The sequence below is a fragment of the Brachyhypopomus gauderio genome, chromosome 8, assembly GCF_052324685.1.
Source record: "Brachyhypopomus gauderio isolate BG-103 chromosome 8, BGAUD_0.2, whole genome shotgun sequence".
Classification (NCBI taxonomy): Eukaryota; Metazoa; Chordata; class Actinopteri; order Gymnotiformes; family Hypopomidae; genus Brachyhypopomus; species Brachyhypopomus gauderio.
The window spans coordinates 8,528,490-8,671,473 of NC_135218.1; the positions used below are offsets into that span (position 1 = coordinate 8,528,490).

General features: G+C 43.8%; 8 protein-coding genes across 15 annotated transcripts in view; 4 read left to right on the forward strand and 4 right to left on the reverse strand.

Moving 5' to 3' along the window:
- The window catches only part of tafa3a (TAFA chemokine like family member 3a), a 65,736-nt gene extending 45,647 nt beyond the window's left edge, over positions 1-20,089 (reverse strand). Inside the window, exons 1-2 of the mRNA XM_077014201.1 lie at positions 19,981-20,089; positions 17,886-18,038 (exon numbers count right to left, since the gene is read on the reverse strand). Coding sequence (XP_076870316.1) covers positions 17,886-18,010 — 125 coding nt within the window. The 5' untranslated portion in view covers positions 18,011-18,038; positions 19,981-20,089. The remainder of the gene's footprint in view (positions 1-17,885; positions 18,039-19,980) is intronic.
- A 4,220-nt stretch (positions 20,090-24,309) lies between these two features.
- On the forward strand, positions 24,310-39,088 carry ppm1j (protein phosphatase, Mg2+/Mn2+ dependent, 1J). 4 transcript variants are annotated; one of them, XM_077014204.1, is made up of 11 exons: positions 24,310-24,759; positions 31,271-31,388; positions 33,800-34,129; positions 35,089-35,201; positions 35,346-35,430; positions 35,860-35,978; positions 36,316-36,379; positions 36,957-37,064; positions 37,183-37,334; positions 37,650-37,801; positions 38,052-39,088. In XM_077014204.1, the coding sequence occupies exons 1-10, from the start codon at positions 24,503-24,505 to the stop codon at positions 37,795-37,797; spliced, it is 1,494 nt and encodes a 497-aa protein (XP_076870319.1). In that variant the 5' UTR covers positions 24,310-24,502; the 3' UTR covers positions 37,798-37,801; positions 38,052-39,088. The 4 variants fall into 4 exon arrangements, with proteins under 4 accessions (XP_076870319.1, XP_076870317.1, XP_076870318.1 ...); XM_077014203.1 differs by having other exon boundaries at positions 24,311-24,759; positions 37,958-39,088; XM_077014202.1 differs by having other exon boundaries at positions 37,650-39,088.
- Positions 39,089-39,759: 671 nt separating this feature from the next.
- Positions 39,760-50,327, forward strand: rhoca (ras homolog family member Ca). The gene is made up of 5 exons (XM_077014208.1): positions 39,760-39,918; positions 44,784-44,942; positions 46,519-46,639; positions 47,520-47,650; positions 48,653-50,327. Exons 2-5 carry the CDS (start codon positions 44,787-44,789, stop codon positions 48,824-48,826), a joined length of 582 nt encoding a protein of 193 aa, XP_076870323.1. The 5' UTR covers positions 39,760-39,918; positions 44,784-44,786; the 3' UTR covers positions 48,827-50,327.
- Positions 50,328-66,237: 15,910 nt separating this feature from the next.
- Positions 66,238-76,016, forward strand: capza1a (capping actin protein of muscle Z-line subunit alpha 1a). The gene is made up of 9 exons (XM_077014206.1): positions 66,238-66,303; positions 69,841-69,904; positions 70,195-70,246; positions 72,137-72,194; positions 72,360-72,566; positions 72,771-72,850; positions 72,985-73,135; positions 74,038-74,100; positions 74,212-76,016. Exons 1-9 carry the CDS (start codon positions 66,265-66,267, stop codon positions 74,350-74,352), a joined length of 855 nt encoding a protein of 284 aa, XP_076870321.1. The 5' UTR covers positions 66,238-66,264; the 3' UTR covers positions 74,353-76,016.
- Positions 76,017-76,307: 291 nt separating this feature from the next.
- On the forward strand, positions 76,308-86,856 carry st7l (suppression of tumorigenicity 7 like). The gene is made up of 15 exons (XM_077014209.1): positions 76,308-76,501; positions 76,967-77,049; positions 77,248-77,407; positions 77,579-77,633; positions 77,793-77,908; positions 78,080-78,158; positions 78,904-78,992; positions 79,072-79,172; positions 79,402-79,516; positions 79,686-79,758; positions 79,900-80,002; positions 84,179-84,329; positions 84,433-84,525; positions 84,622-84,761; positions 86,628-86,856. Exons 1-15 carry the CDS (start codon positions 76,333-76,335, stop codon positions 86,721-86,723), a joined length of 1,623 nt encoding a protein of 540 aa, XP_076870324.1. The 5' UTR covers positions 76,308-76,332; the 3' UTR covers positions 86,724-86,856.
- A 4,681-nt stretch (positions 86,857-91,537) lies between these two features.
- Positions 91,538-100,146, reverse strand: wnt2ba (wingless-type MMTV integration site family, member 2Ba). Its single transcript, XM_077014210.1, has 5 exons — positions 99,643-100,146; positions 96,911-97,131; positions 95,816-96,093; positions 95,291-95,555; positions 91,538-94,916 (listed from the first exon to the last, which is right to left on the reverse strand). The coding sequence occupies exons 1-5, from the start codon at positions 99,777-99,779 to the stop codon at positions 94,687-94,689; spliced, it is 1,131 nt and encodes a 376-aa protein (XP_076870325.1). The 5' UTR covers positions 99,780-100,146; the 3' UTR covers positions 91,538-94,686.
- Positions 100,147-103,509: 3,363 nt separating this feature from the next.
- Positions 103,510-116,373, reverse strand: cttnbp2nla (CTTNBP2 N-terminal like a). Its single transcript, XM_077014211.1, has 5 exons — positions 116,161-116,373; positions 112,101-112,208; positions 106,623-106,895; positions 106,175-106,282; positions 103,510-105,996 (listed from the first exon to the last, which is right to left on the reverse strand). Exons 1-5 carry the CDS (start codon positions 116,173-116,175, stop codon positions 104,845-104,847), a joined length of 1,656 nt encoding a protein of 551 aa, XP_076870326.1. The 5' UTR covers positions 116,176-116,373; the 3' UTR covers positions 103,510-104,844.
- Positions 116,374-117,528: 1,155 nt separating this feature from the next.
- On the reverse strand, positions 117,529-138,492 carry phc2b (polyhomeotic homolog 2b (Drosophila)). 5 transcript variants are annotated; one of them, XM_077014215.1, is made up of 15 exons: positions 138,358-138,492; positions 130,789-131,098; positions 128,117-128,275; positions 127,859-127,936; positions 127,488-127,649; positions 127,128-127,277; positions 126,753-127,038; positions 122,635-122,999; positions 122,366-122,531; positions 120,579-120,784; positions 120,139-120,283; positions 119,913-120,039; positions 119,694-119,814; positions 119,133-119,409; positions 117,529-118,958 (listed from the first exon to the last, which is right to left on the reverse strand). In XM_077014215.1, exons 2-15 carry the CDS (start codon positions 131,035-131,037, stop codon positions 118,804-118,806), a joined length of 2,646 nt encoding a protein of 881 aa, XP_076870330.1. In that variant the 5' UTR covers positions 131,038-131,098; positions 138,358-138,492; the 3' UTR covers positions 117,529-118,803. The 5 variants fall into 5 exon arrangements, with proteins under 5 accessions (XP_076870330.1, XP_076870329.1, XP_076870328.1 ...); XM_077014214.1 differs by lacking the exon at positions 138,358-138,492 and adding an exon at positions 133,981-134,136 and having other exon boundaries at positions 127,488-127,562; XM_077014213.1 differs by lacking the exon at positions 138,358-138,492 and adding an exon at positions 133,981-134,136 and having other exon boundaries at positions 127,488-127,565.
- Positions 138,493-142,984: the final 4,492 nt, after the last annotated feature.

The window sequence follows — 142,984 nt, forward strand, 5'->3', positions numbered from 1 at the left end:
CCTAGCTGGCAAATGGCTCACTCTGTGCTCCCCCTCATTGTTTCAATGTAACATGCATACAGAGCAGTGTCTGCTTACACATTTCTGTGCCTCACACATGCTAATAAACTAATAAAACTCCTGAATATGTGAAACTCCACTGAATATGTGAAAAGAAAATGTGTGCAGTGGGAAGTGAACTGAGTTTATGCCCGAAGTTCCAGCGATGCGAGCACAGAGTCGATGCCTTAGCCCATACAGGTGCATGGTAATGTGGTCTCATGGTCCTGCGCTTTGTTTAAAGCCTGCAGTAAGCGTGGCAATGGCAGTAGTTCATCAGTGCTCACACCCCTGGCAGTGAAGTGTCAGCATCTACGTGAAAGCCCTCTAGAGGCAGGTTGAGTTGCAGTAGAGTAAAAAACCCTCAAGCAAGTCTCATTGTCTTCACAGAGGGATGCTCAGCTGGAATGCTCAGTCCTTGAAGGGGATACAAATCTATAATTCACCGTTAGGCAGTGGCCTGACAGGACACAGGGTGGAACTGACAGTGTGCTGAATGCTAAGAACTTCTAAGGGATGTAAAGAGTGAGTGTTTGTTGTGGTGGGCTGGAACATGGGTCAGGGAGGAAGGTTAGGAGCTCTCCTGACTGCCTGACTCGTTTTCTTTGCAAGAAATAACGAAAAACCAGGAACATATGAATTCGATGTTGCAAGTTTAGAATGTCCATCTATTGTTTGCGCTGATTGTTGATGAATTATGAGTCTCCGTTTGGCTGTAATTGTAGCAATGATTGTCTTTATCTGAGATATCACAGTAGTTACAAAAGCTTAAAAACAAAACTAGCAGGTTGGGACATTCACATAGGTCCAGCCAAGCATCCCACAGACTATATGACATCATGCTTCTTCATCAGAAAGTCTCAGATCTACCAAACGACACCACTGAACAGTGGGCCCCCTTCTCTCTGGGTCCCCTGCCAAGTACGAGGAAAGAAGAAGGCGTCTCCTTCGTAATCCAGAACACCCTTTCACCCTTTAGTCTCTTCACTGCTCTTTCATTTATTCATTACCATGCCTGCGAATGTTTGTCCCTGGGAAGAACCCAGCGTCTGTAATTACCTAAAGACTATTCATTAGAGTGGGAGACCCTCCAGACGCCTGTACGACGGGCCAGGGAGTGGAGAGGTACCCTCACGTTACAATCCGCATTCACGCAACAGAGTGGGACTTTCATCCTTCAACCAGGCACAAACTCCTTCTTTTGTGCCGTGTAGAGTGTCAGGTTGGAGCTGTCAGAGGCACTAGCCTTCATAGGGACAGATTCAGAGAGTGAGAGAGAGAGAGAGAAGAGAGAGAGAGGAAGGCAGGAGTGGAGCAAACCCTTGATCTGCCTATAGTGAAGGGTGCTGAGAGCGAGCTGTTTGGAAGCAGAAGGTGAAGGTTTGCGAGCGAGACAGGTTTTCAAACAGATCAAAACTACAGGGAGCCAGGTGCGATCTCAACCAAAGCCGGCTCTGCCAGCTCCATTTTTACATCAGAGGAAGCACCTTACTCACTGTACCAGGAGAATTTGGGCACAAGTTGGCAAAGCTGTAAGATGACAACAAACCAAATAAAGTCGAGCAAAACAAAACTGCCCACATGCGTGGTGATCATTCTTGTATCTTACGCCTTGTAGGAGTATAGTTAATGGTGTTTATGGGCAGTGTAGACAAGTCATCAGTTCTCAGAGTCAGTTATTCATTCAGTGAAGCACTTTCTGCATCATTCTGAACTGGCCACATTAGTAAAAGTGTAAGCTTGAATGTGAGCTCTGCCATCAATGAATCAGAACTCTATCCGAGTGTGGCCTGTTAACAAATCAGAGCTTTATCCGAGTGTGGCCTATTAATGAATCAGAGCTCTATCTGAGTGTGACCTGTTAAAGAATTTGAGCTCTATCTACGTATGGCCTGGTAATGAATCAGACTTCTATCTGAGTATGGCCTATTAGAGAATTCGAGCTCTATCTGAGTATGGTCTGTCAAAGAATTGGAGCTCTGAGTAAGACACGGTAGCAAATCAGAGTATCTGAGTATTGTATGTTAACAAATCAGACCTCCGTCTGAGTGTGGTATGTTAATGAATCTGAGCTCTATCTGAGAGATCTGAGCTCTACATGAGTGTGGCCTGTGGTACAAGCAAAGTGTCCCGCTCTCAGCCAATTGTTTTGTTTCTACTGTACCACATAAATTCTAAGTGAAAAATAATTGTTTCAATATGCTGATGGTATACACAAAATTAGCATCATAGATTTTGTAGCGTAATTATTTAGTAATGATCCTGCATAATTCCTTGATAATGATTTTAGGTCTCGTCCTCAGTCTGCAGTCATGGATATATGCGGAGACATGGGCACAATCAGCATGAATTCACTCTCAAGCCGGACAACTTCCATTTTACCTGTTTTTTGTTTTGTCTGAGCACAGGTCAGTAAGCAAAACAACGTGTTTGGATATTTCAGCGGAAAGGCAGCGAGGAGGAAATACAGGTAGAACGAACACAGTGTGTATTTAGATAATAATTCCTAAGGGAGGAGAAGAAAGAGCCAGTCGACTCCAGCTGTTCTTAAGAGTCATTATTTTTAGCCTTGTTTACCGGGTGGCCTCTCAAACTCCCTCACTCTCCTTCAGCAAAGAAACGGGATGAAGAAGACGAGGAAGGGGCTCAGAGGAATGAAGGCATCATTATAGCATCAGATACCACCTCATTAGGATCAAATCAAGTACCCCCCACCCACTCTCAACCCCATTAAAGTGACAATATAAAGAAGACCATGGAGGGAAGAACGGCGGAGGGAGGTCAGACGCTACGTTACTGACTAGCAGTGACTGCACCACAGTATTTTATTATCATCAGTCTGAATGGAAACTCCTAACTGGCCTGTGGTGGGTCTGTCTGATGCCTTTTCTCGGGGCAACTTAGGCACGTGAGACTACTGCCTGCGCGTCTGAGTGAGATTACGGCCCGTGAGTCACACGTTTGTGCCTAGTTTTGCTTCGTTATGAGGGCATCGTGCCTGTCTGTGTCACAGAGGCGTCGAGGCGCTGTTTCAATCATCGTGTCCCTGTGCAGTGTTTGTCATAGACGTTACACGTATCTGTAGAGAATGCACTGAGCCTTGGACCACCGTGGTGTTCTCTCTCTTTATGTTGCGACAAAGCGCACAGGCTCGGGGGAAGGAAGGATATAAAAGAGGAGGAAAGGAAGGGGAAGGAACGGAGGAGGGTCGCCACGGTAACCGGTACAGTAGCCGCCGAGCAATTACTGAAGGAGCCCATTCACCGCATCACATTCTGTGGGCGGGGCCTCCCTCACAAGCCCTCATTCATCTCAAGAACGGAGCCTTCCTGTCCCCAGGGAGACAGCCGAAAGCACAGCTCACCCCGCACACAGGGGCACTGCCCTGCAGCGCACACACACACACCCACACACACTCACACACACGCTACCCGTGGATGTGTCCAGCTGCACCCGCACACCCGGCACCTCCTCAAATCCGGGTGAGTTGCACGTGCAGGAGTCTCACGTGTGATACAAGCACACGTGCACACACGACCACATTTGGGCGCACACGTAAGTGCATACGCGCGCGAACACGGGACATTCACGTAGGCTTATAAACGCAGTCGTGTTCCGCAGCCCGCTCTCACACCCACACAGAGCACTGCACAGCACTCTTAACAGCCTAAATGTGCAGCAATACAAACTCCGTATTCTTCAGCATGTCCCGGGGGAATTCAGATCCAGACTCTCAGTGATAGTATATTAACTTAAAGAAATATGCTACACTGATTCTTCAGAACTGCTTGAACAGCGATTTTTGCGGCACCCGTGCCGAAGAGAAAGCTGGGTCAAAAAGAACAAACAAACAAACAAAACACTTAGCAGCGTGATATCGAGCGAGACTTCCGTTTTTTTGTCGTTCTCGTTGCCCTGGTATCGGCTGTCATGGGCACACAAGCGCTCCCCCTTTTCACTTCCCCGCCTATTTCAAAGTCGCCCAGCCTTGGAAATTGAAACGGCTACTGCGCATGTGAAACGAGGAACGAACATGTGAACGAATCTCATGCCTGACGCACCCGAGACACCCAGAACGCTAAACGACTCACTCATTCAAAACGAGGACACCCTGTCAACGGAGCGTTTGCTCTACGGAAGACGCCGGCGGGGGCCAGCCGGACCCGGAGGGCTTCCAGCGGCTGCGGGAGTTCGGTGTACTCGAGTGCACCTGGAGGAGTGACCTTCCCGCCAGCTCTCTTCCCGTTCTCTCTGCCGCCCACTCGTTCTGTGACAGATTCATCCCTCCATCCAGTCAGGCTCCGTTCCTCCTTTTGCACGATTCTGTCACGCAGTTACATCAGCTTATCCAGAGGGCAGGAGAAAGAAAGTGAGAGATGAGAGAGAGAGAGCAAGAAAAAGAGACAGAGAGCAGATATCTCATCCGAGGCCCACATTCTGTCCATTCATCGTTCGTCACTGGGGCACGAGTTCATTAAACCAGCCTTACTCAGACCTCTAAACGCCCCTCGGACGCTGAGAGAGCGAGCGTGTGTGTGACTGTGGGCATGTCTGTGTGTTCAGGGAGACGAGGGGATAATTCCTCATAAAGAAGAAGAGGAGGAGCGGAGGAAGGAGCAGGACTGTGCCCTGCCAACCCAGACCAGGAAAGAGACGTTTCATCACAAAAACAGCAGCACTCAAGCCTACTGTGCTGTAACCAGCCTGATTTACCTGAAACCTCCAAAAAGATCCAGCACTTAAACGCGTTCATCCTCAGAACAGCCGATTCATACTGACAATAACCAAGCAGGCTTGTAATGCACTGCAGCGGTCTACATTCCAACACTGAGTCATTTCACTGAGATTATGCCCCACCGACAGGCCATTCCTACCTACAAATAGGTTTTCTTCAGACAGTTTAGCCACTTGTAACATACTGTATAGCAAGCGCACAAACATTAAAAGCCCTTTTTATATCACGTCATAGTCTTTTTTTAGACATCAGCATCTTGACGTGTGTTAATGGGCGTTGCGTGTTGTGCAGTCGTGAAGGACAAATGTGCTTATTGCACAGGGGTCTGCGTTCTTGAACTTTGTGCTTTGTCATTCTTTACACCTCTACTCTGTGTCTTGTGAATGGCCTTCTCCTCTTTGCAGCTATTTTTCTCCAGATAATGCACATCTGCTGTTGACTGGCTGTCAAAAAATGAACAGTGGAAATAAAAATAAGACCACTGTCCTTGAAAAATAGCACTACAAGCACACACACACACACACAACCACACATGCACATACAGACATGCATATACACACACACACACACACAGCAAATGTTATTGGTGAGCTCTTCTTGACAGGCTTTAGCGAGTGGACAATTATGGTAACAGTTACATAACAGTTATGGAGTAAAAGCCTGCAGACGTGTGCTGGTCATTTTAGCACGTTAGCTCTGCTGTGGCCTGTGTACTATAGCACATACATGTGCTCACAGGCTATAAGATCACATGACCCATACACCACTGGCCTTAATGTGCTCCAGGAGAAAACTAAGAATAAACACTCAGTCCCCACAATCACTCTCTAAATAAAGTCCACAAGCCATCTGCCCCAATGCTTTAAGCAGACTGTCACACACCAGGAGAGACTAGCTCTGAGCACTCCACTGCCCTAACTACATTATGTATGAGAACAAAACGATTCAGCCCTAATGAGGATGTGTGTTTGCATGTGTGTGGGTGTGTGTGTGTGTGTGTGTGTGTGTGTGTGTGTGTGTGTGTGTGTGCATGAGCTTGAATAAACAATGTCTTTGATGTGAATGTGTTCTTATGTGAATGGTTGTGTGTTTATATATACTGTGTGTGTGTGTGTGTGTGTGTGTGTGTGTGTGTGTGTGTGTGTGTGTGTGTGTGTGTGTGTGTGTGTGTGTGTGTGTGGATGAGCTTGCATCTGCCATGTATTTGCCTGTTTGTAAGCATGTGAATGGCTGTGTGTTTATGTGTATCTGTATGTATGTGTGTGTGTGTGTGTGTGTGTGTGTGTGTGTGTTTGTGTGTATGTTTGTGTGTGTGTGTGTGTGTGTATGTGTGTGTGTATATTTATATCATCTGTAAGTATGTGTGTGTGTGTGTGTGTGTGTGTGTGTGTGTGTGTGTGTGTGTGTGTGTGTGTGTGTGTGTGTGCGCGCTCATGCACCAGTGTGTGTTGCTCTTATGCTGTTCAGTTTCCACACTGCTCTCATTTTCTCTCTCTTTCATTATTTATTTCTGTCCCTAGCTTCACTTGGCAGTTATTTTGTCAGGTTGTGTGGGAGACAAAATAATTGCCTCTATATTTTTCCAATTGATTTTCTTGTGCAAGTCTAATACAGTGTTCAGGCAGAGTCAGGTGACAGCTCCTGAACACCGGCCCTTTGTTTAGTCCGTCTACATACTTACAGCAGCAGGCTTTAAGAAGTCCTTTCAGCTCTGAGTCTCATTCAAATGTGTGTTTAATGCAGGAATATCCACTTGTTTATTTCATTCGTCACAATGTTTTCATATTTTGTTTAATGACTCATGGCCATTTAAATAAATTAATAAAAAGCCATGTTGGCTATCACTCGTTCTATGCTTGTATGTATACTCACAAACTAGAGTTACAGTGGAGAAAGTCTGAAGCCTTAGGCTGAGTGATAATGATAAAGAATGATTATGTTAAAGATGGGGAAAATATTCCTACAAAAGCTCAGTATGTTGAATCCTGGAGACCACAAGGAGCACTCCGGAATCTCATGCACGCGGTTACACACACACACACACACACACACACACACACACACACACACAACCGTGTGTATCACAGTTCAGACAAACCACTTAAGTCTTATGTGGGGGATTCCTCCTGCCTCGTGTCTGGCTGGCCAGCCGACTGGCGATTAAAGTGAGAGCAGGCAGCTTCATCGCCACACAGTGGCCAAATATACACCCTGACTCTGGAGAGGCCGAAAACCAGGCCAACTGCTAAGGAAACGGCACCCAGGACCAAGAGGGAAAAGGAGAGGAAGAAGAAGATGAAGGAGAAAATGAACGGCCCTCTCGGCAGCCCACCTCTCCGCCTCCTCTCCAGGGCCCGAGAAGATGGAGGGGAAAATGAGAAAGAGAGAAAGAGGGGAACGAGAGAAAGGAAGAGGAGTAAAAGCCAGGCATGGGAATGGCTATGGGTCATCACGCTAGGCGGAGGGGCAGAAAGGTGTTGACACGTCGAGGGCAAGGGCGCACTCCCAGAAGGGAGCACGTTGGAAGAGAGGGCATCAGAGCAGAGCACACTCTCCCCCTGCCCCCAACGAGAGGCCAGAACCGGGAAGGTGTCCACACGCACATCCCTGCTGTCACCACACACACCTCTCTGGTTCCCGGCCAGAGATACGTTAGGCGGGGGTGGGGGGAATTAAGATTGAAGCTCGACGCTTTCAAAGTTCAAAATGAATGCAGAGTGAATCTCTGTGTGTGTGTGTGTGTGTGTGTGTGTGTGTGTGTGTGTGTGTGTGTGTGTGTGTGTGTGTGTGTGTGTGTGTGTGTGTGTGTGTGTGTGTGAGTAAGATGGAGTGTGCGAGGAAACGGGGGCGGTTGAAGACATACAGTAAGACAGATCTCAGCCCCAAAAAGTGGGCATTATGTAAGTGATTATGAAAGGGGCTAAGTAGCTAACTTTCCATTCCTTCAAGTCCTCTCGTTCCGGTGGTGTGATGCCTTTGTGATGTGCCTCAACGCAGTTAATGGCCTCTGTTTTGACACAACCGTTCGTCTCTGCTGTGGCCATTCAAAATGTCCTGTGTGGGAGTAGTCAAGGACCTGGGTCCTTTCCTGTCCTCACGGAGCTCCGTGGGCACATCCTGCTACATCCGGCTTGTGCGGTCCACGTGCTTGGTCAGAGCGTGCAGGATAAAATGGCAGTTTCACATTGCCAGATTAAGCGTGATTGTAGTCTGAAGGCCTGAATGCGGATTTGATTGAAAAAAATCTGTATACGGAGTGCAGCTGAGATTAAAGATGGGGACTACAGGTTTGTACTGAAGACACTGCGGTAAGTCTAAAATGAGCACCTCCACCACAGCTGCTGATTGCCTGTCTACAGGCCTTGCTGAACAGTGACAGTCGAATTCGGGGTGTGAAGACATGTAGCCGGAAATGTATGTGTGTTCTGACTCCCTGTGTGTTTGTGTGTGTGTGTGTGTGTGTGTGTGTGTGTGTGTGTGTGTGTGTGTGTGTGTGTGTGTGCTCTAGGACTGATTGACAGGTCTTTTCCTCCCGCCTGACACATACTGAGAGAGTGGAAAATACAGGCGAGAGAGAAAACATCAGGGTTGGATTTTCTTACTGAGCATCTGTAGGGGCAAGAGAGAGATAGAGAAAGAGAGAGAGAGAGAGAGAGAAAGAGAGAGAGAGAGCGAGAGAGAGAGAGAGAGGAGGGAGAAACAGGGGGTGGACGTTAGCCGCTCATGATTTGTCGGTAGTTTCTGAAGCGAAGAAGTAAACACAGATCAGCCTGCCAGACATCAGGCCACAGAGAGAGAGAGAGAGAGAGAGAGAGAGGGGTGGGGGGGGGGGGGAGAATGACGTAGTGAGCGAGACAGGAGGGAATAGAGCGTGGCAAGTTTTAGTGATGTAGGCGGCTTCCCTCATTCCTGTGAGAATTAGAGCAAAGCCCATCCACCCCCTCTCTCTCTCTATCTGTCTCCCCCTCTACCTTCCCCTGTCCTTCTCCCTCTCTCCATCTGCTCTCCATCTTCTTCCCTCTTCCTCTGTCTGCCTCTTTCTGTCTTTCTCTCCCTTCATTTTTCTCCTCACACCCTCATCGCAGGACCAAAGCCCAGGAGAAATTAGTCCCCTTCACTTATGCAGAAGCACCGAACAAAAGCTGGACCTGCTTTCTGTCTCCTGACTTATGATTCCGCGCTGGCTCTGAGAATTGATGGTGCCTCCAAAAACAGCCACCCCTCTGTGGTTTATAAAGGAACAATAAAGTTTGCATGAAAAGACATGGTGCTTAGCAAATGAGTGCTAACACTGTGCATATGGTGTCTGTGAGCCCTTCACTCTAATTTTCACTTTTCCACTGTCATGGATGGGGGGGGGGGGGAAAGGTGTGATTAGCTGACAGATGGATTAGAAAGTTTCAGGGGCTGCCTTTGACAGAGCACAGGCGCTCGAGCCACTGCAATGACGATGGGCTGAACATGAGACGACGTCCTAAGCTGAGGTCTGTTGTAACCCGTCAGTTTTAGAAAACTACAAAACATTTGTAGTCCTCTGATGACAGCTGGTGTGTGTGTAGTGTATTTTGCCAGTGCTAGCTTTTCAAGCATTCTCCTTCTACTGTCACCGTGTCTGATGTCTAAGCTTCATCTATTCTAATCTCAGCATACAGCTATCTCCATACACATGAGAGACAGGACAAAGCAAGCTAGATCAAACGACAGAGGGCCCAAAGTTGCCCTGTGGCCACTCCGCATCCCTAACACGCATGTGTGTGTGTGTGTGTGTGTGGGGACGATAGCGAAAGCGAAATATCTCCACATCCGTTTCACATTCCAGCACTGTAGTGTAGATGAAGGCTCTGTACAATGAACCCATGGGCTCGTACGGGGCTGCACTTCTTTTGATGGGGCCGCCTTTGAAGTCTGCGCAGCCCTTTCAGAGAATCATCTGACAATGAGTAAGTTGAAGACTCTCTCTGTTAGGTCAGAAAAGGAGCGCTAGCAGGCGGTGGGGAGAGGGAAGCGATCCCCTTTTCCTCTGCCATCTTATTTATTAGACATGAGAGGGTCAAAACCCGCCGCAGGCACTCTTTCCAATCTGTCAATGTTTTCGCTCTTTTTTTTTAACCACACCCACCTTTTTTTTCTTTTTTTTTTTTTTTGCCCAGGACGTGATGGCCTGGCTTTGCTGCAGAAGGGAGGCGTGGACCTTTAGAACAATTCTGCACTTTTTCACCCAATAACTCATCCAATAACAGCCAGAACCGGGACACACTGGCCCCAGACTTCCCTGATGAAGAAATAACAAGCATAAATAAATAAATAAATAATGGAGAAAAATAGGGCTTACTGCCAGAGCCTGTAATTGCAATTTTCAGCCTGAAATTGTGGCCTAATGATTGTGTAGAGATTGGGAGGAGGCCGACCAATGTGGATGAGGTATAGAAACACTGCCTGAGAGAGGAGGAAAGAGAAGGGAAGAGAGTGACATCGAGAGCTGATGAGAGAGGAGGAGAGGAGAAAAGAGGGCAAGAGAGTGAAAGAGGGAGCTGGTAACAGGAGGAAATAGGGTGAGAGAGAGAGAGAGTGTGTGTGTGTGTGTGTGTGTGTGTGTGTGTGTGTGTGTGTGTGTGTGTGTGTGTGTGTGTGTGTGTGTGTGTGAGAGAGAGAGAGAGAGAGAGAGAGAGAGAGACAGAGCCGTCAAGAGGGCAAAAGGAAGGGCCAGGCGGAATCCCTTTCCCTTTTTTACTGGAACGAGTGAGCCACATGACACCTACATGTAGAACACAAGGAAAGGCCGTGCCTCCATGGAGCAGGGCGGAGACCGTGGACAAGCTGGTCTCAGAGCTCGCGGAGACGCAGCAGGGGTATCTGTGGAGGGCTGCGGAGGGTTGTGGAGGGCTGGGCTGCGGGCCGTGCCAAAGCCCTACGGCTCTGCTCTGAGGCCAGCAGAGCAGCCACAGCTCAGAGCACCTGGTGCTCTGAGCGCCGGGAAGCCTGGCTTCAGAACGCTCTCACCACAACCAGCTGCATTCTGGGACTGGGTTTGTGGCATTTTTGTTGAAGCTTTTATGTAGACTTTAAAGAAGGCTTGATTTTACCTATGATTATGGTTAACATTTATATGTGATAAACTGAATGGAATATCATATTTCGCACAGTTTGAAGAGCAGCAATATGCCTAGTTTATGTTATAAGATTGTCCTAATCAAGAATAAAAAGTGGTACAAAGCCTTTAAAATTCTAAAATTCATTCCATTACTCCCTTCTTTTAAATCCACTATGACAAATCTGCAGAATTTGTATTCACCACAGTGCGGCCGGCGGCTGGCACAGGTGCACTGCTGTCTGCTCCGCGCTTTTTATGAAGCACTCCTTACTTTATATATTTATTTATATTTATTTATATATTTACTTTATATATGCGACAAATATGGAACTATATTTGAGGGGAAAAAAATAAAGGCAAATCCACCCAAAAGGGAAATGTATTTCTGATGAATAAAGGAGATTATAATTCTAAGAAAACATCTCTATACTAGTACTAGAGATAAATGAACTGCAAGGCTCCAAATGTGTGTTGGACTCCAATCTGTCCCATGACAAGAATGGGAGCAATATTTGCCAACCCGGTGCTGGGGAGGGGTGGAGTCTTATGGTAATATGACTTGCTCTTTTGAGTGACATATTGAAAATAGGTCCAGAGGGAGCAGAAAGGAGTGGTGATGGAGAACCCGCCCCAAGCAATTTCAGTGACTGTTTACACGCCGATCACAACAATGCCACCTAACCACAGTGTGATTGGCCTTGGGGCAGCACTGGGTTATACGAAGACGATGGGGTAGACAGCTAAGCAGTTCACCATGTCTTAGTGCAATACTGCTGTAACACCTCCTACCGGTAAACTGGTCGCCATGCTGAAGAAAACAGAGGAAGTAGACATCTCTGTCTACATGCAAAAGAAGGGGCAAGCAAGAAAGAGGGGGTGGAATGGGGAGGAGAAAAGGAGAGAAATATAATTCAGCAGTTTAATCTCAGAGTAGCACACAGCACCAAGAGTCGGGGTGCTCTCTCCTTACACGTCGAGAGAGGCAGGGCCTTCCGAGGGCTCCCCGGCAACCAATTTGTTTGTTTGTTGTCACGGCATTTCGTTTGGTTACCATTCATTGCGGCGTCCCCCCACTCGGGCACGCTCTCTTCGGCGGCGTCTATATAACACGGAGTCCCTCCCTCCGTCTCGCCCCCCTGCTCTTCCTCTCTCATCATCTCACGTTCTCTCTCTTCCTCCACCTGCCTCTCACTCCCCACACCTTTTGGTTTTACTATGCAGAAGCTTCCACTCGCAAACCCTCGGCCGGCAAAGCCATCTCGCTTGCTGCAAAATCCAATCAGACGCTGAGCTGGATCTCACGGTTTGTTCGCTGAAGTTTGAACCAGAGTTTGTTTCTGTCCAAGAAAACAAAAGTTCTGTGGTCCAAGTGTTATGTGTGCAGAGTTATTACACTCTGAAACCAGCATTGTAAATCCCACCATTATAATACTGTGAACCAAATCTGCTTTGAGAAGAAATTAATTTGATTTAGACATCAAATGAACTCCGGTTTGGTGCAGGTGTGAAACCCCTGATAGCGTACAAGCTAAAAACGGATTAATTAATTTTCACGTGATGATTTGTAAAAGGCTAAAATATCAACTAATAGAATTTATAAACTGATATCACGTTCAGCCTTCAACCGAGAATGCGCGCGCTACTCTAAACCTTCATCTGTTTGGAAGGCGCGAGCTCGCACGTCGCCTCACTCCACCGCTCTCATCCAGATGGCTCGCGCTGGTGTGTTCAAGCGCATATTGTGATGTTGGGGAGGCGCTGTTGTTTGTTTCACGCTGAGAAAAGGATAAGCCCCCACTCTTATGAGCTGTCACGGCTCAGGCGGTTGGCAGGCGCTACACCCACGACGTCCGGGCACGTTGCTGGGGGGGGGGGGGGGGGGTGCGGCAGTTGTCTCTGACTGGAGCGCAACGGCGTGGATGCAGTTTGCCGACTCCATGCTGCACGGGGCTTGAAGGAGATGCCACATTCCGGAGGATCCGGGCTTTGAACCGAAAATCCAGTTAGCTTTTTACTTCCATGCCTATGAACTGTTCTAGCCATAACCTAGTATTGAAGACGATTTGGTGTTATTTCGCTTTAAAGGCATGCGATTTTCTGTTGAATGGAAAAGTCGGGTCAGCATGGGATCCGCGTTTGGATCAGCATTCAGACACAATCTCAACCGCAGTCTGGTGTAACGTCGCTGTGTGACATGACCATGAAAATGTGCGCGTTTTAGCGTTGCACAAGCGATCTCTGGAAGAGAAGACTTGGGTGTTTTCTCTTTGTCACTAGCATTGCTTTTGTATGCCGCTTAAACATCCCAAAAAAACCGCACAGTCCGTTCAGAGTCCAGTTGGACACGGTGACGGTCTAAATCGCGGAGCTGGGAGGCTCGAAGACAACGGCACATACATCCGGTCTTGGCCCCACTCACCGACACAAGCATGCAAACCAATATCCCCGAATTAGCGCCTCTCAAATTCAATAGCGGGCTAAAGGGTAAGGACACCGGTGCTTCGCTGTTCTCCTGGAAACAAAACACGCTGGATATGCCGCTCGCACCTCATCCTCATCTCAGCTCACCTCTGCAATAAATCATCCGCCGTCTCATGCATGCAAACTAATCCTGGGCTACGCTCGCTGCAAGCCAAAGTCGCCCCGAGCTTTGAACCAAAATCTGCCTGCGCAAGGAAAGTCTCGTCTTGGCCTTTATGGGAGAAATGAAACAACTTGCTGGAGCGAACTGGGCCGCCATGCACAACCCCCCCAACAGCAGCTTCTCAAAGGAAGCTCCCATTCCACCTGTTATCCTCATTTTCCGAATGCTTCTGAACTTAAAAACAAGTAAAAGTCTCGTTTCATCCGTGTAGAGGGCTGATAAAGTGACTTGTCATCCCATTAATGTTAACGGGCGCTGCGTTGACCTGTCTTGGCAGGCAGATGGGAGAGGTCCACCCACACATTAGTCTGCCGTCCAGCACGCACCCTACCTGTCCCGAGCTCAGCGGGACCCCAGCGTTGAGCCTGGCAATAGCTTCATCCGAGGAGGCTGGAGGTAATTGGTTTAGCACATCTTGAAAAAGGACTGCAAAGCACCACTTATTAAAATGACAGGCGACCCCATATTTAGAGTGCTAAGTAATCAATATAAACAAGATTTATATTGTTAAACGGACAGAATCATCTATTCAGAAACAGGACTAATATTAGTTATTCGATTTATAACTAACATAATATAGTGTGTGGTTAATAAGGGTTTTTTTTTTATATTTTGTTATGCACTAAAAAAGGACACACATATTAATCACTAGTTACAACATACCATATAGATCACTATAGCCCATCTCAAACTGATGATCAGATCATAACTTTTGATAAGAAATCCATCAAGGCCTTTTCAGAAAGAAAGAAAGAATGAAAGAAAGAAAGAATCCTGTATGGGTCCTTTGCTCTACCCGTCAGCAATTCCCACAAATAACACGCCACAATAAAACCATCGGCCAGCAGACCCACAGGCGTTTTCAAGGGCTGCTGACGGCGATCTATAAAACACTGTAATGGGTCACTTGTCACGGGGTGTGAAAGAGAAGATATACGGCACCTTTCCCCCCGCTGTCTCGACACTGCAATTAATCAAGGGCGAATAGTATCAGCGCGCAACAAGAGCCGTAAGGTTATTACCGGCACTGTTCCGCTGGATGAAATGCGATGATAGCGCTAATTGCGAAAAACAGCTGACCGCACACAAGCCAGGGAAAAGGAAGATGAAGGACAGATGAAGGAATGGTGGAAGAGTGTGGCGCGTGTCACAGCAGCAGACGGAAAGTACAAAGCAAGTGAAGCCATGCCTAACGCTTCTGACAAGATTAAGTGGGGGTTTCCTCATCTGCACATTATTATTATTATGAGGTTTTGTTTATTTTTTTGTATTTTTTTCCTTAGGCTACTATTATTAATAATGTCACTTTGCTAAAGCTGTTCTTATCGATTTGTTATTCAGTGTCTGAAGCTGAGACCGAAGCTGAGTTTTTGCAATGACAAATGTAAATTTTCCTTGAGGGCCTACAGTACATATGCAGATATTTGCCTGACTAGCCCATGAGTATTCGGTACGGTATTCAGTAGTTTCTTGATAGTTAATGCAAACGTGTTCTTGTGCCCACGTCCATTAAAGATTTGGGGAATGACGGTACTGCTCTTGTCAGGGAATCTTTCAGCGGTTAACACTTTGGGTTATGTTTTTCATGGTTTGAACATTTCATCTGGGGCCATCTTCATTTGCACACAGTAATCAGCAATACTAAAAGCTCTACAACCTCATGTGCCTCTATGCCAGCTCTTTAATCTCTGCGGCCACTCTAATCAATGCCAGCATCATCACCTTTGTTATCCTCATCAGTGATCACAGACAAATTTCTATCGCCATCAAACTATGATGGTGCAGTAACTGTCTGACGTAGCAGCGTTAATAATGTGTTGGCGCTCCACACCTGCTGTGATATTGGACTTCCACTCATCGTTTTGTCGAAGTGAAAGTACGCCACAGTGTTGCGTTACTATTCAGTTATAACCAGTTATTTTTTTAAAGCACAGAATAACAGGCTGCACTAAAATGCGTAACAATTCTTAAATCTTAGATCTTGTGTTCTCTTTAATGTGAACATAGCATTCCAGTCTAATAAATTCTTTGAAGTATGCATTCAAACAAGATGCTTTGAGGTTTTCGAAAACGGGGTTTTGCGGATCGTTTACGGTGCATGCAAATATCCGGATATTCCGATTGCTGGATTTCACATCATTAAACCAAATCAATGAATCTGAAATAACTACTATATAACTAACTGGAAAAAGAACGTGCGTACCTGTCGTTGAACTGTTAATAAAAATGTGGAAATAGCCGTCTCATTTGCGTTCCATTGTCAAAGAAAAAAACCCGACAGTGTCAAAGGTTGAGCATTTCCTTTGCGCAAAAACGTTCCCAAGAAAAGCATCACCTACAGGTATAACAGGGTGTATCTTATTTATTGCTTTCTAGACCTGTATTTAATTGGTGCAAATGTTATCTACAATTAGACTTCCACGCTCCTCCTTGGCAAAGGCAAAGTTCCTTCCCGCACGCGAGCCTTGGCAAAGTTCCTTAGACGGCGCGCGCTGTCTCCAAACTTCCCCGCCGGATGAGAGCGCGACTTTGGATGACCAATTACGAAGAGCTCTTCAGTCCCAATTATGTGATAGAGAGCTCAATTACGCAAAATCCCTTTATCCATTTCCGCCCTCTCGTCTGGTACTGAGAGTGTAGCTTCGGCTGCTTGAGTCATCTACGGAAGCGACGTGTTAAAAATGTTGTAGCCGGAGTTCTGGTGAGACCGGAAGGCAGGGTTCTCGACTTCTCGCCTCTGAAGTGTTCGGCACTCCAAGCATCTGAATGAAACACTAGGGAGATGCGTGCGCTCCTCTGTTATGTAGTAAAATGGCACCCCTCAGTGGTGAGCTCGGTAACGTCTTCGACCTGGTAAGATGCTTGTGCATAGAAAGTTAATCGTTAATATCAAATTTCGGAGGAAAGCCTTTCCAGCTTGGATATAAAAGCGCTACTGTCTCATAATCAGCAGCTTGCAGTGATAATAACGTTTGTACAAGTCCTGTGTCAGGACAGGTTGAAGTTGAAGTTGAAACTGAAAAATTTCCTGACATCTCTGTAGGATCTGCAGTTAAAACAAGAATGCACGACATTATTTTCAGTGTTGCCAAGCCCTCTCTTCACCTAGGCACCGCCTAGACCATTAGCTACTGCCCTGGAAAGGTTTCCATTTTGGTAACATCATTACATCTGCCTGCCTTGGCCTTTTTACCTCCATAAGGCAAAGGCGAGAGAGCAATCAATAGGGCCTGAGATTGCTTGAGGTGATGGTACACACAAGCGTCACCTTTAATGACCAAAGGAAGAAAGTGTTCAGGCATTATATACGGTATCATCCCTCTCGTCACTATTGCCAGAGTATAATAAAATATATATACTGTATATATATATACACTGCATATACTATATTTATACAGTGTATAAATATAGTATACATGTGTTATATTGTTATGTTATGTGTTGTGTTATATTGTATTATATTATATTATATATTATTATTATATATATTTTATTATATTATCATATAATATCAGAGCTATGCTAAGTTTGGAGTTATTTCATTTTTATATTGAAAATGTGTTATTATGATTATAGTTTACCAATGTGGTTTCAGATTAGCTGTGAACTACACCTCCTAGCAGCATGTCCCTATGCCTAATACAGCTTCATTTGAGTATTATGGGATGGAGCGGGAAGATGAATGGGAAGGAGGTGCTTGAATCTGGGGCCAATCTGTCCTGCTTTACCGCTGATGGATGATAGCGCATGTCATTACATTATGTAACCCTTGCTCAGAAGGGGCTTCATCTTCACCTGCCAAGCTGCGATCTGCACAGAAATGGATGACTGCACACCCAGATACAGCCCTAAAGGATGTGGCCATCCTTGACAGGGTGGGGAAAACTGCAGTGATTCAGTAACAGGCTGCAGTAAGCCACCTGTGAATTCCTGAGACACGCTGTCTCCAGGTGTTCAGCACCACCCCCCCCCCACCCCCCCCCACCCCCACCCCATCTTCTGATGAGAACACTGGAAATAAACCTGCTGTCTTCATATGAGGATTTTCCTTTGAAAAAAATTTTCATTGTATATGAAATTGAATGAAATTTAAAATGCACACAACAATGCTGAAAACTTAGGCAAGATGGATGGTTGGTTTCTTATAGCTGTAAGGTAGCACTCTCCCCATCATGAAGGACCAAATATCAGGACGCAATTGATTTTGTGCGGACATGTTAATCATGTCCAGCAGGCAAACCAAGCCAGGCAAACACATTGGTGTGAGGCTGTATTAAACCTATAGCTTCTGCTTGCACTGTTTAATAAGACAGATTAAATAAGAAGCACAGTCCCCATTCTCCTGGGCTCCTGTGTCAGCTCAGGTCAAAAATCACCTGTGAGAAGTAATGGAGCATTCAGAGACGTCCTGTGTGTAGAACAGGTTATCTTGGAACGGCGGGCTGTGCTCATGAACACCGTGTCCTCCTGCTGAACCTCCGCTTGTCTTTTCCATTTCCATAAACTTAAAGGCGATGGCTTTATATATACTGAAAAAAAGATAAGTGGTACGAGAGAAAGAGAGGGAGAGAGAGAGAAAGAGAGGGAGAGAGAGAGAGAGAGAGAGAGACCTGTTGCATTATGTGACCATTAAGTATAGTCCATGTTGAATAATTGATACAGCCCTGCCCAGAGGCCATTACTTCCCCCTTTCTCTCTCTCTCATTCTCTCTCTCATTCTTTCCCTCTCTGTGTCTTTCTCTTTCCCCTTTCTCTCTCTCATGCTCTAACACTCTGTCTCTTTTTCTCTAACTCTCACTCTCTTCGACACATTCATTACAGTTTATGAACACTGTGTGCAATAAAAAGTTAGATGTTTATATTGCAATAAAACAGATTTAAAATAAATTCATGATGAAATAAATAAAAAAAATCTGTTGCCTTACTAGAAGAAGTTGTAGGCCATTTAAAAATTATGATGTGTCACCAGTATGTAAGGAAAATCATCTTAGAGTGGCCAGTAGATGTCAGTCATTACATTTTCCTTGGTAAGAAACAAGCATCTGTTATGTTTTACAGTATTGTTTTAGTGCTCAACTGTGATTTTGCACAGTTTGTTGCATTCTGATGATTGTTAGGTCCATTGCCTCTAGGATCAGACCTCTGTTTTCTTGTAAGGGTAAGAGACACTTGGGTATTTCACAGGAGCATGCATTAATCTAGCAGGATAATTGGTAAAGGCTAAGAACTGCAAGGAACAACCATATCAGAAAGATAGCAGTTTAGAAGAACCATATGACACTGACTGCCTCTGCTGCATATGTAATGAAGCGGTTTAGCATACAGTAATTGGGCATGTGGTAAATGGCAAGGGGACCATGATGATCAGGATATGATGACATGCTTGACTGTTGAGGCACTCAGTCTAATTACAAACTCTGCATTAATCATAGTACTAGAACTATATCATGCTCTGTGTCTGGGGAGCCATAAGGCAGAGGGAGGGTTGAAGAAAACAGTTTGAAAGCCAATGGCTTTCAAGAATCTATTTCCCAAGTCCAGCAGTTATGGTTTACCATCTTTTCAGATGTGAAAACCATCTATTGAAGCCAAAAACTAGTAGAAGGACTGAAAAATGCTTCTATTAGTGAATTGGTTTCAAAGCTAGAGTCACTCCAGCCTTAGACCGGCCTGGTAGCTAAGCAACTATATGTAAATAATACTTATGAGCATCACTGCAATGATATTCATCATGGTGATCATCATACTTAAAGGTTATTGTTTTGAAGTGGCTGTTCACTCCCGGAAGGGGATATTGTGTGTTGAATGACAACTGGAGCACCATTAAAAAGATGATTTTCTAAAGAGCACTTCAGATTCATTTATTGTGCACTGGCTCCCTCTATTGGAGAAAGAAAGAAAATATTTATTCACGTTTATTCATCCGTCACTTCCGGCTAATAACATGCAGATCACTGTGCGATCTGCATGGAATAGGAAATATAGTCTGTAGTGTATAACATAAGGGTTTGAAATTAAACAAAAACTTTGAGATTAAAGTGCAGAATGTTAGCTTTAATTCAGGAAAGCATTTTAGTAGGACCAAGAGTTATTGGGTAAATGTTTCTAATCTTAAATAAAAGTGTGGTTTCACATGTTTAATTCCATGAGCCACAGACCGCCCCAGCTGCTGGGTATGTATGCTGTGTTACGCCTACAATTCAGCCATACATGCATACATGGAAAACAAAGGCAGTGCTGACAAACATTGGAAACATATAAGGCATTGCAAACAGAGGCTTGTATGTTGGAGTATGTGGTGACGGATTAGTGGGAAATAGTGTTAGTTAGTTAGTAAATGTGAGTAGGCTACTTGTTAATTATTTCAATTATTGCAATTTTGCCTCTTCCTTTCATACCCAAAAAAACACTACCTTAAATATGTTCCCAAATCCATGCTTACCTCAAATTGGTTCTTAATGTAATACCTACCTGCCTCTGTGGTTTAGGACACAATGCCATTAGAAAAACGTATCTTTGAGTTTTGTTGTTGTCTCAAGCTACTCCTAAGAACCTGTTTTCTGCAATCCATCTCTATCCCCACTTTCAGCCATTCTAGTCTGAATACAAGTCTTCCTTTCATTGTCTTCCTGTGGTTAACTGGCGTTTCCTCTCTCCCTTTCACAATATTGTGCTGCTGTTTTGCGTGTTTTTGAGCCAGGGTCTTGTCATATCTGTAACGTTCTTATTCTGGTTTCCCTGGTTCCTAGTCTCACTAGTTTTCCAGTCAGTTTTGTTTCCTCTGGTGTCTAAATTCTTCTGCCCTCTTGGTAAAGACTTTTGCATGTGCATTCTGCTGAATATCCAGTTTACCTGCATGTTGTCTCATGTTTGTCCGGCACGATGACGGCACTTCTTGAATGTCCCCTAAGCAAACACGCACTTGTATCCTTCCCTTGCTTGTGTGTTACTGACTACATGAAAAGATTCAAGATCCCTCTGTACACTTGAACATGTGTTCCACTGCTGCCCCATGCAACATTGGTCATCACAACACCAGTCAGTTCTACCTGCATGTGTTCATGCACTCCGTTTCACAGATGGGGTGGTAGATTTTGGCTCATTAGCAGATCTTTTTTTTTTCTTGACATCTCTCTGTTTCAATCTTTCTGGTGAATGTCCTACACATCTACAGACTTCATACTTTAATATGATAATGGAGTATTTCTGTTCTTGAGACTATTCAGTGGGTTGTATCTTGATGTGATCTCTTGGGCATATTCTCCTAATTGTTATTGGTTAGATTGAGTCATCGTTGAACTCATGATGTAAGGACACACACAGCTGAGCTTCCTGTTATTCATTGTTTTGGTCCTCTAAATTGGGAGAATTAATAAGTCTAGTGATTCTTACACAGTTCCCCAGTACATACCCCTGAGTCAAAGCTGTGCACATTATCTTCAAAGCCAATACTTTATTACAAATATAATATCCTCTAATATAAAAAACTGTTAGTGCACAGACACTTGCAGCCTTCTATGTTCTTAATGTTTAGATAATATGACAGTGAGCATGCTCTCTCCTCCTGGATTCAAAAACATGAATATATAAGCACTTACAGCGGAGAAACCCAGACCCAGTCCTGAAGAGTCACAGCATCGCTTTAATTACTAGTCTTGTAATACATTAATCATCAGCCTTTTATGATCTGTTAGAGAGAATATTCTGATCTTAACTACATCCTGTACATTGCGGAGTTATGGTCATTTTTAGCATTTAAATCCTCATTTATCATCTCTGAATACTATTCTGACCTGTAGATGGCAGAATAGTCATTGCAATTGCAATCAGCCTTACTGCAATGGCAATCTGGCAGCAGACTTTTAAGCATGAGTGTATTGAGATTATTGGGGGGTATTGAAATGAAAAAGTTCCTACGATAACAATTAGTGTTCATGAAACAAATAAGGCCTCAAAAATGTACTTTTGTTTGCAATTTATTTGCAGCATCCAGTACTCAAAACGTGTCATACACAGCACACACACAGCAGAAGTGACACTGACACTGATACAATAGTTTGTGACTTGGGGTTTGATTTGGCCAGAAAATGGCCTGCCTTTGATGTCTCGGCTGGAGTCGGACTTTCAAGACAATGGATCTTTCAAATGACTCATATACCGTGATCTTCTCTTGCCCCTTTATCTTTAATTGTGCAGTTAAAAAATCATATATCTCTTAAAACTGGATTCAGGTAGAAGGCATCAGATGTTTCCAGTAGTCTATTTCTCAAGCACAATTATTATACTAGAAATTATTATATGTGTAATCCTGGTATGGAGACAGGTGGGAGGGAACAAGAGGAGAAAGGTGTGTGCTTGGCATTCATACAATGAGTCAAATCCATTTAAATGATCAATGTTTAAAATTGCTAAGAAAAAAATTGCATAAACAGCATCCAATCCAGTAAAATAGCTTTTAAGGATCTTAGGAATTTGGTAGACTGTTACTCTACACAATCTTTTATGTATGGGGCTGTTGAAGACTTTAGTTATGCACATTCACTGCATATTAACAGTCTTCTCCGATTTCCAAGACATGAGTCTACCTAGCTTTGATTATTCTCCTTAACAATCATATCTATAGCTCCAGGGGATACTGGGCTTGTTGCAATGGATTTAAGAGATGGCATGTTTAAGATTAAATCATGTTCATTTGAGATTAAGGGTCCTCATTCCAGCACAATAAAGAATAAAAAACAGATCTTGCTATATGGGTATTTACTGTCATCGTCTTTTTCATGTGCTGTAAGGCTCAGTCCTACAGCGATACAGTGACACATTGCGTAATCAATGGCAGGGTTTGTCAGATGGCTTTATCTGATGTTGGTTGGAGTGCTCTCAGATTACTGCCATGTAGTTCCAATTTAAACTGTGTTCTTGTCATTTCCTTTAGAATCTCCAGCTGAGAAGCTCACATATAACAGATGTGAAAAAGAGGTGCAGCGTGAGGAATTGAGCCTTTTGAATGTTGGTTTAAGGTATTCCTTACATATTCACATGACTGACAGAAGGACACGGCAACTCTGCAACTTCCAGCATGTTGAATAAGTACAGAGGCCCTGTCAGTACAAACCACAATAGCAACATTTTTATTATGTCATTTTTTTCACACAAGTGAATCTCCTGATTGACTGGGAATGACAGATGACATGCTTGAGTTAGCATTGTGTGCACATGTAAAGACATCCAGTGCAATTAAGAAAGCTGAACAATAGTTGGAGCTTCTTTTGAGATGATGGCCCACACGCAGGTGTCTCCAGCAGGTGATAGCCCACACATGCAGGTGTCTCCAGCAGGTGATAGCCCACACATGCAGGTGTCTCCAGCAGATGATAGCCCACACGCAGGTGTCTCCAGCAGGTAATCCCACACACAGGTGTCCCCAGCAGATGATAGCCCACACACAGGTGTCCCCAGCAGATGATAGCCCACACGCAGGTGTCTCCAGCAGATGATAGCCCACACGCAGGTGTCTCCAGCAGGTGATAGCCCACACGCAGGTGTCTCCAGCAGGTAATCCCACACACAGGTGTCCCCAGCAGATGATAGCCCACACACAGGTGTCTCCAGCAGATGATGGCCCACACAGCAACACCACCTCTCGTAAAGGCATTCTGGCTGTCAGCACCTAATGACAGTCTGATTGGCTCAGGAACAAGGCGGAGAAACCGCAGTTTGTCACGGCACATGACACGCTCTGAATGGGTTGTTTATCTCGACCGGTTGAGGTTTCTTTGTCATGAATCAAGAAGACTTGCAGTTTTGCCCCAAGGAGAATGTTTAACACAAGGCGGCATGTTTGAATTAGCGCTACACTTTTACCTCAGACTATAGGCAGGGCTTGTGACAGGCTCAAAGACAAAAGGAGCTGATGCTGACACCCACAGTTTTGGGTGAATACTGATGTGTACGCTTGATGATACACCAGAAACAACCAGTCTTTCCACAACCGTTCACAACAAATCGGATTGCTTTTTGGTACAGGAGATTTACACCTTTGTGATCACAGAAAACCTCTGGCTCTGTAGATATGTTCTCCTTTGTTTAAGCCAATGGAGATACAACTTTTTTCATAAGAGTCACCTTGTGGAGTTCAAAGCATGAGTTTAAGATCTGCACTGACTCGTATAAAGAATGTAGCTCTAAACTGTTAAGGAAGTGCAGATCAGCAAAAACGAGTCTTCAACATAGTCTTTGGAGAAGAGTCTCCTGGGCCTTCACTCCAGTCACTGTCACTGCAGCACCAAGGGGACCTTGAATCAAAGGACTCGTTCTAATGCAGAGGTTTAAAACCGTGACAGCCTTACTACGTTACACATCACACCTACTGACTGACGGTGTCTAAAACTAAAACTTCACAAACATCCTCCTCGCGTCCATCGTACTTCATTTTATCTTTAAGAATTATCTTTAAAAGAATAAACTTTAAGAATTATAACCAAGACGTTAAAAGGTATCATCCAATAAACGTAGAACTCTTAATTTTATTAGTTCGAAATAGATCACACTAAGGCTTCAGACAGACTGACACCGTCATTATTATTATTATTATTATTATTATTATTATTATTATTATTATTATAAATACTGTGAATATTGGTATCGGAACCACGTTGGTCGTGGAATGCAGTTGCTACCCCATCCAACACGCCCTCCCCTGCATTTGTGATCTCATAGGCTGCTATACCCACGTAGTCCACAGATTCCCCCCCCCTACCTGTCAGGCTGAACTCCTGTGCCACTGTGAAGCCTCGCAGATGATGCACATGCAGTCGGAAGAGCGTATTTCTTAGCTATGAGGAAAACATTGTCTGCAAGAACGTCACATGGGGTCAGAAGCGATCGCTTCCTGCATGGCGTCTCACCTCCGCTGGTTCATTTCGCTTTTTGCTGCTCATGATCTCATGAATTAGTTCCGCGCGCCATTCGTGCTGTAATATAACATCTTACCGCAATGATCAGCAAAGTTAAAAACGCCATGTCTTCGCTGGTGGGCGGAATTATTCCTCACGGCCACCATCAGCACCAACACGGATCGGCCAACGCACAGAACTGCGGAACGGACGGGCTGCCCCCGCGGTTCCAGTACAGCCGGCCCGAGTTTCTGGACCTGACACAGGAGCTGCTGCAGTACTCGACCGAACACGCCACCCGACCCGTGATGGCACTACGGCGCGATGGCAGACTGCCCTGGCGAACGGGATACGCAGAGTGAGTCACATCTTCTCTAAAATACCACCCTCGACTTGGGGGATGGGATTATTTGTTTGTGTTTACTTAATCTGATATGTGAGATCAAAGCGTTCTGCTCAGGGATGCCGCGCGACGTGTTTGAAGCCAAGGGCGGACATCTCCTCGTTTGAGTGCGTTGGGACGTCACGCTTTAAGCTCTGTGCATCATCTCGGTGTGCAGGAGTGAGGTAGGCTACGGTCCACAGCAGGCTTGCCTGAATGATTTATAAGTTAATGTCAACTGCGGCATAGGTAGGTTTTCGTAGGGGGTGAACAATAAACCGTCCACTGTGCCTGTAAAGCTCGTCCTTTGTTCTCCCATGGTTGCATAGTGCTCTCGCAACACTCATCACAAGACACATCCTCTCTCTGCCTCCCCACAAACGAAATGCAGGCGTAAAACAGGATCAAGTCACATGATTTCCAGTGTGTAGGGTGCGAGACTCGTGGTCCAAACAGCAAGATCAAATATAGCTAGCTTTTCGGTCATTCATGGTGAAGAATGAATGAATCTGCCACCTGTTACAAAGACAATATGTTTCTCTTTGAAAACTGTAGCTCCTGAACTGTACTGCTGTGTGTGTACACTGTACAGGGATTGAATCATACAGATTACCAATCGGTGCACATTACGTAAGGGTATACATTTATGCTTCATAGTGCATTTGCTTGCTGTAGTTTGTTTTCATTTGTTCTTTTTTGTGCCAGCACTCTCTCTCTATATATATATATACCATATTGGAATTGCACATTTATATGCAACATTCCACCTTAGGACTGATATTCTGTTTACTGCCCCGCTAATATTTGATCACACCATTGGCAGTGGATGTTGTTATTTCTGTGTGAATTATTCCCTCCTTTGTCTAGAAAATGATCTATCACCCAGTCATACCCACAGGGACACGACCAGGTTCTGTTTCAACAGCCAACACAGCAAGGTTGCTCAATCAGTTTTGGCCCATTGTGTTGTGATTGCATGACTTCACTTCGTTTTAAGCAGAAGACGCTCCTGTCTGCTCCTGCTGCTGCAGTGGAAGATCAGCCAGTGTCCTTCATGAGCTTGTCTAGCTGATGCTTTGCTTGACCCATCGTCATGTCTGTAGAAGACACTGTGAAGTCACCCAGCTTCCCCTTATTGACCCCTAAGGTCATGATATGAGAATACCTAGGTGCTCAGGATCCAGTCTCGAAAACGTCCTGAAATTTTATCAATTTTTTCTTCAGGATACACCGTCTCATTAAATCAGATTTGTTTGGATTGATAAGTTCAAGGAAGCATATACTTTCCAAATGGGTAAGGCACCGAGAAAGCTGCTTGCTAAAATGACCATGCACAGATGAATCCTGCAGCCACCTGAGACAGACACTGATGCTTTTGCTGTGGGTCTGTTAGAGGGTCTGGTGTGAGATATGCCACTTTTGCAGACACAGATTTGAAAGGCTCCCATGACCTCTACTATTCTGCAAAATGCTTATTTTGAAAAGACTTATTAATATGTATTCTACATAAAAGTATTCTACATAAAAATAAACTTGATATGTCCTGATGAAACCCAGAATGTTGCAAAAACCATCAGGCAGACATTTTGCCCCACAGGATAATGTCCAGTTAGATCTGTGTGCATAGCAGTACGCAGCTGTTGTATTTGGGGCAGTTTCTTTACAAGAAAGTGCATTCAGAGAGGAGGGCATGCATTTGAGCCCACAGGTTTCTCTTTGTAATGGAAGTCCTGCGTGTGCTCATTTAAGACAATCAGACTTGGCATTTCACCCTCCTGACATATAAAAAGCCAACAAGTCACTCCTTAATATTGGCATACAGTACCGAACTATTACAGACAGTTGTGCTCGATGTGAAATTTGTGTTATCTACTTGCCAAGCATCCATATTTTGCATCCTCATACTTGGCTAATATTTCAGTGGACTCTATAATCACCCTTGTTTGCAGGTTCACACCCCCTCATCATGGCCATCTTTTGACAGCCGAGCAGTGAAGTGTGATCAGTCTGGCTGTTCAGACAGGTCCTGTGTTTTCTCACTGTGCCTGTTTCATTGTGTTTTGCCACCTGTGCTACCCATCATCAGTGGCATGGGCGTCTCTCACCCCGCCGACTAAATGAACTCACGTGAAGTCACATTCAATGCCCTGTCAAACTTACGTAGGTCCCCAAAATCCACTTTTGACCAAACAATACACCCCTGAGATGGTATCAGTAAAATACATTGCCAACAGCATATTAAGGCAAAGCAATCCCAGACTAACAATCCACTTCATTAAAGCAGGAGGGCTGAAATGATCGTTTGTTTACACAAAACAAATATGTGTTGTTGATCTGCCTTGCTGTTTAATTCTGAGAATCTGGTAGGCTAGCTGTCTCAGATGATTGTAAGTTTATTCAATGAACTATCTAGAATTCTCAGAGTACTGGGCTTAAAATTGTCCATGGATTAACTTCATATGTAGGTGTTTGCTTAGACACTCCAGCACTACTCAGTTGAACATTTGAACATTTCTATGCACATTCTATGCATCTGTTTCTGTTAGTGTTAGCAGTCCTACAGCTTTTCAGCTCTTCAGCAGTTTCTGACCACAGAACTATTGTTGGCTGGATGTTTTTTGTTGCGCTCACAGCTAAGCAGTGACACTGACTTGTTTAACAGCTCCAGCAACCCTGCTGTGCCTGATACCCTGATACACCACAACTCCTACTTCCATGCTGCTGTTATGCTCACGCCACCACTGTGGTGATCAGCAACCGAAGAACCCATCCGTTATGCGGTGGTCCTCACCGGCTCTGTGTCCTGAGTAGACATGCTGGAGTGTATATGGAGAAACATATATAGCGACCAAACATGGGTCCCACCCTGCACCTGCACTTGTGAGGGGAACATAATAAAGTGACCACTGCTAGGTGGATGGTTTCTAATGCATGGCACGCTGAGGGTGGCGTCGTGATGCAACACAGACTACAGCAAGGGTAACGTCACCCAGGGGTGATGCGGAGAGAGAGCGGGCCAGGGAAGGAGAGCAAGCTCTGAGCAATATTTAAAATATCCCCCATAGCCTGAGGTAAAAATATAGACAGAGTTTAAGCAGTGAGCTCAGTTGGGGAGGGCTGGACTCACATTAAGTCACTCTGCTGAAGCAGCCCAGCAACACTGATAGGCTGAGCAACATGAAGGTATTCGGGTGTGCCCCCAACCCCCCCACGAGACTCCCATTCCGCCTGTCAGAAGTAATGAAATAAGCATGTTTTCATCCTTGTTTTAATGCTTACTCTGCTCTTACAGAGTACATTAGGTCAAATAACGCAGTGGACTTACCATGTGCTAGTGACAAATGAATGGCCACCGTATATGCTTGATTTATGGTTTTTCCACTCCTTGTATCGAGCAATCACATGGGATCACCTATCCAATGTTAATTCCAAGCCTCTGCTAAGAGTTCAGCAACCGCTCTGGCAATGCTGTGTTTATTTCTATTAAATAACTGGTTTTTCCAAGAACATCAGGGCCTTGGCGTAGTGCCTGGATCGCTGCTTGTGGACTATGTGTGCATGCAAGTAAGATTCGTGCACATGCAGTAATCATTTTCAGAGCTGCATAAGTGACAGCAGTAATATGAATGGCGCTGCAAATTCATGGTTAAGAAATATGTTTCCTTATTCGTGACACATATCAACACATGTCTTGCAGCCTGGCTAGCTTGGGGGGTTTTGTGTTGATGCTGGACTCCATTAGTTTGTACCTTCAGAAAGGTTTTGTTGTTTTGTTGGTATTGATGTTGCCGTTTGGATGTTTATGTATGTTTTTGACCTTCACTGTCACAAGAGGGAAGTTTGAGCCTGATGAATTACTGGCGAATTACTTATTGAAACATAACTGAGGTGTCATTCTAAGCATTCTGTTCTTTTGAATTCTGGAACCTACACTTCAAGTTTTCCCAGTTCCATTGCTGCCTGGTGTCACCCTCTATTGTAGCTATGCTCGCTGTCTTCTGAAAGGTGCTGTCTAACTCGGGGGTCTAAAATCAATTAGTTCTTTATTTCTAGAATTAGAGCTCAACTGTCTCTACATCAAATAGATTAAGATTCAGTTTTGGGCACCAGCTCATTTCAGTCCAGAAAATTAAACAAGAAAGCAAGCAGGCAGATAAATGCTATGTTGACAGGATATATTCAGTCTAGAAGTTGGGGACAGTGGTTGAGAGAGACACACAGAGATGGCTTCTAAAGATAGAGCCTGCAGAAGAGTGGTATATCATGGTTAAAGAAAACGGTACCTCCTCTGTTGTTTTGAAGATCTTTGGGTGCTCTAAATATAAGGCCACAGATGTTTTCAGATCTGAATGGGCATGGAATGAAGGCCCACATGATGCTACATTCTGGAGCTACCAGTCACATTGTCTTAATGGAGCACGTAATGTTAGACCATTGATCCGAAATATGATACTTTCATTAGCAGACTACAGTCTAGTTCACAGGGCCTGTCAGCTGCATGCAATTCCCACCTCTCTGCAAGCTCTTTAGACCCCTGGCACAGTTCTGTTCAGTAGGTCCAGACATGATCCAGAATGCTGCAATGGCCACAAGTGCGTCAAGGTAGCCTACCACGTAGTACACTTTATTACGAGGACCAGAGGGCCTCAAGGTTTGCAAACAATGAGGACATCAGTGCTGACAGGATGTGTATGGGGCAGAGTGCTGGCATTGGTGATGTCAGTTGGTAGGTGAAGCTGAAGAGTTTTAAGTGCCAATCAATGTAACTAGAAACAGTCATTTTGTTTAGACATGGAAGGTTGTATGCTGATGTTATAAACAGAATGTGGATATGTTAGTTATATATAACACCTTTAAGATTCCTGACGTATATAAACATATAAAAAAACTTTTGTCTTTAGGGCAGTATCTTTTAAAATATATAAATGTGAAAAAGTGTGGAATCTTGACAGTAACATGTTCATAACTTGCCATTCAGACATTTGGAGATGTAGTTTTTCTCAAGACAAATTTCACAGTTGAGTGCAAAGACATTTGAGACAGCTATCAGTTCATGCAAGGACTAGTTTGCCTGTAATAAAGAGATTTTTTATAAAGACTACCTAAAATGAGTGTTGTAAACACTCAGTTTTACATTACAGTGGTTTGATTCCGTTTGTTCTGGTGCAATGCTCATATAAGTACCACAGCTTATCTTCCTAGTGAAATGACTCATCTTGAATCAGCTGACTTTACGACGTAAAGTTTACGCGGTTGGTCTGACAGCCCTTCCCTCATGTAAAAATGCACCATAAATGCAAACCCACAAACACGCACCAAATTGTCTTCCTCCAGTTGAATATAAGTAAACTGTTCCTTTGACATGGCCAATGTTCCATCAAAAAATTACGGTGATGAAAGGGAAACCAGGGGTTGCAGAAATAGCACTGTCAGAAATAAAACAGAACTCTTGTGACTTAAGAAGAGGAACTGGTGGACAAGGGTAGAGCTTCTCCATTTCTGCTGCAGCTGGCATAAGGCTGCCTGTACGTCTCTCTCAGAGGCCTTTCTGTAATCACACCAGAGTCATTATTAATAAAGGTCTCAGTTCATATCTAATTAGTAAACATTTTGGTGATGCAAATGTGTAATAATTGTCAGTTAACTTCGAAACCAAATGCATAATAAAAAAATCTAATCTAATTGTAATGAAATATGGATGTTACTCATCACAAAGGGCATTGTATGCTCTCAATGACTGAAGCCTTGATTAAATAAGCAAAACCCAGACAGTGCCAAAGAAACAGGCGGTTCTTTTGCTTAGTTTTTGATTGGGAGGTTTTGTTTCAGCTGATCAGATGAAAGGCTTTCAGAATTCTTATAAATGATTATATAACGGGCTTAATTTCCCTTCACATATAGATGCCAGTATACTATTGAACTATTCTAACCTGCATGCCAGTGCCATTGTAAGTATTTACCAAACATTAAACCAACATTTACCAAACCATATTAAAAAGGTCTTGCAGGGATGCAATCCTACTCAAAGGACATTGTCTTGTATTTGCAATATCATAGTCTTAAAAATGGTAATTATGCACTATAGTCCTTACTATACACAACACTTCTTGAAACTGTACAATAGATGTGATCTCTTCTACTAATCACTCACTAGTTGCTGTCAAACATTTCAAACAAAAGTTTTTCATGCCAAGGTTTTGTCCCACCACAGGGATGTTTACTGGTCCCCAGAGATAACACCAAGGCCTGTAGAGGTTTGGTAAAATATGTATTTCACATCAACTCAGATCTAGGTCCACGGGCAGGCCTGTCATACTTCTGAGGCTTTCGAAAAATTACTTGAAGATGGCTCTGGACAATTATTCTCCAGCAGAAATTCTCAAGTGTTAATACAGATTTCATAGTCAGAAATGAAAGAATGTCTCTCTTTCTCTCTCTCTCTCTCTCTCTCTCTCTCTCTCTCTCTCTCTCTCTCTCTCTCTCTCAGGGTGATAAATGCAGGGAAGAGTCTGCTGAATGAGGACCAGGCCTCTTGTGAAGTACTGTATGTAAAGAAGCCCAGCGGCAAACAGCAACGTGCCTCTGTGCAGCTAGAGGACACTGGGGTGAGTTACATGTTAAGTTACGTTTATTTATATAAAGATTTTTTTTGTCACAAAGCATCTTTACAGCTGGCCATGTTGAAGCCTCCAGTGAGAAAGCCAAAGGCAATAATAGCAAGGACAGCAACTCCCCAAGAGCATAAGAAAGAACCCTTGAGAGGAACCAAGACTCAAAGGGGAACACTCCTCCCTCTGGTTATAGCATCAGCAGGCACACACACATGTGCGTGCAGACACACATACACACACACACACACACACACACAGTTCAACAAACAATTCCATGTAACCTTTTAAACGAAAGAGAATGGTTCATCAAACATCTGAATTATATATTTTGTCTAACTTAAGTATTTGAGAAATGAAAGGAACAAACTAAACAGAGAAGTTTATAGCATTATCAAAATTTACAGCACCTCAGCAGTGCAGACTTTAAGGATGGAACTAATGAATGACTGGAGCATTCATTCAATCCTGTATGTGCTGTAATGTTTTTCACTGACCATGTATTATATACCACCATGCCACATCAGTCTAGTATCACTTGTGCCTTCATTTGTGGAAACACTCGTAATGAAAAGGTAGTGATTTAACCATAAATGACAGCCAATAGTAAAACTTGATACTCAGATGATGAATTTCAAAGCTTTTTCTAATCTTTTAATAGCACACACACATACACAGATAGATGTATTCAAGGAAGGTTAGCTTGACTGGTCAAACATTCAGACAATTAGCCTCCACTCTCTTAGCCTCCTACAGCCAGCGTATCACATCTCTTTTGCTTTCTAAAGCGGTTGTGTGATTATGAGAGGATGTGAAACTCAAGAGTATGAGAGAGATAGTATGAAATGGAGATTATATGTGATAGAGGGGAATACAGACCAGCTGTTTCATTTTCAATCCCATCAGCAGGTCATGTCAGAAAAATAACCTGCGATAAGGTAAGGATGAGGAAGAAAGATGCCTTCTAGTTGCAGTATAATATACTGTATGTGTTATCTTATATAATGTGTGTGTGTGTGTGTGTATATATATATATATATATATATATATATATATATATATATATATATATATATATATATATATATATATATATACATATATATACATACATACACGCACTCTCACTGGCCATTTTATTAAGTACACCTGTCCAACTGCTCATTAATGCAAATGTCGAATCAGCCAATATCACATAGCAGCAACTCAATGCATTTAGGCATGTAGACATGGCCAAGACGATCTGCTGCAGTTCAAACTGAGCATCAGAATGGGGAAGAAAGGTGATTTAAGTGACTTTGAAAGTGGCATGGTTGTTGGTGCCAGATGGGCTGGTCTGAGTGTTTCAGAAACTGAGGACCTACTGGGATTTTCACGCACAACCATCTCTAGGGTTTACAGAGAATGGTCCGAAAAAGAGAAAATATCAAGTGAGCGGCAGTTCTGTGGGTGCAAATGCCTTGTTGATGCCAGAGGTCAGAGAAGGATTGCCAGACTGGTTTGAGCTGATAGAACGGCAACAGTAACTCAAATAACCAGTTGTTACAACCGAGGCATGCAGAAGAGCATCTCTGAATGCACAACACGTAGAACCTTGAGGTGGATGGGCTACAGCAGCAGAAAACCACACCGGGTGACACTCCTGTCAGCTAAGAATGGGAAACTAAGGCTACAATTCTCACAGGCTCAGACAAATTTGGACAATAGAAGATTGGAAAAACGTGCGGTCTGATGAGTCTTGATTTCTGCTGTGACATTCAGATGGTAAGGTCAGAATTTGGCTACAGGAGAGCATGGATCCATTCTGCTTTGCATCAACGGTTCAGGCTGGTGATGATGGTACAACGGTGTGGTGGATATTTTCCTGGCACATTTTGAGCTCATTAGTACCAATTGAGCATTGTGTCAACACCACAGCCTACCTGAGTATTGTTGCTGACCATGTCCGTATGACCACAGTGTACCCATCTTCTGATGGCTACTTCCAGCAGGATAACGCGCCAGATAAAGTGTGAATCATCTCAGACTGGTTTCTTGAACACGACAATGAGTTCACTGTGCTCAAATGGCCTCCACAGTCACCAGATCTCAATCCAATAGAGCACCTTTGGGATGTGGTGGAACGGGAGATTCACATCATGGATGTACAGCAGACAAATCTGCAGCAACTGTGTGATGCTATCATGTCAATATGGACCAGACTCTCAGAGGAATGTGTCCAGTACCTTGTTAAATCTATGCCATGAAGAATTAAGGCAGTTCTAAAGGCAAAAGAGGGTCCAACCCGGTACTAGCAAGGTGTGCCTAATAAAGTGGCTGGTGTGTGTGTGTGTGTGTGTGTGTGTGTGTGTGTGTGTGTGCATCACATCATATGTCCTATATATCCTTTCTCCTGTTCTGTCTCTCAGGACACTACAGGCCTTCCCATGCTCTTCTGGGGGGTGTTTGATGGTCATGCTGGTTCTGGAGCCGCCCTCATGGCATCCAGGCTCCTCTCACGGCTCATCCGAGACCGCCTGTGCGAAGTGGCTCATGTTCTGGAGAATCCAACCAGTCCACCACCCATCTGCCTGGCCAAGAATGGGAGCCCTTACCAGCCTGAGCAGAAGAAGGGAGCGTGTCTGGATGCAGAAGACCCAGAGGCCTCTGGAGACCCCATAGCTCGTTTCCACATGGAGAAGGTGGTCAGTCTGGAGAGCCTGGTGATGGGCATCATAGAGAATGCCTTCAAACAGATGGTAAGAACATGGGTCTTTGGGGCTTGTGAAGTTTAACACTGAACCAGGGTTTACCAGTACCAAATGTGTGTTAATGTTAATAAACCTGTTCTGATGTTACATCTGATGTCTGGTACATAATCTGGTCAGTCTAAGCTATTTCAGACACTACCACTGTTAAAGCCTTATCATATAATATTTATACATATTCTCACATTTACAGGCACTAAAGGGAAAAAAATGCTTAATTAAACTTGTAATGTGTAGTACAAAGTAGAAATCCTTTGCAGTTGTTACCTTTGTTGTTATGGCTTACAAGCGATTTGCTAATTGTGAGCTATGTGACATATTGTACTCTAACAAAAATCTGTGCCTCTATTCTGAAGACTGTACTTGGTATGGTCAACAACTCAAAAGGGGTTTCTCCCATGACTGAAAGAATTCTCTGTTCATTCACTACCATAGTCCATAAGGTTATTTGCTATTTCTAAGCTCACACGAACATTCTTACTTATTAATAATTTATCAAAGAGTAGATTTTGACCCATGTGATCTTTTGCCTACATGTCGGTTTTCATATGGAGAAACACCTGAGTTCAATCAAAAATGCCACATCTAAGTTCCGTTAGACCCCCTTTCTTAGTTGCTTTACACATGAACTGCCAGATAGCTAGCCAAGAAACAAACGTACAAACAAACAAACGTACAGCAAAAAGTACCCAACTGTCCACTCTGCCTAAATGTGGAAGACAGATACCTGTAATTCTTATATGGCTTGGGTGATATGGACACCCACAGCTTGAAATTAAATATGACATTGAGCCTTTGCCTTCACAGTCATGATTTAAATCCATTAAGATTTAATGCGCTAAACGTCAGAGTTAAAATGAACAGAAAGACCAAACTCTTTTGGACTGCAATATTTTAAAGTGACATTCTGGTGTGCCCCCCCCCCCCAACCCCAAAAAAATCCCCTGCAGGATGACCTCATTGAGAAGGAGAAAGCATCTTACAGCATTTCTGGGGGGTGTTGTGCCTTGACTGCTGTGCATTTGATGGGGAGACTCTATGTAGCAAACGCAGGAGACAGCAGGTAACAGGACCCCAGATTGAGCGATCACAATATTACCAACCATACTGCTTAAGAAATGCTTTTTTTGTCAATGTCAATGTCCCATTTCTTGATACAAACATGTATTGTTAAGAATAAGCAAAAGTGTTTTTTTTTTATATTCAGAGCCATAATTGTCCGTAATAATGAGGTCATTCCCATGTCCAATGAGTTCACGCCGGAGAGTGAGAGACAGAGGTTGCAGTACCTGGTGAGTCTCCCTCACCTGCAGTGCGTCACTGGCTCTCTGCAGCACACACTCTCCTCAGGACCACATGACAGCCTGAAGCTCAGTTTAGCAAGAATGGAGGGAAATGGTTTTACTTCCATTTCACTGTTTTATGTCCCCTGTCATATATTTGCAGCTGCTTATAAAAAGTCTAACATTTTTATAGGTAAATTATATGTAATGATTAATGTTAAATACTTATTTTACTGAATGGGGAATTCAGAGTAGTGACCCTGCCAATATGGAGTATGTTGGGAACAGTTTTACTATTTTACTAGTGAGTTCTGCACAGTGCAAACTTGGTGTCAAGGAACAGGTTGAAACCTTTTCTTGTTGATATTTGACTCTGTCAGTATCATATTACCTTTTCATGTGTTTTTTCAATAACAAACTGTTTCATTTTGTATACAGGGCTTCCTTCAACCAGAACTGCTGGGTAACGAGTTCACACACATCGAGTTCCCCAGGCGTATCCAGCACAAGGAACTGGGCAAGAAGATGCTCTTCAGAGACCACACTATGACTGGGTGGTAAGTGTGGGTCAGGATGGTTCGGGATGATTCAGGATGTTTTGGGACAGTTCAGGATGGTTTGGGACAGTTCGGGATGATTCTGGACAGTTCGGGATGGTTTGGGACGGTTTGGGATGATTCAGGACGGTTTGGGATGATTCGGGACGATTCTGGATGGTTTGGGATGGTTCGGGAGGATTCAGGGCAATTCGGGATTATTGTACATGCAAGATGGGACGTTGCACTGAAAGCATTTCTTTCTTAATTATTTTGTAACTGTGTGGCTAACTTCTCAAGATTTTGTACTTCTCTTGAGTGTATGTCCAAGATAACATTTTAATGATTGTAATTGCAGGGCATATAAGACAATTGTGGAAGATGACCTCAAGTTCCCCCTCATTTATGGAGAAGGGAAAAAGGTACTTAAGATGAACGTTTCAAGCCATAATTTATAATGACATGAAATAATCAGATGTGGAGTATTTTTAATGCATCAGTAATTTCTGCATATGACTAAGTAGGAATGAACGCCATATCATTTTGTAAAAATGTCAGTTAGTGCCCCCTGCTATGTACTGCAGATAAAGGAAGGCATGTCAGATGGACCACTGGTGGTCAGCTCGCTCTCAGCAGCAGAGTGGAAGCTCAAGATTTGCCTTCATCTTGGTCTCATTGGTGCTTATTGTGCAATGAGCACGAGCCTCTATAAAAATAATTAACCAGACTGTGTTATTCAGCTAAACAATTTCTTGTTAAATCTATAATTGTGTTGTAATTATATTGAACTAAGTTCTTAACACAAATCATTAATGCAATGTTCAATCAAATTATATGTTTAAAACAATCGACTTATTCCTAAAGGAATACAGTAAGGAATACAGTTGATAAACAGTAATCCTTTACATGTGGTATGTTAGTAGAACCTGGGGTGTGTGTGTGTGTGTGTGTGTGTGTGTGTGTGTGTGTGTGTGTGTGTGTGTGTGTGTTCATTTGCAGGCCAGAGTCATGGCCACTATTGGAGTCACGCGTGGTTTAGGTGACCATGACCTGAAAGTATACAACTCCAACATTCACATCAAACCTTTCTTATCCTGTTGCCCAGAGGTATGTTTGTAGTAGGGTTGTAGGGCTTTACAAATAAAGCCTTTTTTTTGTATTACCTTAGTCATCTAATTCTAATTAATAGCAAATTTGCTGTTGTACTTGCTTGCTCTGTGTCCAGGTGAAAGTATACGCCATTTCAGAGCACAAGCACGGTCCCAATGACGTCCTCATCATGGGCACTGATGGATTGTGGGATGTGACCTCAGACAAAGAAGTAGCTGACGCTGTGACAAATTTTCTCTCCACCTGTGAACCTAATGATCCAATGAGGTACTTTAGACAATGAACTCTTCTTTATAGTCTACCTACGTAAATGTACTGGGAAAGACACCAACATGCAGATAGCAGCCTACGGAGCATGTACTTTGTATTTTTTTTACACAAGCATTGTTCATATGTCTTAAAATATGTGCTGGGTGTGTTGCATTCAGCATACCAGCAGATGTCAGTGCAGAAACATTTCTTGGTCACTGCAGTGGTTTAAACTGCACAAACCACTTTTTGACAGAATTAAACACTGTAACATAATAAACCTACCTGCATAATAAGAGTCTTAAGAAATATTTGGTTTCCTCTTTTTTAAAGGTACACTATGGCTGCCCAGGATCTCCTCATGAGGTCTCGTGGTGTTCTGAAAGAGCGGGGCTGGCGGCTGCCCAATGACAGACTAGGATCAGGCGATGATATCACAGTATTTGTCATCCCATTGGCTGGGGCAGAATTAGAGACATGACAAGGTGGGTCAGTTCTTCCCTGGAGAACAAATCAGGACACACCCCTAAATCCTGCCTGCTGAGGAAGGGGTGCAAAACCAAAAAACACCATTTTTATTTGAGCTAACGGAAGTGGGTGAGGAAGGTGTACGCATTGCTCTTCTTCTTCCTCGTTTTCAGAGTTGTAATCCTTCATCTTGACTTACCTCCCTGTGTCGAGCGCGGGAAGACATCATCATTAAGTGCCAGTCCTCTCTCTTTACATTTCTCATAGACGTGATGTGACAGACTGCTTACCTGTCAGCTGTCCTATTTCTGACTTCAGAACAGTCAAAACTGCTGTAAACTAGAATTGAAGTCCTCACGGCAGCAGACAGACGGCGAGAAGAGGTTGTGCTACACGAATGATCTCGAACTAGAGTGATGTTAAAGACTTGATCTGAATGCAACAAAAAGATGAGCCACTGCTGATATACAATGAAAACTGATGATGAAGGTTGTAAATGTAAGCACTTTATCTTTAGCAAAAACCCATCAATCTGAAATTAAAACGTTCCTAATAACATCATCTCCCAAAGCTTTCTTCAATGTCTCCAAAAAAAAATGTATCTGTTTAAACACGTGTTTGTATCCAGTTTGCATTAGGTGTAAGATATGTTTGTCATGAAATAAAGTAAGCACAGTTTCCTGTTAGTCCTGACATCAGGAGTTGAAGTGTACACAGATCTCCTCTGGAAAGGCAGCAATAGCATGGCTAACACTGTGATTAACGACATCTTGAAGAAATCTGGAGACTGTCACCGTTGCCTTGAGAGCTGCGGGGAAAAGAAGCAGCCGTGGAACTTTTTTTTTTTTTGCACATTTGAGTGAAACTGCTTTCCCTACCTCTCCGCAAAGCCATGCTGAATGTCTAACCAACTAAAACGCTTCTCAGTAGATAACAGAGCCCAAATATATTGGTTTGTGTGCACTGCTTTCACCTAAAATTATGGGCCAGTTTCAGTGAGACAGGGATTGATAGGGGCCTAATCCTAATCTGAGGATTAGTGTAATTGAAGAATGTCCACCACGGCTAGATGGTGATGATGTAAAGCAGATGTGTTTCAGCTCACAAATTACAACCATGAACGTTATTTTATTTGTGTCTTTGCATTAATGATCTTGAAGTGGACACATCATTGTGAATCTTTGTCTCCTATGGATTGTTTTGTCTGTATTGTGTTGCCATTTCATTCTGCTAAAAAATGCAAAGCTGTTAACATCTAGGCAACTGGGATTAATTAAAATTAAATCACACTTTTGAGCACATGATTTTCTGTCCCTCAAATTTGTTTTCCATGGACTACAACAATGCAAAAAGATATTAGTGATACTTATTAAACATTTATACTGTTACACTATGTGCAGTTGTTTAAAGATCCATGGGTCAAAAAAGTGTCATGACCACAGTTAATGAATCATCACAATAACTTTTTTATTGAGCATTTTCCTTAGAAAGCACTGCAATAGATTGTTCACTGTGGAGGCTACACACCATACAAAACATCGTCCTTATCAATTAACTTGGTGTTTCCAGGAGAAGCCCTTGCATAGTGCAATTACCACTACCTGAATTACAAGGACCCGTATGGTATTTTCCACGCTTCCAAAACAGCCGGCTCAACATCTAGAGTTAAAATGGGTGTAGCAGCGAGGTAAACAAAAATGTGAAGAACACAACGGTATTCTGGGACCAGCACTGAGGAAAAACGCTGGTTTACGTTATTCGTGATTGTTTAGACTTCTTTAAATAAAGAAAAAATCTCATTATAACTTAGCACTTAACACTACAGGGCTACGCCTCCACCACCCGCATCTTCTGCTTATCCATACTTCCCCAGCGGTAGGAATGATGTCATTATTATCGGCGGTGGAGGGGGCGTACCTAAATGATATTTAACGGCAGAACCGCCTCCTCAGCCAATGGGAATGCAGGCTCACTATCGCCAAGTGTTGTTCTGTAATGGGGCGGGGCCAATGTTTGTCAGCTCGTTTCTTAGCGATATATCCAGACTCCACATATCCGGGGCTCCTCGCACCGAAACTTCACCGGACCGTGGGGGGATTAAAGAGTGGACTAAAACGTCTCGAAACGAAATAAGGTATTGTTCTTTGTGTTTTCGGGTTTAAAACGGTCAGTTATGAAACGTCAAGATAGTTTGGGACTGTTTGTTAGAAACAAGTTTTTCGTCGGCGACGGTGTGTGGAAAGTAGGTGGTGGCTCGCGACCTGAAAGTCTCGCCTGTCAATCAAAAAGGCTGAACAGTGTGTAGCTCAGTGTACACGGCGTTTCATTTTAACACATCTTTATCGTTTTCGATTTACTCTAGCGATTATTAATGAGGAAAGTCAGAAATTTGCGTTTTCTGTTATCCGTGGTTTTGTAGACCACCTGTTAATTCCCAGCGAACAGTTCAATCTCTTGGCATAATCCGCAGGGTGAGGCGACGGTTGGAAAATTAACTTGACGCGGATAATTTCTTGTAGTTTTTGAGTTTCAGGTGCGAGTCGTCCGACATTTACCTTCATTTCGTTATTAACTCCACGAATTTACCTTCGCCAGGTTGCTAGTTAGCTAGCAGGGCGTTACTGTGGGTGGTAGGTGGTATAGGTCGAGTAAAAAAAAACTTTTACGTCGAGTAGTTGGCCTTCCCTCACAAATGATAGTTTAAAAAAACATTTGTTTATGTCCAAACGTGGTGCACTTTGTCGCAGTCTTGGGGCGTTGTTTGGTTGGCCTGAAACTAGCTGGGCACAAGGACAACGACCCAAACCACAGCCGAGCCTTTTATTTACAAAGTAAAGATTTAGCAACAGGGAGACATATTAGCATGTTTTGGGTGATTTATGAAGCGACTACGGGAAATGTTGAGTGTTTTTAATCCGTGAGGAGTACCGAGCTGGCTGACACGGGTACAGTAACCGTAGTTCAGTGAATCATGAGGACAAGAGCTCTTTCAAGGCGTGTAAACTAGGTCAACTTTCAAAGTACAGTGTAAAACAACGCAGGGGCTGTTTAACAGCTAGGTTGGTATATAATAACACTTGTTTAGTTTCATCTCGTCTCAGAGGCTTTTTAAAAATGTCAACATGTTGGTAAATGTAGATTTGTCAACACTGCACTTGGAGTCAAAAGGCCCACAACTTCCCTACCAATGTTCCCTTTGGTAGTGCAGTGTATTCCTATAAGCAGTTGTGAAAGTGTCTTAACCGAGAAACATTATGTCAGCTCAACAGGTCTTTAAAGATATAGATTTATAATATCCTAAATTGAACCTTTGACTGGAATTGTACCCCCCCCCCCCATAAAAAGATGGTGAAATGGTGAAAGTTTCCCTAAAGATATCAGCCAAATTTCATTCTGCACTCAATACCCACAATGGTTTGCCAAGAGAATCTTGAGCTACTTTGTGACTTGCTCTGCCTTAATTAAAGTCAAACAGCACTTGTTAGACTGTTAACTCTATCCAGGTTGTCATACATACTCTAGGGAAAAAAACACAACACTCCTCCATCTCCCCATCCCCAAACATACAGAGTGTATTGAAAATATCAGGCTTGTTTAGCAATTGAGCCATATGAAATCCTCACAATCACATGGATACTTGTGGACACAGAAATTGTGTGTCTGTGTCTCGCACAGAAATGGTCTTGTCATGTCGGACGTCTTGGGCTCGAGCAGGCGTAGTGATCAAATACACAGCACCTAATGAGGAAACGCTGTGATCAAACAAATGTACACGTTGTTCTGGCACCCTCACCCAGCCGTGGGAACTGGTGATACCATTTAATCAAACTGAACATCAGGACAGTGAAGTGATCATAGTCTGCACATGAGTGTGATTCACCCCCTTGACATCTGGCTAGTTCTCCCCTCTCGTGGTCACACTTTTCTGGTAAATGAGAATTTACCACTTCAGGCAGTGTAATCTCCACCGTTTTTCAGTACAGTCTTGCTTGCTGCCCTCTTCCTGTTGTACCTCAGTGCTGTTTAGTGGATGCAAGAAAGCAAGGCATCAACAACTCTCTCTCCATCTCAGAATCACACTGAACCTCTGTTACTAGAACAGTCCGTTGAGTTGGTGCTGAGTTGAGCTTGAGATTAGCAATGTATGACCGCTATAAATGTCAGTACAGCTGTTGTCAAGAAGTATATATTTAAGGTTCAGAAACTAAAAATTCTCTCCAAGAGGTCCTGGTAGGCTGCAATATTTAATGATTGAGAATATGAAATGGGTAAAAAACTACAAATACTATATCAAATCAAATAATTTGTATAGCGCTTTTCACAACACATGTTTTCACAAAGCGCTTTACAGGATTTACAAGGTTAACAAATATATATATGATTGCATTATATAAATACAATAGTAGTGATTATTCGACAGTAGTCACTAGGACACTAGTTGAAAAGTAGTTGTCTCCTTGGTAGTGTTAAAAAAAAAAATACTGTATTTGTCCCCTAAACCAGAATAACTGGCTCGGTCTAAATCTCGTGTGGGCTTCTCTTGACAGTCCCAAACAGAAGTGAAATATTTGGAATGACTCAAACGAAAGTCTGACGTGTATGTATGAACAGTGTCAAATGAATTTCCAGTTACTGTTGGCATCGGGGGAAATTACAGAGGACTCAAACTTTTTGAGCTGTAGCTTTGTTGTTTGCCTGTCTTGTTATGACAATGGGGGGAAAGAGTGGTGTGTGCAGGCCCTCTGCCAGTTTGGTTTCCCTGCGTATTGTATTTGTGTCTGGGCCCCTAATGCAGGCCATAAGGCCATCAACACCATCTGCTACTCCAAACAAAAACACACACACAAAAATCAAAGACGGATCATTCACAATTGTTCACATTGTTCCATTTTCTTATAGATAAAGTAACTTAAAAGGGTAAAAAATGTTCATTTTTGGGCCTCCTTACCTCCGCGGTGCAGTCATAATGTCTACCCTGTCTGACTGCTGCTCAGCCTCTGACTTGTACTGGCTTGTGTTGTTGATTTGGGTTCTCCCTGATGTGTCCTCATTCATGACTTCTCCACAGGACCATCTAAAGAAATGTATGTCAGACCTTTACTGTTCGATGTTTGCTCTAGAGTTTCCCTTTGGTTTACAATTGGTTTGAAAACTCATGATGTCTGATTTACAAAAATATAGGCCATGACTGAATGTGAATTTAAGCTGAAAAAAGTAAACTCTGTAAATTAAAAGTATAGACCAGGGGTGGCCAACCCGTCATAGACCAAGAGCCACTTTTCTTACTGTGTTACGGCAAAGCGCCACATCATACATGGGCGAGTGTAGATTGTTGAGCGGGGGGTGGCGAGTGTAAATTATTAGCTGTGAAGACAGTCAAATGCATGTTTTCCACACCAGTTTTAAAAGTATCAGCGGATCGCTAGGCTTGTAAACAAACCGCGCACCACGAAAATGTAGCAGTGTGTCGCCCCGTTAGTGCAGGTGAGAGCCCGGACCGGCTGGGGAGCCGCATGAAACCAGGCAAAGAGCCGCGGGTTGGCCACTCCTGGTATAGACGTTTGCCTGTAGAGGGCCCATAGTGATGCCTTCTGTCACCTTCTGAAATCAAAAGTGGAAGGATCTTTGCACGAGGTGGCATTCTGGGAACAGGAGAACAGAGGACCACAATAAAAATGTTGTTTTTAATGCACTCGTGTGTGTGTGTGTGTGTGTGTGTGTGTGTGTGTGTGTGTGTGTGTGTGTGTGTGTGTGTGTGTGTGTGGTTTTTTCCAGACTGCTGTACTGTCTTTATTTTCATTATATTCTGGTTAATCACTCTTCTACACTAGTACATAGACTAGCAGGCAGGTTGTGATGAAGATGAGGGCAAATAGAATCTTGGTGGTGTTGAGCTTGTATACCTGAGAGATGCTGGTGTGTATTCTCACACAGTGGCTGTTTATGGCAGAATGTTGTTCCATACTTTTGTAGTCTCATCAGCAAAGGGCGTTGGAGAATTATTGCTTGTTCCAAGAGGCACCATTTCATTGTAAAAGATCTTTTCAATCTATGATGGCTTCTTTGTTGTGATGAGCATAATGGCTCTTTGTCAAAGGGTTACTGTTAAATCGTCTGTGAAATTTAACCCCTCACATCCTCTACTGTGGCTTCAGCATTATGCTACAAAGTATGTAGCCAACATTTTAGGATTATGTGAAGTTTATAGCTTATTGTCTTATGCATCTAATTGGCTTTCATCCCATAACAAAACAATAAGGGTCAAGTGATTGCTTGCAACAAAATCGGAGCTGGGTTACCAAAAGCATCATAGTCCATTGATGAGTTGTATGGTAGCACCTTGAAATAATTTCCCAACACCACAGTTAACACCAATGCTTTACAGAAGCTGAGCCCATATTTCAGGTGAGTAGCCTATAACTGTCACTGATCGTTTGGGATACCTAGTATAAGCTGTTCTTTTTGGCCCAAATCGTGTTTTCCTGCTTTTTGATCATTTTATGAGGGATTTTGATTTTAGCGTTAGCCTTGCTTTAATGTTTCCTAACAAATCCCCGTGTTTCTCCACTTATCCAGTGGTTCATGTGGAGTCCGACACTGTGACCCGCCTGTGGCAGATGCTCTTGTCTCTTTGACGCTACATTATCTTGCAGACTGGATTCCTTGTGTTTGGTGATCTTGTTCTCCCAATATTTAATGAAAAAACCTGAAATGTGCTTCAGAGCGGAAGGATTCCAGCTGTTAACGCTTATTGTGCGAAGACTGTTTGGCCTTAAGCAGTACAGAATTCTAACCCCCACACTAAAGCTGTGGATTTTTTAAATAGCTGTTTTATGTGATGACCTTCATTTTAAAAGTAAAAAGCAAACAAACAAACAAAAAAACAGCTTGATCATTCCTGGCTCCAGTAGCCTTCTGCTATTCAACAGTATAATAATTAAACATCTGTCAGTAGAGGCAGCCTAACAAAATGTAAAATGTCTCTTTTGTCACCTACAGGCAATGGCAGCCATAAGGAAAAAGTTGGTTATAGTGGGTGATGGAGCTTGCGGAAAGACGTGCCTTCTCATAGTGTTTAGTAAAGACCAGTTTCCTGAGGTCTACGTCCCCACTGTGTTTGAGAACTACATCGCAGACATTGAGGTGGATGCCAAACAGGTTGGTATGGATTCCTGTCTGTTTTTTCAGCTTTTGTTCTACCAAATGACCCATGATGAAATTTCTATTTTTCAGTGTTTAAATCGGGCGCGCTGATTTGAAATTCGGCTACACATCATAGGCTGTGACTTATGGCCACCCCACTCCCCTATTATTTTATTTATCTATCTGCTTTCTGATGTCACTAATTTAGTGTGATCTTGATGAGCCTGTGGTGTACCCTTACAATGAGCATATCACCAAACTTCAATACCTCCAGACAATGTCTAAAATTCCCAGCAAAGCGTGATGTAATGGTCATCCGGTGGTTAGTCAGTGTTCTCTTTTAATGGGCACTAGCTGATAACGCTAGTCTTATAGCAACCTCTACTAGGGCCGGCAGCCAAAGGCCATAACAGGAAATGGCTGTACTTGCGTGTTTCCTGGCTTGACTTGGGAGCATGGATGTCTGACTGTTTCCCCTCCCACTGGCCCTTATGGGCTGATACTCGGGACAATTCATTTCCTGTATGTGCATGTGTAGATCTGAGAGCTGGGGCAAGTATATCTGAAAGCTATATATTACTTGTGTACAAGAGATATAGGAATTAGGTATCCAAGGAGAATGCCTGTCAGTGGAGCCGTCCGCTCTTCTCCCTGTGAGGTTACACATCACAAAAAAATTAAAGCCGACCTGTTTGAGGGCAAGCTTGCATAAGATCTAGAACCTTCCTAAACAGACCCTGAGCTCAGCTCAGATCCTGCAGGCCCAAGGAACACATTCTATACTCTTCCTCCACTCTCTGGGTACAGTGACACTCTAACAATAGCTCCCTTTTGTGGTTCCTCCCTTTTTCTTTGCTCAAGAATACATGAGCAAGTGAGGCTGCCTATATAAGAGTATGTTCACACACACCTGTGTTTTAATCACTGTCCTGATTGTCTTAGCTCAGCAAGGCTACTTTTGAGATCTGACCTTTTTTCATTTTGTGGCTTTAAGATTTGGATGATGGAAGCACAGGTCAGACACTCTACCCAGCAAATCTGATTCATGATTTGGGAGGAGGCAAAGTCCCTTAGACAGAGGAGCAGAGATTTTCTAGATTTCAGTCTATCTAATTGCCTATTGACTAAATTCAAGTGCAGAACAGGACAGAAAGAATAGTGTAAAGTGTAAAGACGCACCTACACCACATACGCCACTCATAACAGGATCCGTGTATAATAATGACAACTTTTTAAGGGAGTTCCTCAGATTGGATAGAATATGTCTGTTTAGTATTCATAGATAGTATGATGAGGACTGTGTAGAGGTGGGTTAGTCTTGCTCTAGATTAGCATTCTGTGTGCCTGTATGTCTATGGATACATTTCTCTATATAGTATTATTAAAACACTTTAATGTCTTTGGTGTCTGTGCATGCTTCTGTGTGTCTTTGTAAAATAATATGAATATTATATAAGGGAAAATTTTCAAATCAGCCATTCTTAAGTTGGAACTGTTTTAATATGAACATTTAGTACGTTTTATATCAGTTTTATTTGACTGTGTTGCTGGTCTGTTTTGGCTGACCCGAGTGTCTCACTGTTCCTGACAGGTGGAGCTGGCACTGTGGGACACAGCAGGCCAGGAGGACTACGACCGATTGAGACCTCTCTCCTACCCAGACACGGACGTCATCCTCATGTGTTTCTCCATCGACAGCCCTGACAGTTTAGGTTCGCCCATCTCCACATTCCATCTCTCAGTCAACCACTATAGGCCCCTATGTGTTTTTTTAAGCCACTGTGTAAGAGGATTTCTTTTTTTGGTTTTGTTTGATGAGATGAGAATTTCATCACTGGTAGGAAATGCTGATATTGCTGAATCATGTGCAGGCTATTCGTCACAGTTCTGTGTGCTGATAAAAAAACAAGAAAACTCATAACACAAGCACCATGGAGCACCCAAATAAGGATTTTGCCGCTCTTATCGAAGTTATTCTGAGGAACATCCTCAAGCGTTTGCTCCCTTACTGTGTGAATAGCAGGAAGTTTCAACTTTGACTGGCCTTAATGAGTTATCATAGCCCTGATAACTGCTCCAGGAAACAAGTTTGTGAAATGTGTAAAAGGTGTTTACAGATAGTAGTGGTGTTTAACTGTAAGCTTGAAGATGCATGGACTTTGTTGGCAGCTATGAGGCTCTTTAGAGTTGAATCCTAGTCAAATATTATTCACATTTAAAGTGAGTCAGTACCATCTGGTAGTACTGACTGCATTACACCATAGAGCTATGCTTTAATTTAGCTCTGTAACCCTTGAAATGAAGACAACCTCTGGAATTATTTAGTCTTTTTTTAACAATTGATTCATGATGCCTGGCTTCATATCAAGTCCCTTGTATAAATGCCAACATTCTTCAACTGTTTTACTCCCAATAAACCTGACCATTTAAAGCAGTGGTGTGACAGTGAACATTACGAACTTATTTGTGGTATAATATTGTTTTAATGATATCTAGTAATGAGCATGACTGACATTGAATTAGGGTCTTAATGAATATGAACCTAATTCTCTTCTGCTCATAATTTATTTGTGTGCATTTCTTTTTCTGCAGAAAACATTCCAGAGAAGTGGACGCCAGAGGTTAAGCATTTCTGTCCCAACGTTCCCATCATCTTGGTGGGGAATAAGAAGGACCTGCGGAATGACGAACACACGCGGAGGGAGCTGGCCAAGATGAAGCAGGTATCTTCCTCCCCAAAGCCTGCAGCGCTGCTAAAGGAAACCCATTAAAAAGCACTTAGAGGATTGCATTACTGTCGCTCTGTGAGGCATGAACAACATCATCATCATCAGTCAAGCACATATTGCACTCTAACTGTTGGCTGCCTGCCACACAGAGCCAGTAGCTGGTGCTATCGGTGTCTGCACTGCCGTGTGATGTGTGTAGTGTTTACTGTGGGCATCTGCTCAGGTGTGACCTTTGGGGCAAGAGACAAATTATGCCTAGTCCACAGATGAAAAAGTTTGTGTACTCCAGTCAACACTGGACTCGATGACCAAAAAAAATAAATCGATGTACATGACATCAGTAATTGTAACTCATGATCTATGCTGTGTGTGCTAAATGGATTCAGGAATTGCCTCCTTATGGTGGTAGCTACACTGAACAATATACAGACTAAAGGTTAAGTGTGATGTTTTTCAGCTCCTATTTGTATTTAAATACTTGTGCCTTGCACTGCTTTGCCAATAGCTTTAGTACAAGAAAACCTGCAGCTTCTCACAAACCAGAGGGACAATCTGATAAATTAGATAGATTTACTTTTATTTTTAAAAAGTTAACTCAGTAAAAATGTCTGTTTTAGAAGTCTAAATAATATTCTAGTAATATCTAGTGAAAAAACATATAGCGTGCACTATAGGAACAGCAGATACTTATCAACAATGTATTAAATGCATTAGATTTGGCCAGCTATATCACATGTATTTTATTTCTATTGTCTTGTTTTCAAAAGGTAATGTAACTGGGTTTGATGGCTAAAGTTTGCTTTAAAAGCAAACCTTTTAAGCTCAGGCTAATCTGGATCTAAATTATGTGTGCATTGAAGCTTATGCTAACTCCAGTTTGTCTCTAAGAAACCAGCCCTTTAGTATGATGTAGACTTGGCACCATTCAAAATCACTGCACACAACCCTTTCATCAATCTTCAAGTCTCACCAGAGCTTCATGTGGTCTCCTTGCAGGAGCCTGTGAAACCAGAGGAAGGCCGGGACATGGCTAACCGCATTAGCGCTTTTGGCTACCTGGAGTGTTCGGCCAAGACCAAGGACGGTGTGAGGGAAGTGTTTGAATTGGCCACTAGGGCGGCGCTGCAAGTGCGGAAGAGGAAGAAGAGGAGTGGATGCTCGGTCTTGTGAGACATTTCTGAAGTTTTCACAAATTTATATATACGGCATTCAACTGACGAGGAAAGACCACCCAATTTCTAACCAAATGGTATCTATGTACTGTATGTCACGATATGCATCAAAAGGACTAGGACGGGAAAGAAATGCGGAATAGAACAAAATATGCCTTGATTATTCCTTCACCTGTAGCAGCGTAGGTCTTGTGTTAAAAAGTCAGATTTTCACCCGAGTATGAGGTAAATGATGATAAACATGTTTTATGCATTCACACTATCTATATATCCTTAGTCACTGCCCTGATGATGGCTATAACCTAGATGTGGCATGACTTCTATTTTCATTTGAACTTCACTGACATTATTCAAGGAATTAACAAAGCACTGTGTGTTCATGGATTTGGTGCCTTTGTGACAGTTTTCTCCAGATTTGAATGTATTTTGCACAGCACCAGTTTGGAGCTCCTCTTGAACACTGACATCTTTTCATGCCAACTAGCGTTTGGTATGTATATTTCTCATGCAGTTTACTCCTATGTTCGCGGGTCCTGCCTGTTTAATTTGTGACAGATAAGGCATGGGGAGATATAAATATATTCAAAGCAAACATTCTGCATTACTGTACAGTGTCTCTGGGTTTTAAATTATAATCTGAGGTGCAGGTGTTAAGTTGTTCTGTGTTTCTACGTCTGTTGGTAGGCAAGAAAGCAGTATGTAATGTGACATGGACAAACAGAAGAACCCAGTGTTTGCCTCATACAAACAGTTGGCTGTACATGTGTCCGTGCGTTTCTTAATGCTGAGTATAAGAGCACATCCCAATACAAATGAGTCATCACAAACACGCAAGACAGATGTTTGTATTTGTTTTATTATTGTGTAGTGACCCTCTGCGCACCGTCTCTGTTGACTTGCGTGCCTTCGGTTAAGAGTTGCCCGTAGTTAAAGTAGGTCAGTTGTTTAATGTTGTGTTGCAAATGATGTCCACTATTGTGTGTTCAACATGATCGGTGTTCGTGTTGCATGCCAGTAGTCCTGTTGGTGTTTGTGTAAAAATTGGTTCAATTCATGTAATATGTTGCAGATTCTGCATTGATTCATGATTTGCTGATGCATCCTTTAAGGATACGGCACATTTACAGTTTACACTACTGCCCTCTGCTGGTGGGAAGTGGTAGGTAATGAAAGAATCGAACTTGCAGCTTCAAAGCTGAAAAATGAATTTTGTGCTACTACTTTTAATTTTGTTACTGGTAGTAAAAGTTTCATTATTGTTATTTTTAAATAGTGTCTCTACTTCACATGGCTATGGGATATGGTGTGCAGTCTAACCACATAAATAGCAACAAGCTAATGGTATGGGGTAGTTTCATAGCATTATTGGTGACAATCATTCTTTGAATTTTCAAATTGCCAAGGATATGTGTAATGCCAAGGTGAGTGTAGGACAAGACACGGGAGAATCCTAAGTTAAAATGTCACATAAGATCACAAATAAACAAATTAAAACTTGATGTTTATGCTTTATATTCTTTATACTTTTCTTTAACATATTTTTTTCTCATGGGGTCCTTTGGTTTGCCAGAAAGGATAGTGTAGGCCGTCACCATGCCTGTTTGATCAAATTCATGCTTACTCTGAATTTGCTCATACAGACGGTTCTCTCTCAGAACAAGCTTGTTTTTAAAGATATTTGAATTAAAAATGGTCTACACAGCCAGATTTCTATGAGTGCTCATTGTAATAATTCTTTGAAAGCAGGATTAATATTGCAGTGAATGTTTAAATGAAGTGAAATTGACCCATGTTTCTCTTTTTGCATTGTTTTTTTAAGGGAACAAATTAAGTTGAGCATGCTTTCACATTGTATTACATAAAGTGGAATGATAGACTATAAAACATGGAGAATGTTTTTTTTTTTATATATAAAAAATTATTTTACTGCCTTTATTTGCTCAATACCAATAAAATATAAAATTAGATAAAAGTGATTTAACAGTGGTGTTTGTTGTAAAATAACAGCAAAATGGTTGATAGTCTTGACACATTTTTACCTCAAGTCATTTTTTGATAAGCTATAGATCCCACAATCCATTTGAACAAAATGTAGAAAGAAAAATGTAAATGTTCTCTGCTCCTTTGTAATACATGAAAGCCAATGCCAGTGCAACCAACAGTTGAAGATCTGAATAATCCACTTCTCCCATTAACTGCTTCAAAGCCAAATAAAAACCATTTCCTCCTGAGGTAATGACCCGTTTCGTAAGGACACTATGGGAACTATTATGCAGGTGTGATGACAATGATGGACAATGATTCTATAAAATTACATTTCAAGTAAAAGAATGATCTCCAGCTCAAACACCATGGTGGAAAATAGGAAAACAACCACACTTTCAATATCGAAAGATTTTTGCTAAGTTCAGTAAGTGCTACAGTGAACAAATGCTGTCCCCTGCATGGGTGTAGCACTGCACGGGTGTAGCTCTGCTCCCAGTGTGACTGCTGGGGTGGAGAAGGCTCAGTGTTCCCTCCTCCACCCTGAGTGCATGTGCTGTTGCACTGTGCTCTCTGCTATTTCTGCACACAAACATATTTTTGAATGAAATGCCAATTAGACACATCGAAATCTGTAAAGCTGTTTCTTAAAAATGTATGCTAAGCATCTTAAAAGTTCACAAGTTTAAAAGTTATATTGCATCATGGTGTATCATCACCTCAATCATCATCTAGAGACAAATGCCATATAAACATTGACTTTTGCCAGAGGAGTGAATAGTGTTTCTGTGAATCATCACTTCAATCATCTATTATGTTTGCTGTGCATACAAAAAAAATTATCAAAGCAGTGGGTTAGTAGTGTGTGAAGTCTGTCTGGGGTACCATCAGTACCATCAGTGGCAGTGTGGATTTTTAGGGACACCAGCCGAGTCACCACATCCTCCTCCTCTTCAGAGACCTTATAGTCAAAGCCAATGTAGCCCTGCTCTTCCTAACAGTAACTGATGAAGCTGGCACACACACACACACACGTATACTATAGAATGTTCAATTTTGCACATCCGCAATCTCATATTTCAATCATTTTATGATGGGTTGGTTTTCTTACATAAAATAGGCTCAGAGTTTAACTGACATGTCTTATCGTCGCCCACTATGAGCAGGGCTTTGGATCGGGTCATGGCTACATTAAACATCTACGGGACAAAAGACAGCATTCACTTAAAGTGTTAGGTCCGTTTTACAGTACTAGCCCACTTCAGCAAATGGTCCACATGTGATAGAAGCATAGTTCACCTTTTTCACTGATATATAACCATCTTCCCAGTATCATACCAGTAAGGCAAAATCAGTTAGCAGAAAGAAAACATGAGCAGAAGTATCAGAAGGTTCAGATTTTTTTTGTAGATGTAGTTTTGATATTGATTTGTGTGTGTTTAATTTAAATGAATAACATGACTAATTGCTGACCATTACAATATTAAATATAATGAGAGGTTTTGTACAGTTGTACAGAGGCATTAAAATGACTTATTCACTGAGGTTATAACTAAGTCATAACTAAAGATATAGGTGTGGTGTCCGTAAATGAAAGCTCAATCAGGTAGAAGACACCTAACACATTGTTTCTCAGCTGTCCTCAGAACCCACCAGATCTTCCACATTTTTGTAACTTTAGTGTCAGTACATGTTTCATGTAGTCAGTGTTCTTAAAGGAGCCCTTCAACGCATGTGGCCGTCCTTAGAAAAGAACAAACTCAAAACCTCAAAGCACAGACAACATGAATGAATGAATTGTTCAACTTGTATAGCGCCTTTCTAGAACCCAAGGTCGCTTTACAATATTTATACAGATACAACTCTTACACACCCAATCACACACTGGCGAGAAGCGGCAGCCAATTGCACACAGCGTACTCTCAACCGGGATCCACAGCCCCCTGGGGGACTGAATGGGGTGCAGGGAGGGGGGAGAGGACAGACCCTAGTGACAGAGCACCATCCATCACTGGGCATTCATGCACACACACTCAGACAACTGCTTTTTTAATGGACATGAAGAGACAGACACACAGTCAGGGAGAATTTGTCAGGGAATCAGGGAATGCCAATTTACCTAATCTCCATGTTTTTGGACTGTGGGAGGAAACCGGAGACCCCGGAGGAAACCCACGCAGACACGGGGAGAACGTGGAAACTCCACTCAGATAGGGACTTGAACCCAAGACCCCAGTGCTGAGAGGCAAACGTGCTAACCACCAAGCCACCGTGTTGCCCGAAACATAAGTTTAAGGGGAATTATTGTAAGGCCTATTTAGCAACAATCCATTATACTTTATGATTATCTACAGGAAAATGGTAATGGTAGAAATGCATGGCTGGATGATGAAATTTGATTTATTGCTCACTGTGTGAGCTGTGTCAGGAGGCTGGGTAAAGCAGAGCTGTGTACTGAGGTCCTGAGGACTGGGCTGAGAAACACTGTCCTAACAGACTTATGTGAGGTGATGCTACGGTCTTACATGTAACAAGGGTCAGTTACAGATAAACCTTCCACTGGTAGGCTGGTCATTCCGATTACACATTGTGTGTGTGTTACTAAAAACACTAAAAATTTTAGATTAGATTATCTCTTGATAAGAGAGAGTGAAATGAGATATAACTTTTCATTTGTGAGGAAGCCAATGTTAAAGTCTTGGTCCAGCTTAATGTAGCTCATGCTGCTTCTGACCGTAGACACTATGATCACCGTTTTCTCCTGCCCTTGGAACTCCTCCACTGAGCCTACCTGAGACACAAGGAACACATGACATCTCATGGGTTTCTCATATACGTCTCACATTTAACATGTAAATAAATCTATTTTATTTTTTAAAGGAGAGAACCGACCAACCTTGATGTCTTTCCATTCGTTTAATTATCTCACACTTTTTAGAGCTTTCTGTATTTTTTCCATTTTAGAATAAGTAAATATAACTCTTCTTTATGAAATTGCAGTCACAAATAGGGATTAAGCTCTATTTCATGTGAAGTCATGTTGAAACATAAATATTCATGGGATCCACAAGTGATTTTACTTGTTTCCTGTAGGGGGCAATAATTCCAACGTCATTGGCAGTGAGTTTTGGAAGGACCATCTTTCCCTGAGTTACCATTAGCTTGCTGAGGTAGCTGACAAGTAACTCAATCTCGCTTACATTGAAGAAAGATGGACTGTTTGCCTGTCTCTCCTCTTTCCCCATTACTCCGTGGAATATGACTGGGAAGCCCTGGACAAGAACACAACCACGACAGTTCAAGACACCAACAAACACTCACCACAATGGCCACAACATACTTCCCCATCAACAGGAGCAGGTAGAATGTAACAATGAGGAAATCTACTTTGGTTTTCTCCTGAAAAAAAGTTACCCGCTTGAGGAGGTTCTCCCACTGGCAAAGTGCCTCGCGTTTCATCTGCTCCGCAAACACCTGGAGCTCACCGTCAAAGAAGAGCTCATTGGGGAACCTTAAGGATCACAGGGTGAGACCTGGTGAGCGATGAGAAAGAGACAAAGATGAGGCGGAGCACACACTGAACTTCATTCATCAGTAAAGACATCAGTTACTTCATCAGTAAAGTAGTGGAAATGTTCTAATAGACCAACTAAAAGTCAATGTTCTACTTACAAGGAAGTAAATTTAGTGTAAAGCAGGGGTGTGCAAACTTTGTGCAGTGAGGGCCAGATTTGGTGAGGTGAACATGTGTGGGGGCCAAACATTCAGCCTGGCATTCCGGGGGAGGGGGTATATTATAGTATAGTATAGTATAGCACAGCATAGCATACACTGCCATCTTCTGGTGAAATATAAAACGCTGTGGTCAACAGAGGCTGTGGGCTGGAAAATTTGAACGCAAGCCACATTTCGCAGTAGAGTCAACAGAGGCTGTGGGCCAGCCTTTGGACACACACTTTGGACACCCCTGGTGTAAAGGTGTCTGTAGACCAATCTAAAACATTTTTACATGTTTACAAACATTTCAGGAATGTGGATTTCCTTCATATTCACATACATATGTTGACAAAACACCCATCACTCTTAAATTTACATTACTGTGCATTACTGGTGCAGCTGAATTACATGTAGCTACATATGAGCCAAAGTATGTACACAATAGAAATGCCAGAATGAAATCTGACAGATACAAAAGGAGTTTCTCCAAGGCAGAAATGTAAGTTTTTTGTTTCAAGTTCATGGAAATAAGACACTTGTACTCCATAGTATACCCAGTCACAACACCAGAAAAGGCCAAAATCTGGCAAGAAATTAAAGATGTTAATATTGGGGACAGTAAAGAGCAGAAGAAGCCCATTCGCCATAATGTTTTTAAAGCTCTTCTACTGTTTAGGAAACATATGCACATCACTAAGGGGAAAATAAATTCTGTTTTTAAACTTTAGATTCAAACTAAAGTGTTAGCAGCTGCCTCCCAAAAGAATCGTATACCAACACACCGTTCAGACTCTATGGGTGTCAACTTATGAACAACACACTTACGGAGAACATTGTGACAACCCCAAAGGACTAAAGTTCCTGTTTATAGCAAACATCATATCAAAATAAGTCTTTATACATTTGAAACAAAAATTACTTTCACTCACTGATGTGTGCACACTGAGATCTACTTTAAAGACGCACGACAAGACACTGACACTCATTATCTGTGTCTTCACTAAGGGGATCATTCGGGGCTAGTGGTGGCATGCGTTTACGAGGTAGCGTGATCTCGGGTTGTGTTTTATGGGAAAATTATGCAAAACACAACAGGCCAGTATTATATGGGAGACCTCTGTAGGATGATAAAATACTGTTGCTCCAGCTGTACCCAGGCACAGCCTACGGCCCTCTAGCGTGGCATTTGTGTGCGCCGTTGCCCAGCTGGCCAATCAGCGTGCTTCATTTCAGCTCCTCTCTCGAGCCGTGTGGAGACCCGCTAAGGGGGTCATTACCCAAAGCTTTAATGGGCATCCTTTATTCCCTAAACAAGAAAATATGCATCATCACTCATCTAAATCACTTGCACACATTTCCACTGTTAATAGCACATAGTCTTAATCTGCTGCATCCGATCTGAGTGTTTACTCATTTACATACCAATCAACCGCCCATTTGCAACCGTCCCTGTTTGCCAACTTCCGGCCCACAGAGCTGTGCTGAATGAAAGAGTCATGTGTTCCTCCAGAGCAGTGGGTGACCACACTGAGCACTAGGTGTTGCAAAGCAGCCGTGTTTATTAAACAGTGATATCTGTTGTGGTTTAGGCATTTGAAGGTTTCAGTTGATGGAGCTCTTATTTGCGCGTGGCTGCGGTCGACAGTATGGCACGACGGTATGCGGAAGACCAGCCAAAGGCCTTGTCATACGGAAAGCTAAAGTGCTACGGGACGGGGATGCCATAGTAAATTTAGTTTTACTGCTGATATTCACCTTTTCAGTGCATTGCATCTAACAGCATGACCATAGAGAATCACGCACACACAGTTTACACACATACGTTTTACATACAGACCACCTTTCAGATTAAAGTGCATTTACCTCTTGAATCCATTTGCACCAGTGCACACACATTTACTGGCCTCTAAGTGACTTAAATTAGTTAAAATATGCATTTTACCATTGACAAAAGCATATTACTCCATGACCACTGTGTTTATAAACGTCAGCCTACTTTGAGCCATCCACTACTACAATACACACGCCAGTAGTTCTGATGTATCCAAGTATACTTTTATAAATCACATCTGATTTAGATACAAAAATGCCATTTGAACAAGACAAATATGCAAATCACATTTGGAAATCTAGTCTCATACAGACTCATACGCAAACTCTACCCACTTCACATCTATAATTCTATCAGATTTACTTGTCAGTTCTATTAGACTAAAACATTATTTCACTGGAGTGCAGATGATAAGGTGTGAAACAACAACAGATGCCCAACCAGCAGAACATCACCACCACAACATCACCACATCACCACCACAACATTACCACCACATCACCACCACCACCACATCACCACCACAACATCACCACCACCACCACATCTCCACCACCACCACATCTCCACCACATCATCACCACCACATCATCACCACCACATCACCACCACCACATCACCACCACCACATCACCACCACCACCACATCACCACCACCACATCACCACCACCACAACATCACCACCACCACATCACCACCACCACCACATCTCCACCACCACCACCACATCTCCACCACCACCACCACATCTCCACCACCACCACCACATCTCCACCACCACCACCACATCTCCACCACCACCACATCTCCACCACATCATCACCACCACATCATCACCACCTCACCACCACATCATCACCACCAGTGATGGCTAAGTTACCTTGAGAAAGTAATCCAATTACTGATTACTGATTACTCCTTTTAAAAGTAACTTAGTTACGTTACATATTACTTGATTTTAAAAGTAACTACGTTAGATTACAAGTTACTTTAGTAGTTACATTCAGCAGCAAAATCAATTTTTCCAATACTCACTTTATTGGAAATGCATTTTAACAGTAACAATGTATTGACGCAGGTTCGGTAACCGAGGCAGAAACTGCTTAATCCAAAAATCCAGAGGAGGAAAACTTTATTGATAACGCAACCCTGGCGCGCGCAGGCTCCGCCCCCCCCAGTGTCACTTAAAGGGCGAGACTCGCCGTGAGGAGTAGTAGTCGCTACAGTATCTCCTGATATTACGTTTGTGTAGCTGCGCGGTATTATTCGTAAATTTATTTGTAAACGCAATACAAGCGAACTGTTCAGTCAGACAGCTTGTGAAACGAAATACCATTACAATTTCAAGCATTTTAAAGTAGGCGACGTTAGTCAAAAATCCAGCACTTTTCAAACGTGGAACACAGTGCAAAATTAAAATTCGTCAAGTAAATATTCCTTCCTCTGTTTTTGAGGGGTGTTTCTTTACACTACCACATATCGTTACGGGAGGACACTGCAAAAAAAATGACGTGTAAAACGTGCTCGCGCTCTCACAGGGTCGCGCGCAGCGTGCGGAGTCGAGCGCCAAGAAGAAAGCAAAAATATATATTTTTACTAGGGAAAATAAAAATAGTAACGCACAGTTACATGGATAAGTAACTTTAATCTGATTACTGGACTGGAAATAGTAGCGCGTTATATTACTCGTTACCGAAAAAAGTGTTACTGACATCACTGATCACCACCACATCATCACCACCACATCATCACCACATCATCACCACATCATCACCACATCATCACCACATCATCACCACCACATCATCACCACCACATCATCACCACCACATCATCACCACCACATCATCACCACATCACAGTATTTGGGCATTTTCAGCCATGCTACGTAGGCTAAAAAAAATGTATCCAAACTTTCAAGAATATTTCTTATGTAAACATGCTTGTATCTAGCCTGACAAAGGAGGCGACCTGAGCAACAAGGACAGACTACCTGTAGTTACGCAGGAGCTTGGTGACAAAGTTTCTGTCGAAACCCCGACGGCCATTTTGGTTTTTACTGATAGAGTGAGTTTTGCGTCATCAGTCTTTCCAACAACAACAGTCCTGTTTCACACCAGCGGACATAAACAATACAAACAAAAACAATGTATGCCAATGACTCTGAATCCTGAGCTCCAGGTCAGACCACAAAACCCTGAGGTATTGTGCCGAGACTGACTTCGTCTGTGAAGTACAGGCCTCATGTCATCTCCCGAGGAGGAGAAGTGGTTACCCAGGCCGTGCTGCAGTGCCAGTGGAGATCTGAGGACTGGTCCAAGTTGCCCAGGATCTCCAGCCAAAACAAGCTGGCCTTTCTCAGGATGGAGAAGACCTGGGGAAGAAACACCCGAGGAGTTAGACAAGATACTGCTTGGCTTTTCTAAACCTGCCTGCATTGCTTTCACCATATCCCTTACCTGCAACTGCGACAATGCATTCAGGTTCGGTGGCTTGTCCTGCCTCATCTATGAAGATGTGTGTGATGTGTGGCCAGTGGGCACGCCTCCAGACGCACGCCTGAGAAACACAAGCAGAGACTTGCTACCAATGTTCTAGAGAGAATGATGCGTCAAAGTAAAGTAGAGTTAGTCTAGCAGAGAGGCCTGCAGGCATAGAGGCAACGGGCAACGGGCATCCACGTACCCCAGCAACCTCTCACATAGCACATCACAGGCTCTGTTAGAGCACAGGCCAGGATGTGGGCTCCAGCAACAGACTTATTCACCTAAAACACACACACACACACTCTCACACACACACACACACACACACACACACACACACACACACACACAGGTTGTGTTTTTTCCAATGAAACAGGACATTTAGGTCATCATCAGCTATGTAACTAAAGACATACATACATACTATATTGCCAAAAGTATTCACTTCCATGGCCTTATGTGTATAAAATTAAGCACCTAGGCATGCAGACTGTTTTTACAAACATTTGTGAAAGAATGAGTCCAAAGAGAGGAGGGTCTAGAACTACTGAGATATGGAGATAAGTTGCCTGTTTTATGGCCTCCACTAGCGTGACGGTTTTGCCCGTGCCAGGTGGACCGAAGATCAGATACGGAGCAGGTTTAGACGTGGCACCCAGGATGTGGCGCTCCACGTCTCGGTTGAACATCCTGCATATTATGGAAGATAAAGCACCCCCATCACAATGAGCATATTATGTAACAAATATATGTATTGGCTGTCATGCAAAAGAATGAACTGTCATAGAGAAGAATGGGTTTTCAGCGTGTGTGTGTGTGTGTGTGTGTGTGTGTGTGTGTGTTTATGTGTGTGTGTTTATGTGTGTGTGTTTATGTGTGTGTGTTTATGTGTGTGTGTGTGAACACCTGAGGGGGGGTGGTGCTGTGTGCTCAAGTCCGTTGTTGACTGGGAACAGTACGCTGGCTAGCTTGTGCTGGACAGCCACCTCCACAGCTCGGTGCTGGAGGCGGAGAGAATATCGACTTATGCTGAATCCACGCTGAACCTCATACTCGCGATGAAGCTGCACAAGCCTGCCCGTGCGAGGAGAAAATGGGGTCAGTTTCCGTCCTTACAGAGGGAGAAGAATAATGTCTCATTAGGTAATCGATCCTGGTGGCTCTCTTACGTCTTGGAGAAGCCCAACTTGACACTGTCCAGCTCCACACGATGGACATAGCCCTTCTACACGGCGACAGGTCGGGCCTTGTCTTCCGACACACACACGTTCAGGTGGTCTCCTCGCAGCACAGACGGCCTGTTCTCTGCCACTCCCGGCACCTGAGGCGAAAAGCAGCAACTGGGACTCACGTTTCACAGGAGTCTCGTCCTGTGTTTCAAGCTACATTTCCACATTTATCACCTTCTACAATAATAACACCCACTCCGGTTTCTTTTCGGAAGGAAATAAATGAACGTGAGATTTCACACATCTGTAGCACGAGCAGCTCGTTGTTGTCTCACGTCATGGTCTGGTCGTACAGATCACACTTCTTTATGTCGAGCTGCATCTGAGTCTCCTCTAGGTGCAAGAGGAGGTGGAATCGCTCAGTGTAGCGCTCAACACACTCTGGAGTGGCCAGCAGATCTCCAACAACACGCGTGTGCACCATGGTTAGTGCGAGCAGGGAGCACTCGTGTTCTTCATGTACATGCACGAGAATGAGTTCAAACGTACACAGTGGGTACTAAACGTCCATCACACCTGGATGATCAGGCAGAGGTATTCTACAGGCGGCGGTCCTGAACGCATGAGCTCACCTCGCTCTGTGAAGCTGCAGTCTGCCTACAGGGGAAAGCTCTTCTGTATCAGCAAGCCGGTGTTTGGCCAGCTTCTTCAGGTGGACAGGGTACCTGAACTCCTTGAGTTTCACCACCTGCTTCAGAGCGTGTTAGCCACACAGCTACAGAGGACACACAAAGGCGTAATGATGCAAACTTTGGACCAGATCTTCTGCATATATGTGCAAAATAAAGAAAGTGAACATAAGTTGGTCATATTTGTCTGACATTTGCAGCAACAATTTTAGCAAATGTTTAGATATAGGCTCCAGTATACACACTGCAGTTAAGATGATGCCGTTTTATGCAAAATGGTCCAAAACTGTCTGATTTATTACTGATGTACTAAACAAATAGGCTCTTTTTAGTACATGACCATTAAAGGTTATATTGCTTATGCTAGACTGCCTGTATATATATTTTTTAATATAACTAGGTAGATTACAGGCAGAACAACTAACTATTCATTTTATTTCCACTTTACAAAATGGGTTGTGGCAAACCTAACTCTCCCTAAATCCACAATGAGTAAGCCAGAAATGACACTGAAAAAACTTCCTGCTTCAGAAATGAGGAAGAAACCTTGAGACGAACAAGACTCACAGAGCAATTCATACTGTTCAGGTTGATACTGAATCACATGGTTATAATTTGTGTAGGTATACTGACATAGGGTGCAGATCATACTAATGAGGCTAACAGCAATAGTAATTAATGTTTGTATATCTGTGTGAGCATATAGTGTATTGGTATAACATGAGAATATCCTGAGATGAGACTAAAAGAAAATATATCACCAGTCACAAAAAAACTACTACACATGAAAAGAGAGTTGAAGAAAGTTAGTTAGGTTCCATACAAAGGTAGATGTTTGTTATCAAATTCCTGCACGTGAAGCTTTATTGCCAAACATACCAGTGTTGTAGTTTAGAGGCACACCAAATGGCTGAAACACTTCCGCGTTTGTATTAACGGCCCGAGCACGTAACCTACATCACGTCAGGCTCACCTCCCAGGTGGGACCCCCTCCACCACCACTCTGTCCTCAGATCGGTGCTGCCCACTCTGCCTAGGTCTGTAGGGGCTCTCTGGGCCCAGTTCCAGGGCAAGCTGGGTCCGGACCACTGCCTCCAGTTCCCTCACAATGGATGGGTTCAGGGAGTCCGACTCAGGACAGAACTCAAAGTAGATGGTGGCTGGGAAGTGTATTTATTTATATAAGTAAAGTAGTTATTGAAGTAAAGTATTTATTGAAAGTATTTATTTATGATGTATTGTGTGGATGTGTACACAGTATATGTATACACTGTTAATATATGTGTAACGTAAGAAAAAAGAAAAAAGCTACATGAGTAAACACTGCCTAAGAACTCACAGGTCTTTGAAACACAAACGGATACACAAAAAAGTCATCCAATACCTGTTCTTCTTACTTTCATCTCAATTATGCCATTGGTCATGGATGAGATGGTTTACAGTACGTCTCCTCACCTGGACAAAGGAGCAAAGGGCAAACCCTGCTCACTCTCCTTACATCCACCAGCGTGTAGCAACGCATCTCATGTAGCGCTGTGTAGAACGTGAGGTGAACGCAGCTCGGCCCACCGTTGACAATGTGGAACTTCACCACACGCACTCTGCCTGCCAGCTCAACGTTGAACATAACCCTCCCAGTGTTGCTCTTGGGCTCTGATGTAATCTCTACGCCTCCCTTGTCAGAGATTAGCTCAGCTCTGCAAAGAATGAGAAACGCCAAGAAAAGCTTTTCGGATGAGCAATTCAAATGAAAACACCCGTGGCTGTTTTGATTGAGTCAGGACAGCATACACGAACCTACCAGGGCCGCATAGCTACGAAATGGGAGGACTGGTTCCGAGGCTCACCTGTTTACCCTAAGCAACTGAAGGACGTCTTTAGCCAGTCGTCTCTTTGGGGTGAGGACTGGATTGAGAGTGGGAGGAGTGTAGGGATACTGGGTCACAGGCTTGAGCTGTCGGGGCTCCATTATCAGGGATGGCAGCCTGAATTTGGCTGTGCCACAGATCTCCACTGATCACAGTAGTACACGCGCACCTTTGAAGATCTTCATAGTAGAGTGAGTGTGTGTGTCAAGTCAAATGTACTTATATAGCGCTTGTACAACAGCCGTTGTCACAACGCAGCGTTACATACTACTCACAAAAAGTTAGGAATGTTTGGCATTTGGATGAAATTTTGGGAAAATTGAAAAGGTTCATGTTACATTGATATTATATCATGAAAATGGGGCATTTAAGTAGAAGCATACAATGGTGATTTCCTCATCCCAAACAATTAAAAAAATGGTGGGTATACTCCAACAAAAAATGTCAATGTCTCAATAACTTGTCATGTACCTTTGAGTATCAGTTACAGATTGACAAAGACGTCTCATACAGTTCACCTCTTGACATATTGTCTGCCAAGACATGGCATTCCACTCTTGAAGTGATGGGGGGGACCCTCAGCTCATTGAGGTTCTGGGGTCCAGAGTCACGAGCCTCTACCCCACGACTCAGCTGATCCCATAGGTATTCAGTGGGATTCAGCTCTGGAGAAAGTGAAGGCCACTCCATTTGAGGTACCCCAGTCTCCAGCAGCCATTCCCTAATGTCGTCCATGAAGATGAAATTAGGCCTTTCTTCTTCATGCAGAGGTACAATTACTGGATTTTTTATGTTATTCGAGTTGTATGGGGTTATCACAAAGTGTAGGGTAGTTCTGTATTAACTAGACACACCTGCCCACACTGTAACGCCACCTCCAACAAAGGCTTGTCTGGTGTCAACAGTGACTGATGCATAGCGCTCTCCTGGACGTCTCCAACATCATAGCGCTCTCCTGGACGTCTCCAACATCATAGCGCTCTCCTGGACGTCTCCAACATCATAGCGCTCTCCTGGACGTCTCCAACATCATAGCACTCTCCTGGACGTCTCCAACATCATAGCGCTCTCCTGGACGTCTCCAACATCATAGCGCTCTCCTGGACGTCTCCAACATCATAGCGCTCTCCTGGACGTCTCCAACATCATAGCGCTCTCCTGGACGTCTCCAACATCATAGCGCTCTCCTGGACGTCTCCAACATCATAGCGCTCTCCTGGACGTCTCCAACATCATAGCGCTCTCCTGGACGTCTCCAACATCATAGCGCTCTCCTGGACATCTCCAACATCATAGCGCTCTCCTGGACGTCTCCAACATTGTTGGTGACCAGAATTTCTGCTTATTTCTGCTTTATCACCAGTGAACAGCACTGAGGTCCACTGATCCCTCGTCCAGTATAAATGCTCCCTGGCCCATGCAGGGTGATGTCGCCTGTCCCTGCTGTTGTGGTCAGGTACCCTTGCAGGTCGTCTAGCACGCAGACCACTGTGATTTAAACAGTTTTTAATGGTCTGATATGACACCTGGGTGCCTCTGTCCTCCCTTAAATTAGCCTGGATGTGTGTGGCATTCATCACCCAGGTCATCAGAGCACTTCAAAATGAAGTGTAAGTGATGTAGGTAAAGGACGTCCACTTCTATTGCCTTTCTGTGACTCTTCCAGTCTCTCTGTATCTCTGTTGCAACCTGCTGAAGACACTCTAAGCTCAGAGGGTACTTCCGTCTGAGAACATCCTGTTTGAAACCTCGCAATGGTGTGATACTGTTGATCAATTGTTAGGTGTCATCTTGGTCTCATGATGTCAGAATGTGAACAGCATGATGAGGAGGGCTGTTTAAATACCAATTCTAATTGAACCAGGAAATGTATTGGCCGATTCAGGGATCAAACACCTGTTGTGAATTTTGCTGTTAAGCTCCTTTTTAGAGAACAGCAAGTTGAGCAAAAACTACTAAAACTTTGAACAGATGGACATGTGCATTCAACATTTTAGAGAAGGTCACATTAAGTTCACCTGTAAAGGTAAGAGTGCATTTTAGGTTCATTCTGAAATTTCACCTGAAAGCAAAAATATCCCTAACTTGTTGAGTGTAGTGTATATCAGAGTCCAAGCCCCAGTGAGCAAGCCAAAGGTGACAAAGAAAAACTCCCTAGACCATGAGAAAGAAACCTTGAGAGGAACCAAGCAATAGCCACACAATAGCAGCAGTGTGTGTGTGTGTGTGTGTGTGTGTGTGTGTGTGTGTGTGTGTGTGTGTGTGTGTGTGTGTGTGTGTGTGTGTGAGAGAGTGAGAGAGAGTGAGAGAGACGTACCTGAGGTTTGGGATGCAAGATAACTTTTCCTTTTGTTATACTGGCTTTGTTGAAATGTTGTGAGGCGTAAATCAACTTCGAAAAATCTGGCACTTTGATTCCTTCCCTTTAAAATAGAGCAAACTAATTAGAAAAGGTCTAGGGTGCACAGCTACAAATCATACTTCATTGGTCATCATGAGGAACACACACACACACACACACACACACACACACAAACACGGATGCAAACTAGGAATACTTATTTCAAGTTATCAGTCATACCTATGTATGTACAATAGGTTTTTTTTTTTTGTAATTTAGGCTTTTAGCATTATAAAATGTATTACATAAAAAGTTTAAGTAAAAGTAATTTATAGAGAAAACTAGACGACAACTGTATAGTTAAAATGAACGTTCCCAAATGTTTTTTGTTAACTGTCAACCTTTTAAACTCCAAGTTGTAAATGTCCTGAAGCTCTTTTTTGTCGGTTTTCGCTTTTCTTTCCCCCCAAGAACTCCAGGAAATCTAGTCCAACTTCATATGCTGCTCTGAGGGAAGACATTGCTCCGTAGGTGACCGTAGTTTTATTTGGTGGAAGTAGCGTTCAGTTGGACAGTGACCACTCAACGATCTCTGATGAGGTGTGGACAAGTTATATTAAACAAAAGAAAACGAAAACTATGAATAAAACGACTATAAAGTGCAGAATGATATTTCATTGGTCAATTGTGAAATGTCTTGCGTATAAAACAATATACGTTTAAATTGTTTATGTAAAGTGTCTAAACACCTATAAGGGATGAACAGTACTTTTTATTTTATTATTTTATTAGATTGATATTTTGAGATACTCCCTTAGTGTAGTTGCCGTTACATAAGCGAGTAGCCCATTCTTATTTCCTTGTCATTGCTCAATGATGTACAATTACTTGGATAGACTCATCGTATTTCTGATTCACAAATGAAGGGTAAACTTTTACGGGCAAATTATATTTCCTTATTTCCGATAAGGAAATAGGCGTGGTAGATCTAAACAAAAATCGAAAAGGAAGCATGTATCCAATCGTGCCTGTAGGTGACACTGTTTCCCTTAATAAACATTAATTAATAAATAACTGACAAGCTTTTCAAAACGTTCACAATTAGTCACTAGGTTTTGTCAAAAATAAATAAATAGTAAATCCAAATCGAGAAAATTCCGAAATTCCATCTAACCCCTATAACGAGTTTATTGGAAAACGATGGACGTTACAAACAGTTGCATAATTTCGTTGCAAATTTTGTGTATACATAAACCAAAAGTAATGAAAAGTAAAATATAAGATATATATATAAAAGTGTTGGTAATATTCCCGTGATGCACTTTGACAGGGCTGGTCCATTTGAGCCAAGATGGCGGACGTAGAGGAGCAGCTCACTGATGTTGAGAGGGTATGAGGCGCTTGATTGAAACTTTTTCACTTATCTTTGCATGTTCCTGTTTCCTCGACAGTTTATTTGGATTGCCTTTAATAGCTCGACTAATTAAAACAATGGTATTCAACAATATTTGAACCCTCTTTATGCGTAAAGAGCTTGTTAGCTGGTTAGCAGCGGTACCGTAATGTGAGACGAGGGCCGTACAGCAGCTGTAACTACCGAACTGGGCCGCTGTGGAACCACCGAGTTTTACTCGTTTATTGTGGCAGTGTTTGTGTATAATGTACAGTAATTTTCACATTAGTTAAGCAATATCGTTGTTCACCCGCATTATTAAACGTTTGTATGTGCTTGAGCCGTCGTTAGATAACTGGTTAGCCGGTTAGCTTGAGGGAACATCTCGGAGTGGGCTGGGCGGATCCAGACGGTTCTGGCTGTCCGGATGGAGCAGGAGAAGTTTTGGTGTTTTTGTGTGTTACAGTTTATGATAGTTGTTGCATTTGTGAGAATTTGTGCACACACACAGCTATATATTTCTACAATAAAATGTCATGGGGGAAAAAAATAAAAGAATTGAACCTCGTTTGTGCATAGAAATAATGTGAACTTAAGCAGAATCAAGAAGTTGTAAGTTCACCCCCCCCCCCTCCTTACTGTATAAATAAAAACAGAAATATCCGTGGAAATGAAAGTGTGGAGCAGGAAGTGTTCGTCCTTGTCTGTTTGGTTTCTGCTGGTCGTCCCAGCCCTGATTCTGCATGCTGGTACATGTGAGGCTCCTCCAGTGTTCCTCCAGACACCTACTGTCTGTTCTCATCTCTTCCGGTGTTTAACCTCACTGCATCTGTGCAAGCCTGCAGCAGCCATGTGGTTAGAGTCGTGTAGAGACCAGCAAGAAGAAGGCAAGAGGTATTTTAGACGCGCTTGGAGAGGCCCCGGTCCTAAACACTACTGACCGATTTGCTCCTTCCCAGATCAGTTGGCATTAGAGTGATTGGTACGTTCCTGAATATAGTGTGGTCCTCGGACTGCTTTAAATGCAGTTGTGAGCATTGTTGACAAGGGAAGGTGATGTATAAAATTCAGCAATGTGGAAAATCCATGTTTAGTTGTCTTGTAGTTATTAAATGCGTCCAGTTTTACAGCATTACGGAAGTTGATGCTCAAGGTCTACAGTGAGAACCAACTTCCTTCCTCTTCTTAAAAAATGCACTTAACTCATTAGGCTCACTCACGAACATAAGAGACATTTATAGTTTGCAGTTTTATTGGTTTAGTAAAGTCCCTGAGGTACTTCAACCTATGTGAATGCATGGTATACATGATCATGGTATGTTCACATATATTTGACAACTAGCAGAAAGCAAGTGCAAACTTCATTGCAAGCTGGTAAGTCAACTATGGGGCCTTGAACAGTGGCCAAAGCTTAAACGAGAAGGCCCAATCACAGCATCAAACCCCAGCCCCTCTTCCTAACCCAGTGTCTGTGGTATGGAGTGGCATACCGAGCGCACTGCCAGCACTATTCTGAGAGACAAGCTCGCGAGAAACCATATCGGCGACGAAAGTCCCCAGTCCCGCTGTGGCCTCCTGTCCGTCATAGAGAAACACACCTAAGAGGAAGTGAGTACCACACGCTTCCGGTTAGGGAAAGATCTCCACACACATACACAGTGCTGCTGGTCCCAACTCCAGTCAGGGGTGAAAGGCTAGGACAAGCAGAGCTTCTGGCTGATTGTAGGAAGGCAACCGCAATGCTATGCAAATATGGAGAAAAATGCATGTCACCCATCATTGGGGGGGGGGGGTATTTGGTAAGTCACCAGTTGTGCAAGTTCTCTCACTTAAAAAGATGAGAGGTCTGTAATTGACGACATAGGTAGACCTCAACTATGAGAGACAGAATGAGAAATTGATTTTTAAAGAATTTATTTGCAAATAATTGTGGAAATAAGTATTTGGTCAATAACAAAAGTTCATCTCAATACTTTTTTATATATTATTTGTTGGCAGTGACAGAGGTCAAATGTTTTCTGCAAGTCTTCACAAGTTTGGCACACACCGTTGCTGGTATGTTGGCCCATTCCTCCATGCAGATCTATATAGAGCAGTCAGTGATGTTTTGGGGCTGTCGGCGAGCAACACGGACTTTCAACTCCCTCCAAAGGTTTTCTATGGGGTTGAGATCTGGAAATTGGCTTGGCCACTCCAGGACCTTGAAGTACTTCATACGAAGCTCAGGATCACGGTCATGCTGAAAGACCCAGCCACGTTTCATCTTCACTGGCCTTGCTGATGGAAGGAGGTCTGCACTCAAAGTCTCACAATTCATGGCCCCCTTCGTTCTTTCATGTACACGGACCAGTCGTCCTGGTCCCTTTGCAGAGAAACGGTCCTAAAGCATGATGTTGCCACGCCCATGCTTCACAGTAGGTATGCTGTTCTGAGATCTTGTGTGGAACCCCTGATCAGTGGTCTTGTAGGTCTTCCATTTTCCATATTGCTCCCACGGTTGATTTCTTCACACCAAGCTGCTTGCTTCCCAGCCTGGTGCAGGGCTACTATTTTGTTTCTGGTGTCCTTTGACAGCTCTTTGGTTTTCACCGTAGTGGAATTTGCAGTGTGACTGTTTGAGGTTGTGGGCAGGTGTCTTTTACACTGATAACAAGTTCAAACAGGTAATGAGTGGGGGAAAGAGGAGCCTCTTAAAGTAGTTACAGGTCTGTGACAGCCAGAAATCTTACTTGTTTGTAGGTGACCAAATACTTATTTCCACCATAATTTCCAAATAAATTCTTTAAAAATCAGACAATTTGGTTTTCTGAATTTTTGTTCTCATTTTGACTCTCGTAGTTGGTCTACCTTAAGTGGGAGAACTTGCACAATTGGTGACTGACTAAATACTATTTTCCCCACTGTACATGTGTGTCACCCAAAGCCTTTCTGCCTTGGACTATTGGTCTGTATGGGTGGGTTTACTTAGCTGCAAGACAGAACGTTGCTGATGAGTGTGTGATCCACGCGGCTCCCCTGTCTGCCCTTTTGTTTTGACCCCAAGTGCATGAAAGCAAATGTAGCCAGCCAGGGAAAAGCAGCTTTTCCCAGCATTCCTTCATGTTTTTTTGCTGATTCGAGGATGGGTTTCTCGTTTGACTTGCAATGGATAGATCAGTAAAACTGATCCTAGACCAGCATTAGAAGGGAGGAAGGAGAGATGACTGCTGCAGTATTTGGAAGGGCGCCATAGTGTTACCCCTCCCTGTGAACTCGCCTTTCTCTGGTGCCAGAGGGGAGGGGAGTGGCCCGGGTCCCTCAGCTCACATAAGCAATGCTAAGAAAAGCCCTCACCCTTCTAAGGAGTGGCCCACGCAGTGAGCACGTCTCGGCGCACTCAGACCTTCTCCGCTGTGGTCTCTTTAGAATAGAACCCCATGAAGCTGAACTGCTTGTAGGCCTGTGGCCCAATGTGTGTAATTAATTTCTAGGATAATAAACACAGTCTCTTTCTTAACGTTCTTCTCTTTCCCTCTCCGTCCGTCTCTCCGACAGGTCCGCATCGCTGCCAATTTTGTCCTCCACGCTCCTCCAGGAGAGTTCAACGAAGTGTTCAACGGTGAGAGCTGAAGTGTGCAGACGCTCACTAAGCCGCGTGCGCACCCTGCAGACATGGTCTCTGCTCTGGGGAAACACACTCATACGGTCACCCCTAGGCTACGCAGAAGCGCACCAACCCACCTGACTAAGCTCCCCGAGGGAGGAATTGTTACCCGGGGAGTCGTTAGGCGTGTTGGAGCAAAGAGTGCAATCCCAGGACTGTCTGAAATCTTCTGCGTTAGGGAACTTCATGTACGAGTGTGTGTGTCGGGGTGCCTGCGTAAACCGAGGGTGTTTGTGTGGTTTCAGATGTGCGGCTCCTGCTCAACAATGACAGTCTGCTCAGGGAAGGGGCGGCCCAGTGAGTATCTCACGTTTCTGTGTCTCACGTTCAGACCACGGTGGCACTGTGCCTCATGGCGTGTGTCCCTTGTTATCCCGTTCATCTCAGTCACTCTGGTTAGACGTGGCCTGTATAAGAACTTGATGCTCTGGATTTCAATGCAAGAAAAACATGGCTTCCCTACTGAGTAGGTCCCACAAACAGCTGGTCTTGGAGGAATATGTACATAGTACAGTATAGTACAGTATAGTTTAAGTCTTTGTTTTAGAGGTCCTCTTAAAGGCCATTTTTGTTCTATCTGAGGTCTATTTAGAATGTCAGTTTCCAAGTGTGAACTAAATTATCAGAAGTGTTAGTGTTAGAACTGCCGATAACTGCAGTGAAGTGTTAGAACTAAGGATTTTGAACAGAGGTGGGTAGAGTATTCAACAATTTTACTCAAGTAAAAGTACAGTTCCTTGAACCAAATGTTACTCACGTAAAAGTATGCATCCCAAAAATTTACTTGAGTAAAAGTAAAAAAGTACTTTGATTAAAAGCCACTCAAGTAGTGAGTAAATGCATGAGTACTGTCTCGTGTCAGTAAATTACATCATGGGAAATTGAATTACGGAAACAATGACTTTTAATGATAAAAAATTATTTATTATAAATAAATATTATATATAAAAATTATTTATTATAAATATGTATTTTTGTTTGTTCCTAATTATTAGGCCTGTGTAACTTGTGTTCCACAAAGGCACTAACTGATGAGACTGTCAGACAATACGTGTAGCTACAACTTGACACCAACTGAATCAATTTGTAGCAGACTTAATCATCCTATTTTGCTAGTGTGTACAATCAGTGTGAGAACTGGTTTTTAGTATTGCACTGTTACATTTAATAATTACATCATACAAACGTTATGTCTCAGATATAGCATTACACAAAATTATACATACAGCAAACTTATCACATCGTGTTTCCTCATATTTGATGGTGAGTTCTTGTAGGCTGAAATGTCCACACGTTTGCAGACACAATTGGCAGCGCCAAGGTTGCAAACTCTCACGCATTGAGCGTGAGACACATGCATTTGGCTGTCTTCACACGCTTACACGCCACACATCCGATTTCTCACGCCGAAAAAAATCTAGTTTATTTACCTCTGATCCATATCTATGATTAAATGAGTTACTAGTTCGCTCTGGCGCCAACCACCGGCGATCGATCGATCGCGATATAATACTTAATTTGTGTCCATTTTACACCCCCCCCCCCCCCGTCAACAATTTACGTTCACCACCCAAACCCCCACCCCCCACCCCGGTTTAAATCTCACTAAAAGTGATCTTGAGAACTTGGCAACACTGCAGCGCATTATATAACTGTCCTTTTACACGTTTGTAATGTAAACATTGGCTGTATGTGAGGTCAGGGATGCTCGGTAGGTTTTTCTGTCACTTTCTTGCTACGGTGGAGAAAGTTTGCGTATATGATCACGTGATTGACCGGCTTCATTTGATTGGTCATTCATATTCAGGTGCCGAGACGTTGGTCAGTCGTCTCACTGAAAAGACGAATTATTTACAAAACGAAAGTAACGCTAGCGCGCGGCGGAAATCTGATTGTAACGGAGTAAAAGTCGCGTTTTTCTCACCACATATTTACTCAAGTAAAAGTATAAGTCTTTCATATTAAAACTACCCCTACAAGTACATTTTTATCCAAAAATCTACTTGAGTAAATGTAACGGAGTAAATGTAACGCGTTCATACCCACCTCTGATTTTGAAAGTATTTTTAAAGCAGGGACAATTTAAACACAACCCAGCTTAAAAAAACTAAATATTTCATTCTTACCGCCTAATTGCACTGGCTCATGTCCTAACAGCACTGCAATACTCTTCTCTCCACTAAACAGTGCCTTTGCCCAGTATAATATGGATCAATTCACACCCATCAAACTTAAGGAAGATCAGGTAATTCACACATTTATGATTAAGATAATTTTATTGTACGTGGGGACTTATTTATTTATTTATTCATTAATTTATCCCACAAAAACGTTGGCTTTTTAACGTGATTGAAACCGTAGTACTGAATGGAGTAAAAGTGCTACTGAACACGTCCCTGTAAAAATGCAGGTGTTGATCACGGAGCACGGGGACCTGGGAAACGGGCGTTACTTCGACCCGAGGAACAAGCTGTCGTTCAAGTTCGACCACCTGAGGAAGGAGGCGAGCGAGCCCGTGACCCATGAGGGCGAAGCGGCGCTGGAACCGTGGCGAGAGGCGTGTGACGTGGCGCTGAGGGCCTACATCAAAGAGCACTACCCCACCGGCTTGTGCACCGTGAGTACTCCAGCCTCCAGGGAGAGGGGGGACAGCATTTCCCATAAGGCCTCTGTAACCGTGTGGTTAGCTCTTCCCACACATTCTCCTTTTGCGTCAGTGTGGTTAACATTTCCGCCCCTTTTCCCACGACCTGTTTTGAAGCAAGCAAGCGTTTGTTTGTGGCCACTGCCGGAGTGGGTCACGTGTCCCGTCTTCCTGTAGGTTTATGGGAAAACCATCGACGGCCAACAAACGATCATCGCCTGCATCGAGGGACATCAGTTTCAACCCAAGAACTTCTGGTAAGCTCCCTCCGGGCTGGTCTTGTGCCCCGACCTCGTCTCGCCGGATGAACGACGAGCAGTGTGTCGCGACAGTCGCGTGTGAGCGCGTTCTCCGTAGCGCCACGTTAAGCCTCTCCTCCCGTCACGCGCAGGAACGGCCGCTGCCGCTCGGAGTGGAAGTTCGGCGTGTCTCAGGGCACGGCACAGGTGGTGGGCGTGCTCAAGGTGCAGGTGCACTATTACGAAGACGGCAACGTACAGCTGGTCAGCCACAAGGATGTTCAGGAGTCTCTTGTCGTTTCGGTGAGCTACCGTTGGTCGTCTTCTACACGGGCACCTGGAACGTTATGGCTTGGTGAAGGGTGTGGTGACATACACGGCCATAATGCTTCCCATGGAATATTCTTCTTGAGTATTGAATTATAATTAGAATCTTTGTTACAAGGAAATAGAATCAATCCTATCGATGCTAACATTTGTAAACAAGAATAAAAAATAAAGTACAAGTGTAAGTAACATATTGTATAGATAAAATACTCTCAATGTGCTAAAACATAAAAAAGATGACGCATACACAACATTCCACTGAAAAGTATTCAAGAAGTGTTTAGTGCGGCTTTGAATAGAAACTCAGAGTCGATTTTTCTGGATCTTAATTGTCCCAAAAACGTTGGCTATACATAACTTGGTTTTTAATACATTGCACCACATACATACATTTAATACTTTGTTTTCTGTGTACCTTTGACCAAATTGATCTGTCATTTGGGACACCAAAAATAACCAAACCAGCAGGAGTTGCTCGGAACTGCAGTCTGATATTTATACTGGCAGCTATTTCTGCAGTTCTGTTAACTTGTTAATTTGCATTAAGTGATTTATTTGTCCCGTGTATTGTGTGTTTAGTTTGATTACATACAGGTGCCCCCATAGTGGTTAGATGTCAAACTACTTCTATGCACCTACATGCGGTGCAGAGCACGTTTAGCTAGCTTTAGTTAGCACATTTTAGCATGCATGTTTTATGATCACCCTTCTAAAACACTGGTAATGTGTCTCATTGCCTGTGTATTCATGGACATGCGTCAACATCCAGGCCCTTTGAGCAGCTCTGGGAAGCTTCAGTGCTTTTTAGAGCAACTTTCTCGTTTTTGCCTTTTTGTTTATTCGTGTTTTTGTATTTCCGTGTCTCAACCTTTTATTAGAATGCAAAGCAGACTGCTGAGGAGTTTGTCAAAATTATCGAAAATGCAGAGAACGAATACCAGGTAAGGGACCGTCACTGAAGTGTTGGTGATTAAACTTCTGACGAGCTGCACTTTGTGTCGTGCGTGCGCCATAAGACCAAGAGATTTGAGTCCTTCTCTTCTGACCCCCAGACGGCCATCAGTGAGAACTACCAGGCCATGTCCGACACCACCTTCAAAGCTTTACGCCGGCAGCTTCCCGTCACACGCACCAAGATTGACTGGAACAAGATCCTTAGCTACAAGATCGGCAAGGAGATGCAGAACGCTTAGACCTGACCCAGCATGCCACCCTCTGCTCGCGTTACAAGCCAAGAAATGAACTGAGAGGGGCCCAGACCTGCTCCCCCCTCCCCCGGGGGCCGGGCAGAGAGCACGGGCTCCTACCACAAGTGTGCTAAGAAATGGTCCTTCTGTTTTGTTTTTGTTTCTAATTTTAATTTTACAAAAGCCAAGGTTTGACCTCAGCTGAAGAGACTGCCTCCCTTTTCTGTACGTTCTGAAGGCTGTGGGCTTGTTGAAATAAATTTAGCAATGGTCCTTACTGTTGAACAAATACCTCCTGCGACACCAGTGCACAGGCTCTGATGGGTATGCTGCCTTCTGCACATGCTCAGATAGGTATACTGCCCTCTGCACATGCTCAGATGATAGGTATACTCCCTTCTGCACATGCTCAGATGGGTATACTCCATTCTTTATTTTGTCCACCCCCACACCTGCCTGACTCGCTCCCCTTACACACGCCACATTCTGAGGGAGGGTTTCTGGACACGGATTAAACTTTAGACCTTAGACATGTCACATCTGCATTAAATGAATGTTTCTTAAATATTTGAAGACTTTGGTTTTTAGCTTTCGTACAAAATATATATTTTTTTCTTCACGTACAAATGTCATGGCCAGATGACGAGAGCAGTGACAGAATGAAGCAATACAATGAATAAGAAAGGCTTGTGGTGATTACTGTGGTGATGCTACCCACACTTCAGGCCAAATACCATCCGCATGAGTTATAACTCTGACCTCCATGCTTTTCATTATAAGCCAGAAGATTTGTGTGGCGTAGATGACCGCAAGATTGTCCCAAGTACTCCGTAATGGCTGTTTTTGGACTGAAAAAATGACAGAATATATAACTCATTGTTGTTGCCCACAAGGTACCAACCATTAACTCAAATTCTCAATATGTCAACCTGTAGTTTTTACTTGTGTATTTAGTAGAAATAATAACCTCCACCATCATGTTTATCTGTATCTAATTTTTTTTGCCAAATGCCCATGTAGTCTCCTTGGCTATATTATTGCTAAATAATTACCAAGTCTGTTATTGTTTGTCGTAATCTAAGCCTTTATAGTCAAGCCATGTTACTGAAAAGTTTAACATCTTACTTTTAGATAATCATTATAATGTAAGCCCATGTCCGTGAAGCCACCCCTAGAAGTTTAGGCTATGTGACCACATAGTGCTTGATGTGTATAGGTTACTGATGGGAAAATGAACTGTTTAAGTGACTAAAGACTGAATATTTTTGAGGGGTATTATTTTGATTTGTCAGCTGTGTGAAAACACCACCAAACGGTTTGCTTTATTTGTCTCCATCTGCTACCTGTTTGATGCCACTGTGTGTGGTTAGCACAATAATAAGTCTCCTGACAGCCCTGTGTGTGAGGTGACATCTTATATACTTTGTTGATCATTTTGCCAAAGCAAGACGCACTGTATGGTCAACGGTTTCAGGTTTTTAATGTCCCTACTTCGCTTATTGGAAATGGTCATAATATCGCCATCTGGTGTGTAAAACTGGGATATTAATAAGCAGTTACACAGAAAGTTTACCCTCAACTCTGCCTCCTTCCCAAGCATTTATTGCTGGCTATTTTTTACAAAGTGTATGAACAAATGTGATCCCAGAGGAATAAAGGATTTGCACCAACTGCTTTTGTTATTGGGATTTATTATTATTTTTTATTTTAAACAAGGTTTGGGGAAGGTAAAAGGGCTTGGTTATCTTTAAATGTCGTTTCAGAAGTGTTTAATTTATATATAAGATTTCAAATATCTTCGTGAGTAGCGTATACAAATGAATCCCCTCCGTGAAATGAAATTTAAAAGCGAGCAAGTACGGAAATCAGAATCGTTCGCGTCCCGCATACAGATAAACGGGACGTTGGCGCCCTCCCGCGGACGCTCGCCGGTACTGCAGCCTCCAATATCCCATGATTCTAATGTTTACAGCCATCCGGTGAAAAATGGCGGACGACAACAGCGGCAATCCTCAATCTCATGGATTCGCAGAGAGGTTGAAATCGTGGCTGTCCTGGTCGTGGACGTACGTCTGTGCAGTTTGGTTCGCCATGGTCTTATCTATGATTTACGTGCTGCGAAGTCCGCTGAAGCTTCAAGAGTCTGTCACCGCGGGTAACGTATTCAACACAATGTGATGGTGGCCAGCAGCTAGGGGCAAGATCAGCTCTCGCTAGCTGGAGGTTCCTCAAGAAAGTTCTGCTCTATCTTCTCGCCTACATCTAAGTTAGCTAGCCAGTACCCCGCAGCTAGCCAGCTACTTGCAGGATATAATTAATTATTAGTATTTTTTTCCTTTTTAGTGTATTCTGAACATGTGAAAGGGTTGCCTGACTGTAACTGATAATTGAGATGATTGAAGGAGCTTCTTATCTGTGGACGGCAGCTCCAGTGTGGTCCAAACGTTCTGCCTCTGTGAAGCACTTTGGGTGGTTTTATATATTTTTAGAATTAATGTTTTCCATATTCTTCGACCTAGCTGCCTATAGACCTGTTACTGGATGTATATCTTGGATGCAGCTCGTATGATTTTAAATGAACATGGCACTAAAGGTTTATATGTTGAACTTTTTCCTACAGCGTCTGTGTTTTTAAACACTCTTACACCTAAATTTTATGTTGCCCTGACTGGGACCTCTTCTCTCATCTCTGGTCTTATACTGGTAAGGTTTGTTTTGGCTGTCAAACGTTAGTCAATGACATGTTTGCCAAGAAGTAAGAATGTTAAATGAAGTGAAAACACTTTTGAAAAGTCACACGCAGTTGTCTCTACACGAAAGGAGCTTGTAATGAAATGTGAGTTGTTCTCTCACTATCTCGCTTCCTCTGTCGCCCTTCGCAATCTTTCTCTCCACCTTCAGATATTTGAGTGGTGGTATTTTAGGAAGTATGGCACGTCCTTCATTGAGCAGGTTTCTGTCAGCCACTTGCGCCCTCTTCTGGGCGGGGTGGAGAACAGCAGCCCTGCGGGTCTCTTCACTTCAGCTACTGGGGAAGTGGAGCCAAGGCCGAGTGTTTCAGGTAACCAAGCGTTCCTCCCGGTCCATATAATATCAATATACCCGTATATATTCACTCTCCGTCATTTGTGTGGCTGGTATTCGAAATGCTTGATTTTACTGTTCTGTTTTAATGTGTGTTGTTTGATGTTGCCGTGCTGTCCACTAAACTGTGATGTGCGTCTGTTCTCAGAATGTAAAGTGTGGAGGAACCCTCTGAATCTTTTCCGAGGTGCAGAATACAGCAGGTATTACGGTATTACTGCTCTGCCTCACATTTTTACCTCCTCTAAGCAGTAGCTGTAGCAGTAGTAGTATTAGTAGTAGTTGCACCTTTTCGTGTGCAACATGTAATGTAGTGCATGCCTCTACCAACTGGTTTTCTCCGTGTTCTCCCACCTGTACAGGTACACGTGGGTGACGGGTAGAGAGCCCCTGACGTACTATGACATGAATCTATCAGCACAAGATCACCAGACTTTCTTTACCTGTGACACGCAACAACTCAAACCAGAGGATACCGGTCAGTTTTAGAACCCTCAGCTTATACACCTGTGGAGCATATTTAAATCAGTAACTGGATTTATGCCAAATAAGCAGTTTTTCAGTGCATTTGCACATGTGCTTGTCTGTGTGTGTGGGCGTGTCTGTGTGTGTGTGGGCGTGCCTGTGTGTGTGTGGGCGTGTCTAACAGTCATGCAGAAGGCCTGGCGAGAGAGGAATCCTCAGGCTCGTATCAGAGCAGCCTACCAGGCTCTCGAGCTAAACCATGAGTGAGTCACATTTCGTATGTTTCATTTATGTCCTTTTTATCATAACATCGTTTCTTGGTGAATCGTCTCTATTTCAGATTATAGGTTTATATAAGGGTTCACAATATCTTGCCGTATCTTAGTTGGGAGACTAGCAGAATTATACTTTTTTGCACCAGCCAGTCATAATTCATGTCCTTGTACAAGTTTGTAGGTTGTCAGGGAGGCGTGTCAAGAAATTTTCAATCATGGCTACAGTAACACGTGTGTGTACTGGTGTTGTGTTTGGATAATTGTGGACTTGTTCCTGTGTGTCAGGATGAAGAGAGTATGAGCTATTTGTCCATCAAAGAAATGTGTTAACATGTCAAGAACATTGCATAAATGTAGCTTGCTACCAGGTTTGCTGTGTGTAAACAGAAGATTTCATGGAGTAAAACATCATTAGGTTTTTGTAAATAAAGGTACAAATACATGTTTTAATATCAGGTAACTGATAACTGAAATCACCAGCAACAACAGCATCCCTCTTTTTCTAGAAGACTAGAATAGAAAATGGCGGAACTTCTCACATGCTAGGCGTCTTTGTCAGGGTGTTGTGGGATGTCTCAGATACCACATTGCTTTTCTTCAATTATATCACCGTACAAGGCCCATTGCTCATTGCAGATGCTCATAATTGAGGCAGACGCAGTCTGATTATGATAAGATTTTGTCACACACACACACACACACACACACACTCTTGCCTGCTTCCTTTTCCCAGATGCGCTGCAGCGTATGTCCTGCTGGCCGAGGAGGAAGCCACCACCATCGTGGAGGCTGAGCGACTGTTCAAGCAAGCGCTGAAGTTCGGTACGTTCACACGTTCACACCTACAGTCAGAGACGAGGGGGTTTCCTTATGCCAACGCAGACTGTTCTTTATACCTCAGCTGGAAAAGATACGAATCTTCTGGTGTACATCAAGCGCAGACTGGCCATGTGTGCACGGAAACTGGGGCGCATCAAAGAGGCCGTGAAGATGATGAGAGACGTAAGACCTGTAACGCACACTGACACACAAGATAAGCAGTAATGGAGTGATGCTAATGATCCTGTCTTCTTTATCTGAGTACCTGATATTCATTAAAGGTTTTACAATCTAAATCCATCGGTTAATCAAGGAGGTCGTGAGGCATTGTTGTCTCTCATAGTGCCACACGTGAATGTTTTGGTTTCTTAATGCTTGTGTTTATTTCCCATCTGCTTTATCTCTTTTGTAGTTAATGAAAGAATTTCCCTTACTTGGAATGTTAAATATTCATGAGAATCTTCTAGAAGCACTGCTGGAGCTTCAGGCATATGCTGACGTACAAGCAGTCTTAGCAAAATATGACGGTGAGATGTAGAAGTGACCTAGTTTGCCTCATTTCCTACTGCAGTATTCCTTCCAGAGAATATCCAGTATGTGTATTACGTTTGTGGTTGGTTAGAGACATTAATCTGGATCTGTCAGTAGTTGCAGAAGTTTAAACTGAATCAGAACTTTCTTTGTCTTTGCTTCCAGATATCAGCTTGCCAAAATCAGCTACTATATGCTACACATCTGCCTTATTGAAAGCACGAGCAGTATCAGACAAGTAAGAGCGGGGAGTGACTATGGTGTGTGTGATCTAGTGTGATCTAGTGATCTAGTCCATAGTATTTTCTTATACGTCATTAGAATCGTGTTTGTGTGTGTGTGTGTGTGTGTGTGTGTGTGTGTGTGTGTGTGTGTCCAGATTTTCGCCGGAGGCAGCCTCTAGGCGAGGTCTTAGCACAGCAGAGATGAATGCAGTGGAGGCCATACACAGAGCTGTGGAGTTCAACCCACATGTGCCAAAGGTTAGCCAACCATCACCCACTGCCTAGTCTGTATGCATTAAGGTTTTTGCTTTGCAATGTTTCTAGCTTGAAAATGTCTGTGCTGTTGGCACTGTTAACATATGAAATGTCATTGTGTCCAAAAACTGTAAAGGCACCTGAAAACATTGTGAGTGAGTTAGAACAGGACTGTGTTTTAAGGTGATATTCACAAGGAATAAATTGTGATGAGTAGTCAACTGGATCAGATCGTCTCTAAAACTACACGTGTTCCCAGGATGCAGTGGTTAGAACCTGTCAAGAACTATGCAAGGAAGGACAACCAGTTAACCGTATCATGACGTGCAAACACAAGTGCTTCACAGCCTGTCACAGATGGGTCTACATAGCCACAGTCCAGTCAGAGTGCCCGTGTGGAGTCCTGTCAAACTAGAACAAGCATGTGGGCATCACAACTGGACCTTGAAGCAATGGAAGAAGGTGGCCTGATTAATCACGTTTTTTGCTTTTACGTTTCACGTGGGTGGCCGACTGCGTGAGCATCGCTTACCTCGGGAAGAGATGGAACCAGAGTGCATATGTCAGGGAGGGAAGAACGTAGAGGTACTGTGATGTTCTGGATAATATTGTGCTGAGAATCCTTTTCCTGGCAATCGTGTACATGTCACTTTGACATGTACCACCTACCTAAACACTGTTGCAGACCAATACCCCTTCATAGCAACAGTATTCCCTAATGGCGGCGTACTCTTTCAGCTTGGTGTTGGGACGCAATGGGGGAACCACCTCACAACATACAGCACTTAAAGGATTTGATCAAGTCTTGTTGGCAAATGCCACAAGACACCTTCAGATGTCTTGCAGAGTCCGTTTCTCGACGGAGGAACGGTCATGAGAACCGGCAGTAAATTAGTAGGAGGAAATCAAAGGTGTATAGGGACCATCTAAAAGGCCAGTGGACATTATTGAGGACACTCAATAATACATCCTCTCAATCCACATTTCAAATAGTTTCAGGCACTTGCTGTTGAATGTCAAGGGTGACTAGGAGCATCAGTAAAAGCAGGGAACACATGAAATCCCCTATGCTATTGAAAACCATTCGCTTTGTCTTTCTACATTGGTTTCCAATTTACTAGTGTGACATCACCTTTGAGAAGCAGTGACGTGTGTTAAGAACCTCACTGTACATGTTTTCATTGAGTGAACCAAGCACATAAATAGAGTCAAGCCAGGAAGCCTGCACACCCTTTGACTTTCTCCACACTTTACTGCGTTTGACATTTCTTCCAGTAGACTGAGTTCATTTTTGGCCTCAAACATCTACACACGGTCACCAATAATATAAAAATGAAAACGGTATTTCAGAAAATATGCTATTTTATTTTACTGACACAAACCATTTAGGGGTTACAGATCTGTACACGTCTATGACCGAATACTTTGTTGATACACCTTTGGCAGCAATTACAGTTTCAAGCCATCTTGGGAAAGAGGCTACGAGCTTGGCACACTTGTTTATGGACGTTTTTGCCCGTTCCTCTTGGCACATCTTTGCAAGCTCCATCAGGTTGTTTGGGGAGCGTTGGTGCACAGACATTTTCAGCTCCTTCCACAGATGTTCGATTTGATTCACATCTGGGCTCTGACTGGGCCACTCAAGGACATTCACATACTTTCTCTGAAGCCACCGCTCTGTTCTCTTGGCTGTGAGCTTTAGGTCGTTGTCGTGTTGGAAGGTAAATCTTTGCCCTAGTCTGAGGTCCAGAGAACTCTGGAGCAGGTTTTCCTCACGGATCTCTTTGTACTTGGCTCCTTTCATCTTTGTCTTCATTAGGACTACTCACTCCCGTGTCCTTGCTGATGAACACCCCCACGTCATGAGGCTGCCCCGTGCACAGTAGGGATGGCATTAGCCACACGATGAGCAGTGACTGGTGTCCTCCCCATTTCATGCTTCTTATTCAGGCCAAAAAGATTTTATTGTTTCGTCAGACCAGAGAATTGTGTTTTTCATGGTTTGAGTGTATCTTCTGGTGAAACTCCAAACGGACTGGCGCGTGCCTTTTATTAAGGAGCTGCTTCCATCTGGTCACTCTACCATAAAGGTCTGATTTGTCGAGTGCTGCCAGGATCGTTGGCATCTATTGAAAGGGTCTCCCATTTCCACCAGGATAGGATCAAACCCCAGGTGTTCCTCAGGTTCCTGCTCACCACCGTGGCCATCTTTCCTGGTTGCTCAGTTTGGCCAATCAGATCTAGATTCTTGGTGGCCACTGTGTTCTTTGTACCATTCTCTAGATATATGCCTTGACATCCTGTTTCTAAGGCAATTCCTTTGACTCCTGGCTTGAAGTTCGCTCTGACATGCCCCGCCAAGTGTTGGCAATCTCAAATCATTTCAATTCAACTGAATTTACCGCAGGTAACATCTCGAGCAGCAGCAGTGGAAACAAAATGCACCTTAGCTCACTTTTGATTGTCGTATCAAAGGGTGTGTACACTTGTGTACAAATTTAACATTTTCATATTTAATATATTAGTTTTGACTTTGTAAACATTGTTGATTTTTGTATAGTTGTTTAAAGCCAAAAACTAACTTGGTCTGTTGTCGAATGTCTGTTGTGTAATAAAACGTGGAAAAGGTGAAGGGTTTGCAGACTTTTTGGCTTGTCTGTAAGTAAAAACCAGGCACCTGAATTTTAAAACTGTTTATATAGATCAAGAGCAGGACAGATGGCAACTCGCATCCTTGGGGGGGCACCACAATTTGCCATTCAGTCCTTCAGACGCTATTCCATTTACAGTCTTTTGGGGACAATCTGACAGAAGTGCCTTGATCCTCAGTTAATTCCTCCATTCACCCTTAAATCTATTAAGAACAGCAGGAACAAAACAAGGGCTTGGATTTTCGAATGGTAATTGCACATCATTTGGGTACAAAGCTGATATCCTGTACGTGAGGATGTCTTTAAACAGGCCCCCAGCCCCGCTCACTAGTTCAGCAGTAGCCAGTAGGTGGCGCTGTTGCATTGTGACGAGCTCCACAGTTGGCCTGCACTCTGTCCACGCTCCCCGAGCTCTGAAAGAGTTTTTCAAAATATGCAGGTGGAGCATTTGGCTTGACAACAGGAAACGGGCCTGAGCGCATGTTGACAGTAGAAATATATCCCGTCTGTCTTCTTCTGGGTCCTTTTAAGGCAGCTTGCCACTTTGAAGCCCCCATGTCCCAGCTGTCTCTGTGCTTGGCTTCAACTTGCCCGTCCATAAGACACCCGCACCTCCACGTCCAGCCTCAAACAGCGCTGGATCAGACTTCAAAAGTGCACCTGTCTAAAATGAATGCCACACACGAGCACCTGCACCTTCGTGTGAGCCTGTGTGAGTTCACATCTGAGCAGAAACGGGTCACGCTTCATGCTGGGTTCTCTCTTCTACCTTTTAAATAATCATTTAAATAATAACGAGTAATACATACAAGTCATCGCTCACTCTTGCTGGTGTATTGGAAACTGCTCCGTGTGATGTTATGGCCCGTTCTGTGAGAGTCATAAAGTGAACAGAGTGCATTCTTCTGCGGGATACAGGATCCTGATACAGGATGATTGTTACCATTATACAGGAATGTGCCATAAGCAAACAGCCGTGGAAGCCAGTACACTGGCCCGCCCCGTGCCAGATCTCCGTTCAGCCCCCCCAGTGGTCATGTCAAAAGGTGACGACTGGCGAGAGACCCAGGCAGAGGCTTAGCTGAGGAATACTGGCTTAAGAGAATGCCCACCCCCCCACACACATAAAAGGCCATACAGATGACATACTATCCCCACTTCAAAGGAGAGTGTGGGCGTATGCCAGGAGATGCCACCAAGGGCAGCTGCCAGTCTAATGCCAGCAGTAATCACTAGGCTGGTGTGTGTGTGTGTGTGTGTGTGTATATGTGTGTGTGCATAGGCACACCCATGGGCACAGCAGAGTAATAAAACCAGTGCATTTAGGCATCAGTAAGGGACCAACTGTGTGATGGGGGAGGTTATTCCCAGCAGACAGACTAACGTTCTTTGTTCAATCGGCAGACGGGCGAGTTTGGGGAAGGAAGACGTCCGTGCAGCTACGGCCTACACGGCCTGGTGCACACCACCTAGACCACCATGATGAAATAACACTCTCATTCCCATATGTTGTGTTTGGTGTGTGTAGTATCTATTAGAGATGAAGAGTCTCATCCTACCGCCAGAACACATCCTGAAGAGGGGCGACAGTGAAGCCGTGGCGTACGCCTTCTTCCACCTACAGCACTGGAAGCGTGCGGAGGGGGCCCTCAACCTGCTGCACTGTACCTGGGAGGGCAGTATGTACATACACACAGAACAACCAAGGGGATCCATGCACAATAAAACTAACAAAAAAAACCCCTCTTTGCTGACATTAACCCTCTTCATTCCACTGTCCAGCATTCCGGATCATTCCGTACCCACTGGAAAAAGGTCATTTGTTCTACCCGTATCCGGGATGCACAGAGACGGCCGACCGCGAGCTGCTGCCATGTCAGTATGACTTCCGTATGATCTGAATTTGTGAAATGTGGCCTCCCTGTCTCTCTTGCTTGCTCACACCTCACACACTCTCTCGTTCTGCTTCAGCGTTCCACGAGGTGTCCGTGTACCCGAAGAAGGAGCTGCCGTTCTTTATTCTGTTCACAGCAGGCCTGTGTTCCTTCACCGCCATGCTGGCCATGCTCACACACCAGTTTCCTGACCTCATGGGAATATTCGTCAAAGCAGTAAGTCACGGACGCAGCCTCTCCTGCTCAGGAAGCCTGTATTATTATTATTATTATTATCCACCGTCACCATTGGATCAGGAATACACTGTTCGATAAGTCTCATCCTCTGTCAGCTAGATAGATATGATGGTCAAATGCAAAAGAATTGCGTGAATGAAAAAATTGTAAGTTACACGACCGTAGCGCAGACGGATGTTCAGTTTGCAACGTAGACAAGTGAGACTGTCCAGATCGTCAGGCGGAGAGCTCAAATTTTGTGTTCATGAAAAAGGTGATGAAGATACCTGACCAGGCCGTTTCATTACACACAACGAGACATGGTGAAACATCGCAACTGCCCGCCCTGCCACAGACTCTACTCGTGCACCAGCACTCAGTCACACTGGCTGTCCACATCCAGTGAGCCTGGTACTGTTACCTCACAGCTTCTGGGAGGGGCGAGCACGCGCGCTGTGAACACTCTCCGTCTTTTTATTAGGCCTTCATCGGCGAGCCTGGCCCAGACTCTGTAAATACACCCGTGCGCTGCAGCCTCTTTTCTAGAGTCTTTTGTTTTGGGAACGACCGTGCACAGACGGCACGTTTACGGCCGAGACCCGCGTCTGCTTAGTGTAACGGGAAGCACGAGCGTGAGTAAACGTGGTAGGCAGGGAGGAGGAGAGGTGAGGAAAAGCAGAGCTCTCTGGCCTTTTTAATCCTGCCCACATTAGGCGTGTCCGTGCCCTGCTCACGCTTTGGGCCTTGGGGCAACAGCTTTCAGTGTGGTGTGACGGAGGCCCTCCAACAGTTTGTCTCCATCCACTGTTGACCATGCGCTGCACGAGGCATTTTTTATGTTAGCTTGTTTGCATGCTCTTATGGCTACTTGTGTATTTTTGGAAAGGCCAAAGGAGTTCGGCCATTGACCCAGACTGACCAAAGAAGTTTGGCTGTTGCCAGTGACTGACCAAAGCTTTTCATCCATTGACCCAGACTGACCAAAAGAATTCACCGTTGCCACAGATTGTTCAGAACGTGCTTTCTCCATGCCCTCATTGACCTACATGCACTCCAACATGCGTAAGATTCCCAGGTACATGCACCCATGCCATCCTCCATGAGGAGGAGTGCCCGAATTTGTTCTAGTAATAAACGAAGCAATATGAGGAACCTGAGCCGCATTGGGCGCTATCTTTTTATCGTCCTCGTTCGTCATGTTACAGCACGTATTTACATTAGCCTTATCTATTCACTGGATCTGCATTTAAAATTGATGGTTCCTCTCCGGCTCCATGTCCGAGCATCGCTGCTTTCCCTCCGCAAGCCTCCGCCACATTTCAAACTTCCGTTCCCATATTCCGTCATAAACATCTGTTCGTCCGTGAAACGTATCACTTTGTAAACACATTAAGGGCTTGTTTATGGTGGAGGGAGCTGTGGGCCTTCAAACGCCTTTCAGATGCGTGGGTCCACGCCAGCGTGCAGTCATGGCCCTGTGTCTTGGCCCAGTGTTTGTGTCTGGGCCCGTGCCCCTCTTGAGCCTTGATTCGAGCTTTAGCGGTTGGAGGCGCAGACTTTATCATTTTTATGAAATATTCGGGACATTTAAAACAAAGTCTTGACAAATGGTAGCATCTTTTTTTCTTAAGTTATACTCACTGGCCATCAGTGAACAGATCGGTAATCTTTTTCTCTTTTGTTTTGCTCTTCTTGACACCGCAACAATACAGTCCTTTGTTCATTAGTGTCGGAGAAGTTGAACAGGGCCGTGTAATTAGCATACTCCTGTTTCGGGCCCTCCCACCTTTAAACACCAGTGATGCATAAGACGCTGTAAAGTATGTTTCTACACTGCACTTTCTTACACTGACTTTTCTTTCTCAGTTTTTCAGCACCCTATTTGCACCACTGGGATTTTTTGCAGACAAGATGGAGAGTTTCATGCCTTCCTGCCTTTGGTACCAACTGACCAGAATCTAAAAAATGAGCTTCCACACACACTCTCACACTCACTCATGGACATCAAGATGCAGATCTACTGTATGTGTAGCATTAAATGTTCTAAGAGGGTCATGGGTGACGATATTAACAGTAATAAAATGTTTTGACTGTTGTCTTTGTCTGACTCTGTCTTACTTTATCATATTTGTAAATTAGCTAGTGTGGTCTTCTCATGTGTAGAGTCAATCTGGAAATATTTTGAATGCCGTCACTTAAATCACTTCATGACCGATTATATAATTTATATTTCCGTGCCATAGCTATGAGGGCAGGTTTTTCAGTGGTATAGATAAAAGGTGCCACGCCATACCAACGAACTTGCCATCCACATGCATATATCAGCGTAGTAGCAAAGCAGGTGAAAGTTTTTACACCACAGTTATAGGTCTAGAAAAGAGGTTTCTTCAGCTGGTTTCAGACAAGGGGAAAAACATCTTGTGGATTAAAGGGACCAAAGAAGAATGGTGAGTGTCGTGCAAGCAAACAGACCAACACCACATTGCCAAAACACATCCAACTTCATTATCGGTGTGCAGATTGTCTCAGATCACACCCATCTGTCCTGTGTGGGCTACTACTGATGACCATCTGCTGCTGTTTTCAGCAATGAACATAAAAGCAAATCAATTAGTATATGTGCATCAAAACTTGACAAACACAAAAATCTCTTCTTTTTTCGTATGCTAAATCTCAATTTAGTACCAGCTACTAGTCCATGATGCCATCTTGTTTAGTGTCAACACTACATGTGCATTTGCGTTACATTCCCCCCAGGCCTTGGGAGTGATGTAGTAGGCATCCACATCAGCTTCTTACACTCTCCACTGGTGTCCCACAAGGCTCAGTGCTTGGTCCTCTCCCATTTCCCCTCTACTACTCTTTTCTCTTTAATTGAGGTTATATTCCTTGTGTGCTATCTTATTGAGGTTATAATCCTTGGGTGCTATCTTATTAAGGTTATAATCCTTGTGTGCAATTTTATTGAGGTTATAATCCTTGTAAGCACTCTTATTGAGGTTATAATCCTTGTATACTCTTATGCCACGTCTATGCTTATGATGCTCAACTCGTTTTCTCCTTTCCGGAGAACCAGAGAACTCTTGAGAACACCAAGTCTCGGGTAATTTCTGCATAACTGATTCTCTCCTTATATTGCAAACTTGACTTGGATGTGCGGGTTCCTCAATTACAACATCATGAAAACATGGGCATTTCTCAGTGGAAACCACTTAAGTGCTTGATCAGCCTCTTGTCATCTTGAGCTGGCTGTCTCCAAACAAAGACCAAACACTCTTTTCTTCACTGCATCACTAAGCACTTAAATATGCAGTTATTAAAAAAATAAAAAATTTACGGTCTTCTTTTCCACTTTAGCCTGTTCACATTCTTAATACTGGCCTATGATTCATCACAGAAGGATTTGTATTTCATAAAGAGTACAATGTTCTTGTCCAGAGTGACTTACTGAAATACATATGCAAAAGCAATACGTTTGAATGGGTGACCATGCACAATTTCATAAGACACAAGTCATAACTGAATGCTTCCAGGAACTCATTGCTTCAGCAGTCTGCTGGGCGTTCTGAATTCAAGCATTTGAGATCAGGTGGAATAAGCCACCTCCCACAAGACTGCTGCTTAAGAGTTAGCAGTAATTGCTCTTCTGAGGGTTAAACGAGCTACAGTTCACTACTAGAAAAGTCCATGTATAATAACACTAGCAAAGCATTTAATTATAGTCTCATGCTAAGTTGTTTTGGTGTTTCTATAGTTGTATATGGATAGCATGTCTTTGATGCACTACCTATGGCATCAAAGTTCTTTGTACAACCTGCTGTTCCCTAAAAGCTCTCCATAAAAGTCCTAGAGAGTGGGAGGAAATGTCACGGCCATCATTCAGTTAAGACGAAGAGGCAGAAGACGGCGTTAAAGAGCACGCATGCTGATGCTAAACAGAGGGAATAAGGATCATAGTAATTGGATGTGCGTGCTGAATCTCACACACGGCAATGCTTATCCAGTGGTCTATTTACAAACAAACGCCATTTCAAGAGGCCAATGTCCTGGGAAAACAAGCCCAACAGGCAAACTGACAAGGGCCTCTAAAGCAGAAAGACGTGTGTCATCAGCCACCATTCTAAGTTTGTTTACAGCAGCCTTGTAATGGGGTGGGGGGGGGGTGGGGGGGTGGGGGGGGGGGCCTCCAAGCCTAATGTGGAATCAAATCAACTGGAATTCTAGAAATTTTGCTCCACTTCAGGCAGAGGCCTTTTCAAAGTGGCCCTTATTTACTAACTAAAACAAATTTTATTTATTTATTTATTTGTATTATTCCAGCCAAGTATACAAGCTTTTCAGAGAAACAGGCAGTTTTGGATAGAGGACTTTCATCAGCAGTACAAGCAAAGTAAACTGCCGTTATGTTACTCACCTGAATTCGCCTTCAGATTTATATTAGAATGCTTTGATTGTCAGTAAAAGCATTTGTGTGTTTTTTTGTGTGTGACACACACACACACACACACACATGCACTGCACACTTAAACCCCCTGTCGTTCAGCAAACACGAGGATCAACACACCTGATAAGAACCCCATGCCGTTTCTGGATTAGTGGCTGCTGTATGATAATCCAGCAGTGCTTGCCTCCAGCCCACATGTAAAGGCCTCTGATTTTCCCCACTGTAACTCCTCAGGCTCTTCATTTGGCACTGGAACTATACATAGACCTGCGTTCTTGCCAGCTGACTCACCAGATAAAAGATTTTATATGTAAATCCCAAATCACCGGCCTGGTAAGCTCTGTCTGACAGCAGGAGCGCTGATGCTCCCACCTGTTCACCTCTGGGAGCCAATCAACACCTAGAACCCAAAGGTCATGTATATATTACACCCGACTATAAACCTGCCCTCAGGGCCACTGGCTACAGGGCCGTAGGCTACAACCACAAGAGGGAATCACTGCCCCAGAGACCCTCCTGCCAGGGTACATTTACTATGCAATTTACAAGATGAAGAATCAGTGGTGCTTATAAAGATCTTAAGTTTCTGATGTGGCATCCACAAAAAATCAACATCAAATATCAAAGGGATGTGTTTCAATTCTGAATGACAAGTCTTCACAAATGCAGCAATAATTCTGTTGGTACAATATGTTCCTGTATAGCCTAATGAAAGGAAAAGTGGTAGGTATTCAGACATTTGTTGAATGGAACGTGTACACACACTCCGCCACTATTAGGTACACCTTGCTAGTACCGGGTTGGACCCCCTTTTTCCTTCAGAACTGTCTCAATACTTCGTAGCACAGTTTCAACAAGGTACTGGACACATTCCTCAGAGAGTCTGGTCCATATTGACATGATAGCATCACGCAGGTGCTGCAGATTTGTCGGCTGCACATCCATGATGTGAATCTCTCATTCCACCACGTCCCAAAGGTGCTCTATTGGATTGAGATCTGGTGACTGTGGAGGCCATTTGAGTACAGTGAACTCATTGTCATGTTCAAAAAATCAGTCTGAGATGATTCGCACATTGACATGGCGCATAATCCTGCTGGAAGTAGCCATCAGAAGATGGGTACACCGTGGTCATTAAGGGATGGACATGGTCAGCAACAATACTCAGGTAGGCTGTGGTGTTTGAGAAATCGAGACTCATCAGACCAGGCAACGTTTTTTCCAATCTTCTATTGTCCAATTTTGGTGAACCTGTGCGAATTGTAGCCTCAGTCTCCTGTTCTTAGGTGACAGGAGTAGCACCTGGTGTGGTCTTCTGCTGCTGTAGCCCAACCACCTCAACCTTGTGGACAGCCTTCCCAGAAGAGTTGAAGCTGTTCTAGCTGCAAAGGGTGGACCAACGCCATATTGAACCCTATGGATTAGGAATGGGATGTCACTTTAGCTCATATGTGAGTCAAGGAAGGTGAGTGAATACTTTTGTACTTTTGGCATTATAGTGTGTGTGTATGTGTGTGTGTGTATATATATATATATATATATATATATATATATATATATATATATATATATATACACACAGTATATACTGATTTCAAGACCAAAACCAGTCATCCATAACTTAAGATTTAGAAAGTGACATATAAAGTCACTTGTCTGGCAAGCGCAAGAACATTCAAAAATCTCCAAGAAAATGTGTGTAGATTTGTCCTGTGTGTCAGTATGTTATGTTTGGCCAAACTGAAAACAGCTGCACACTGTTCAGCCTACCACGATCTCTATCTAAAGCAAATGATTCAAATGTAGTGAATGTAGTGTAACGATTAAAAAGAACTACCAGAGAACATATGGATGTGGGCATGTTACAAGATTAATGTAATCTATGCTAATTAAAATGGTGCGGTATTCTGTTTAGGAAGATGCATAAATTTCATCACTGACCACAGAATAGCAAGTGGACCATTTTACAATGTTCGAAGATAAACACCCTCTGACATGTTTTCCTCAAGTCTTTCTTAACAGAACCTTTGGCAAGAAGAGGTGTGAGGTTGGCCGTTGAATGAAAATAATGACACAGGGTGTGGGATATTTTTGAGATTCCAATGTTGTAAAAATGTATCTTGAGATGAGATCCTGAAAACACGATTAAGCAATACATACCATAAGCACTGTTAGAGAACACAGCATTCCTCGTCTTAGATTGTCACAGACCAAAACACATTTTGATTTTTACACAAAAATCAATCTGTGTGTTTTGTGTGTGTGTGTAATGGCCTCAGTGTCTTTATAATGTTTTTAAACCAGTGATGTGTTGCATGTCAGCGTTACCACTGACAGGGTAAACCCAGCCTACCTGACAAAAGGTTCAGGTTGCTTTAGATTAATGGCACCACCATTTTGGACATGTATTTCCCCCCGAGCATGCCAAACCCATGACTCTGCATTCACTCATCCGTCTTAACTGCAAATTTAGAAACAACCATGTTGTCACACCAAGGGATCTATCTAAACAAGCAAAATGAATGCTAGCCATGCTGTCCTGGTTATTTTTACTTTATTTCAGTACACAATCTTGTTTTATAGCAGTGATTTGACATTTAGCATTGTCTTCACAAGAGGACATCAGAACATACGCACTGAAGAGAATAATTAATCTATAACTGTAGAAAAACGAATGTGTTAGCTTTGAGTATCTCGCACGTTGTACACGTCTGTGCGATTCATTTCTTAACCTTATTTCATATGCTACACTGCAGTCCTTAAGTAATTCTGTATTGTGACCACACATTCCAGCACATTGGATCTGTTGGTCAGTCTTAATTCAAGGCGTGTCTGGCCATATTGGTTGAACTCTTAAGAGAGCTAACAGAAGGACCAGTATTGGTTCTAGATGAAGCATCTCTCTCTATAAACGTCTGCTCTATACACAAGGACTAAAGACATGAAGATTGCCAGTAAAGTAGAGAAACCTCTGAAGATAAATAATCAGTATAATTCAATCACTGACAAATTTAATGCCTATGTCTCCATACCATGATAAACTATTAAACCTGATGTTGTGACTTCTCGTAAAAACATTTTGAAATGAGCCATATTTGTCAATTGTGAATTTACACCCCAATCGAAATTTGTCCTCCGCATTTACCCATCTGTGCAATTAGAACACACACAAACACACACTAGTGATTACTAGGGGGCTGTGGTGCACACGTGCCCAGAGCGGTGGGCAGCCCTAGCCCTAGCCCGGGGAGCAGTTGGGGTTAGGTGCCTTGCTCTAGGGCACCTCAGTCATGGCCTCAGGTCTGGGAATCGAACCTACGACCCTCCGGTCACAAGACCAGTTCCCTAACCACCAGACCATAACTGCCCCATTTTCACTGAAATAAATTGATCTGAGAAAGTCTTCACGACTAACCTGGAATCAGCAAAAAAAATGTCACTGTATTAATATTCAAGAACGTCTCTTCAAGGTGAAAAGCCTTATTTTACACATACTCATAGTACATGTAAGCGTAGGCTAATAGGCTTGCATGTTCTGGGAGGCGGGGACTTTGGTAGAAACATTTAGATGCACTCCCTCTGTGGGTATGTTTGGCAAAAATTGTAAGCTATAGCATCAATTACAGAATAATCACAAGGACACTGGGGAGTTTAGCAAATAATCTGGAACGACACAATAGTGGAAGACTAAAGAAGACCGCTGATCCTGAAGGAGACTTGAGCAGGTCAGTACTATCCTAGAATTAGTCACAGATGTGTGGAAACTACCACAAAGAGATTCATTAGCATGACTGGCAAGACGCAAACCCAAGAACAGGGCCCAAGGGTCAGGATTATAGTACGCTAAGAAAGAGGCATATTAAAAACCTGCACAGGTCCAGTACAATATGTTATTGGCAGACCAAAATGAAGAGTAACGTGTCAGAGGATGATGGAATGATGAAAATGTGGAGGAAAAGAAATACTCCTGAGCCAATGCGCTAGCACGTGGTCTGTGAAACGGTGCCGTTGGCATGTAGGACTCCCAGTGGAACCAACTCCCTTGTGTTTTAGTGATGTGACAATGAGAAATCGTGCACCCTGCAGGAGCACAATGACCTGCTACACACTTTCAGAGCAGCTATGGCCTTTCTCAGGGCCAAGAAGCAGGATGTTCCTAATACGTCAGTCATCTAGCCTGTACTTCACTGAGCATGTAGTTTACTCACTCAAGTCTAAAGGCAAAAGGCCTCAAAATAAAGACAAATAGAAACTGTCTGCATTCTAAAGCTGGGATGATATCCAATGTCTGGTATTATCTTTGGGCTCAGATGTCAGGCATTCATCAATTAAAAAGAATGTTCAACCATGTACTAAAAGTGGTAATTATACTGAATGCTATTTTGCCCAGTTATTCGGGAGCATATAAACAATAGGGTCTGAAGACATTGGGACCATGTATGAAAAGGCTGAGGTTTTTACATGGTTATTACATGGCATCTAGTGTATATAAATACCTTCAAACTAAGACTGACGTTTTACATTCAACCTCATAGGCACTTTGTCACGGTTTCATTTCAAATCCAATGTGCTGGAGAGTAAAAAAGAGAAGTGAAGGGGTGGGGGTCACTGTCCTCCAATTACTAAAAGGATATGAAGAGCCATCCTAATGGTGTGCAAATTTGGAGTTTTTTTGCATTTGGAATTTATTATTATATTATTATTATTATTGTTGTTGTTTTATTAAACACTACTCAGGGAAGACAGGCCTGAAAACATGATATTCATCAAAGGTTTTCATAAACCACTGCAAATAAAACAATCCAAAAAAAGTGCTCCTGCATAAAGTTGAAGTGCTTAGGTATTAAATGTCATTAACAAAATGAAAATATGCTGAAATGAAGGTATGCTGAAAGGTGGTCTTTGATCTGTCAGCTCTGTGTATTTGTCCCAGTCAAATATATGTAAATAAACAAATTTGAGGGAATACAGTTAAAACGTCATTTCATATATTACTGTGCCCCTCGACGTAGAAAAATGTTCCTTCTCCAGATATGTTATTGATATTGGACAAAACCATGATATGGAAAGAATATGCTTCCAGTCAAATTTCAAATGGAGAATTTCAGTTCATTTTAGCTTTAGTTTTTGTAGAAGCTTTGTACCATTTCCAGTGTTTAAAAATCCATCTCATCAAAGAGCATAACAAATACTACAGTCTGTTCTTGTCAAAGAAGAAATCTGCATATGTATGTAACACTTTATGTTCTGGGAGGCCATTCAAACATGGCGACAGGAAATAAAATATCTAATACACTTTTTCAAGACATCCAATGGCTAGTGATGTTCCAGACTTAATAATAGCTTCACCCCAGCCTGTTTCCAATTCCAACAAGTTTCAAGGTCCTACAAAACAAGATCAGGAGCTGGGGCCATGAGTGGTGCGCTCGAAAACCCGAGTACAGTTGAAATGATTGGGCCGCATCCATCATCCATCATCCGTCATGTGAGATCCAACCAATCGGGTCGCTTGTGAGGCTTGCAGGTGTGAATATCGACGGTGTCTTCACAGTCCCGGCACTCAACTGCACAGCACCATCTGAACTTGCACTCGCACTTGGTGACGCGTTTGACGCGCGTGGTGTCGTAGCCTCGGCCGCAGCACATGACCTCACAGCCGTCCATACCTTTGGAAGATCTGTTGCACACCCGCCCTGCGGTTCCCAGAGAACCTGAAAGAGGAAATGCGAAAGGGGTCGAGCTAACGTCACGCTAATCCCAAACCAAACGACATCAGTGAACATGCGTCGTTATCAGTGCTGGATGGATAGACCATTCTGGGGCGGCTGGGAATGACGGATGTTGTTGTGTGAAGTGTGAGAGACACTGCTGTCTTTTGACAGAACATGCAAGACTTATCACATTTTCATCCAATGTGTGGAAGATTTATGAGTTATTTTCTTCCAATCAGTAACAAATAGAGTGACATAGGTAGGCTACACAAATGAGAACAATCCACCTCTTATCCAGTAACTCAAATTTTCTTTTTCAGTTAAATCACCCAAAGATACACCCATAATAGGCCTTGTCTGTCATGTTTCCTCACCTGATGTTCTGTCCAGAAGGCAATAGTCTGGAGAGTTCTCCACATACACCAGATCATTTTTGGTCGTCCCTTTGAAGTTCCTGTCGGCAGCCATGAACCCTGTGCCATCCTGGTTCATCGTGACCTCCACCGCTGTGTTGTACTTCTTCCTCAAGTAGTCTCCCGTGCGTCGAAAGTCCGACATGGCCAGCCAGCACGTCCGTAGACTACAGGAACCGCTGACGCCATGACACTTGCATTCCAGCTTCATGAAGCGCTTCACTGCCTAAAGAAAATGATGGTCAGTCAATGACCAATACATAACTCCACACAACCACAGGGAAACACGCTTCGCTTTGGATCTGGACTGGATCACAAGAAGCCAACGCCTGTTTTTCCATTTGTTTTTGCCACAGCTCATTGAGCACTGCTCTCCTCCTGCACTATTTCTTTCCACGCCTTTGACTTAATATGAGGCCGAGCGGCTTTTCCATAACTACCATTACCAGGCAGGCCTCTCAGCAGACCTTCCACGGTGCCCCTCACCATTCTACCACAGCGGTTGTTGTGCAGGTTCATCAGTGCCCGGGCGTCTTTCACCATCCTCTCCCTGGCGTCCACGAAGTCTTTGGCGAACTTGATGCCGTAGTTGACGTTGTCGCTGCAGCCGCCCCAGTCGAAGTCGCCCGTGTCGTCGCTGGCCCTTCCTCGCTTGTGGGAGTCACAGCCACAGATCTTGAGCTCCCCCTGGCTGCAGGCTCTGGTGATGGCATACACCACTCCCGCAGAGGAGACGGCGTACACGAACGCTGCCTCTCGGCTGCCTGGATGGGGTTGGAAGGGAGAAAGTGGGGAAAAAAAGATGTGATCACTACACGTCAACTGCAATATTCAACACTGCTTCAGCCAGATCTGTGCACATAACTGCTGCGTTTACTAAAATTATCGAATGCAGTTGATTTTCCTCATTTTGCTTAATCACGAGCAAGCCGGCCAAGTTCTGCTATATTTCCCCACTGTGGGTAGACTACTGGAACCTAACCATCATCCTCTCGGGTTTAAGCTGAGTTCTTTAAGTTCTCCGTCTCGCTGGGCCCTGCTGGAGCGCGGGAGGCCCACCCCAGAGCTTCCCGCCATCAGACTGATTCAGAATGACACTCCTTCACCTCCAGGCTCTGGATGACTGCACTCACAGGCTCGAGGTGTGTGTTTTCCCCTGGTAGTGTAGAGCATGATGACCTCTAGTTCCCTCATTTCTCATCCTCCCGCTTACACACTTAGCCAAAACAGAGGGTGATATGTCAAAGGGAGCAGCTTTGTCTGTCTGCCAGACTCATCTTCACAAATATTTACATCTCCTATTACTGTTTATACATCAGCCATGCAGCCCCCCCCCCCCCCCCCCCACCACCCTTTCTGGCCACTTGTATTTGGAGAATAGCCACTCTTCCTCTCAGACCCTCTCCCATTCTTGGAAAGCCGAGAAGCACTGGCTTCTTCTCCCGCCCTGTGTCTGCCTCCGCTTGTTCGTGAGCAGCGTGTAACGCTCCTCCGCGCACAATGCTACGTATTTTTGTCGCTGCCGTTCGCGTCTTAGTGCCGCGCTACGAGGTGCGTAAGGTAAACGAAGGCGGGACGAACTGCGGAGCATGACGCGGCCGAACACGGCGTGGTCTCGCTCCGGCGCCGTGCAGTTCCAGCGGTGGTGCCGGAACTGGTGCTGGCACTCCCGGATCCACTCCTTGGCTCCCTCGCCAATGGCCTGCATCAGGTCCGGGTGCCTCTGACATAGCTGGCGCTGCTTGTTGACCAGGCCCGGGATGTTGTCGCATATGACCCGCGCTCCCAGCGCACCGATGTACCTGTGGGGAAAGACGTCCACAGAGAGTTGGACCGATGAGTCTGGAGGACTGTAGGACTGGAACAGGCTGACAGCAATGCTGTAAACATTGTGACATGTATGTAGGGGATATGCTTTAGCAGTGGATTTAACACTTGTCAAGGTAAGGAGATCAGTTTAAGATAGCATGGAGTGCTACAGACCTCCATAAAGCTAAGTAGCTATGAGCTGAACAGGAAGTTCAGGGTAGGAGGCTGTATCTGAACAACATGGTTGCATTTCTTCTGGAATATGGGATCAAACTATGGGTGGCAGAATTGGGACAGAAGTATGTACCAAATGACTCTGTTAATTCACGTCTACAGTGGAGACACGCACGTGATTTACACCGCGGTAACACGGCCTTGTCTCCTTCCCGGATCTCATTATCCAGTCAGTCGTAAAAGAGTTAGTACGATGGTGCTCAAATGAACCCAGTGTTTCCACTCCTCTTATGGACTCCCCTGTCCCTATCACACATACACTCACACACACACACACACACACACACACACACACACACACACACACACACACACACACACACACACACACACACACACACATACACTCACACACGCACCCTGCTCAACAAGACTTATTCTTCTCCCCGGCAACACCAGGGAGGGCCTGCTCTGTAAGGCTGCCCTGTTTATCCTTCACACACACACACACACACACACACACACACACACACACACACACACACACACACACACACACACACACACACACACATATTGTCTTTTTCCACTACAAAAGACTTATCAGCCACATGCTCCTGGGATTGTGAAAGACTAATGCCTTTGAGCCGTGAATGTGCCGTGCGTGAACTGATTACTATGATGACAACAATCCCCATAACCGCCCGCATAAATTACTTGGGGGGGTGTCACTGCCGCTCACACGGCTTCAGGCACGCCGTCATAGCTGTCTCGCCGGCTAAACTTCACACCGTCAGATCCCAACTGCATTATGTGGGACAAAGGGGCCCATCTCGATATTCCAACACAGCTACCAAGACAATGGTGTGTCTGGCCATTCATGAAATAGGTGTTGCTGCTAGCTTGGTGGAGGGAGGGAGCAACATTCACACCAGCAGCGGCGGCTGTGGGGAGCATCCGCTAAGGGGATCTAAAATTGGGTAGACTACTGAGTCCTGTGCTGTTTACACAGCTGTAGGCCATGGAGCAGCCGGCCGTGATGTGGTAAGATGTTGGAACATGTTGATATTGCTACCGCTGAGACGCAATGGAGAGGCCACGGATGCCGTAATTAGTGACAGCGAGAAACATTTAAATGAGAAATCTTGCCATATTTCATCACATCTGCTGTTACAAAACAGAAAAGTATGAAGGAGCTGAAAGAAACAAAACAAAAATATGAGGTGAGGTCCGTAGCCTTGAAGTCTGTCACACATGTCAACACACTGAAGTTGAATGCCTATAGGTCAAGACTTTAATATATAAATATATGTGTGAGTGTATGTGTATATATATATTAATGTATGTATATATATATGTATACATATATATACACAAGGTAGGTTACACTTTCAACCCCATCCCAAAGCAACAGCTAAGATACAGAAAGCAGTATTAGTGTGTGATGTTTGCCAGACCTGTCCAGGAAAAAAATGATCGCAAATGATGCAGTTAAATAAAGCTTACAGTGAAAATGCCAGCAAAAATTCATTATGTAAAAATGTAACATTTGCTAACATCACTTAAGGTTCATGGCAGCGCATACGTGTCAGAATAAAAATATTTTGGCAAGTTTCTGCAAAAGTGTTTCTGTAATACTTTGAACAGTTAGGAAATGTAATTTAAAAGTAAAGCTTCAGATAAAACTTAAAAATTGGAGTTGGCATTGATTTCAGAGGTAGATGTATGATACGTCGGTCTAGGGATTTCCATTAAGACAACTGAAGATAACTTGATAATTTGAGGTATTTTGTTCACTTCTGATTGCAGACTCACTCAGCGGCAGTGGTTTACTGGTAATATCTGTCTAAACATTCATTTCCCCCTAACCTCGCTGTTACTAAGACATTACACTTATTTCACCACAATGCATGTCCTATGGCACTCTTATTAAACCAGACAAGCTTGTGATCTGTCACCTTGTATAAAAACAAAATCCACAAATTCTCGAGTTGATGTAACCGTGACAGAAATTTCTGCATTTACGAGATTTTCTCATAAAATCTGATGTGTATACAACAAGGACAGTCCCAAAAATACCAAAAACGACTTTTGAGTGAAATGTAACATATTCAACGTCATCAATCTCTGTATGCTTGATCTGGCAAAAAGTGTCCTCATCCCGTAGTCAAAGCTGTACAAAATGTTAGTTATTGCATTTTTTTTTTATCCGGGGAAGGATTTGGAGCAATTTTGAAAGAATTTCTATTGATGAATACCCACTTTGTTATTGATAACATAACATGGTTCTAATAACAAGCTACTGTAATTCAGGCAGGAACCTGTCTTACCACCAGGACGAATCCACGCTCGGTGTGAACATTAGGAGTAGCAGGATCACCGGGACGTATATCCTTTGAACTGTTGCATTCGGTGCTGGATTTGCAGATCCGTTACTGTGAAAGTGCATCTTCATCCTCATCCTCATCCTCTCCGCTCGCGCTCGCCGGTGAAGCGCGCTCAACTTGATCAGCAGTTGGAATGTAAACGTACACGATTATTTCCCCCTCGTCCCCCCCCCCAAAAAAACACCAATTCAACAGTTCACTTTTCCTTAAATACTTTGGTGTATTCCATCCTTCACGTTTTAGCCCACCTGTCCATTTTGTCCACTTGTGAAACAAATAAAACAATCCAGAGTATTGGGAAATGCACACTAGTATCCAAATGAAAACGGGAACACCTCTACCAAGAGGTTAAAACACTTCTTTCATAAACGTCTCTCCGAATTGCGATAGCTTAAAAAAGTCTCTCAGAGTGACTTAGTAAAATCTGCGCCAGCATCAGATTCAAAGGAATATCTGGATGTAGGAGGCGGGCGCAGTGTCCTCTCGTCCCCTGATTGGACAGATTAACCCTGAGTGACAGGCGTGCTTGTGAAGGAACAAGTTCGTGTCAGGAGTGATTTCCTGACATTGTCACGGATCACAAACCGCTTATTCCGTGGAGACGTAACTCGTATGACTGAAATTGATGAGGCTAATAAAGGATTTTAATGTACATTTGACGTGAAACACAAGTAGCTACTAACATGAAAACGTCGTCTGAGGTAGACCCTGAGGCCATTCTGTGTAGTCCAGCCCCGTGTTATCAACACACCCAGAGCTTATACAAGTCTATATTTAGTGCAATGAATACATACTGGGCGAAGATGGTTGACATTGTTCATTTATTTCTGGATGTGACATTGTCTTTCTGCATAATCACCCCAACCCAGTGTGGTACGGTTGGTAAGGGATGCCAGGCAGAGTACTGGCGTCACCTTGTGGGATGGGGGACATTCATGCAAGGTGGGACTGATTTATTGAGAATCCACTTGGCTTACTGTATTTCATTATTTATTTCCATCTCTTATTATTTGGTTTAACTCGTTTAATGTTTTATTAGTGATGTTTGAACCATCACTGGTCATCCTGGTCAGATGTCTGGTTTTAAACACGGTATAAATTGACATTGTTATTTGCTTCAGTATCCAGCGGTTGTCAGCGGGTATCGTGATAACTCCACCCAGGGAACGGAGACTTTTTGAGCTGTTGGTGTAAGTCCAACGCTATTGTAATAATAACCTTTGGTTAGTTTTATGTGTTTCCAGCAATTGTGTGATTTGTTTTAGTGGACTGATCCAGTGTGTTCTTATTGTATTTTCTTTAATTGACTGGATATACTCCTAACATCTTAGCTCATTTTAAGATATAGTTTTAGGTTATAGGCTATTTTAGTTATTTTCTTAGGTTTATATATTTTTGTGTGTGCGTGTGTGCTTGGGTTTCATTATAGAAGTATTGTTTGTGTTACATCCTTTCACTCTTTTTGTTTATTTCTTTGTGGGTCCGGAACACTTGAAGTAGCGATGGTCTGTTTTCATAATCCTTTACTTGTTGCTAGCACTAACCAGACGAGTGTAGCCCCTCTGTGGAGGAGCTTCGTGAGGTCTTTATTTATGTCTTATCTTGAATTAATGTCTTTGCATTCAATAAAGTATGCTGTGGTACTTATAACTCATTTATTTGAGTAACCTCGTAGGGATCCCCTACCCAATACAAAAGCGGGGCAGCGTAGTCTGAGTTTGGGGTGTGGATAGCTCGTCCTCTTCGTTTTTCTCCCCCCCCCCCCCCCTCCCTCCTTCACCCCGGCTACATCAGTGTCAACAGTGCTCTAAGTAGAAATGTTGTTTTCTTCTTTACACACAATAAATTCATATTAGTATTCAAACAAGAGATGAATTGAGTAATTTGCTCAAAAAGTGGATGGGATGTTCAGTCTCTTATCACACACACACACACACACACACACACACACACACACACACACACACACCATGAGATAACTCATGCAGTATGTTCTCTGAGGTGACATAACTCTTGATTTGATAGTTCACTTCCAGTAAGCGAACTGCTAACTTGTTGCCACCCCTTACTTGGGCCACACACTGTGTTGTGCTATTACCACAATATCTTTGACAACAAACTGGTTTATGAAGTGACTGAGTTATGGTAGCCATAGTAATGTGTTTGGCTACAGTGAGAGGGACTGTCCTAGAAGCATGTCATTCTTTTTTTTTGGAAGAATGTATGCTGAAGTTTTGTATATATATATGTATGTTTTTTTCCAAATGTCCTTGTATTTCTAGCCTGTCATATAATTTTACTTTGCATGCTGAATCTTGGGTGCAGAAGAGTTACGCAATTCTACGAATTTCATTAAAATTGAACGGACTTGATTGTTGCATCATAATATAGAGCTGAGGTATGTGGCTTTATAATCTCACCAGTATGATTGTTCTCTCCAGGGACTAGTCAGGAATGAACACACTGGTGGAATCAAACTCTTCAAAGGGCTAGCTGAGGACCATGGGGTTTGTGGTTGGGCCCCGTGTCAAATTATTTGCAGGACTCTGGCTAATCCACGGAGACTGGGGTCTTGTTATTATCAACATTGCAAAAATGCTCTAAATCTATACTAAAGGAATAGTTCAGTGTTAAACCGCAGTGCTTGGTTATAGAGTTGCAGACGATGCTGAAATCGTGCCCTGGAATTATACCCTGTGAAAATCTATGGGAAGTTGTTTTTTTGGACCAATCTGGAAAACCAAGAATTTGATATAAACATCCTAAACTACTTTAAACTACTTTGAATCACGAATAAAATGTCTTGAGGTTTAATAATAAAGTATCCCTTTAAATCCTATGGGATCGTGGTATAAATTATTGGTAAAACTGTCAGAAATGCTTTGTGTGTGATTATGGACATTGAGAATTTTCACAGAGATCATCTGGTAATGGGGGAAAGTCAAATAGGAACTATAATGCAGTCCTCAGGTATGGCAGCCTCCATTTCCACTGCAGGTTTCACATAGTATGTTACAACACTATTCCTGCATGTTGTGTCATTTACTTCCACGGTGCAGTAATGCAAGATGCCATGGTTGGGACTTACTGCTCTAAGCCCAGAACCTATTTACAATTCTGTGCCGAGTCCTTTACACAACTGCAGCCTGAATTCAATATTCTTCTGGCATTTTGATGATCCTTTGTACCAATGAACAGCAGGAATGCCAAACCCCACAGATTCCACAGTAAGTGTCCTAGCTGGGCTCTGACATGCTGTTGGCATGTCCTGCCTCTTCCCCACAGAAGTGGGGATGGAAATCCTCCTGGATTGCACTGATGCTCCCCGCAGTGGGAGGGCAGCACTCCTGCAGGCTAGGCATGCATCTCCTCTGGCCTCCGTGCCCTGACCCACTGTCCCCAACAGGAATGTTAATTGGTCAAATCCAGCAGAGGAGGTGACCGCATCTTAATTCAGGATGTCTGCTGAGAAACCATATAGTCAGTAAAAAAAAAAATGTGTTCAGATTTTAAGGGACAGTTAGGAAATAACTAAATAAATAAATAAAACTCTCCTAGGTGTCAGCCAGCGGTGATATGTGGGCGGTGCGGGCAGGTAGGGGGTGTGGGTGCACGGCTAGACCTTGATGGCTCATCAGTCCAGAGTGAATAAGATGGACCTTCATGCTCGACTGGCCCTTGGTAACACCACTGTGGCCGGAGGGGAAGAGCAGCACATACTTCATGCATGTTTGCCTCTCTGTCTCCCAGGCCACACACACACACACACACACACACACACACACAAAGAGGGGATTTGGGATTTTAGGGGAGGCTGCCGGCAGGGTAAGCTGAGATCCTCATCCCTGTTAGTCGCACATGGATGCCTGCGATGTTCACAAATATTTCGCAAATGTAGTTCCACCAGAGCAGAGCTGGTGAGAGCGTGACAGAGGTGCTGTGTGGGGTGGGTTCAGTCTGCTCAGGACATCCAGCACATCATAGATTTACTTGTCATCACCCAACATAATCGATCCACAGTAAAAACAACAACTGACATAACCTAACCAAAAGCGCCCCCTTGTGGCTCGATCCAAGAGGTGATTCCAAAAAATATGCCACATGTTTGAACAAATTATATATGTCAATTCTCCACCCAAACCAATGTACCACATTCAAAAGAGCCGGTGTGAAAACTTTGACTTTCTTATTCAATGTTACAAAAATAAACTATAAATGAACAGGAGATAATATAAAATTATTATTTAAAAGATTTTGGCATAACAGACTAACATCCAATCAGTTACTTGTACAAATCCATATTTGGACAGTATAATTCCACTGACTCCTGTCTAAATTTCTTTTTTGTATGACATGGAGTTGTTGTCAACAAAATTGTCATTTGTGAAATGTTCAGAAAAGCACATTCTTATGTCATTTATCATAATGATAGAATGTGGTAATATCCCTCATTATTTATCAAAGATGTGACAGAGTAGATCTATTTAATATGCAGAGGAGTTCTAAATAGATTATTTCATAACTCATATACAATTAATACAAGCACTGATATTTAAAAATACTGTGTGACCATTGAAAATATAAATCAATACTAGCAAAATTAGCAAAAATAATACACTAATATGACTGAATCTCTGAGATTATCAAATGGTGATAGTACTGTCATGCAACGTCATGTGATTTCTAATATTTAAATCACAGAAAGAAACATTGAATCAGAACTTGATAGTTAATATTTGGTAAATCATATTTCATAGATATACATGTGCAAAAATCCTGTGAAAAGGGATGTTTTACATGCAATCTGTTACAAGCATACGTTTCAGTGTATAAACTAAAAGAGGAGGGATAATATCCAGATACAAATATTCGACATTGTTAATAAAAGGTTGTGCTATTCAACTGAGATGTATGAAAAAACGATCAACTGGTTACTCATAGAGGACCTTAATATACAATATACAAGCCTTTGACTGAATCAAAATCATATGTAAAGGATCACAGTACATGGTAAGATGATCCATGTTCACTCTGACACATCATGTACAAATGTAAAAAAAAAAGCTCAACAGTGTCTTAAAATCTGTCAGCAGTCTGTGTCTTGCGAAAAGGTCTACGCTACGCAGGTCTGCTCCCGACTGTTGGCTAGCCACTGGAGGACAGCAACAGGTCTGCTTCTTTGGTGTTTTCGGACGTACTTTTACGCCCGCAGCTGGCTGACATCTGAGCGAAATGGGCCGCCCGGAGGGTGGCCGGGGAGGGCGGGGTCTCGGCCAGGCCGGGCTTCTTAGGTGGGATAGGAGGTGGATTGCCCCTCTCTGCTCTGGGGATGGTTGGGGAGCGAACTCCTGGAGACAGGGCTCCGGATGGGGCCACGGTGCGGTAGTCTGTACCGAAGGCTGAGGTGCTGGAGGTGGCCGCTTTGCTGGGGCCTTGCTGGGTGTTGAAGCGACTCAGGGCCTGGGAAACTGTGTTGCGGGCTGCCTGTTTGGAGGTGCTGCCCTCTGGTGGAGGGGCTGGTATTGCACCGGGGGAAAGGTCACGTGGGGAGTGAGGAAGATTAGAGCCGAGCTGAGGGTCTTGCTCCACACTGGACTGGAACTTGTGGCGTGCCGCGTGAAAACGCTGGTGGATGCCGGCTTGGTAGGCGGCTTGTGGGTTGGGGGAGGAGTTCGACAGCAATGGAGAGCTCCCATTGGCCAGTGCACTATGGCCTGGAGGTGAGTTAGAAAGAAAAACTTCATTTCCCTCAACATTTTCTCCCTCCTTCTCCTCGCCACTCCCTCCCTCGACTACGGGACTGCAACGTCCGTTCATCCTCGCCTGGCTCGGAGCCGGTGTCTCCCCGAACCCTGCTGCACCACCGTCGCTCCTCCCCTTCCCGCCTGGCTCCGCCCTCTCCTCCTCCTCCTCCTCCTCCCCCTTCAGCCTCTCCAGCTCTTCCTGGAGCCGGCCTCCACGCGCCTCCTCCCTCCTGAGCCGCAGCGCTAGCTGCTCGCGCTCCGTGTCGAACTCGGCCAGCAGCTCCTCCCTCCGCGCCTCCGTCCGCATGGCTCGCCTCTTCTCCTGGGCCAGCTCGGCCCGCAGGGCCTGCGAGGCGGCCCGCTCCCGCTCCAGCCGCCGGCCCAGGTCCGCGGCGCGCTGCGCCTCCTGGTGGACGCGAGAGGCCGAGCGCTTGCACTCCCGCCCCAGGGCCGACAGCAGCTTCTTCTGCTGGGCGCGCTCGTCTTCCAGCTGCTCCTGCAGGCGCCGGTTCTCCTTCTCTGCGCGCGACGCTTTCGTACGCTCAAACTCCAGCTGCACACACAGGAGAGCATCTTATATCACCCTCTAGAAATCGTTGATTCGATTGCATGACCATTTCATTTGGAATAGGATTCTTCATAAAACAGACTAAATATGTGACTTTCTTCTGGTATATCTTGATATTAAGATGAGTTGAGTTGAGATTGAGTTGAGCTGCAATACTCTGTACCTGCTGTAGGAGGCGCTCTCGCTCCTTCTCTAAAATACAAGTGACATCATCTCCCTCAGCTGTGTCCTCAGCGTGTCTCCTTTTCTCTTCCTCTAAATCTGCAATGACCTGCCACCAGCACAGGGGGGCGCCACACACAGACAAAACAATACAAGTCACACATGGTCAGTCCATCAATAACAAAACATCTTAAAACAACTCTCTTCTTGACCTATGAGGACCTGTGAGCCCTGGCCGGGCCAGACGTTAGTGGGTGACCAATAAGATCTCTGCTTAGATCAATCACATAGATAAATCACAGACACAAAGACAACAGAAAACTTCAAATCCCTAAGTCAATGTACTTAGCTTATTTAAAAGCTTCTAAAAGCTTATATGGCTATATCATCCATCCATCCATCCATCCATCCATCCATCCATCCATCCATCCATCCATCCATCCCCTCACCCTCCTGTGTCTGCTCTCGGCGGCTGCGAGCTGCTTCAGCATTTTCTCCTGCATCCTCCTGCAGTGTCCCACGACCAGCCTCAGCATGGCCAAGGGGTCAGAGCGTCCGCCGGCCCCACGTCCGCCCTCCCGTTTCTGGGGCCTGCTGGCTCCGGCTCCCCTCTCTTGAACGGAGCCCTGGAGCACCTCGCCGTCCCTCTGCAGGGCGAGGAACGGATCGCTGAGGTCATACCTGCCGTAGCGCTCCCACACGTACGCGTCCCTCCGCTGGGCCTGGGGGGGGGGCACCAGATAATAATGATGAGGAGGAGAGATCAGAAGAGCGCAGTGTTGGCTAGTCTCGACCCATCAGAGTCGATACTACGCTCATCGATGCAAAATGTCTGTCATTTATGAGGTTGTTAATTTTAGGGAAATTCTTTGTATCTAGCCTCCAGAGACCCATTTCCACTGAATTCGTTCAGATCTCATACCAAACTGTAGCTACAACCATTTTCCTGCATTCCAGGACACAGAGAGCATTTTTAAAGTCTTAACTCTCTCATGCTCTGTGCCTCTCTCCCCCTCACACACACTTCTCTTTCTAAACAGGAAATGTGATGATGCAGAGCCTATGACCCTGCCAAAAGCAACATAGTGTGTGTGTGTGTGTGTGTGTGTGTGTGTGTGTGTGTGTGCACGTCTCCCAGTGTACATGTTCATTTTGCTTAGACCAGGCACAAGCAGGAGGTCTACAACTAGACCTCCAACAGAGGTCTACAACAGAGGTCCAACGTTGGCACTTTGCTGTGGAAAACCAGCTCAAGGCAGCAGACCACGGAGGCACAGCTACTCAGTGGACGCCAAAGGCGACGGCAGAGAGGACGCCTCAGCTCTGCTGTAAGGTCTGTAGATCTTGTAGCCATGATTCAGACCATCTGATAAGCATGCCTGTGTTAGAAGGTCCAACTTCTGACTCCAGCTGGTCACTATTGGACCAGGAGATGTTTACTTCACATGGATGTTTGGTTTGTGTGTTTATCCCAGTCTAAAAATCAATGAACATTTCTTCCGATCTATTCCAGAAGAGCACATGAAGACTGAAGAATGAGGGATAAAGATGGGGGGTGCCAACCGAAAGAAAGAACATCACTAGCATGGAGGGATGGGGTGGGGACATGTTCCAAGATGTTGGTCATGATGGAGGAGAACTGGGAAGGCAAGACCCTCTCACCTCAGAGCTGATTATTACGATGCGTTCTGCCAAATGATTGAGAGACCTGCAGATAAAGACATCTGTGATCAAACGGCACAAAATCATACAGCCAGCTAACAGGTTTCCACTGAGGTCAATGGCTGTGGCAGCTGTGTGAGGGGGGGCGGGACCTTCAACTCAACCTGAGTCAGTCGCAAACGGCCAATGGGAGGTTCTGCTTTCCCCGTGCAATAATAGCGTGCGGTGCTAACAGTGCTAACCAAGTCACCCCCTCTCGGGCCCCTCACTGTATGGAGTGTGTGAGAATTCCACAGAGCCCGAGGCCATTATCTCTTCACTCGAGCGAGGCGGACGTGACCGAAGCTCGATGAGACGATTATGTTTTAGGCCTCTGGTGGTTGGGCCGCTTACATGGCTCGACAGCGACGGCTCCGCTCACACACGGAGACGGGACAGGTTTCTGACATGGTCCTGAGAAAGAATGTGGCATGACATTGCGATTTGGCTGGGCTTAACTGAGCTATGCTACTAGTGGATGTAAGTGAGTCTCCTGTATAAGCTCTCCTTATGCATTCTTTAGCAAGACAAACTCCTCTCCAGGTGACAGCATTAAACCTTTAAACTGAAGTAACAGATCAGGGTGCGGCTTTGCTGAGCCTGGTCTGAATGAAGAAACGCATGTCCATCTCACGTCTATCACCAATTCAAGGCAGGATTCACTACTACAGTGTTTCGCCAATCACCTGAAGGTCGAGATAATGAAGGCATGGGATAATTATTATGTTAAATGTATAAATGTATTATGTATAAAAAATATGACATGGGATGTCTTGTAGCTTTATAATAAGTAATGTAACCAACCACGTATCTGCTATTGATATTCTCTAATCTAGAAGAGTGCTTGTGTATGTGTGTGGATTAAAGTCATAATCTGAGGTCAGGTGTGAGGGAGGAGTCTGGGAGAGACGAACCCTCTTAATGCCTCATCGTGGCTGTGTTTTTCCATCACACATCCAGCAGAATGTGTCTGTGGTCTGTGGACCTCATCTGAAAATGAGTGCTAAGAACTTTGATTACTGGTAACAAACCTGTTAAACTGACTTCAGCAGTTTTGGTTAAACAGTGCTTTAATGACTGATACTGGACAGTTACCATATATTAAATAAGATTAATGTGGTTTTCAACTATATCATTCATTGATACAAGCAATACATGTATCGTTTAAAGATATATTATCTTTAAATCTCACTTTAAACTTCATCTGGAATCAACTACTCTCTGTGTTACACTTTGTTAAGCAAAATGCAGTACAAATCTCACCATTTCTCCTTTTAGAGTCGAGGTTTTAGGAGGCGTGTCATTGCTGTCACGGCAGAAATCATCTAGTTCTAGTTTTTCCTTTGGTCACTGGCTGCTGTCGTGGCTAAACACAGGGGTCAACAACACAAGGGTGAGACTGTCAGACTGTCAAGCCTGATACTTCCACTTCCATTTTTCACTACCAAAAGCTGAGGATTATGCCCACAGTCTGTATCACATGGGGCCCAGACCTTACAAGCTCTGTGTTTACTGTCGTCTTAAGGTCCTGATTTGCAGAAGAATGATGTCTGTGTAATTAGTAGTTACCGGAGTATTAGCAAATAGGGCCGAGAACAAAGACACAGGTGGACAAAAGCGTGATGACAAACCCACAAACCCTCTTCACTGAAAGAGATACCTAAAGCCTTGTGGGCAAAAAGTCTGCCCTGTAATCTGGTGGCTTAGCATGTTGTTTTTGAGACGTCGGTATGCTTCTTTATACGCGTGTGAGGGAGAAGACGAGTTCAGTTTACCCAGCCGACGCATGACACGTGTCCCCTCAGAAGCAGCAGGAAACCACCGAGAACAACGCTGCCGAGTTACTGCAGACACCATCGCTCAACTTGTCTGAAGGTACAAAAAAGTAGCCCTTCTGTTTGCTGTTTGATTAACAGCTCTCTCAAGGCCGGGGAAATGACATAAATATGCAGACAGCAGTCTGCGTCCACAGCTGGGGGAGAGGCGTCTGAGGGACGCATCGCTCTTGTCCTTCTATCTGAGGTTCTGCTCATGCAGCGAATCGTTCAAAATAGTTACGAATCAAACGTATTCTCGTATTCTCAACACTCCCGAGCTTTTTAACGAATGTGCCAGAATGAAGAACGGCAAGTCGGGGAACTCTGAAGTTCACCTGGAGTGCCATCTGACGAAGAGGCCGAACTCAAGTAAAGACACGCCGACGTGCCATTCAGAGACCTGGCAGCTGTCTTTGCCGGCGTGTTTGCACGAGGCCTTCAGGAGAACAAAACTCCCCATTCTGGCTGCCTCCGTCACAGGAAATAGCTGTCAGCACCAAAGCTTCAGCACGGCCTCGGAGTTCGTTTTGCCAAAGTCGTTGGGCCTATTCGCCCCTGAAGTCTGCCCCTCTCGACTAGACAAACGAAGCCCCACCACCCCCAGCCCATCCCTGCCCCTGGGTGAGTCCGCATCATGCCTGGAACCTGAGTGAGTCTCTTGGGTCTGGCTGCACCTCTATCTCCAGCTGTTGGACGTGAGGCTCTGCAGGCTGGTTTCCATGAGGAGTGCAGCTTTGGGCCAACGACAGAGCTGGGAAGCACTAGATATCTCAGAGCTGGAGGATGACACGTGGGAAAATGAGCTTAAGTCTAATTAATGACTAGCGAGTGTTTTATAGTCATAAAAAAGGGGGGCCATTAGGTCTGGAATGCATAAAGCAGATCAGCATTTCAATAATGTTATGGCAGGATTAGGATACAGTATTTAATCTAACGATTGTCCTTTTTTGCCTTCGTGTTTTACAGTATGTTCATTAACTTTCTATTAACATGTACGTTTCACGTAGAAGTATCCATGTTCTCGCTAGAGTAAATGTCCAAGAGAGTTCACAGCTCTTATAATGCTTATATAATGTTTATATCTGCATTAAAGTTTTATCAAACCAATGAACGGACGAGATGAAGTCAGAATGCCCGTCCAGATGAGGGCAGACGGATCAGAACTTGAGGTTACATATGCCGTGTCAAGCCACGTAGCCCTCTGAGGCACGAGCCAGTAGTGCAGACGTGCAGAGAGAAATGCAAAACTAGGTCTACGTTCACTGAAGATTTGAACACGACTTCTAAACGAAGCAATCACACTACAGTTGGATTGTGCTATGAATAAACACATAGCTGCAGAGCTGAGGTCTGAAAACCTACCAGGATATCAGCATTAACATCCGAAAGCATGCAGGTCACACATGTGCCAGACGCACATCTGGATTTCATAGAGCCGTACTGCGGTATCTCTGCAGGCCATCTTGCATGCCATATAGTACTCAAAATCTGTCCAGTGACCAGCAACTTAATGTCACCCAAAATCAAACTAGGTGAAATCCTAAATGCAATATTTTTTTTTTACAATATGGTGATGCAAGTTCATCAACTCCTGAAGCTGTACTGTAATAATAAACACTAAAAACAATGCCGTCTCTACTTCTTTTTGAAAATGTCAAGCCAGGTTTCAAGCAAGACAGTTTTGCTGGAACAATATACATTATAAGCCAAAATCTGAAAGCAACTCTAATAATGGTAATAAACTATTAACTAACAAACAAAATGTTTCAAATGATTCTTCATTTGTGCTTGCTTAATACATACCCTGATCAGGCATAACATTAAAAACCAGTGTAATATTGTAATAAATTGGCTCTCCCCCATACAGGCATAGAGCTCTGAACGCGTCCTGTGGTGTCTGCTGCTGACATCAGCAAGAGATCCTTTAAGGCCTGTTAGTAGTGAGGTGGAGTCTTCACGGATTGATGTATGTTCTCTGTGCACGTCAGGGGTCATAAGGTGGGTGTGGTGATGTTTTAGATATTTCTGACTGGAATCTGAAAATAAAAATTATTCGCCACAAGAATGTAACACCCGATACCCAGCTGGCTTGGTCAGCTTCCTGCCCACCCACGGTCCAGGACCAAGGAAGGCCATGGAGGACCTAGAGGATGTGGAGACTCACAACGAGGACCAGGATGACGAGGTCTCGGATGTCACCCTGAGGGCCAGGATGGCGAGGTCTCAAAACTCACCCTGAGGGCCAGGATGGCGAAGTCTCAAAACTTACCCTGAGGGCCAGGATGACGAGGTCTCGGATCTCACCCTGAGGGCCAGGATGACGAGGTCTCAGATCTCACCCTGAGGGCCAGGATGACGAGGTCTCGGAACTCACCCTGAGGGCCAGGATGACGAGGTCTCAAAACTCACCCTGAGGGCCTGGATGACGAGGTCTCGAGCCTCCAGCTCTCCCTCCAGCACACTGAAGAGCATCAGCACATCTTGCTTACTGAGGGTGTCAACATTCAGCCTGGGTTCCTGGCAACACACGACACAAGAGCAAATAAGCCATATGAGTTAACTTAGAGAAAGCAAGAGAAGCACTGTGCTCCTGCCCCTGGGTCAGAAGGGGAGGAGACACTTAAACCTGCAGATCTGACCTGTCTCATTGTTTTACATTCCCTCCTTGTTGTATGTTTAAAACTTGTTTGTCTAAGGAACTGTATGTTCATTACAAATATCTAGAAACCTAGAATCATGACAAAAAAGATGTATTTTAAAACAACCTCAGGGCATGGTGTGGGATGATGAGACTGAGAAACTCTACATTCATCAGACTGTTCACTGAATCCTTAAAGAGTGATCAGGGTAAATAAACCACATTCAGCAAATAGAATGCTTGTAGAGAATGGCTTGAATATCTCAAAGCCTCTTAGGATAACAAGAGCCAGTACGAAAGGATTATGAACCACTTTGCCTGTGTATTGCCACAGTCCAGGACACAATTAAAGTTGGATATAATTCATTTAGATGTAAAGGTGATGGTAAAATCTTTCAGCAGGAGAAAGGGCCTTGCTTCCATTAGGACTGCACAATAAATCATATACTAACAGAACCCTTTTCTCCAGGTCATATAGCTCATATGTTTCTGATGAGACACATAGTCTAACAAATCATAAATCACAGTCCAGTTCTGAACTGTATTTAACTTCAATTATTTAATTATACAACTAATTATTATCACAATTATTACTATCAATCAAAAATAATTGCAATTATTACCCCAAGCATGCAAGGTACTGCATTCAAATGTGCTGGATGCGTAAATGCTTTTCAAAGCATTTGCACTGGTTTAGCAAAACCTCAGGGAAATATTGAAGCAATGCTGGCCATCAAGACAACACAATTATTCTTAAGCGTACACGATTTCTGAGGTTTCAGAGGTTCAAAATACGCTCCCGACTTAAGACCATTCAGAGCATCCAAGAATCAATATGTGAGGCCAATTCTCCAGAAGAATCTCCAGGCAGGGCTAAAATTAGGAAAGGCATATGGGAAGAATTAGCTCAGGTACCGGAGTGATCATAAGTGGATCCAGTCTTTGGCTAGTAAAGGAACTGCATGTTATAGGCCAACCTGCCACCTAGACATGAGAAAGAGAAGCAACACAAGAACTGAAGTAAATCTGACGAGTGTTTTGTAACTGGGAATCCCCACTCCTTTATGTAGGAGCACATTTTCAGCTCAGCTGTTTCTGAATTCCTCTGTTAGAAAGTCAGCAAAACTCAGCACCATACAGGAATTCCACGGCACTTTTTGGACTTCTTCAGAGAGTGGTTTTGTGTAAAAGCAAAGCATATCTGAGACGTGACGTGGTCTGTGTGAAGCTCTAGCAGCAACTACTTATGCATACACACACTCATCCAAACACATCCGGATGGTGCATCACCTACTCTGTCAATAGATCAATGAAAAAGGCAAAACATAAATGACAGAGGGCAAATATTTTTCATTTTATCCTCCTGAATCAAAGCCATTTTCCATACCATCAAAGCTAGAAGGTCTCGCGTCTTGTCTCAATGGTTCTGTCTGTCAAAGGCTAAAGAGGAGTGGCCTTCAGAGGACTATAAACAGACTGCAGAAGTGACTGCAGGTCTTAATTCCATGTGAGAGGTCACATATTTGAGAGTCTCTGTGAGCATGCACGCAGACGAAAAGAAAAAGGAAATAAATTATCTCTGACCACATTCCCACCATTGAACCTAGGCTCAAAGAACTCTATCTGTAATATTCCTACGATCTGCCAGTTACCCTTCTTTGCAGAGCTGCAAACTCATGTTGAGATTTGTGTGGTCAGCCAAAGTTTCCACATCATGAAGTCAGGAGGGCCGTGTTACATAATACAGTCTGAAACTACAGAGCTACGGTACTGGAACAGGAATTCAGGAAGCACAGAAGCTCCTCCTTCTCCATCAAACTGAACTATAGTCCCTCCCTCACCATCAATGCAAACTAAAGCTCTTTCTTCCCCTAACTGCTAATCTCATTATAACAATGCATAAAACAATGCATAAAAATACAACATTGCAATTATATTATATTGTGATTTTGAAATACCTTGCAATATATATGTAAATGATTCATCAAAACCCTCACAAGTCACTCACCTAGAATTTCTGAGATGAGATGCTGACAATATACAATAAAATAAACATTATGTGCCAGCAAACCCATTTGTCTATTTTGCCCAATATTAGTTCTCTGGGGCAATACTGCCTCAAACAATAATGTCCACGTCTACATCAATGAACATCTGTAGTAACATTAAGACTTACAGCAAGCATTACTGTTCTGCTGTGTTATTTTATGAGCTTGCACCAACTTGTCAACAATTTTCATACGTGCTCCACACTGTAGTTTCTCTTTTTGTGGTTAATTGCAAACTAGAAGAACTGTGGCCTTTACTGACATAAGTGGCTGGCACGGCATGTTTTTTGACCACACAAAAAGTGGTAATTAAAAACACTCCCCTCCCCCACAACAGCAAATATTTTTCTTCGCCAGACAACTAGATAAGCATCTTTATGCCTCTCCATGGATCACTTAGAGGCTAAAAGGTATGTGCATTGTAAATAAACAAAACTAATTGTAAAAATGTTAAATATAACATTTAGAAAATGCTCTGAAAAAGTTGCCTGGGTTTTGGTTCAGACTTAAAAGATGTATTGCTCTTTTGCTACACAAATAAACGAATACAATATATTACAATATACACAATCGTTTTACATATGGATTATATTACCACGTAGATGGGAACTGTTATATTGAGGGCTATTTTAAGGATTTTTAAAGGAGTGTGATGATGACACTAAAGCATACGGGTCACTGGTCCATTTTAACCAAACATTAGGTCTCCATTTAGTCTGCTCTAAAGCCTGGTGTAAGAAGTCCCTCCTGTGTAAAGACATTTGGAAGAATTGCCACCCTGAGTGATGTTAAGTGTAGACTCCACAATACTTAAACTAGATCTTAAGAGATATTGAAGTCCAAATATTCCCACAGTTCGGTCTCCACCCCCACGGTTCGCCCGAGGCTGTGGTGATTTTTATCCATGTTGATGTAAAGACCACCTCGTAATGCTCCTTATATGGCTGAGTAATATGCCGTTTCCTCTTTCTCCTGGTCGTTTTCTTCACCATTCAGGAGTGCTGTGGCGTTAAGACACGTCCAACCACCTGAACAGAACCGACGTCTCGTGAGGGTCCACAACGGGCCGAACCGTCCTTGAGTCCAAACTGGCCACAATAAGTCAACGAGTAGCTGAATAAACGGAACCGTGAACAGCTTCTCTGTACGAGCTGTGAGATACCTCACGAAGAACTTTAATCATTATTTCATTATTTAGTAATAATATTTTCCTAAATACGTTTTTTCTTTACTGAAATAAAGAAATTTCAGCAAATAGTTGAGCTATGGTTAGTCTTGGTTTACTTTGGGGGAAAAATATATAAAAAGTGGGTTTAATTTTACATTAAGGCTTCAACGCAAGACCTCGTCCGAAACAAAAAACAGTAATATTAAAGCTATGAAGGCCAGTAATGTTATAAAACTGTCATTAAAAAGTAAAAAGCCTGTAAGAGTCGCCGTTGTGAGCATCTTTGAGGGAATATTTGTAACAGTAGCCACGGGTCCTCCTGACATGAACTCAGTATCAAAGGTCCAGTGTACTAACTGGACTCCAGACACATCATGGTGCTTCAGGAAGGTGAAATCTCATGAAATGCACAATCGTGTCTCAACCATAAACACAAACCTCAACCAAATTTTATTCTCCTGACAGGAAAGCCTCGCTAAACGGATGCACAGCAGCCTAGTTTCTTTTAGCTGGGTAAAACTTTGCACACTTTTGTAACTTACTTACTCCACGTGCATATAAAACAGTTTTTATAGTGTTTTAAAGTAGACTAACAGAGGAGAGAGAAATTCTTACTGTTGTCGGTGCCATTCCAGCGTTGTTCAGTTCCAACACCGGTCATCAAATTTTGATTTAGAGGGGGCTACATAGTGCATTTGGAGAAGTAGATGGAATGCGAATGAGTTAGCGGTGACTGACATCCCGCGTAGCCAATGGGCAACAGCCATTTCAAATCGTGGACCTATAGGAACGCAATCTCGGTAGCAGGAGGCGGAGACAAAGCGATAACTCCACTGTTCTGTCTTTCTTTGTGCAGCAAGCCTCGTATTTCCTAAAACAAAAAAAAAAAAAAGTCGCGAGTGGTTGTGTAGATGTGACGAAATTGTAAATAATTGTAAATTAAATAACGCATTGTCAAGACTCAATTGCCTGTTCACGGCACAAAAAGGCTGATTTGGTTTGTGTTCCGAGGATAGTCTTAAAGCAAGACGAAATTTGAATTTTCACTTGGAACATTTAGACTGTTTTGTGGAGGCATAGTGATTATAAAAGGCAGCTAATCATCCCGCAAGAAATACATTTATTTTTAGCGTGTTCTAAGCATTAGGAAACGTGCGCCATCAAGTGGCTATTAATGGTATTAACAATAGAAGATTTCAGGTATGTGCTATACAGAGCTCGACTGGAGTCTCTGATGGAACTAAAGGCAGTACCCGTTACTGGCCGCTTTATTAGATTCCGTATATTATAGGTGTAGAGGTACAGAATATAGGTTATCATTTGTAATTTGTCAGCCACGCTTTACTGTTGTGTTTTTTGTAGGGTGTAAGGTGGGTGAATAGAGTCTGGGACTGGGTGGTTTCTGATCAATAGACATGATATAGCTGCTGACAGACTATTTGGGTTCAGGGCAGTTCTCAAAGCTGTAATGACATTGACATGGTGGTGGGTGTAGTCATGGGCGTGGTACCGGGGGGAAAAGTGGACCTGACTCCCCAGGGCCTGAGTAGGGAGAGGGGCCCATTTTGCTCATGTGCCTCATTTACTGGCATTTATAGGGGTCCACTGACATTGAGAGTGTACAGGGCCCAGAATTTGCTGCTACGCCGCTGGGTGTAGTACAGACATGGCTATATTAGGCACAATGATGTTGTTACATATTTTTTGTGTGTCACTATTACTACTGGGGTGAGAACGGTTTGCTTCCCAAAATATATAGCCAAAACCAATGTATATATACCCACATAACCTACATAATCTAGATGTGTATATATACCCACATAACCTACATAAGCCAGATGTGTTTATACCCACATAACCTACATAATCCAGATGTGTATATACCCACATAACCTACATAATCCAGATGTGTATATACCCACATAACCTACATAATCCAGATAGGTACATACCCACATACATCAAGAAAACTTTGAGTAAAAATGAAGTGAAAGTGTTTCATTTAAAAATGTTATATTACAAATTTGAATTCATTTGATAAATACAGGCATTTCACAAAGCATACCCAACAAAACACAAAACATGATCACAATCCTCTAACAACATACACTGACAAACCCTGGAACATGTTAACCACTTTTCATCATTCTGAATTCCCAAAGAAACACAGGATATTACTGACTGAGGGTGTTTGAGCTTTTTGTACTGGTGCAACTTGATGCAAAAGGACTCTTATGTATGATCCAATAAAAACATTGCTGAAAGGAAATACCCAAAGGCCTTCCATCGTAAAGGTTTTAATACTAATTTTACAGTTACAAATCTGATTCAAAATAGTGCCTAAATTGAGTTTTAATTCCTGATTCCTTTCATACACATTTTTTTGTAGTTTTCATTTTTTGTGGTTCACACACACACACACACGCACACGCACACACACACGCACACACACACGCACACACACACACACACACACACACGCACACACACACACGCACATGCTGAATGAATAAATTACTTAAACATAATTATGACAAAAAATAAACATGTACAAAAAGACCCAAATCATTTTTGATATCAGCAATAATATGTAATTGAAATGGAAAAAGGAAGCTGGGGTTAAGATATAAAAAGATAATAGAACTTCTTCTGACGTCGGTACAGCTCACGTTGCTGTGTTAACATGCTCGGGTCGGTTCTGGAAGTTTAAATCTCAGTCCATTTGTAAGTCCCACGCCAGTGTCACCTTCACACGTGTCACCTGCAGATGTACCCTAGTTACTGTAAGGACACTGATTCCAGTGCCTTAGCCTTAGTCTTATTTGTGCTGTTCTTCATAGGTAGTTCATGGGCACCGTTATTTATGTTTTGTTCTCTTTTTTGAGAAAGTATAGTTTGAGCTGCAGTGTTTCCCTTCACTGCTCAACCTTGAGGATGTCTGGTTTAAGTTGCAGCCAACGTATATACTGTGCCAGGAGGGAGATTAAAAAACTGTAGTGCATTTGTTTTAATTAGGTCAAGCTTAGAGGACCATAGAAGAACACACACACACACACACACACACACACACACACACACACACACACACACACACACACACACACACACACACGCACACACACACGCACACGCACACGCACACGCACACGCACACATAGACACACACACACACACGCATGCACACACACATACACACACACGCGCGCGCACACACACACAGACACACACACAGACACACACACAAACCATCTGCTGTGGTTAGGAATCTTTGAGCATATTAATGCGAGCAAAGATCTTGAGTGCTGGACCTAATTTGATGTTCATGGCACTCATTAGATGATCCTCCTTCAGCAGCAACATGGCCTGTCCGTCAATCTCCTGAGAACGGAACTCATCTGCAATTTCTTGGCAACCTGTCATATTCGTGGCGACAAGCAACAAGTATATAAGTTAAGACATAAACAACTGAAACATTCTTTACTGAAAACATTGGACACTGTAAGTCCAAAATGTGTTACTATTACCTATCTATGAACTATAACAAATTTAACATGAATTGATGATAAAAAGCTCGGGAAGCCACTGACCTGGAAGTGATCGGATGAACTCAAATACTTCCTGTACATTCCAGTTGGTGGGGTCACATGGCAGGAAGTGTTGGCTGAGAAGAGGAATCTCCTCCGGGTCAGGAGTAGGGACCCTTCGGGGCGGCGCCACAGGGCCCGAGCTGGCTGCAGACAGAGGGGATGGGGGCTCCTCGTAGCTGGAAATGTCTGAGCAGGGGCTGGACTCCCCCTGACTGGGCTGGGAGGGCAGTGGGGAGGACACAGCCTCCCCCTGAGACAGCTGAGGCCCAGACAGCCTCTGCAGGAACACACACACAATGATGCCTGTGAGGTGCCATTTTGGAGCAACACACCAAGATGGTATTATCACGAATCTTTAATGTCACAGCAAAAGACTATTAAGGTCTGTGTACAACTACCACACTTGTCAAAAGAGCTGCCCCAGAACACTGATTCAATTCGTAATAGAATATACTAAAGAGTACAGTGTGTTCAGGGTAAAACATAGGTAAAGTTAATCTCCAGCACATATGCGCTGAACTAAATGTAAACATGCGGTCACAGTGTCAGGAAGATTTAAACCTGTTTCTTGGCCTCAGTGCTTTGGCGACCTCGACTGTGTGACCTTCTCCTCCACCGATTGGCCGTTTTGGTCCTATCAGGGTGGAAGAGACCAATCCGCTTCGTGCACCCGACATTGTACCTGGTGAAGAGAAGTGGATGACAGGACCCAAGTCAGCAGCGACCTCTCTTGCGGTTGCTTGCCACCGCACCGAGGCTTTTAACGCCAGACCACTTTACCGTTTCGCACACACCACCGAGCAAAAGCGCTTGGAGCCTTTGAACTTGTAGGCGAAGTCGACCCAGCCGCACAGCTCGCACGTCAGCTTGGGCTCGTCCACCTCGTCCTCGGCCCGCCCCGCTGGCTCTGAGAGAGGCACGCATGTTGTTAGAGGCAGCGGCAAATCCCAGAACATGCTGGATGCTTTAGCAAACTGGACCTCACACGCGGAGGCATGTTTCCCACCTTGCTGCACTGGTTCTTCTGGTTCTGAGTCAGTGGTGTTGGGGGCGTTGCTGAGGGGCGTTTTCTCCGGGTCCGATGGCAACGGTTCTGCTTTCTTAAGGTTGTCAGTCTGAACTGGAGGCCTCTCGACCTGCAATGACGTGCTCTTTTACCCATCAGCACACAGGTGAAGAGGCAACAGGATTTCAGAACAGACTGTGAAGCCCCGTTCTGACAAGCATGCCAATGACATCTGAATGTAATTCACAACGATTTTACAATCACTGGCCACAAGAGGGCAGCGTGACATGCTCGATTCCCGGTCTTTTGGGTATTGCCCCACACTGGAGGCAGAGCTTGAGACGGCGCTTGTTTGTGCCTTCACTATAATCGTTGGCCTCGATCTCTGAGATCAGGACGCCGTTGATTTCGGCTCTCGGAGCACGGCGACGCACACTCACAGGGAACGGTTCCGCTCCCTCCTGGATGACGAAGCCCTCGATGACGTGCGTCAACACGTGGGGCTTCACGATGGCTTGAGGCGGTTTGCTTTCGCCATTCTGCGGCGTGCTGCCCGGTGTAGCTGGCGTCTCGCTGCTCTCGGTTCCTGAGGTCATGGCCGGCGTCACTCCGGTCCCTGGGGCGGCACACGAGGTCTCTGCAGGGCCTAAATGAGAATTCTGCACTGTACTTCTCTCCATAGGAACCTCACAACATCAGCATCAAACAAACAAACAAACAAACAAACAAACAAACGACAAGGCTATCGCAGCTGGTGTCATTAGTCGTCTTACAATTACAGATGTATAAATGATGACCAACACAGATAATAACTAGTCTGTGTTATGTCATTGACAGTTTCAGAATGGAAGAACACTGCAGTACACTCACACACACTTTTCCATCTCAGAGAAATAATATCCTGACACAAACCAAAACATTCAGCAACAGCATTGAATAAAAGGCCAATCTCATACAAAGCTTTAGCAGGATTACCCGGTTCTGTCTGAAAACAGGCGAGAAGTCTCATCCCATACTTTACGCTACAAGCTGCCGTGCGTGTGGCACTGTTCCCTAGGCGCCCGCGCTCTTCCTCCTCTCCTCTCCCTCGCTGAACACACTCTGCACCCTCGTTCATGGGAATCACACACTTCTGTTCTACATCACCACTCCACCCCTCACCCCCCCCCCCCCCCCCCCCCACCCTCCACCCCCGCCTTCTCCTTTGGCACCAGACTCCCCCTCCTGAAAGGAACACACCCATTACAACAAATCTGCTTCATAATGTGGGCGGAAGAAAACGACTGGATGTTTTTTTTCTTCTTCTGCAGCTGTGGTTGCAACACTGCCTGAACGACCAGTTTGATTTCTGAAAAGAATAAAGCCGTGTTTCGCTTTGGTCACGCATGGCTGCTCTTTCTAAATTGGGAGCTGACTGTCCTGTCACATTCCTGGCTCTGTCACACTCCTGGCTCAGACAGACGCAGGCGTTTATAGCCCAGATTATGTAGTGAATTAACAACCGACTTATAAGGTTCTGCTCATATTATCAGCTGAATCTTTAGATGTCTGTCTTATTTTTAGATCTGAAAGCGGTCTGTCTATTTTGAACAGTGGCTGTGTGTGTGTGTGTGTGTGTGTGTGTGTGTGTGTGTGTGTGTGTGTGTGTGTGTGTATGTGTGTGTATGTATATGTGTGTGTGTGTGTGTGTATGTGTGTGTGTATGTATATGTGTGTGTGTGTGTGTGTGTGTGTGTGTGTGTGTGTGTGTATGTGTATGTGTGTGTGTGTGTGTGTGTGTGTGTGTATGTATGTGTGTGTGTGTGTGTGTGTGTATGTGTATGTGTATGTGTGTGTGTGTGTGTGTGTGTGTGTGTGTTTCTTGAATAAACTATGAATCCAGGAAAGCACATGCTATTCTATAAAAGGGCTTTTGTGGCTTTCCATTTTCCACTTTAAAAGAGCATAAGGAGGGACTTTGGCCACTCGTTCTCTTACAGCTGGATGGAAAGTCTTCAGAGGAATCCCGAAAACTGAAGAAAAACTTGCTCTGGGTTTTTTTATTACAAAAGATATGAAGAAGGTTATCATAAGCACCTTCTTCACATTTGTCTTCAAGTATATTTCATCCAAGTATACACTAAACAAATGTCTTAGGCTGAGCGAGTCCCCACATTTAAGTCCCCACTTTACATTCTAGAAGTTCCTCGGTTTCTGTGAACCCAACGGAGGAGCAGGTCCACCTTACCTTGCGTTTGGCATGTGGCGGTGCCTGTGTCAGCTTTGGGAGGGTCTGGTGGGTCAGTGTCCTGGGATGGGGTAGATCTGGGGACCTGTGTACCCAACGGGGGGCAAATCTCCCTCATCACCAGAGATGTTGGCTTGTCCTTACTGTCCTGAGGATGTCTGGAGGCCTGAGTCAGAGAAGAGAAGAAGATGAGCAGAAGAAGCTAAGCTTAACGTTTGGTTTCCGTGTGTCCCAGTGGTTGGGTGAGTGCTACTGGAGCAGTAGCGTACCTGGCTATGTGCAGGCTGGATCTGCAGGTTGATGGCTGTTAGCTGGACGGGTTGAGGTTTGCTCTGGCCCAGGCCTGACTGAGCCCCATGCTGGCTCACAGTGGAGTGGAAGATGGTGGCCTGCTGGCTTGGGCCCGAACACTGGTTGTGCATTGGTGGTTTGGGCAGTACTGGGATGGGTCCCCCCACTGAAGGGCTCTGGGTGGAGCTCTGGAGGCCCTGGGATGCTGTTTGTGGGTGTGGCTGAATGGAGGCTGTCTGTAGTAATTGGGTCTGCATACGAGGAATCGGTGGAGCTTGGGGCTGAATGACAAACTGTTGTGGCTGCTGCTTGATGAGGGCTTGAGGTTGGATCTGAGCGTAAGCTGGTGTGAACACACATACACATATATGTCAAATTGTATCTTATTGTATATTATTACCAAGAGCTATTTGAGTTATTGCCTTGCATTACCTGAAAAGAATACAACAAACGCGCAATGAATGTAATATTTGAGTAGCGCATCGCAGACCTTATTTGGTTATTAATTTGATATTTAAATGTAAAAAACCAAAACACCAAAACTTTTGTTCAATCATTGAACATAGAGTGCAAATGTAACATATGAGTCACAGATGAAGACGGAGACACTTATCCAGCATCTACAATAGCATACGCCTTTGTTTTCTAAGACATAATTAGAACATTAATACAGTTTAACTGCCGTACTGGCAGTGGTTTCTGCAAATTATTTATACAAATATTCTGCATTATTCCTAAGATATTCTAAGATAAGAATTGCTAAAATATTTATACAAATATTCTGGGTTATTCCTATTCCTAAGTACTAAGACTTGAGAAAAGACTATGCCCACCTTTCACTATTCACATACACGGTTTGTAAAGATTCATCTGATGTGTGTATAATTCTACAACCATCCACACCCACTACCCCATTCATGCTGGCGAGGTTTTGATCATTATCTGTGTGGAAGATCCCTCTCCACAGGGCAGGGCAGGGAGTGTTGTGTTGCCGTGAGTGCACCCAGCGGTGTTCTTGGAGTTTCTACATGTGTCAGTGTCACTGCTGTGTGATGCACTGTTCAAAAGTACAGCAGCTCTGTGATCAGCAGCTCTAGTGAAGAGGAGATGTACCATGACTGACAGAAATGGTGCATAGAAACTTCAAAGAGTTCCTAATAAAGAAATGTTTCTAATGAGGTGTGTGGCGGATTAAATCTGTGTGTGTGCTAGAAAGGACATGTTTAAACAGACACGTGAATGTAAATGTCATTTCATTATATCACTCATTTGAGTATCGGAAACGTTGTCTGCTTTGTGATTTCCAGAGCTGTTATTGGAACAGTGAAACCCCCACGTTGCCTCTCTAAAATGTTCTGTTCTTCTGTATCGTCCAATCATCTGTATCATCTAGTGCTTGGAGCGTACCAAGTGTATCCAGAGAAACTGCATCAGAAACCAGATCTGTTTTGTGCTGTTAATAGTTGTGTAACTGCATGACTTGCTGGAAATTGTGTTAAACTATGTGGTTGGCACAACAAAAGTTCGTTCCCACCTCAGTACAAGGTGTCACTGGATTATGCTAACGGCTTAGTTCATTTGTAGTGCTAATGTGTAGCATGTGTGTGTGTGTGTGTGTGTGTGTGTGTGTGGAAAAGGAAGCGGGCGTTCTTCCACTGAATACTGGTTAAAAGAGGAGGGGCCTTCCTCCACTGAATATTGAACACCGAATACTGAATACTGAACACTGAATACTAGTTAAAAGTAGCAAAGCCCTGGGCCACTCTAACCCTCTCCTAATGACAAACATTAAAAACAAAGAATGTAGTTTTCTCTGTTCTTTACATGGTGTGGGATGGTAGATACTTTCCCTTCTATTTCTCTCTCTCTCTCTCTCTCTCTCTCTCTCTCTCACACACACACACACACACACACACGCGCATGCGCACACCCACACGCACACACACACGCACACACACACGCACACACACACGCACACATACACACACAAATTGAAGGAGCTGATGAGTTAATCCCTTTAGACTGCGAAACAGCTCTGGAAAACCCCAGACTTTCTGGCTTTGTGTTTTCAGCAAAACCACAGCAAACATTAGTTTATATCATGGATTACTTTGTGTGGTCATTGCATATATAATGTTAAGGAAACAAAAAGAATTGTTCTCTCTTTCTCTCTCTCTCTCTCTCTCACACACACACACACACACACACACACACACACACACACACAAACAAAATCCCTAATTGCATGCAGATTTTCTGTCCCCCTCCTTTTAACACTTTCTCTAATGTTCTCCTTCATTTTAAATTGTTGTTCCCATTTTAAATGTCACATCCACCCACTTACAGTACATAAATCATGTTAATGTATGCACACACACATCTGTATGTAATGCTGTTTGCTGCAGTAAGCACAGCACATATCACATATACCTGGCAACACACTGTAACTCTGCGAGTGTCTTCATGCTGTCCACTCTGCAGACCTAAAGAACATCTCTGCTCAGTGTGGACAAATAGACAGCCACACCTTTCAAAACGATTCAATGGATTCTGTGCAGTGTGGCAACTATGAAGGAAATGAGACTTTAGGCTCTGACTCAGTGGACTACTAACAGACAGCAAAACAGATTACCCAACCACTCTGCCCTGGGGGAGGTTAACGCCATGGCAACCCTACCTGCACACAACACCTGGTGCCTCTGTACCTGTACCTGTCGTCTACTGAGACTGCAAAACAAACACGACACACGGAGCCACTGATCTACAAGTGCACACGCCACCTTTTACAGCCACTGACTTACACAGTGCAGAGGTGTGTGTGTGTGTGTGTGTGTGTGTGTGTGTGTGTGTGTGTGTGTGTGTGTGTGCCTCTAATAATGTAGTAATGTAGTAGGATAGTAATGTAGTAATGTTGTGATGTAGTGATGCAATAATGTAGTAATGTAGTGATATAATGATGCAGTAATGTTGTGATGTAGTGATGCAGTAATGTAGTAATGTAGTGATATAATGATGCAGTAATGTTGTGATGTAGTGATGCAGTAATGTAGTAATGTAGTGATATAATGATGCAGTAATGTTGTGATGTAGTGATGCAGTAATGTAGTAATGTAGTGATATAATGATGCAGTAATGTTGTGATGTAGTGATGCAGTAATGTAGTAATGTAGTGATATAATGATGCAGTAATGTTGTGATGTAGTGATGCAGTAATGTAGTAATGTAGTGATATAATGATGCAGTAATGTTGTGATGTAGTGATGCAGTAATGTAGTAATGTAGTGATATAATGATGCAGTAATGTTGTGATGTAGTGATGCAGTAATGTAGTAATGTAGTGATATAATGATGCAGTAATGTTGTGATGTAGTGATGCAGTAATGTAGTAATGCAATCAGACTTCATGCTAAGCTCATTTTTTTTCAGTCTCACAGCACAAGGATTCAGGTGCAGGGAACCAGCTCATCAGTCCTAAGCCTAATCGAGTCTAAACCTAGTCCTAACTCTAGTCCACCAGCACTACGGTTTCTGTGGAGGGAGCCACTGCCTTTCTAGTCCCTTTGGAGTTTTTAGAAGTTCTTCAACTTCAAACTTCAACTTACCAATTTGTCATGGTGGTGTTGTCATGGCGGTGTTATGGTGATGTTATCATGGCGGTGTTGTTATGGCGGTGTTGTCATGGCATTTTCCAGTTATTTGACTTCCAGATCGCCCACAACAAAATGAAAACTGTAGTGTACCATGAGCTCCGCATCTTTTCAGTAGGTGAGCATCAACACATTACTGCTGGGTTTGGTCAGTATTACTACATAACCTAGATGACAAAGCACTTTTCTAAGATACACTATGTAAGAGTGTCTGCGAAATGCCAAAAATGCAAATTTCATTATGAATGTGAACACGAACGTGAACGTGAGCATAAACGTGAACGCGAGCGTGAACGCGAACGTGAGCATGAATGTGAACATGAGCGTGAACATGAGCGTGAACACGAATGTGAACGCGAGCATGAACGTGAACGTGAGCATAAACGTGACCGCGAACGTGAACGTGAGCACGAACGTGAACGTGAGCATGAAGGTAAACGTGAACGTACCTGGCGTGATGAGGCTATGGGAGGACGTCACGCTGCGGCTCATGTTCACCGCTTTGGCCTCCGTGTCCCCGCCGCTCTCTGCCTTCTTCGGCCCGTCCCCGCTGGCCGTGACGAGCGGCCCCTTCCCTGCACCGCTCCCCGACACCGAGGAGCCCTGGCTGGGATTCTTGATGAGTGGTGTGGGCTGGATGGAGACCGAGGTCTGCTTCAGGCTCAGGGCCTGCAGGCATGTGGACTGAGAGGAGGACGATGCCCCCTGCTGGCCACGCAGGGCAAGATTCTGCACCTAGGACAGATATTTTGTATCAAGTCTACTGAATTGGCTTTTCCATATGTATTGCGTGCAAGCTGGCAGGCGCGTATGCATGCGCGTACCTGTGCAGACGCAGACTGTGTGCTGCTGTTGGCACTGGTGTCTGACTGCAACGCAGTCACAGTGGCAGTGGGAGCAAGGATCAGTTGTGAAGACAGAGGAACCGCACGGCCCAGACTCCGAGCCACGTGCACCAAGTTGCTTTGCTGAGCCTGCAAACACACATTCAAACAATTACACTTTGTCCATTAAGACAGCACTTGATCCCGTTTCAGAGACCAAGCTTATATTGGTCAATTATGTCGAAGAATGAAGACTTTTACCTCAGATATTCGCCAAAAGCTATTTTTCGGGTCCTGGAATGTGAACGTGGCCCTGAACATATTCGTGTTAGTGTGTAATATATGCGTATGCAAGCTCACCATCTGAGCACGCAGGTACATCTGCGCTTGGCTGGCAGTGAGGGCGGGGCTTGAGGCGTTGCCTAGCAGCACCGCCTGCTGTGAGATTCCAGAAGGGGCAGGGTTTACACTCTGGGCGCGGCTTATTAACTGAGCAGTTGCGGGAGGTGCAGTTAAATTAATCTGATAGAGAGAACATCACACATACATACTATTGCGATCCACGCTCACATTGACCATTCACAAGCGTCAGTATAGGCTTAGTCTGCATTTGATAACGGCACAGAATGCCTACTTTAATGGAGTAGAATCGTGTGGTTTAATGAACACCATGAGTTTTTAGATGGAATTTTCCGGACAAATGTAGCGTGTTGGGCTTCATGGAGTCTCACCGTAGTCTGTGATGCTCCAGTCTGCGTGGATGAGGTCCCGTTCTGGGAGGAGCTTTGCCTCCCAGCAGCTATACTGGCCTGAGAGAGAGAGAGAGAGAGAGAGAGAGAGAGAAAGATAGAGAGGTGGAGAAAGAGAAAAATAGAGGTACTGTATATGGCATAAGAAGCACAGTGTGGCTGAATGTGGAAATGGGAGGCATGCATACAGTCCACACACTGCACACACACACACACACAGTCCACACACTGCACACACACCTGCTGCACTGCGGCCAGGCTCTGCAGCTGCGCTGTGCTCAGGTGCTGTTGTTGCAGGGCTGCTGTCTGCAGCATCAGGTGCTGCTGTTGGGCCGCGTACATCTGCTGCAGGTACTGGGCCGCCGTGCTGGGCTGTCGGTGCAGGGCCTGCTGGATCACCTGCAGGACACACACATGCCACAAGGTGGCGACGACGAGCGCTCACTGGACACGTGGGACAGAAGGGATAAGACTACCTTCCAGCTGCTGACAGATTCTCCTAGTAATTTGACCATTAAAGAGGATGCCTGCACCATCAACATTTCTTGTGAGTCTCTGGATCTGGACCCGTTAGTGTTTATCGCCCTCTTGTGGTCAACAAAGGGAACAACTGAAGAATTCCAGAAGATGCTGAAGGGAAACCTGATCCGTGAGATCGAGTTGCATTAGATCCTTTTACTCCTTTCCACTTCCTGTATTTCTGAAGCATTCTTGAGCAAGGTAACGTGAATGTGCTCAAATGGATATACGCACGCGTGAGACAAACAGGGCTGCACTGTAGTCTGCTCTCACACCATGAACATGGACACATGCAGAGACATGAACCTACACACCTACACACTGGCACAGAGATTATGACCGTATCAACGCAGCTGCATAATCAAAATGTCACCATGTTTAATTAAACAAGGACTCCTAAGGTGTTATACTGAAAACTCTTAAATTAATGTTACAGTAAATGCTCAGTGGTAAACTTGAGTCAGTGAATTAAGTTATCTGATGAACTGCCGTTTCCTAGGACTAGCTAAGCCATTACAGAAGATGGAGCAAACCTGCTGAAGCCACTGTGATCGTCCCCAAACTTACAGCGTTGGGGACAGTCATGGCAACATCTTCCCCCTCAACCACGTCTGTCCTGCCGCTCTCCTCCACAGACCTTAGTCCTGAACCTGAGTACTGAACCTGAGTACTGAACCTCTTTCCTCTATGACCGGTGGCTCCTCCCCACGCCTGCTCCCGGCCCCTCCCCTTGCCTCAGCTTTCACGCCGGACTGGCCTTTGCCGAACAGTTGCTAGGCAACGGCTGGATGAGACTCCGACCACAGCTCCAGGTCGGTGTACAGCGGGGCGTGTCCAGAGCAGACTGCTTTCTTCAGATGTTCAGAGCACGCGGTTGTGTATAGTGTGTATAGTTGTGTGAGCGTGTGGCACTCACATCTCTAATGTACACCTAGTTGTTCTGAAAGGCTATCCGAACAGCGAACTCTCTCGTGGTTTTCAAACACAGACTGAAGACCCATCTCTTTGTAAAGCACTTATAAGCACTAATCTACTGAAGCATTGGTATAAATCGTAATTGCACTTTATCTCTGGGAACACTTGCTAATGTAGTCTTGTAGGTATTTCAGTCTTGCTAGGTATTGCTCTGTGTCTAATCTTATATTTTGTTGTCTTCTTTCTAGGTATCAGCACTGGCAACTGTTTATGGCAGTGCTTGAGCTTGAGTAGTTTGGACTTAAACCTGTTTATACTAGATAGAGATGCATCTTCTGACTAAACACTTAGCACTTTTGTAAGTCGCTCTGGATAAGAGCGTCTGCTAAATGCCGTAAATGTAAATGTAAATGTAAAGTGCAATTAAGCAATGAGAGTGAATATAGACAATATATGGCTGTATAAAATTTATGCAAAATTTTGATTTTTTTTATTTTTGTTCTGCCAATGCTATTATTTTTCATTATGTAAAATAATTAATCATCTTTAGTAAATTATTTTGGATAAGTTGTATGGCTGGCCCACCACATTCATGGCTGTAGTCAAGACCACAGCGTCACTGGATGCAAAATCCAGTCCTTAACAAATGCCACAGCACAATTGGTCTGCCTGTAAGGTCAAATGTCAGGGCTGTTGCAGATTAGAAGGCAGGGGTGGTGCTGAATGGAAACCTTGGCAACCAGATCATCAAAGTCATCTGTAAATGCTTGCAAATGCTCTTTATGCCATTATAATGAAGCACTCCAGCTGGGCCTGTTCACACGCTACACACCCTGGTGGAGTTGGGGGGCCCAGCAACTACACAAACTGTGGCTGACATGAAGTGAAAAAGTAGTGAGAAGAAAGTTATTTGCAGGTTTGAAGCAGGTTTGAACTCAAAGCCTGTGCTATGGTTCTCTTTGGGACATCAGCCCGGGGAGATTATTATTTTTTTGGTTGGATGCATTTCTTAGAGTTGACCAGTAGGTGGAGGCATAGTCAAATTACTGAGACTGGCTTTGGTAGTTCTCATTGAGACTGGCTCAGTATTCTTGGGAGACTTGCTAGGTTTGTATGAGTTGAGCATTAGTCTGTTAGTGTTACCTTTTTCCATAGTGTTTGATCATGAATTGTTTTACAATGTTTAATTATTTTATCATTTTACCTTCTATGGTTTAAATTGTTTCAAAGCATACTGTTGCGATTTTGTATAACCTGTGCGTATGAGTGGCATGCATGTGTGTGAATGTACATGCAACTCAAAGTGCCTGTAATTACAGTAGGAAACTCCTTATGTGTGTGTGTGTGTGCACAGACATCTGTACATGTGTACTTGTGAGTTTGTGTTTGCCTGTATGTGTGTGTTTGCCTGTGTGTGTGTGTGTGTGTGTGTGTGTGTGTGTGTGTGTGTGTGTGTGTGTGTGTGTGTGTGTCTATACCTGTACAGTCTGTCGGTCAGGTATCCCACTATACACTGATATCTGTGGCACAGTCTGTCTGCCACTGCTGGTGCTGACGGTGGAGCTGACATTGCTGCTGGGGATGGTGAGGGTGGAGGGGGTGTTGGAGGTGTTGGGGGTGGAGGGGGTGTTGGAGGTGCTGCTGGTGGGAGGGGTACTGGTGATGGAGGAGCTGGACATGCTGGTGTTGCCGGCACTGGAGGCAGGAGGGCCCTGCTCACCCTCCATGGTGCCACCACGACGCCTCACCTTTGACCCACGACTGCCCCGCTGACACACTCGACGCAAGCTAGAGAGAGAGAAAGAGAGAGAGAGAGAGAGAGAGAGAGAGAGAGAGAGAGAGAGAGAGAGAGAGAGAGAGAGAGAGAGTGAGAAAGTCTGTTTGAAATTCACAAGGAGAACACTGTTATCTCACTGTAACATTAACAATGACAATGTTGTTAGCAACATGCTAAAAGGAACTGAAGTGCTCAAGTGTGGAATTGTGGATAGGTACCATGGATACTCTACCAGGTAGACACTAGTCTTATTTCAATCATAAAATAATATGAAAATATGAATGAATAAAAAAATGCTACATTTCTGTTTCAACTTTGTTTATGAGCTGATTTTTCCCCCTAGTATTTCAATTTAAAGAGTTTCAAATAAGACTGCAGGTCACACATATAAAGGTTCCATACATTTCACATGTTTAAATATACAAGTCGCTGTAGCATTAATGAATTATCGGTCCTGGGACAGTTCAACAATACTGAACTTGGACCGATAATTTCCAGAAGATTCACTCATCACTCTGTTTACATATCAAATCAGGTAAAACAAACATCTACTTGCACCATGCAGTAGAGACAGGACCTTCTCCGACTGACTCTCTTCCGCCAGTCATAACAAACTCTGGCGAAAAGCAGACTGCTGCCTGACAACGATGCACTGTGCAGTGTACGTGAAGTGGTGAATAGGTAAGAGAGGGACAGACAGGGTCTTCACATAGCAGGTCTGATCTCAAGCCGCAGTCCTGGAGGAAATGTCTGATTATTTTGTGCCTTCTCTTCTGATTAAATGGCATAACCACATTATTGGCACGTTATACGCTTTTGTTTGTATTTGTTTTTCCCAGAAAAAGCTAATGCCAAGAACTGCACTTCGGGTGATGTTTTGGTCTGAAGTCTCATGTTACAGTTCAGCAGGAGAGTTCCTCTAATGCTGCCTCCAAACCACGGAGCACGTGGTTCAGCTTTCCGAGAACAAACAGATCGTTCCATCTCTCTGTGCTTTTGGAATTCAGGTTGGAGGAGCTTGCCATTTTGAGTCATGATTGTGTTAGCATGTAGATGCCTGTGTTTGTGCTAGAGACAAGGAAAACAGACCTGTCACTAGAGACAAGGAAAACAGACCTGTCACTAGAGACAAGGAAAACAGACCTGTCACTAGAAATGCACTGATGGGGAGATATTTCAAAGTCACTCTCATCATTCTAACAATAGGCATATAATCATAGCTAATCACAAGTAATGGATGGCAAGTAGCCACTTGAAGTGAAGAGTCATCTATCTTAAAACGCACAAAACAAATTTACGCACGCACGCACACACACACACACACACACACACACACACACACACACACACACACACACACACTCTTATACGTGTGCAAACACACCCATACACACACACACACACACACACATACACACACACTCATACACGTGCAAACACACCCTTACACACACACACACACACACACACACACACACACACACACACACACACACACACACACACACACACACACACACACACACAGTGTGTACAGGCTTAGCTTAGTTAATATAATTGTGAATGTCCCCCTCTTGGACTGAGGCCCAGGTGCAGAGGTTAAGAGAATTAGGAAATGTAGAGAGAGAGAGAGAGAGAGAGAGAGAGAGAGAGAGAGAGAGAGAGAGAGAGAGAGAGAGAGAGAGAGAGAGAGAGAGGTGGAGAGCACTGACTGCTTCAGTTCATCAGTTCACACTCACAAGCTGTAAACACTACAACTGTAGTATTGTAGTATTGTAGTACCTCCACCACACCTCCACCCAGCCTCCCTTACACTCTCATTCTTTCAATACTTTTTCTGCCCAGATAAAATAAATGAAAATCCCTATACGCTGTCTAAGTGGGACATCAAATGAGACAGTATCCGTGTATCCACGTCCCCACAGACAATCTCTCAACCTACAAGGAGTTAATGAATATTTGGCACAGTAATTAGTTATTCTAAATATAAGCTGGAATTCAATATTACACACTGATGAAAATGCATGAGGGAAATTAACTCAAGATGATTTGAATTGTATTGCTATGAAATAAGGAGCGATTCTTAGATGAGAAAGCTGCAATGACATTTAGACCATTCTGTCTACCAACTCTTCTTCAGTATGGTAACAGAGTGACATTTGGTTTTTATTAATAGTGATTTTATCTGTTTCCACCCTGATTTCATGTTTCCATTCTGATTATCTACACCATAATCAGAAGCGTTCCCAAAACTGTCTAAATTATTATCATCATCACCAACTCCATTATCACTGTCCGCATCGTATGCGTAAACTAATTTTAAACAACTAATTCTCTAAGCGTGCATACGATATTGCTCAAGGCTACAGTCTAATAAAATCTACAATAATACAGTAATAAATAAAATCACACGCATCAAAGAAACCCAGAGCACGCACACCCATGAATAGCTCAACACAGAATACTGAGCCGCGTGTTACAATCGGCATTCACGCATGTGCGCAGCGAGCTGTCACGGTGGGTCTAGCTCCACGATTTCCTCCCCTGGTTCTGGGTTCACACCATCCGCGCACAGCACGCCCCACGCAACACCGGTACCGCATGGCAACAGCTGAACCCGGGGCACGAGAGACCGTGCAGACATAGAGGAGCGTGTGGGATCTGACGGGATGCAGAGTGAAAAACAGAGATGCGTTTAAAATACATGCACCACTGAATGTTTGGGGACAGATGCACAGATGCACGGAGGGGGAGAACAGAAATCTCAATGTTTGGAAAGCTGAGAGAGCGCAGGATGCAAAGAGCGAAAATAAACAGATGCATATTTGACACAGACGTCTAGGTGAGCCGGAGAGAGACGGAACGCGGCGGTGAGACAAAGCCCGGCTCCTACCTCCTGTGTGGGGCTGCACGGGATCCAGTCGTCCCCGTGGTGAGCCCCATCCCCCGGGACCCTGTCGCTTCTTTGTCTGGCGCGCGTGTGTGTGAGAGCGTGCGCGCGCGCGTGTATCCCCGTTCAGCCTCCTCGCAGAGTGCATCCGCCGTCCCAGCCAGCTCGCGCTCTCTCCCGTGCGCACGAGCGCACGAACACGCCAGCCTGCCTCTTTCCTCCCTGATTATGTGGTTTCCTAGCGACAGCCAACTGGGGGTGCCTTTCGGAATCCCAATCCAGAGACACGTCCTGATTGGACCATCCGAGCTCTTCTAATGAGGACGATAGTAATGAGGTTTTAAATCCTCTTTCATAACTATCACCAACTCTTTTTTAACAGAATATTTATCGGAACCAGTGAAAGATTGCGTTTTTGTTTGTGCTTTTTGTTCTGAAGAAATGTCACGACCATGTTATTAGCTTTATTGATTGTCATTTTCACCAAAAAAAAAGCTCTGACATTCACTATTCTGTCTGAATGCACATTTTATTTTACATATAAACCCGGAGATTTATTATTTAGTTATTAATATCAAACATGAGAAACTACTGTGAAATGCTCTACATGAAAACTACATGAAAACTGATATGAAATATTGATAGTTACAAGAGAGCAGTAAGTCTGGACCTGGACCCACTGGTACATCTTTGGAGTGTAAGGAGTTACTCTGATGGACTATAATGTAGAGAGGAGGACAGGCAGTAACTAAAACAAGAAATCTGAAGATGAAACTCCATTAAGGATGGCGAGGGAAATAAGGGTGTTCTTAATTGCTCTACCTAATGAGGACTCCTCTTGCTAATCGGCATAGCCATAATATTTGTAGTAAATGATTTCCACAGTAACATGCGATGACAAATGGCTAATTGTATCTTTGACCACTCCACAACCAGTATAACACCTTGCAACACTCAGAATAAAAATACAAGAGGGTTTGCCTAGTTTCTGTGGAGTAAATTGGATGCTAAATTGAGCCACTTATTCTCTCCTGGTAGCATCTGATAGAAGCCGTGGCTGGTGAAATGGGTTTCCCTTGTATGTGAGTCAAATATCATATTGATTGCAGTCAGGCAGGCATGAACGTCACTGATTGTACTTCAGCTATTAGCATATAGATTAGCTGTTGGTGGGGGCATGAGAATAAATTATAACAGAATGTGTAGAAAGGATAATGGAGAGAGGGAGAGGCTGGAAGAAAAGGCAGAGTGAAAGAAATGAGGAGAAACAGGGGTATAGAAAAGGAGAGAGAAAGAGAAGGTAGTAACACATGCAGAATAGGATAGATTAGGTGGAAAAGGATAATAGGAAAATAAGGAAAATATGCTATTAATATTTTAGCCAGTTACTGAAACCGAGAGTCAAATGAAATTAACTAAATGTACGCAACGAGCAAGGAAAGAGTGATGGAGAACGGATGGTAAAGAATGGGAGGGAGAGACAACAAGAGAGTGGAAGGGGAGAGAGAGAAAGATGGAAAGGTAGAATACTCTCAAGGAGTGGGGGGATGAAGAGAGGAGACATGGAGACAGTGAAATGAGGCGGTGGCGTGAGCTGCATGTGGGGGAGTGCTGTCTGTCTGCTCTGGGTTTGATCCACATTAGCTACCCACTCAGCCAGGCAGCGGCGACTGAGTGGGGGCAGGGACGGACAGACATGGGAGGAGAGAGGGAGAAGAGCCTGATAGACACAACGCACCGGCCGTGGGCAGATGCTGACAGCAGGGCTTTGCAGCAGACTCCATCCCCAGGTCTGCACACCAGAGCTGAGGTAGCTCATTTATACCAAAGATGCAGTTCAAACCTACCACAACACGTTCTTGACCCGATGTGTGTTTTCCAGCAGACGCTGGCCTGCTGCTCTAGCAGGCTAATGTGAGAGTTGATCATTAGCTTAATGATGCTACTGCTTTTACCGCTGAGTGCATTGAATCTCTGCTTGGCAACTGTTTAGCCACTAAATGCACTGGGCTGGCTCTGCACCCCCCTCCCCCCGCAAGGACAGCCTCACAGGCCGCTACGCCTTTGAGGCACATCTTAAACTGCTGCTGATGGAAATATTCAGGCGCACGAGACATGTTGGATCACCCTACTATGCTAGCATCCCTTCCTGGACTTTTAAATGAGCAATGGCGTAATTAGGCAGCGACGTATATCCAGGGCAGGTGTCCTCCTAGCCCATACATTGCCCCAGGACCCCCTGAGGCTTAGCTAATTGGTATCCCTCCACTACTTCAGTCAGTAGGAGAGGACCACATGCAGGCGGAGATGTGTATTCCCCACTGACTGTGTGGGTCCTGCGGGAGATGAAGATCAATGCACAGAAGCTGGATGAGGAACCCATGAATAAAGTATACCATGGGTTGGGTGACTGCTCATTTTTATTAATAGGGATGAGATTATAACAGGCAATAATGAGCTCCACAGGACCCTAGAACATGATTTAAGGATTACATAGATGGGTGCAATTAAAAAAGTTGCAGTGATGGCCAAGGAAGGCTATATCACATTCAGAATCGCACATGTACAAACACATAGACACATAACATATATGCATCACGTGTAATATATTATGACTTTATATATTTTGTATTATTCTCATAGACGTGTGAATGTGTTTTAACTGCTCAATGCCCACCAACAATTTTCCACCAATCCCCCTGGCTCAGTTGTAATTTCTGAATATTTATTCTGATATTCCCAGTGCTGTCGTTTGTGGAACTTTATATGCAGACGTGCTTATTCCAGTCGGTTTTCCTTTTTAAAGCACGTTTGTCTGTTTAATGGATTCTGGTCAGCTGTTCTTATCGCTTGGGAGCGCGTGGTAGCCACGACGACGGCGCCGTGTTCTCACGTGCTGATGCCCACGCGCTGCAGCCGCGCGCACGCGCTACACGTCAGCTGTCGACAAGGCCCCGCTGCAGAATGTAAACACGGGCCCGGGAAAGCGGCGTGGGCAGGACGGCACGCGCCGAGCAGTGCACGCACGCGCGCGTGGACGCGCACGAACCCAGCAACCCATCGAGCCCGACGTTTGGACTTGTCTTGCTGACGCTCGGCTGCCGTGCGTTCAGGGAGAGATCATTCATGCATTTTTGATCTCCCTCTCTGTCTGTACGGATTGATTCAGACTTTGACCCTTGGACAAAAGAGACACTTGAACCTCTAATTCCTTCACGCGAACTACGGTTAGTACTGGTAGCAATTCCCTCTGCAATTAGCTGATAGCCTCTCTCCCCGAGAGAGGACCTCACGAGCCCAGCTCCGTTATTAGATAACAGCACTTCCACTGCAGACGTGGTGGGTGTATCCTCTCCTCATCCTCGTGTAGGACATAGGTCTGCTTTGGACCCTGTTAGAGCATTTGAGTCCATGATAACTGACATATTTTGCAACAATAAACACAAGGGGTAAGTGTAGGTAACTTAGTTGTAATCTGTAGAATGTGTTGGATTAGAATCTATTGGATCAGACGCAGAGCTAGGGGGGCCGTGGATAAGTTTGTAGATTAGGCAATTCCTGCTATAATAAAATGCAGAGTTGTTTTGAGGGCCTGGCATGGTTACTGCATGTTTGTAATTCTTTTCAAACTGCGCTGTAATTTGGCTGAAAACCCGCCTCGGCATGGCCAGAGAAAACCACACATTAAACACACACACACACACACACACACACACACACACACACACACACACACGCATGCATGCACGTACTCACACATGCATACACAGATTCACATTCAGATTGACCAGAGTATAGGGGTTTGGTGGACACAGTCATTTCAGTCTGCTTATGTAGAGGATTGGGGTCATCATGACCTCCTTCTGACCCCTCTCACACACACACACACACACACACACACACACACACAAGTCTTAAGTGAATCAAATTGAATTACAGCTTTCAGACATCTGAAGTTTACCTCATAATGTCCAAAAGGTTTTGCTGTCCTATTAATGATCAGTTTCTTAGGACACAGCATGCTCTGGAAACATCTGCCTATCCAGAACTCCTCTCTTTACATGAATTAAAATGCAGCACACAGAGCTCGGCTTTGAAAGCACACGCAAACCTACTCTACTACAGCAGCATGCCAGAAGTGGGTCAGTTCTACTACTGCCTCAGAGTCCACCAGAGTCTGTCAGAGCTGGGTCACTCACTCCTTTCAAAAGAGCATGCTGGCTCTTAGCGTGAAAACAAACACACACACACACACACACACACACACACACACACACACACACACACAAGCGCACGCAACACACTCCATGACTCCTCAAGAGCCAAGTTTAAGAAAATGAAAACTATAGCCTTGTAGGACAAAAAGCAAAACTAGCCTACCTTTAGCATAGGCCTTGTCTTCCCCCCTGGGTTTGATTTCTTCCTGATTTCCTGCTATCCTACACCATTTCTGGGCAGTGCTGTGTGCTGTGCACTCGCTACAAACCAGAGACAGGAGTAGGAGGGGGTTTGGGGGGGTTGAATCCACGCAGTAGATTCCAAGGGTCACATGATCAGATTCCAGCCAATCGTTGTTCACCGACTAGCACTATGGCCCGCCTATTACCCTGTCCCTCTTGTTCTATGCGGCTGTCAGTCCACTTGCACTGCTAGTCTGTGAAAATCACCATAGCAACACAAAAAGATTTAACCTTTCCATGTTTTTTATGGCGCCCTGCTTGAAACAGGCATGCCTAGATGGGATGCATTAAACAAGGGGAACTGAACAGCTCTGCTGGTAAACATACAACCAATATGCAAATAGGTAGTTTGACATTTAAATCAAGATATTTTTAAAGATACATTTTATGCATTTTGGTTTATTTCAGCCTTTTCTATCTTTCTCTGTGTTCAGTCTGTAAACATTTGAATAATAATAATAATAATAATAATAATAATAGTTGTTGTTGTAAACAGAAATTGCTTCCTGGATTATGTTTATCACACTGTAACTGGAGAACAGAAGTAATATTTCTTCCCTCAGCAAAACAGAAAAATAAATATGCTATGAGATCAACAGTCCAAAATAAAATGTTCCCAGGCCACCCGGATGGGGCATTAGTTCCACAAACGGCTCTTTTGCAACCCACATTATTGCAGAGTTCAAAAGTGATGCCAAATTATTTTCAGAATGCAGAAAGATACAATATAGGTACAGATTTTATACAGATTTTCCCTTTCTGATCAGATATTTATGATTAAGCTAATATTTATTATTTGCCCCTTTGTTTAGTGTTATTATTTACTCTGACATTACTCCTATATAATCTACAGAAGTGAGGATGGGGGAGGGGTTGCATGTATTGCATCTTTCAATGTATGCAAATGTATTCAAATGATGGGCTATAAACATCATAGTAAAATGCAAGCAGCAGGGCTGAGGGGTTAAGATGATTGGTCGAAGGGCTAATCTGTTTATCCTCATTGGTGCAAAGGGTGATATCGTTGCATGCCTGTGGTCATGTGCGTGTGTGATATTTTTGAGGGGGGAGGTGTTAGGCAATAATAAATCTTACCCATGACCTGCGATGTGTTTGTGTGTATGCATGCGTGTTTGTGTACGTGATTCTCCAAAGCATTTTCACAGTATTCTTTAATGCACCCAAAAAGTGACGTGCTAAAATCCACTAAGAAAGAAAAATTCACTTCGCTTTCTGGAATTTGAAATCCTGCAAACATGACAGCAAAAAACAAACAAACAAACAAGCAAACCCCACAAATGAACAGCAGATCTACTAAACACTTCATTAGTACAATCTAACAATATTCCAAATCAATGCAAGAGCTGAATTCTTTCATTGGAGGCTCCCATATTTTCCTGTCCATATCCTGGAATCAAGTATCCAAAATAGAAAAAAATGGGGTGGCAGTCATCACCATGCTAATACTGAATAATTCATTCGTAATATTTTGTTTGACCAGTACTTAATTATCTAGTCTTCAACTGCTCCCCAGATACTGGGTTTCCGGACAGGACGACCTGCTGCTTTAACCTCCCTTCCAGTAAGGCAATAATTCCCATAAGCCCCGCAGTGGGAGACTGGGTGGACCCACCACAGGATCACATGTCACCCACACAGAGGATTTGATAGTAGTCGAGCTGAGAAGCAATGGGCCTCCAAATTGACGCGAGCATCATATTATGTGGAGATGTAATAGAGTATGCATAATTCATATGGTGGATGAAATATTTATGGGGGGGTGTGGTTGGGGGTGAATGAATTTAATTCTGCTACAGCCACACTGTGCTGAGAAATGTGTACTGCTATACTCCTGCTATTTGTTTAATATAACGATACACTTCTGTGAGGTGCGAGTATTTTTTTTTGTTACTTTTCATTAATGCTTTTATGTTATGCAGACAAAAATATGCATGGAAATTCATATAATTCTTTATTATTTTTTCCTGAAGTGTAGGTTAATTGAAACAAGATAGGAAAATCCGTTCTCAAGCTAGGCACTAGGGTTCACGACTCCCTTAAGTACCTCAGAGTACAGCCACAATGAGAAACAGCCAATGCTGTCACCTCAAATGACCTTGGGGGATGGGTGTCCTACACCAACAGAAAAAAATGGATATTTGTTAAAAGAGTGTCAGTCGTTTATAGAAAAGGAGAGCTGTATGTACGGCACAGCCACATTTTTCTTTTGAATCCAGACACTGATGTTTGGGGACTCTTATTGAATCACCAAAACTAGGTCAGTTATTGTCGCATGTAAATGCTGCCATCTTGTGGTTTGTGACTAGTACTGAATTTTTATTTCTATATGATGGTCTACATTTGCCAGTAGACAATCAAATTCCATATGCAATACTACAGCCATGTGCTGTTTGGTAGCTCTACTTAAAAAAGTCTTATTTGTTCATATTTTGTTTTCTTAATATCTTTTATGGGATGTTTAGTGCTTTTCTCACACCTGTGAGAGCATTCTACTAAGCTAAAGGCTGTATGGTGTCTGAGCACCACTGATTGAAGATCCTTTTAGAGAGCAGTGTTAATGTAGATATGAAGTCTACGAACCACTACAGCTCTGTCAGCTCTCCAAGAAACATCTGAGCAGTATTTGGAATTCCAGTGCTGCGATATCATTTTCCTTTGTTTCACCTCATCTTCACTTACACAACAGGCAGCAATTTGATGTCAAATAACACCATGCTTTTAATAATCAGGTCACACTTAGATCAGGATTCATGAGACAAAAATATGTGAAAATCTTGAACAAGATGTGTAATGTCTCATATATTGCTCTGAACTTGCTCTTAGGGTTTGGTTACTGTCTATAGTTTCATGTACACTAGCTGATATAACAAGGCCATGAGTGATAACCTAGAATTTCCACTTTTATATATCAAAGAATTATATGAGTATACAAGGATAAGTAAGAATCTGTTCTGAACTATCTATGCTACTGTCTAGAATGCATTCTGTGAGCAGAGGCAAAGCACTTTGCTCTGGATAAGAGCGTCTGCTAAATGCTCTAAATGTAAATGTAGGAAAGTGCTTGTCTGTAATATCTCCACCTTATACACTGATTTCTACATTTATTCAAAGCACTGCATTTTTCACCTATGCCTCAACACCTATACCTCAACACCTACACCTTGATGCAATTTGGGCAGTCATGGCCTGGTGGTTAGGGAACTGGTCTTGTGACCGGTGGGTCGTGAGTTCGATCCCCAGGCCTGATGCCATGACTGAGGTGCCCCTGAGCAAGGCCCTTAACCCTCAATTGCTCACTTGTATAAAAAAAGAGATTAAAATGTAAGTCGCTCTGGATAAGGGCGTCTGCCAAATGCCATAAATGTAAATGTAAATGTAAATTTGCATCAAACTGTATTCTGGTGGTTTTGGAAACTTTTTAACTAGCGTGTAGGTTTGATGCATATGTTTGTACCTAATGAAGGTGGTCATCTGGCATACCTACAAGTCCAATATACACAAAGATTAATAACAAGGAAGAAAACAAGTCTATTACTAGACTGGGTGACTTTCTTACTGGAGTCTATAATTAGACTGACTATAGTCTCACGGCAACCTACTCAAAGATGAAGAAATGTGTTATATGTGCAATCCACCACAGAAATATTAGGAAGATTTTCACTAACAATATTTTTATTTGGTCTTATATAATTTCATAACAGTAGTACTGATTCCCGAAAGTTTTCACACCACATGCAACAGTGCTGTGTATCTTCATTTCAGTGAACACGTGGATTCTATGAACTCTGTGGTTGTCTTATTGATCCTTGTCTGCCTCAGGAGACAAAGATGGGGTCATTTGCAGGTAGAATTCATAGGTCTTACAAAGGGCAGTGCGAACTCAGGGTCAGAATACAATGGTAGGTAGCAAAATAGAAAAAAAAAACACAAGGCAGACTAAACATAAATGAATCAGGGAAAAGATATAAACCAGGAGAAAAGGAATAAGGCACAACGGGACTACAAAGGTAAGTACACAGGACCGGCTCAGCAATGCCAGATATGGGACAAACATGGAGGTTAGAGTTAGCATATATAGGGACAGATAAGGGAGACAATGAGACACAGGTGCAACTAATAATCAGGGGATAAGGAATGAACAGGAGGCTGGGGGAATGAAGTCTGTGGGGGGCGTGTCCAAGGATGAGGGCGTGGCAGTGCCCCTCCCCCACCAATGAATCCAAGATAGCCAGTGAAACAATGTGGCTGCGAGGACAACCCCTGGGACATGAAGCAGGTCTGTCTGAATGGGTCCTGTGTAAATCTATAAGGAGGGCAGGACGTTCTTCCCTGGAACCCAACACCTCTGCTGTAGGCCATGACCCTCCCAATCAATCAGATACCGGAATATTCATTTTCCCTCCGCTGGGAATCCAGAATCTCATAGATGCTATAGGCGTACACAGTATGCTAATATGGTATTAGCAGAGATACATAGAGATAAGGAAATGGCAGAAGGAGTCTGCGGCAACTTAAGTCTGTAATTA

What these genes read in the sequence shown, in the direction of transcription:
- ppm1j (XM_077014202.1), top strand. Translation starts at nt 24,503, where the DNA reads ATGATCAGCAAAGTTAAAAACGCCATGTCTTCGCTGGTGGGCGGAATT. An exon ending in TGGCGAACGGGATACGCAGA is followed by an intron (nt 24,760 to 31,270) that starts GTGAGTCACATC and finishes TCTCTCTCTCAG; the next exon opens with GGTGATAAATGCAGGGAAGA. An exon ending in GACAGAGGTTGCAGTACCTG is followed by an intron (nt 35,431 to 35,859) that starts GTGAGTCTCCCT and finishes TTTTGTATACAG; the next exon opens with GGCTTCCTTCAACCAGAACT.
- rhoca (XM_077014208.1), top strand. Translation starts at nt 44,787, where the DNA reads ATGGCAGCCATAAGGAAAAAGTTGGTTATAGTGGGTGATGGAGCTTGC. An exon ending in CGACAGCCCTGACAGTTTAG is followed by an intron (nt 46,640 to 47,519) that starts GTTCGCCCATCT and finishes CTTTTTCTGCAG; the next exon opens with AAAACATTCCAGAGAAGTGG. An exon ending in AGCTGGCCAAGATGAAGCAG is followed by an intron (nt 47,651 to 48,652) that starts GTATCTTCCTCC and finishes GTCTCCTTGCAG; the next exon opens with GAGCCTGTGAAACCAGAGGA.
- capza1a (XM_077014206.1), top strand. Translation starts at nt 66,265, where the DNA reads ATGGCGGACGTAGAGGAGCAGCTCACTGATGTTGAGAGG. An exon ending in GTTCAACGAAGTGTTCAACG is followed by an intron (nt 69,905 to 70,194) that starts GTGAGAGCTGAA and finishes GTGTGGTTTCAG; the next exon opens with ATGTGCGGCTCCTGCTCAAC. An exon ending in ACCCCACCGGCTTGTGCACC is followed by an intron (nt 72,567 to 72,770) that starts GTGAGTACTCCA and finishes GTCTTCCTGTAG; the next exon opens with GTTTATGGGAAAACCATCGA.
- st7l (XM_077014209.1), top strand. Translation starts at nt 76,333, where the DNA reads ATGGCGGACGACAACAGCGGCAATCCTCAATCTCATGGATTCGCAGAG. An exon ending in TCAACCCACATGTGCCAAAG is followed by an intron (nt 80,003 to 84,178) that starts GTTAGCCAACCA and finishes TGGTGTGTGTAG; the next exon opens with TATCTATTAGAGATGAAGAG. An exon ending in GCACTGTACCTGGGAGGGCA is followed by an intron (nt 84,330 to 84,432) that starts GTATGTACATAC and finishes TCCACTGTCCAG; the next exon opens with CATTCCGGATCATTCCGTAC.
- wnt2ba (XM_077014210.1), bottom strand. Translation starts at nt 99,779, where the DNA reads ATGAGGATGAGGATGAAGATGCACTTTCACAGTAACGGATCTGCAAAT. An exon ending in AGCGTGGATTCGTCCTGGTG is followed by an intron (nt 97,132 to 99,642) that starts GTAAGACAGGTT and finishes CTTTCCCCACAG; the next exon opens with GTACATCGGTGCGCTGGGAG. An exon ending in CGGCCGCGTCATGCTCCGCA is followed by an intron (nt 96,094 to 96,910) that starts GTTCGTCCCGCC and finishes AACCCCATCCAG; the next exon opens with GCAGCCGAGAGGCAGCGTTC.
- cttnbp2nla (XM_077014211.1), bottom strand. An exon ending in TCGTCATCCAGGCCCTCAGG is followed by an intron (nt 106,896 to 112,100) that starts GTGAGTTTTGAG and finishes CCCCCCCCCCAG; the next exon opens with GCCCAGCGGAGGGACGCGTA. An exon ending in CCGAGAGCAGACACAGGAGG is followed by an intron (nt 106,283 to 106,622) that starts GTGAGGGGATGG and finishes TGCTGGTGGCAG; the next exon opens with GTCATTGCAGATTTAGAGGA.
- phc2b (XM_077014217.1), bottom strand. Translation starts at nt 134,030, where the DNA reads ATGGGGCTCACCACGGGGACGACTGGATCCCGTGCAGCCCCACACAGG. An exon ending in CTGGAGCATCACAGACTACG is followed by an intron (nt 127,650 to 127,858) that starts GTGAGACTCCAT and finishes TCTCTCTATCAG; the next exon opens with ATTAATTTAACTGCACCTCC. An exon ending in AGGGAGCGGAACCGTTCCCT is followed by an intron (nt 120,284 to 120,578) that starts GTGAGTGTGCGT and finishes GATGGGTAAAAG; the next exon opens with AGCACGTCATTGCAGGTCGA.